The sequence below is a fragment of the Anguilla anguilla genome, chromosome 2 (genome assembly GCF_013347855.1).
Source record: "Anguilla anguilla isolate fAngAng1 chromosome 2, fAngAng1.pri, whole genome shotgun sequence".
Lineage (NCBI taxonomy): Eukaryota > Metazoa > Chordata > Actinopteri > Anguilliformes > Anguillidae > Anguilla > Anguilla anguilla.
In genome coordinates this window covers 11,240,983-11,362,028 of record NC_049202.1, presented here as the reverse complement: position 1 = coordinate 11,362,028, position 121,046 = coordinate 11,240,983, and the positions used below count along the sequence as shown (strand labels likewise).

Genomic DNA, 121,046 nt, shown 5'->3' with positions numbered 1-121,046 from the left:
ATTTCTTCTCCTCCTTCCCCCGCCCCCACTGCTGGAAGCCCACTGTACAGTGCGGTCCAGCGTGCCCCTGCGAGGTGTGGACCCAACACTGCGCGTTTTGTTCTGCATCGCGTTCGCACTGTGGGCCACGGCAAGGGACACATGGAAGCCATTACTGGGAATCTATCGCCGTTGACCTCCTCGGCTGGGAGGATGCGCTGAGCGCAGTGTGTGTGTGCGTGTGTGTGTGTGTGTGAGTGTGTGCACGAGTGTGTGTACATATGTGCTCGTGTCTGTGATTGTGTGTGTGTGTTTCTGTATGTGATTGTGTGTGTGTTTGTGTATATGAGCGTGTGTGTTTGTGTCTATGAGTGTGTGTGTTTGTGTCTATGAGTGTGTATACGTCTGTGTGTGTACGTATGTGTGTGTCAGCGCGTTGCGTCCCGCGGAACATAATCAAAAGCATGCACATCCAATCGCAGCGGTCCTCCACAGACAGGAACTTGCATTGTTTTGCTTGGCTCTTCCAGATAGGACTGAGGCCATAATAGCCACCCGCTGTTTCATAGTCCTGGAAGATTGCTGCCTTTCAAAGGACCCAGCTGTGCATCCTTTGAAAGCCTTTATTTACTGGTAATACATTTACCTTAATTTGAATCTTACACGAGCCTTCTATTCTTTATTGAAAGGTTACAGTGAAATTAGGTGTAATTCTCTAATACAGTTAACTTTTTATGTATTTGTTTTTTTACTAAGTTCAGATGTAGGACCACAAACAACTGCCCCTTCTCTCTCATCACTAGCAAAGGTAGGACTATGGGCCATGACTGCAGTTATATATAACTCAATAACTCAGTTTGTTATATGATAAAGTTCAACAACAAGATTAGTGGCTAAATGTATAATTCAGCCTCTCTGAGAGGTTCTGTACCATGATTTACACGGTTCTTGAATTTAAGATTTCAGTTCGCAGAGAGAGATGCTGAGAGTGCAGCCTGCTATAAAAACAGCCATTCGTTCCTGCGCAGACTGTTGTAAACCGATGTTCCGTTGCCGGGGATCGTGGGTAAACAAACGAGGAAGTAACGTGTCATCAGAAACGTTAGCGCCCGATTCTTCCTTTCCCTCCATTCTACGCTAATCTGAGAGTGTCTTGGAGTGGGGGGGGGGGATCTCAGGCCTCTGGTTACGCTTGGGGACAGCGCAGGGGGAGTCTCCGCGGCCGAAGGCTGGGACGTGATCGGCGGCGTAATCTGTGCTTGCTCAGGTGTCTGGTCGGGGGGGGGGGGGTTTGGGGGTTGCGGGGGGTGTGTGCGCCGGGTTGATAAGGCCCAGGATGGGCCGGCCGCGGGACTAATGGGATTTCACTCAGCCACTCGGGCCCCGCGGACACCGAGGCGAGGTGCCCTCTGAGCCGGGCCAAACCGAGTGAACCCCCCGCTCTCCGCTGGGAACACCAGCCGCTTCCCTCTGCCAGATGTGGAGCTCAGAGTTCAGCACGAGTGCAGGGAGGGAAAGGGAGAGAGAGAGAGAATGAGAGAGAGAGAGGGAAGGGAGAGAAAGAAAGTGAGAGAGAGAGAGAGAGAGAGAGAGGGGGTAGCAACGTAGCAGCCTAAGAACTAGCAATCCTCCATTTTAATTCCTTTTATGACAAACAGAGCATGTTAAGATACAGTATCTGCCCAGAGTTACTTTTTTGTCCAATAAAACATTGCAAAATAATTTTTGTTCAATATATTTTTTTAAATTGCACAATGGGGAAGGGTTATTCTATCACTTTGGATCATATACCACCATGACTATTTCTGAAGGGATTTTCCCACTGGTTCTCAGACACGTCAGTGTACGTGTCAATCGCCACAATCTGCGAAACGAGACAAACTGGATGTGCTGAGAGTGACTGCAAAGGAGGAAGTGTCGTCCTCACCCTTTAAAGTGGACAGAATGCTGGCGATATGAAAAGACTGTAAGTCTTGTCAAGTTCACTGAGATGACCAGCGGAGTCACTTTCTCCCACAGTTTTTAAACCAGCCCCCCCCCCCATTCTTTTTCCCCAATTCACCACAGCTTCCCCTGTCAGTTCAGGGGGGCTGGCAAAACGTGTGATTGGTCACGAGCCCTGGCTTCTATTCGCTCCACGGTCCACCAGCTAAGCTGCTCAGCCATGGCATTTCAGGACAGCGCTCAGGGCTGTGGGCAAGATGACACATCTTCAGGGTCTGAACGGCCTGCTGTGGCCATCAACCGTGCTTATGTTCTTAAGGTCTTAAATTGCGCCGGTATGTTTCATGCTCTTTTCGGCTCAAATCAGCTTCGCCCTGGCAGTGTGCATCAGGATCATCTCTGCGCTTTATAAACAATGTGAAATGACCGATAAAAGCTCCTACCCTGCAAGCGTGCCTCCACACGTTGTGGAAAAGAAATCGACACGTGGCCTTGAAATGTCGAGCATCTCAAAAGAAGTAAAGGAAGTGAAATTGTCACACTCTCAGAGAATACCACTGATCACAACAAAAGGGCCATATCACACCAGAAGCTTAACTGCAGGTGCAATGATTGAGATATGCAGGTGTGAAAAATGATCATTTCTTTTACTTTTTGTTTAACCATTGACCCGTGTGACAGCATTAGCCCCCTGCACACGGTGGGCAACGAATCATCAGTAACTATGAGCTGTTGAAGTTCCACTTTCAGCGCTGAGTCGCGACGGCCTTCAAGATAATGGAAAATGGCGACAGATATGTCTTTCTGACAGTGGACCTGTTAACATGGCAATGTCAGGAGGACAGAGAAACGGCCGTCGTGTATCGGAGATGAAAAGGCTGTCTTTGACGTAGAAGTGAGTGTGGCGCAGATCCCCCTCTGATTGCATTGTGATGAGGCATATTCTTCTTGGAATTGACTTTTAAAGAAAACGAGCCCTTTAAAAGCCTCATAATGCACTTTATTGATCCCAGAAGAGGCCTCTCTCTCTCTCCGCTCCTCGCTGCAAGCCTAGATCACTCAGCGCACGCCAATAAGGGGTCCACATTAGGTTGCGCGCCGGTGCGATCCAACCGGAGACAACGCAGAGGGGGAACCAGCCACCGAATCCCGGCCTTTTCATGTAGCTCAGTATTTTTACCTGGAGATAGTTGACCTGCAAAACCCCCTTTTCTCAGGAGCACGCATCAGCTGTGGGAAACTACCTCTAAGGACAGTTTTGTGTCCACAGCTTTCCCCAGGCCTGCGTTGGGCGCGTGTGCGGACTACGTTCCGTTCTCAAGCTATCCCTGGGTTCCGAGCGGAATGAGGAATTCAAACTCCGCCCTCAGAGATTTAAATTTACATTCGAGCATTTTTTTTTTTCACATGTTGAATTTATGCATCGCGCTGGAGGTCTGGAATATTTGGTCCTGAAGACGGAGACCCTCTCGCTCCACACCCGGGTTCAGCTTGCGCCCAGGCCGGGACCGCAAGGTCGACAGGGACTGTGACAACGGGCCTGTGTGCGGCTCGGAACAGAACCGGGCCCAGTGTGTGTGTGTGTGTGTGTGTATGTGTGTGTGTGTGCATGTGTGTGTGAGTATGTGTGTGTGTGTGTGTGTGTGTGTGCATGTGCGTGTGCGTGTGCGTGTGTGTGTGTGTGTGTGTGCGTGTGTGTGTGTATGTGTGTGTGTGTGTGTGCGTGTGTGTGTGTGTGTGTGTATGCGTGTGTGTGTGTATGTGTGTGTGTGTGCGTGTGTGTGCATGTATGCGTGTGTGTGTGTGTGTGTGTGTGTGTGCGTGCGTGCGTGTGTGCGTGCGTGCGTGCGTGCGTGCGTGTGTGTGTGTGTGTGTGTGTGCGGGTCAGTGTCGACCGTCCCACGGTCCCCACAGACGGGCCATTCTAACCGAGTCCTTGCCTGACTGACCGCTCATAGCTCGGGTGTCATTGACCAGCCGCAAGGTCACGGCCGCGACACAATGTGCCTTTTACATCACCCCCGTTCGGGGCAACAGACCCATTTTTGTTGTGGCAGAAACCGCTCTTTTCTTGGGCCCGATTCACTTTTCTGTCCTCCCACAAAGGAACATGTACACATTCCTATAATCATACTGAAATCCTGTGCCTTTGTACTGGCTAGCCATACGAAGCCTTTTATTTTAGAAAGTGCTGAACACTCCTTGCTTTACCCCGCCTTTACCACCCCCATAAAATCCAACCTTATTCGCTACCCGCTCCTCCCCCTCGAACAAATGTCTACTGGTAAAAAAAAAAAAAAAACACACAATCATTAGAATTCTACTCTTGCTCCATTGCCTGTATTGTCCTTGGCTCATACTAGACATTAGTGAGGGTCAACTGTAAGTTTAAATGCATAATTTATATAATCCTATAATCTAAAACAGCAAAGATAAATACCTGTCTTTCATACCTCTATTCCAGCAAATATTATTCGTTGACTAAAATGAATAAGATATGTTGACAATAGAAATAAAACCAGGAATTGTTTTTTCTTTTTTTTTCAAATTGTACTTAAACGTGTTTTCTAACACAGATGAAATACAGGTCAAGAGTGAAGTGCTTTTCCTGAATCCGTCGTGAAAATGCAGCCTTGGCCATTAATCGCATTGGACAGAACGAAAGATCAAAAAAAAAAAAAACTGTAGGTTAATGAGGGTGACAGAGAAGAGCTTTGGGCACTGTGGTCGCGTGAAAGGGTTAAAAGGTTTTAATGGGGAAAGCTATACCCGGATTAAACCGCCTTTAGCACAATAAACCCCACGGAGTTTAGATAACCCACATTAACACCCCGCGAAATGGAGCATTTTAACCCAACAACAAAGTAACGAGTCTCCTTACCCCGAAGCCTATTAAAAGCCATCTGCTTCGGGCTGGACCAGGCACTCAGGATGTAGGTAAAAATCTCAGTCACACATCGAGTGGGCTGGGGGATGGGGGGGTGGGGGTCAAACTGCAGTGCATTCTGGACAATAACGAAAGAAAAACAACAGCGTGCTCGTGCGGCGGGCGTGGGCGTGCTCCCTAGGCGTCCGTTTCTGCAGCTATTCCCCCTGTCTCTTAAAATGAAACGGGCCACATATAGCCAAGCCGCTCTTGGGAGGTCTATATACAGTTACAAGCTGAAGCGTCCGGGCAGAGTGACTCCAGTCTATTATGCGGGAGAGCGAACAAGGGGCTCCCTCTGTCCAAGGGAACGCCTGCGTTTGGCTCTGTGCCCCCCCACCGCCCCCCCCCCCCCCCCCCCGCACCCACAGCCCCCCCCCTCCCCCCCCCCCCCCCTCTCCGGCGGCTTTGTTCTCGCCGTTTTTAGCCGGCCGCGATGGCCACGTCCTGGGAAAGCAGCGCTGGACCCCCTGCAGAGACCGACCCTGGAGGGACACCCTAACAAAAAGCACCCCCCCCCCTCCCCACCCACTCCCTCCCCCCCCTTCTGCAGCTTATCCACAACACATACAGTACTTCATGTTTGATGTAATTCTAGATGAATGCTGGTCCACCGCTAACCCTCTCCACAATCGTTGTTAGCGACCAGAGCAAATTGCAGTTAGGAGCGAGCTCATTAAGGGCGCACGCCATCATCTCCACTGTTCTGTGATTCTGTTATTTTCTTACAGCTTGCTGCTCTCCCCAAAACAGAGCGGTGGATAGAATGGCGGGATCGATACACGTTCGCAGCTTTCCCTCGTACCCCGATCATAAAAATTGAGTTGCTGTCATCCCGAGAGAGGTCGATACCGCCAACGTCATCCCCCTAATTCAGTCGGTTTTCAATAATGCGCTTGCACGCACATCTCCAGGTGGAGGTCCCTGAACGCGCGGCTTTCACCCCGCACTCACCACGGCGCGTGAAGGACAGTAGAAAAATGCGTGTGCTCATGCACGTGAGTGGCTCTGACCAGCGCGTACAGGGGAGGGAGGGAGGGGGGGGGGAGGCAGGGTTACAAACGTTGTATGTTTTGTGTGTGAAAATATTTCTGCCGAAGGAGGAAGGAAAAGGAGGGACATCTGCGGTACTTAGCAGATGTAATGACTGTAGTGACGCTCCATTTGGAGTGGGGCCCACTGAGACTGTCTCCCCTCTGGCCCACCAGACCCCCCCCCCCCCGGCCCCCACGGCCCCCCCATGCCCACCCTCAACCTCGCAGCCCAGCTCCTCTTATCCAGAGGAGCATCGCTCCCAAAGCAGCCGCCCCTTTTCCTGTCCTTCCTTCAAACACGCCATCGGCCCCCATCCACAGTAAAGCCCAAGCAGAGCAAGAAGAGAAACTTACCCCCCCACCCAAATCACAGCTGAGGTGCTTCAGCACGTCGGGACATGGCGGAAGGTCCGATAAACGCATGGGGAGGCCGATGAGGAGGCCTCTCGGGGTTCAGAGGTGGGGAGGACATCTGCTGGAGAGATAAAGGAGGACGCTGCGCCTCCTTTTCCCGGCGAGCGCTCGGCGGAGCAGGGGGGCCTGAGCGCGGTTCACCTCGCGCCTCCGCCCGTGGCCCGCTGTTTGCCTAAGGGCTCGGGGGGGTGCCTGCCGCAGCGAAACGGGGCCGGGCTACACCGGCGGTCCGTCCGCCAAATCGGCTTACGCTTCCATCTCCGAGCACCGCGTTCAGAAATCGGCACTCTCGTTTTCGCTAAATCCCCCCCCCCCCTTTTTTTGGAGAAAGAAGGATGACCATGTCCTCACAAAGGACAAGCCTTTTTTTCTCCCCACTGTCACCTCCCTGTTTCTAGTTCCTTGCACATTTCACCTCCTTCCATGGCAGAGGAGAAGCCTGAGCTTAGTAATAGTTTCTTGCAAGGATAATTACTTACTCTGCATTCGAGCTGTATTAACGGGAGGCATTGCTATAGATCTAACACCTCAAGGGGCATTAAATCAAAACTAGAATACTACATGAGGACTAGAAAGTAAACCATATGGAGTGGGGTGCGGGGGGGGGGGGGGGGGGGGGGTGGGGCAGTGCTCTGATTCTCTCTGTTTTTACAGTCAAACCACCACATTGTTATTCCTGAGTTTTCGTTGTTAATGAGATTTCCAGTTGAGTAGAAGTTGTGTTTTTCTTGTCCTGTCTCATGAAACCTAACACTTCTTCCCTCTTCCTGAAGAAAGCAGTGCGTTGCTGTGGTCATGTGTACCTCTACCCTATCATTACTGCACCCACACCAGCTACAAGGCAGTCTGCTACAGGCCACTGTGACACCAACAAATGGTAATAATCCCCTGTTAGAAATATTGAGCCAGAACAGTATCGGTTATAGTACAGTTAGGCATGGCGGTTGAACAGACTGTGTCCGGGTATGATTACATTATGATGCTGTTTTTGGAGATTAAAAGATTGGAAGGATTTCTGAGCAGGAGAGAGATCACAGACGGTATTCTCTTTAAATGCTGTTATCAGAGGCACAGCGGGGGAGAGGATAGCTTGCACAAATAACAGTAAACAGACCCGATGGGGGGAAAAAATAGAAGCGGTTTCTGAAATTCATTTGGAAAAAAAAAGCGTATGACGAAATTTGGATGACCTACTGGCCTTTCCCACAGCCGTGCAGCCCCTGGAGTTTGAGGTGCACGATGTCAGTGTGGTGGGCAGCGCAGGGAATGCGCGTCTCCACAGGAAATACCCAGCAACTGCAACCAACCGCCACTCAGCCGGCTGGAAGACGCTCTCACACAGACACACATGCACATGCACGCTCACAGACACGGTTTCACATATGCTCAACGCGAACACGGCACACCAGCAACCATATTATCCGCCTCCTGCAAAAGCACAAAGCAGTTTTAAAAAAAAAAAAATCTGCAAGGCTACAGCGTCTGGTTTGAACACAGCTTTAGCGCTTCGAGTCGGGCTACGAGTGAGCATGTACGAATTTAGATCAGCTTTTCGTCTTTTTTTGCGGGGGGAGGGGGGAGAATCCGGCCAGCAACTTTCCTTTACGTCCCGTGATGCAGAAGGGAGTTTGTGCGCTTCTGCCGGCTTTTCAGCGTCCTCGGTTAGCAGCGCATTACATGCAAGGGAACGCACGACACCCCCGCTGCTCTGAACCGCTGCCTTTAGGAGAAGTAAACTGTGAAAGCCCAGATCGTGCTCAGCTGCGGTTTACCACAAAACACTCGTGATCTGCAAAGGATAAGTCAGATGTTACAGGTCACTTAAAAAAAGAACCTCTTGTTCTCTCAGTCATAAAAGAAAAAAAAAGATGAGCGAGAGAGAGAGAGAGAGAGAGAGAGAGAGAGAGAGCGAGATAGAGAGAGACCTGTTTGAGTTTCAGATGTTTAAATAATGGTTTCATCAGCACTTCTTTTTTTTCTACTTTTTTTTTTCTTTTTCCCTTTTTGTTAAACTTTGTAGATCACTTGCTCGGTAATTACAGCTTAAAAAACAAAATGGGAAATGTAATGATTCATATTTTCAAAAATGTACTTCCTTCACAATGATCTCCAAAACTCTGAATCTATTGCATATCACACAAGACTGAGATTCAGTATCAAAATCATTTGCATTTCCTGGTTAAATAAATAAATAAATAAATAAATAAATTCTGAATATATATACTGCAGCTGCAGTTTAACCAAACAGCTTTTCATGTGCATTTACAGAAAGTCATGCCTGTGACTAGCTGATGCCTGGGACTGTGCAGTGATTAGGCTTATTTCGCCGTTGCTGTTAGTAATTTTGGCCTGCGGTGTGCATGTTCTGCAGTCACTGGGCGCGATCAAACACCCGAAACCAAAGCGTTTCACAATCCGCCAAGTAAAAATCTCTCAGGTGTCACGGCGGAAGAAGGTCCTCCCATCACCACACCTCAGCGCAGCGATGGCGGTTAGAGAAGGGCCTGCCGGGGGTATGATGTTTCCTGTCGCTGTGTGCAGCCTGACGTGCGACTGTGTTTCGGCTGTGTGTCTGTGTGTGTGCGTGAACACGAGTGTGTCCCTTCCCTTTCCAGAGAGAGTTAGCGTGACCTCAGCTTACTCTCTGAGAACCTTCACATGGCCCTGCGCCTCGCGTGTACAGCCTCCTGACTCGACGGGTAGGGAGGAAAGGCCGCCTGATGCTGACACCACACACACACACACACACACACACACACAATGCCACACTCTTCACACACTCGTGTGAAAGCGCGGCTTTGAAAAGGCGCTCTCTGCACTGTGTCCAGGCAACAAGACAAGCAGTCGGGTCAAAGCTGCGAAAAAGTGGAGCTTGTTGGGCGACAGTCAGCCCAGCCCGGGTGCAGTGACATGCCCCTGTGATCTCAAATCAAACCCTGATGGTGTCAGTGCTGCTGCGGCAGGAAGCTCTGCAGGGCAGTAAATAACCTGCCACAGCCTCACCCTGGGATGGGGAGAGTCCCTTTGTCCTACATTTTCACATCACTCACTCACTTTACACTTTACAGCATGAAAGGAGAAATGTAATGATTCAGATAAACATTCTCCACATTTGTATTTCAGAACTGAATTTATATCACACTAGAATGAGAATCTAACAGAAAAATATCTTTGCATTTCCCCGGAGGGAGGGGTTTTGATCAGCGGGACAACGCTGGCTCGTTGCACAATTGCGTCCCCTCTGGTCAGTCGGGTGCGTGCAGTCTGCGCCGGCTGCGCATGATTGGTGCGTGCTAAATGCATGCGCTTCAATGCATATGCTAATCTGCACTGTACCGAGTTCACAATGAGTACAAGCTTCCAATCGCAAATGAGAATTCCAAAATGAGCAGAATACAATAATTGGGGCATTCAAAGATGTTCAAATAGGATTAATCAATTTTTTTTTTTAAATGTCCTGTCTCAATACTTCCTTTGGTGACTAACTGTGATTTAGCATTAAATTGGTATTAAGCTGAAGAACTGGCAGATGTATTTTCATCCTAAATTACCATTAGAAAAGTAGACAATCCTTGAGGGCAGACTATCCAATTTGGCATTGCCACATGAGACTCTGGTCAGTCCTGGTACAGTTGGGATTCTCTCCAGAAAATTGGGTGCATTCCTGCACTAAGCACAATGACCTCAGCTGTAACAAGGAACTAAATAATTGAAATGTTGTTAAATGAAGTTCTTTGTTCAAGATTTCTCACAGGAGCATGACTGAGACACTGATCAAAGATAAACATGAAACGCCTGGATAAAGGTCAAGTTCACAGACTGCGGGGGTGATTCTTTACCTCGTCATTTATTTTCTTTCACTTGGTGATTCTAGCTGTAGTTTCGTTTAAAAAAAAAAAAAAACTACACAGAACAGAAATGGCAATTGGACAGCGAAAGCAGCGCTTCTGATTGGAAGGTCACCCTGCTTCTCAGGCTACCCCGCGTGCGTGGCCCCGCCCACCAAATGTCAGTGCGAGTGGCTCTCACCGGCAGATTTTGTCCTCTTTTCTGAAAGTCTAAAGTGCAAAGCGGTTATAGATTTACTGCTGGTGGATGGGGGGGGGGGGGGGCACGGCGAGTGAATTATGCAGTACGCAAGTTTAATCTGCGCTGAAAGCTTAGAGGCACTGACGGGCCTGCAAACTGGGGCCACGCTCCCCGCTAAGGCCGTATGTTCCCCACAATCAGCCCCGGCCTCCATCAGCCATCCGATCAATTATCCACAGTGCTTTATCGCCACTGCTGGAGAGACCCAATAACACCGCGGGGTGTCCCAGGAACTCGCTCAACTTTCAGAATATGGCCATCGGTAAAGGAGCACAGCGTTAATCTCAGAGAGAGAGGCAGTTGCACAGTGCTGATAATGCTAATATCCCCCCCCCCCCCCCCCCACCCACACCCTCCCCCCCTCCCTCCCTCTCCCAAATTATCAGGTCCGGAGTCTAAATGCGTAACACAGCAGCAATGGAAACTGCACTGCAAAAAAATGTTTACATAATTGCTCACACTGGGGAGTTTTAATCGCCGTTTCCCTCGTTCTGTCACTTCACAAAACATAACAGCATCTTTCCGTCAGGAGTATTCTGTGGGGGAGAGGGGAGGGGGGAGGGGGGGAGGGGGGAGGGGGGAGGGGTTCCTATCTTGCCTAAATTAAATCTGTTTGTTTGCCAGTGTACATTTTATCAACTTTTCTAGGGTTGGAGCTGTAAAATAAAAAGAAAGAACTCAATAAACCTACATGGTGTAAATTCAAGGGGGACATTTTTGGGATTGTGTCTTAAAAGAACGACATCAGTCCATAAAGAACTAAATTAAATTAGAATTAAATCAAATTTGTCAAATGAAAAAAAAAGACTTGCAGCCTTTTCAGTAATGAAAAAAAGTTTAATCACTGTTACCTAACCAAATGGCCCAGTCTCTCAGTTATTGGCTATATTTTTGTCATTGCTTCTATAATATACATCAAGTCGTGACCCTTGCACTATATGTGTCTGTGGATTTGAAACAGAGATAGGGAAATACTGTGCCCCTCTATATTCGTATAGTCTCTCTCTCTCTGTATGTGTGTGTGTGTGTAATGTCGGTTCCTTTCCCTCGGGAGGTCAGTTCAGCTCACTTCCTCTACCACCCAACAAAGAGGGTGTGGTGCTGCACGGTCAAAAGCCGACTCGCGGCTTAATTCGATAACAGAAACCTTGTGTCTCGACACCTCTGAAAATACCTCAACGCTCCTCCACCATGTTTGGCGACTTATTCAAAAATAAAGAAAAGAAAAAAAAGGTTGAGTGGGCTGCTCCTCCGCGTGTTTATTTTGGGAAGTAAAAGAGCTATTCTACAGGGGTAGCATACTTTGAAAAACTGGGGAGTTTGCATTCCTTCAAAAATACGGATTCAGAATGTGAACTGCCTGTTTACGGCTGCATCTCAACTGTGAGAAACAAGTCACTGCCACTCACCTCCTCACCTCAGTTCTTCAGTTAGCTATACATTCCGCAACAAAATCCTGAAAACCGACTCCTTCAAAGCTATGCGTTATCACTTCATGAGTGCCTCCGAGGCTCTAGGCATCATCTTTCTTGTGGAGTTAGCAGCCGCGTGGAGTGACGCGCTTGTGTTCTTTCCATTCCGAATCTCACTCGTTTCAGTTCATAACACGTGCACAAAGCGCAGCTGTAGACCGCGCTGTACTGTGACAAGTCTATGGACAGAGGCCTTTGCCGTATTTAAAATGCAGCTTTCGTTTTCGTTTTACTATCATCGTCTTTAGCGGTTGCAAAGGGGAGAGAAATAAAATAAAGCAGTCTGGCATGGTGCCAGGGTAAAGTAGAAACACAACAAGGTTCACTTTGCGGTGTGGCAGCATTTTGCCGGCTTGGAGCTGCATGCATGTTTTTAGTGTCATGGAAAGCGGAGAACAGTTTGTCTCTCGATGTTTTAACCACTCACAAAACAGTTCCTCGGTACTGAGTCTCTGGGGTTGGCACGCATTTTGCCGGCTTGGAGCTGCATGCATGTTTTTAGTGTTATGGAACGCGGAGAACAGTTTGTCTCTCGATGTTTTAACCGCTCACAAAACAGTTGCTCGGGACTGAGTCTATGGGGTTGGCACGCATTTGGCGAGCTGCTGGTGTGTCACTATTAAGTCTACACGGATGCAGGCTATTCTGGCCTGCGCGATCTGAGATGGAAAAAGTAAGTTATGTTTAGTAATACAGTTGACAAAAGAACAAAAAACAATGGATGGTTAATTGCTCATCTAATGAGGCAAATTGTGGTCGCAGTCAAACCATTGTGAAAAATGTCAGTAGGTGATCTAGCACTCTGTCAGAGAGACAAGGAGACAATAGAGTGATTTAGCCCCACCTTACTCTTGCAGGGTTTCCCAATATCAACGCAGAAATGCGCTCTTTAGCAGAGAGCAAACCATTGCTATTGTGTGGGTCTGATTTCCACTCCCAGATCAATACTAGCTGTGGATATTGACTCCTCTGAGAGGGTTATACTGTTCTGCAGGAGACAGCTGCTGGTGACATCAGATCCCAGCAGCCATTGCGGTCTCACCTTCTCAAGGGATCAGGAGAGGAGTCTAAACATCAGTTTTCTCTTTAGCTCTTTAAACACAATAAAAAGGCCATTGCATTGCAAAAGGCCATTTTAATGTCTTCATCCTCAAGTATTAAGTTCCTCACCCACTAAAAGATTCTCCCCCCCGCCCTCCAAAAAAAGAAAATGCACAAGTAATCTTACTATTAGAAAAGCTCATGAATCTGACTGCATGTAAATGCAGTGATTAATCCCTGTCCCTCCCCACCCCCAGCCAGCACTGTTGTGGATGAGTATGGTCACGCAGTTGGACGGCGCACTCTCCGTCCCACGCTGAGGGGGGTCCACCTTTTTTTTTGCGAGGAGTCACATGACATGTGTGACCTGAATCCCTTCCCTGGGGAAGCCTACTATCTCCTCAACCTCTGGTGCCATCTGCCAGTGACTTTGCAAAAATGCAAATCAGTTACCCACAGTGCACAGCAGCCAGCACGTACCATCGGAATAGCCTACAAAAATAGGTCAGACGCACGATGAGCCTTGTGTCTCCCGCACGCAGTGTGTAGCTTTGTGTGTGTGTGTGTGTGTGGGGAGGGGAGGGGGGGTAAGAGGCAGAAATCCACTGGGATTCTCGTGTGCATGTGAAGAAGTAGGAGAACAGGGGGCTGGGGAGGGGGGGGTGTGGAGAGAAGAGAGAGAGAAATGACTGGGGAAACATTTTAAATGAGTACTCGTAAGCCAGACAAAGGGACCATCACTAACTCGTCATTTTCAGACCCTCTGTCAGTCGGATGGAAGTGGTACAGCGAGTTCCCTCTCCTCGTTTTGTGTGAAACATCTTCTTTTTTTTCTGTCAAGTAATTCCCATACACAAGGCAACTGGGTAACAAACGCGACAGAAACAACCATTTTTATTTTCCACCGGGCAAATTGTTCATCCGCATCCAATTCTTTCTTATCGGTTACTAAAAAAAGATGAAAGACCCCCAGCTGGTAATGAGCGTATTAGTGAAAGCCAGTCGGCTGATGCAACATCGAAGCAAGGCTACTGCAATCCAGGCAGCTGAGATCTATTTCTCGCAGGGTGACTCGTATGAATTATGCAGCTCTTAACGCCCAGCTCTTTCTCCCACTGCAAGTTCCACCCATATTCTCGGCGCCAAACGAGTCTGGACCTTTCACTGAGTTCCATCTTTTTTCCCCCTTCCACTGCGGTCTACCTGCGCCCCACGTGACAGGAAGGCATTATATCAGTCAGCATCATATGACTATATGATTTTTATTTTGGGTGTGAAAGACTCAAGTTGGGGATAATGTACCCACGCCCTTTCTACAAGCTTGGTCAATCGCGTTTTTGTGTTGCGGTCATACTGATGAGTGTGAACAGCATTGGCTTCCACTGCTGCAACACTCATGGCCATGAACCTTCTGGCTGAAGTCATTTCGACCATAGTTATGGTGAGGTATGGTCATCAAAACCATGTACTTTAATAGGGCGCTCATCAACATAAACATGACCGCAGTCATAGTCAAGTCAAGTCAAGTCAACGCTTTTACCTCATAAGACGGCAGTGTTAACAGGAAAGGGAGGTTTAAAGAAATTCTGTATCAGGAGTTACATTCTGCACCCACAGATTGAAAGAACAGGCTACATGTTGTTTTATGCTTATTTTGATTTCCCTAGTCTGAAAATGTTTCTATGATACTGACATACCCATGGTCCTCTAGAGCACATTTTCAGTCAAAAGATAATTCCCTGGGTTGTTAAACGCTTATGGAAAATTTCATTTAAAAAAATGTAATGCATTAGAAGTCTGACTTAATCAGTATTCATTGGCCTCTCTCATTGTCACACTGACCACAGCTATTAACAAAGGACAAATTACACGATACTGATGAGAATTCCATTTCCCATTATTCATTGTGAATACTTGATAGCGATTTCATATTAACTCCTGGAAAAAGAGGTGAGCTCAGCTTCTAACCACATTGAAAGTGATCATTAATGCCCTGTCTTACTGAAGGAAATAAATACACAGAGCACCATCTCAGATACTTCAGCAATTACCTTCCCTGTTACTATGACAATATTTGGGCATTGATTTGGAATCTACAGACAGCTTAATAATATTAAAAAAACTGCTGAGTACATACAAATCGAGCCATTCTGGCCAAAAATTAAATTAAAACCCTGTTACCACAACACCGTTTACTCCAGGCAGACTCTAAAACGGGTTGTTACAACTGACAACCCATTTAAGAGTCCACTTTGTGCTTCATTCAAATGTATGAAAGTGGTTATTTCTGACTATTGGTAAAACATGGCTCAGAAAGCCAAAAAAATAAAAATAAAAATCATAGCTGGGGATTTTTGTATCATTTTGGAAAACCAGAAATCATGGAGCTATCTTAGCCAGCAAGACAGGTGTTTAAGGGGAATATGGAGAAGGGTGGTAGCAGGAGGGTTACAGTGTGGAAAATATGATTCTCTACAAACTAATCCAACCTTTTATGTTTTTTTAAAAATTTAATACCCAGCAAAAACATCCATTGGTTTAGAAGCCCATGATGCAAAAAAGGACAAACATTGAAAATGGCAAATAAAAAAATTTAAAAAGATGATGCAATAGAATGCGATCCTTTTGAAAACGCTTCTGCTCATTTTTGAATGCAGATTCGACCGTTTTTCATGGTGTGCGCCGAAAATCTGTTTGCCATTTAATAAGCCGGTTTTCATAAATCATCATTCTGGAGGCTTAGTGGCACAGAACGCGGATAATGCCAGCACACGAGAGGGCATACCTAATCACAAACAGACCTTCCCTACCGAGGGCGACAGAGCGTGGCGCAGCAACACACGCCTTCTCGGGGCGCAACGGGCATAAATAATGCACGCACGGCGCGCGCGTGTGTGCTAGCCGGCGAACCTCCGCGATCGCGCTCCGCTGCCGTGTCCAGCTGCCCGTAAATCTGCGAGCCGGCCCCGAGCCCGCACCGCTGTAATTACGGCCGGATTAGCGGGGCTCTCTCAAGACCAGTGGCCAAACATTTTGTCCCAGATTAGAGTCCAGATGCACTGGCGCTAAGCCGCAGAAATCGGTCATCCTGCTCTATAGAATTACGCCACTATAGAATCTGCTGAGGGGGGGTCTGAGAATTGAGTCAGTGCGGGTGGATGGGTAGTGGGGGGAATGGGGGGGGGGGGGGGGGGGGGGGTGATACCCATGTGTTCATGGCAGATCGGTGCCCGGTGTACCCTGTGCCAGGGGCGGAGACATATTCCAGCACTGCATGGGGGACACTTTCCCTTATAGAAAATCTAATTTAATTCTTGGCACATAACGTTTCACCATGTCCATTGGACAAAGACAGGCTTACTGTACATGTTCTGATGTTATACCGAGACAAGGACACCAGCGAGGCCCCGTAAAAAATAAATAAAATAAAAATAAATAAATGTAATGTGTTCAATTGAAAAAATGCCATATATGGAAATAATTGTGCATACTTCAATGTACTTTCATGTACTAAAGTTAGGGTGAATATTTTGAATATGTGAAAATGTTTGTTTTACATTTTGTTCCATTAGAGAAAAAGACTCCGTTAACTCACATGACTGATGCCAAATCTGATACTGCAATTCATGCTTTTAAAGGGAGATGTATGGGACCATTTATAAAGACAAGGCATATGCAGTAATGGGCCTCTCATTTCATTGGTGTGAGTATGTGCACATCTTAGCTCTCAAAAGGACAATAACACACAATTCACAATAACATCATTTTTTTTAAATAGCAATCTTTTATATGAACAGAAACATGTTATATAATACATCCTATATACATGCATATGTGAATGCAAACCATGACCATAGCAGAGGCCCCAGGAAGACAGGAACAGGCTTGTGCTGGGATTTGTAGTTTTTTATTGTCCTTCTATAGCAGCTCTGCTGTGCTACTCCCGTGGCTTCTGTGTTGACTGGCAGGAAGCTGCAGCTAACTGTGGCTGAACGGAGCGTAACAGAGTAGTGGGCAGCTTCCTCTGCAGAAGGCACTGCAGGGCGGCTCAACCACAGCCCAGTCTCTGCTCCCTCCCACCCCACAGAGCAGGGCGGCTCAATCACAGCCCAGTCTCTGCTCCCTCCCACCCCACAGAGCAGGGCGGCTCAATCACAGCCCAGTCTCTGCTCCCTCCCACCCCACAGAGCAGGGCGGCTCAATCACAGCCCAGTCTCTGCTCCCTCCCACCCCACAGAGCAGGGCAGCTCAATCACAGCCCAGTCTCTGCTCCCTCCCACCCCACAGAGCAGGGCGGCTCAAGCATTGCAGCCATTTAGCAGACGCTCTTATACAGAGCGACTTACACAACTAGGCACAGCCCAACTAGACACAGCCCAGTCCCTGCTCCCTCCAACCCCACGGAGCAGGGCGGCTCAATCACAGCCCAGTCTCTGCTCCCTCCCACCCCACAGAGCAGGGCGGCTCAAGCATTACAGCCATTTAGCAGACGCTCTTATACAGAGCGACTTACACAACTAGGCACAGCCCAACTAGACACAGCCCAGTCCCTGCTCCCTCCAACCCCACGGAGCAGGGCGGCTCAATCACAGCCCAGGCTCTGCTCCCTCCCACCCCACAGAGCAGGGCGGCTCAATCACAGCCCAGTCTCTGCTCCCTCCCACCCCACAGAGCAGGGCGGCTCAAGCATTAAAGCCATTTAGCAGACGCTCTTATACAGAGCGACTTACACAACTAGGCACAGCCCAACTAGACACAGCCCAGTCTCTGCTCCCTCCAACCCCACAGAGCAGGGCGGCTCAATCACAGCCCAGTCTCTGCTCCCTCCCACCCCACAGAGCAGGGCAGCTCAAGCATTACAGCCATTTAGCAGACGCTCTTATACAGAGCGACTTACACAACTAGGCACAGCCCAACTAGACACAGCCCAGTCCCTGCTCCCTCCAACCCCACAGAGCAGGGCGGCTCAATCACAACCCAGTCCCTACTCCCTCCAACCCCACAGAGCAGGGCGGCTCAAACAGTCTCTGCTCCCTCCCACCGCACAGAGCAGGGCGGCTCAACCACAGCCCAGTCTCTGCTCCCTCCCACCCCACAGAGCAGGGCGCCCCCCCCCCCCCCCCCCCCTTTTTCTCAAAGGGATGACTTCAGGACCTCTGTGACCTTCAGGGCGGACTCCACGCAGCCGTCGAAGTTGGAGTGCATGAACCCGTCGCCCCCGCAGACCAGCAGTGGACTGGAGCACAGGGTCATCTGCCCGGGGCAGTCAGGCACAGCGGCTGTCACCTAACCAGGGAAAAGCAGAAGAAGAAAAACAGAAGACGAATGAAGAGCTCGAGTGCAGTAATGATCAGCGGTCTAGTGGCAGAGGTCCACATCATCCTCCATATCGCTCAGCTCGCAGCCCCAGTCTAATCAATGAACTATCCATGCAAACAGTTTCTGTGCCATAATCAGATTCAATACACCAAGTTCAATTTTGAAACTTTAAATTTACCGATACACTGCAAAAAGCAAAAAAATAAATCAATCTTAAGTATTTTCTTATACTTAAGCCTAATTTTTTTTGCTATATAAATGCCAATGAGGCAAGAGCGTTTTACTCGATTCACGATTTGTCAATGGGGTAAGACAATTTCGCCTGCCAAGCAAGAAGTAATTGAAAACAAGCCAATATTTTCCACCTGAGAGAAGAAAAAAAAAGTTTTTAAGTCTCACTACAGGACCGAAACACTTAAGACGGACATTTTTTGCAGCGTACACATACATGTCCGGCAGTAGTTCTCAGTGCAGCAAATGCTGCGTGTGTACATGTGCAGGCATGGTAAGCTGGGTAGCCAATGAGATCCAGAGTCCCAAAGAAGGGAAATTTCCAGTGGCACGGAAATCCCTGGACGCACGATAGCGGCTTTCGATAGCATGCTATCGGCACGAGCGGGGTCCCTGGCCGGCGGCTACCTGCTTTCGCATCCAAACGCAGAGCCATCCTGAGAGATACGTAATCGCGCAGGCCGAGGGGACTGGGAATAAAGATACGGGGGAAAAAAGCGCCTTTGCTGAAGCATAAATGTGACTCATTTTTCGACGAGACTTCCTCGGGTTGGTACTGGTTCAGAAATAGCTAAATATCCCCTACAAGAAAGCTTTCAGTCTGGACCTACTGCGAAGCTGCTATGAGAGAGTTCATACTAAATCTGTTCTGTCGTTCCTCTTGTTTTGAGAACTAATCCTAGCACAAAAAGTAATATGGAAATCCAAATAAACTGCACCGTTATACTGGGAGGCAACATAATGCAAATATGCCAGCTTGGTTTTCAAATGCATCCTGCTCATCTGCATATTCATCAATTAGCCCTGCTATTGGTTATCTCACGCATCCCCCTGATTTGGATCCACTGGTGTGCTATCATTTTGCAATCCATGTAAAACATATCCAAGTTATCCATACTTAAACAAATGCGAATGTTCTGAAGGATCACTTCAATGAGCTGTTTGTGGTACCAATCAGACAATGGGGAGGAACGGTCTCCACCGCTTCATCAAGCGCTCCACTGACAGCACACGCAGGGGTGCTGCCGTCAAACCGCTCGGACGCGACAGGAAGCAAAAAAAAACTCCACTGCACCTCCCCTGCGATATCCCCCTGTCACGACAACCCCCTGCCGCGATAACCTACTGCCGGGGTTCCTGAGTGGTGAGACCGGTAAGGTCACGAGTCCTCAACGCAGCCACACAGGTGCTCTGCGGTCCAGCCCTGAGCATGCACAGTGCTAACAGCAACTGTGGCCTGCAGCCCTGTATCGGGTGGGGGTGGAGCTTAATGGCCGTAGTGTCACTCAGGGAGGGGTGTTTAAAATCACTAGGACTTTACCCGCCTGAACAATCAACAGCACCCCCTCAGGTCATTTGGTGTACTGCAGGATCCCTGCTGCAGCTCTGCAACCGTCCGCAGCGATAACTCCGCAGAACCACTCATTTTGGGGCACACGCGTGCTTGGGTGTTCCCTCCCAGTCGGACAGAGGGTGCTTCGTGAATGGGACAGGAACATACGATTGGGAATTCCAAATTACGGAGAAGAAACATCGGGGACCGATATATGCCCCTGAGTCATAGGGCAGATCTCTGATGCAATGCATTAACAGCAGCTGTAAATCCTGAATGAGAAGGAGAATTTAGTCACATTGATTTTGCGCATTGATTTCTGCACATTTCTGTGAGGATACGCATTGAAGAATGAGATATTTATGGATAAGACGGCAAAGGCAAAGTTTATTTCAGCCGCTGATGATTGACTACATTCTTAAAAAGCTTTTATAACTCAGACATTTTACGTAGCTGACGCGGTTCAGTCAGGTAATGGAGGAGGAGCCGGATGAATCATCTGGATCGAGGGGAGCCATTTTGGCTCTGTTTCCTGAGGCCTGTAGCTGGAGGCCAGGTGTGAGCTGTGTGCTGGTCTGTCCAGCTCGGGCCCGGCCCGGCCTGGCCTGCACTCTGCCGCTCAGTCATCTGGCCTCCCACACAGATGTTCGGCGCCCTTTGACCCCACGCAGCGGCTCAGCGCTGCATTTCGCCCGGGAGTGCGCGCGCGCGTGTGTGTGTTAAAGAGACAGAGCGCAAGTCATTGTCCGTGTGTGTGCGAGTGCATCGGCTGTAATGCGTGCCTGTGCGTGGCAGCTGGCGAGTATGAGTGGACAATGTGTGTGTGTGTGAGAGGGTGAGAGAAATATTGAGTGTGTCTCTTCATGACAGTGTGTATATGTATCTGTATGTATCTGTATGTACACATGGATGCGTGTGCACGTGTGTGTATGTATGTACTGTATATGTGCATATGTGCGTGTGTATGTGTGTGCGCATCTCACAGCTGCCTGTCACGAAGGACAGTAAAACACACTTTGGAAGAGTGCTCCCTCCAGTTGCTACAACGTAGTCGTGGAGCAGAGACACAGGCATCAAGCTCGCGAACCACAGGATACCCCTCAGTGTGTGAAGGCAGGAGGCAGACACCGGCGCACAGGGAAAAGAAAGTTTGATGTAAAAAGGTTCTCCTGTCATAACCTTTCATCGGGTAATCCCATCAACGGCGCGCGCATCCTACAAATGAAATCTTTCCACACCGTCCGGATCTGTCCTGCGCCTTGTTCCTCTTTTAGAAATGCATTTGTTCTGCAGCGCACCAGGAAAGCGTCTCATTAACTGCACTTAAGCTCTCCTCGCTTCATTATTAAAGCAACGCAGGCGATTGGGCAACGTCCGCAGCGCGAGCGAAAGGCGGCACGAGTCTGTCCTCCTTCCGAGCGTCGGGCAATGTTTAACAAAGCTCTGCAAAGGCAATCCCGTCTGTTTCGAGGTGCGGTCGAAACAAGCGAAAGAACATCGTCTCGACAAACGCGAGACACTGGAGCATCATCAAACAGAGTCTAGAACACTCATATTCTCTGCACATGCGCTCTGCAGGAGGAATGTCGAGCACATTTGTCCCAGCTTACCAAACTAAACCTCTGTGATGGATCTGAACCAAAAGCACACTTTAAATAAGATCAAATGCAATTAGTTCTACAGCTCTTTTTGTTATTAGGAAGCATCTGAGGAAGTGCATATAGAGTTGGAGAGAGGCCCACACAGTCTTGGCGCCTGCGTTTGATCTGCTCCAGCAGTGATTGGATCATTCCTCACCTGTGAGTACCTCCACTTTTGGAACTTGATGCTGATTGGCTGGGGAAGCCCGGGCAGGACCTTCTGAAGTTCTCCCAGGATCAGAGGCTCCACCTCCTCCCTGGTCCCCTCCAGGTGCCGGACCCCGAACGGCACGCCGGTGTGGACCACCACGGACGGGCCGCAGTCCGGAGAATCTGCGGAACCGGAACCGCGGTCAGGAAACGGCGAATCGACTACGGACCAAGGCCTGGGCGGCTACGGCCGCGCTTCCAGGATACCGTTTCACAACACGGCGCACCAAAACGGTGAATGAAACCGTTTGATACGGGAAAAGGGGCAGGGGGGGGAGGAAACACTTTGGGAAGTGCGTGTTAAAACTCCGGCGATGTCGAAAATCACAGAGACGCCACTGAGAATTGGACGCGCTCCACGGGCGTCTAAATGCGACTATTCCCTCGCCCTGGCTGCGAGAGCCCTGAAAGGATTCTGACTGGAAGAGAGAGAGGGGAAAAGTTTCTATCTAGGTCCTGATGTTTTATTAAAGATCGCGCATCAATATTAAATGGCGTGTAAGGAGCTTGTGAGACTTCCTACAAGGCCGATCGTGAGCCACTAATAGCCTGAGAGGGCCCATCGAGGGCCCTTTACACATAAATGTAACATGACCAGCTTTATTTGTTAGGCAAATATTTGAGTCTGCACGCAGGTCGGTTTCCGTTTGTTTAATAACAGAGTGCAAACCGTCTGGCCATGTCGGCTGTGCATCACATGTGCCGGTGTCGTCATACGCAGCCGCTTACCTTTGATGCTAAGAGGTCATGTGATTTCAGACAATCCACCTCCTCATGCCCCCCCCCCCCACCGCTCCCCCCACAACCCCGACGGTCTGCGTTTTGACCCGCGGCTAACGTCTGAGCTAATTTATTAGCCTTGTGCGTTATGAAGTCAGCGCGGTAATGACATTGCATTAAAATGGGTTTAGACCTGGTTTTCAGGAAATTATATTTTACTGCGTTTAATGAACACGCCTGCTGTTTTTCCCTGCCGGTTACGACCAGAGATACATGTTTTGGGTAAAGGCGTGATTTCATTCCACTTGCAGTGAGCATCCCCTTCCGAGTCCAAAGGTGATTGTTGAACCGGTGTAGAGGAGCAGGTGATGGGTGACGAGGGACGGGGACGGGGATGAGGAATGGTAGCACAGGCCGTCCCGTCCCGGTGGAGATGGGGGGGGGGTGGGGGGGGGGAGGCCGGGGGGAGGGGGGGTTTCTGAGCATTGGCGGTGATGTGAGACCGCTAATCAATGCTCTCGGTTTGGCCAGTTCATGAATAAAAGACGCACGGCTGCTCCCTTTGCAGATCAGTGTCAGGCTTCAGTCCTGCTGGCAAGGAGGAAGCGGGAGAAGGAGGAGAAAGAGAGGGATTAAAAAGGGAAGAGGAGAGCGAGAAGGAAAAGGAGAAAGAGGGAAAGGAAGAAGTGGACAGGGAGAGGGAAAAGGAGAGGGAGAAGGAAAAGGATAAAGAGAAAGAAGGAGAGGACAAGAAAAACAGAGTGAGAAGGAGGAGGAGAAAGCGGGTGGGAAAAGGAGAAGAAAGAGGGTGATGGAGAAGGAGCAGGAGAATGGGAGCGGGATAAGGAGGAGGACAAAGAGAGGGAGGGGGAGAGGAAGGAGAAGGAGAGAGAGAGAGAGAGGGAGAGAGGGCAGGGTGTGTGGGCAAGGCGTTGGCACTGTGCCGCTCTCTGACTCTCTCCCGTGGCACAGAGAGATGAGCGGGTCACACAGTTCACCGGGAGGCTGAGGTAAGCCTGGCCGTCCAGACCCACGGCCTCCACACCACACCTTATTTAAACTCAATCCCACCATGCTTTGAGCTATCGAGCATTAAGACCTCTTTGATGCACGCACGGGCTCAGCCGAACCCAATCGCACGTAGTCCGCAGCGCCCTCCTCCTGTCCGGCGCGGTCCGCGCGTTGACGAGCGCGGCCTGTGTGTGTGTGCGATTCCGCGCCCTCGGTCACGGTCGCCCTAAGTGTACGCCGACGCCGAGCGGAAAAAATCCGCGGCTATTCTTAACTCCCGATTCGAAAAAAGGCGAAGTCAAAAATCCACCAGGGGGGATAACGCCCCCACCTCCCTCGGCTACAAGTAAAACACATTACGCCAAGCGAAAAGCAGAAAGCGCGTAACGACTCGGGATGTTCCGCCCTGAAAGGGGAACGCGGAACGCGGAATGCAAAATTCGACGGCCCTGCTAATTGCGCCGTTGCCGTCACGACGCTGCGGGTTCACGCAAGGTGAGGCGCGGAGGGGTTTTTCGGAGACCACCTTCTTCCCACTCGCTGCACGTTCCTCACTCGCGAGGGCCACGTGCCTCCAAGTTGACAGAGAGATAAAAATGGTTTGAATGCTTTTCATCAGACAGCAGCAGGAGAAAGGGATTCTCCAGGGCTGCTTGTGAAGACCTGCTTGTGTTCTGGGGCCGGATTTCAAGGGTGGTTGGCCTGAATGTCTGAATGAACCTTTGGTGCGACACACAAGTCGCTGGCCCGGACCAATCGAATGTTGAGGCTTGCCGAAACCACACCCCCTCTGAGAATTTCAGTTAAAAAAAGAAAGTGAAGGCCAAAAATGTAGCCTGACAGAGAAGGAGGGGACAGACCAGAGTTTTAATGAAAACTGAACCTCTTGCTATTTATTACGCTCCACAGTCTTCACGTTCAGAGACGGCTCCCACGCGGCCGAGAGCCTGACGGCTCGCTGCGCGTCCGGGGGCGACGCCCAATTAGACGGCGCTTTACGCGACGCTCGCCCCGCCACTGTCGGCCCGTTTCGGGAGAAAGAACGGGAGCACTGACCCAAACTGCGCTTCTTGTCGTCGATGGAGATGAAGCGGATGCAGGGATTGCCGGCGATGTACTTCGCCGCCCACGGCACGTCGATCCGCGCGCCGGCTTCGTAGAACAGCCCCAGCGCGTAGCGGGAGGAGTAGCTCACCGCTTCCAGCTTCCGCCGCTGACTCTCGTCGATCACTGCGGAGAAAGGAGGAGAGCACAATTAACCCTTCAGGTGTGAAATCGCAAATGTGCAATTAGAACGCTCTTAACATAACATTCTATTGCTGATGTAACAATCACTCCTGGTAACCGACGGCAATGGAGTTCTAGAACACTGACTCAGAATTCTGAAGAAACATTCCAAATAGAAAAACATACTCTTCAAAGGGTTAAAGGATCAGCGTCTCCCTGGCCAGGCCCAGTCCAACCCAGCACTCCCATTTCAGCTGGCCCAACACAACCAGAAACGCAATGTCGCTAAACCATGGTTTTTTCGTCGTCAAACACTCTCCATAATCAAGCTTCCGTATGATCTTTAGGCATTTTTGCAAAACATTTTCTTTTTTTTTTGTACTTTATACAGTATGACTAGCATTTGATTAAAAATACAAAATCTGCAGTGTACTTGAAACAGGATGTGCCATGTGGACATACACAATTACGATGGCAAAAGAAAAAGGACATGGTAAACTGTGGCCCTGACTCGAATGTAAAATATTTAAAAAACATGAACACAGCTTGACCCACACAGAATAATTGATAGGGCATCTTCACAGTCTAATCAGTTTGAAAGTGTCAAGTCTTCAGATAAGATAACCGGCAACAAGCAACTTTGGTGCAACTGAAATTCCTTCTTGCACATTGCAACCGTGAGGGGAAGGATGTCCTCACTTATTTTATTTATTAAGGTTCTGGAGTTTTTTTTAAGTTTTTTTTTTTTTAAGCAAAGCTGCCCTTGTTTCCTGTCTGGAACATCTGTTGTTTATTGGCCTCTGCTGCTCCTCGTTGGCTGGGCTTTAGTTATTTAAGGACCCTGAGTATCGAGTATACAGAGGTTGAAGTTCATCTCTGTGGATTCAAATACATATTTCTGCGAAGAGACAAAAGTTCCTGTCTCACATGAAGCCGATCGGATGTTTACACAAACCAGCAAGCAAAAAAAAAAAAGTAAATCTTTAAACTCGGCTTGAAATATACAGAAACATTCAGGTTTCTCAGAGCACCCTGCTCCTGAGACAAGAGAGGAAATTTCCAATTATGTAGAACTACATTTCTGCCAGTTCATCTTTTCCTTCAGAAAAGTGAGTTCATATGAAGCTTAAAAACCTGCTAATGTGGTCTCAAAAAACTACAAGACAAAATGTCTCCCTTTAAATACACTCTACAAGGGCTCTGTTAGTGCAGTTAAGAGGGATGTACCGGAGAAAGAGAAAAAAGAAAAAAAGACAAGCTGAACCAAACCCACACAAAGATGATGCTTATGAAACTGAATGTCACAATGTGGGTTGTTACATCTCTGGTTCAATCATCATCTGTGCCTTGAAATGACTGTCACATGTCAAATGGTGTTAGAAATTAGCATTCAAGCCAACGCATAACAATGTGGATTAGCAAGTTTTTTTTCTTTTTCTAGGACACCCAAAGCCCAGTGAGTACCAGAAACAGATATTAAGTATTTCTGAATTGATATAAGAGGCTGAAAATACCCCAACTGAAAACTGTCTTGTTTTTACTCCGTGGTTGGTGTAGCTGGGGAAAAAGATGAGGTCACCCAGAAGAGTGCTCCTGCGCCGTGGGGGATAGATGCTAAAGGGTATCGCAGCGGCCTGGGTCCCTGCGGACGCCGCTGCTATTCAGATGATACAGTGAACGCTTTGCCAAATGTTCACTGAAACGGGGCACAGCTGACAATGAGGGATACAGCTAAAGAGTTTGGGGGGGGGGGGAGGAAGGGGGTCACATGACTTTCCCATGATACCCCTTTTATCATTTCTCTGTCATGCAACAACATCTGGGTAACATTAAGAACATCTAAATGTGCCCCTTGGTATAGGCAATTAGATGCTGTATCTGAGAGAGGACTGTGGAGGGACGAAATAAATGCTAGCTGATGAATCCTTAAAGGGGCTTTCTTTCTTGCATGAAAATGTACAGTGCACTGGCGGACTGACATGCTGTTGCTACGTTCCATTAAATACACGCCTCTTCAAATAAATACGACAGAAATGAGTCCATACATGTGTGCAACTGAAATTGTACAGACACCTTCAAGTTCAACACTGAGACGGTGAGGATTCCGGTAATCTTTCACCAGAGCTGTGTAAAGCTCACCTGCAGAACCTAGACACCCACACACACGCACACACACATCCACACAGAGAGACACACACCCAGATACCCACCCACACAGAGACACAGACACACACACACACACACACACACACACAGACACCAGACACACACACATACACAGACACACAAACACACACGCACGCACATGCGTACACACGCACATACACACACACCCACGCACATGCATTCACATGCATACACAGGCATACAAACACACACACACACACACACACACACACCCACCCCTGTGCACTGTGCTTCACTGCCTCCATCAGTAGCCTCCTGCCAGTGGGAAATGGGTTCAGCTCACTTCCTGTTTTCTGGGCTCTGCGTCCCTAATCCCGCAGCACAAATGTTTACACAGAGAACCGTGAGCTCCACGCCGTCACCAAGCCGACCTGACAGGAGTCCCCAGGGCTCCGAAGGCTCCTCCCCAAACCGCAGGCTCCAGTAAGCCCACGGGACGGGCCTCTCCGGGGCCCACACCCCGCCCCGGGGGCCGACCTGGAGCCCCAGCTCTGGAACCACGGCTTAGCAGCAGCCAGTAAAAACCCGCCACTGACTGCATCCAAAAACTGCAGGATCTACAGAAGAACAATAACCACACAAACAAATAACCAAAAAGCTAAAACGAGAAGAAAAATGACGCTTTTCCTCTTTGTGAAAGTCACGGCCGGACGAAAAAAGAACGTGCCCCCCGCCCACTCCCCCCCCCCCCCCCCCCCCCCCCAGACCGCTCCTCCTTTCCGCCCTGGTCACTACGGCGGGCCCTGGAGAGAGGTCGTCTGCTCCCTGTCTGTCCGTGCCTTATGACTCTCAACAAAACACATTTTCAACGTACCAAAACCCCAAGTCACTCAAGCCTACAATGCACGGTCTAGAAGTCATTCAGTAACACTAGCAAAATCTAGGCCTGCTAAAAAGTGTCGATATCAAAATGAGGCAAAGTTACCAGAAACAATATTGGCTATCTTAGCTCACAGAAATGAAACGAGCTGTATTCAAAAGCAGCGCAACTCAGTGTTTCCTAAATTATATCATGTAAACTGGCCACCATCTGAAGAGAACGCACTGTACGGCTTCCCGACCAGGCCCTGGCTGTCTCGCACGATCTGCGTTATCGCATCGATCTCGTCGGGGAGAGGCCGGCGAGCAAATCAGATTCTTAATCTAGCGGCGCCGGAGCCCACGTGTGAAACGACGGCGAGGACGGCGGCGAAGGGGAAGGAGACGGTCGCCGGGCGGCCCACCGTTCAGCAGAAAAGGTCTCGCACCTACGTGCCAGACCGGACGGTGTGTGAGCGCGAGCGTGCGAGAGCGAGGGCGTGAGCGCGAGGGTGTGCGCGTGAGCGTGTGAGAGCAACTCGGCTGCCATGAGAAGGTTAACATTTTCCACTTGGGTGCGCGTGCCTGCACGCGCGCGTGTACACGTATGTGTGTGCGCGTGTGCGTGCGCGTGCGTGTGTGCGTATGTGTGTGCGCGTGTGCGTGCATGTGCGCTGGCAGCCTCTCTTTGATGTGGCACTCGACGCACTTTACTCTGGGAGCCTGCGAGCACTGACGGCGTTTTCCGTAGTCGTCACGGCGTCGTCACGGACCGCAGACCGCGTTCTCATGCTCGGCCGGCGGGGGGGGAGGGGGCCGGGGGGGTTAGGGGGGAGGGGGGGCAGCTTGCCCCACCTCAGGCGACCCCGCGGCAGGACAGTGCCCAGCCCCCTCAGCCCTTCAACAGGCTCTTACTGCTGAAAAAGGGGACTTTCTTCAGGAACTGTCAAAGGTACAGCTCTAAAGAGAGCTCGGGTAGCGCAGGTCTAATGTAACAACAGGGCATCACCGGTAAAAAGCTGTTCATGTGGAGGGGTGTTTCCCTTCTGCCACAGCCTACCCCTGCTTTTATAATGAGGCAGCACTGTATTATTCAGACTAACCCACTTTATTATACCTGATGCCAGTCTGGCTGTACCACTCAATGTGTATATTAAACAGGACTTCCAAAGAATATTATAAAAATGAGTCTTCATTTATAAAATTTCCAAGATATTTTAAAGTTAAGGAGGTGAGGACATCATGATTCAAGGAAATCTTAAACATAACTATCTAAAAAAATATGATGAATCAAATTAATTCTCAATTACATATTAATATCATAAATTACTAATGGATTTTTGGCGAATAACAATCTTTCTAAGTCCAATATGACTTTGATGGCATCAACACAAATTGAACTGAACATTGTGCATACACTCGCACTCCAAACAGAAAAACTATTCTAGGAAATCTTTGAGGAAGACACTTCTGCACAAATTCCAAGAGAAACATTATTTGTCCTGCCAAAAACTTTGGATTACACCATTATAAGCAGGTGCAGATTTAGCAATAATGAAATTATACACAGAGAGCAATTTTCAAGTCACATATGACTCTAAAAACAGCTTTGCACAAAATGAATACTCCATTCTGATTGCCTTTCATCTTTTGGGAATAGGTGGGGTCCATTGGATAATAACGCTTTAAATGTGATAATTCACACTGTCTTCACGGCAAACTTTTCAACGGTAAGTGGCCATGCTTCAAGAAAGCAACCACATTAGGTCTATGTGGACAAAAATGAAGGTATCACTGAATATGCAAAACTGGACCCCATTCATTTAAATCCACTTGAGAGAAACATTCTTCCACACTGTTTGGGTACCAACTTTGTGTACTGTTTTAGAGAGTGGTGGGGCAATGGGGGGGGGGGGGGGGGGGTTAAAGGGGGGTTACGTGCTCAAACATGTGAAAAAATTAAATAAATACAAATGTCTTCCGCTCCAAATTCTGCCTGTCTGCAGTCCTCAATGCTGAGGTCACTTCCTGTGGCAAATGAATAGCTCCCAGGACTTCCCGTTCTCAAAAGCAGTGTGAGAGCAGCTTCAGGGTATTGCAACTGTTCCATACTGCCTCCTTTCGCCCACTGCTTCCAGGAATCAGGCAAAAGGGAGGTGTGTGTGTGTGTGGAAGGGGGGGGGCTATGAGTGCGAGAGGGAACTGGCAAAAGTGCGCCTGGCTCCAGCCCAGCTATCTCTGGGTTCACATCTGTATTGAATCTGCAGGCGAAGAGAGGGTCCTATTCTGAGGCATTAGGTCACATTTCGCAGCACTCACACAAGCGCAAAGAGTATGGCCTTCTGCTTAATTCCTGCTCTCTCATAGGCCACAAGCAGGAGCCATTATGATAACACAAAAGGTGCTGTGAGAGGGCTGGTGCTTAAACAAAAACACAAAAACACACATGAAACCTTTTAAAATATTATTAAGTTTTCTTTCATATTATGAGAATTCCCCGTTTGCGTAAAATGTAGATGCTGTGCTTTGATATGTGCTTTGATATATATGTTGGCTCAGTTTGTGGCATCTCCCGGGAAATACAGAAGTTTCCGGAAACCAAAAAAATTTGGCCACATATCTGATACACTGCAAGACTAAATGTCTTAATTACCAAGTCCTGACATATTGAAACGGCTAAAAGGAAGGTTCCCATAGCTAGAAGCCGGCAACACGTTGCCAATGTCCAACTACCCAGCAAATGGGTTTTGAATTTAGTGTGGTGCCCTTGGCCTAGGCCTGGCAGCCATTGTTTTAAAACAATTCACCATGCTGTTGGGTTAAGGAGAAAAAATCCACCCTTTTCTTGAGAGGCAATCCAGTCAGGAAAACACTTCACAATTGATCCAATTATAAGGATCTTCATTTCTGCAGAAAGAGTACGTTTGCCAACCAAGTCAGCACCACACTAAAAATTATTCTGAGTGATCCTTTATGCCTTCCCAGAGAGGTTGTTCAACCGTGTGTGTGTCAGTACCAAGGACAACCACCTCATTAGGTAGAAAAGTAAAATTTAGCATCCCACTGTCCAGCTGCATATTCCCATAGTGCTTTTCGCTCACGGCCTGCAGGAGTTGAGAATAGGCTCTGGCCTGTGATATACTGGCACCTCACTCACACAGCTACTCAGCTATCCTTTACTGGATGGAAAATAACAAGCAACGTTGAAAAGGACAGAATAAAATATTTTATATACCCTATAAAATAAAATGTATAATAGTGTGGATGAAGCCACGTTAACCCTCGAACCCGACTCGCGCCAGTGGCGGCTATGGCCGGCAGCGCCACACGGTGGCACAAAATTGGAGTTGTGTGTCCCGGGGATATGGGAGGAATACAGGCTGTGGGGATAGCAGCGTTCGTTGTCCGAGCGACTCCTGCTGGCCGTTTGGGGCGCCTGTAGCTTGCTCTCTGTACACACGTATGATTGGGTCTCCTCCACCTCCGCTCTATACGTTTGCGGCTAGTGGCTGTGATGTGAAAATAAGCGGCAACAAGTGCTTTGGAGGAGAAGTATAAGTTGTCTTCACTCTCCCAAGCTGGCATCATGGACCATATATAGGCATGTTTGCACATAGTTCGCGATTTGGAGATGCCAAATTTTAAAAAAATCATGCATGTTAACCCTTCAGTACGCAGTGATACAAACATTGCCTGAACCCTAAAAGATGGGCAAAAAAATATGAAATGCTCTGGTGTCTCAAAATGTAATAAAATCAAAGCCTTGTCAGGGCAACAACACAAGCGACAGAGACACCTCTCACCATCTGCTAGGGGCCATCGGTAAATGAACGGTATTCTGGAGCACGCTTCACGGCTTGGGGGCCCATTAGCCAAGTGGAAAAGTGAGGTCGATATACCACAAGGGCACATCGACAAAATTTCAGGGTTTGGGTACCGGTTCCAGTTCTCTTCCCACTTCTAGGTGAAACGCCATGAAAACGCACCAATATTGCCTTGCCATAAAATGCTTGGTTAGACCAAGCTGAGTACTGATGCTGTTTTATTGGGCTTGCAAGGGTCAGTAAACAGTCAAGCGTTTACATCACCCACAGAAACACTTCTTCTTTTTCTTCTTCTTCTTCTTCAAAAAAAGATGATCTTTAAAAAAGATGATAGTTATAACTCTGTGAACGTTTGTTTGACACCTGTTGGAGGTGCCCTTTAAAGCAGACAGTGTGAGAGGTCACACAACCTGCTCTGCGGAGGAGAACGGTGGGGCTAGGGGAAATCCCGCGGACGGTGTGACAATGGTCTAGACCTCGCCGGAACCTGATTTTCTATGCCCCTTAACCGAAGGTCTTCCTTCAAATGTCAGCAGAGTGCATGCGCTGCCGGGAGCAGAACAGATCTCCTCCTCGGTGCGGGGTGAAAAAAGCGGCTTGTCCCCTGCGTTTCGGGTTGTCAGCGACGCAATGCGAAGCTCGTAGGCGAGCAGATTTATAGGCCCCGCCGCCATGCTGGGTCTCCCGCCGCGCTGCAGTCTGCCGCTTTGGATACGCCGCAAAAAAAAAAAAAAAAGTCTTAAGTGTTTTAGTCTTGTAATGAGACTTAAAACCTTTTTTCTCTCACTCAAGTATAAAATATTAGCTTGTTTTAATGTACCTTTTGCTTGGCAAGTGAAATTGCCTTACCCCGTTGGCAAATCTTGAAATCTCTCACATCATTGGCTTTTAGTCTTTTTCTAAAAAAAAGTAATAGAAATAAAATGTTAAGTCTAAATATAAGACTAAAATACTTGTTAAGACTGACTTATTTAGGTTTTTACAGTCTAAGAAAATGGAGCTGGTGTGTGTGCTACAAAGATTAATCACTGCTTCTGTTTTGTTTTAGGGGCAAGGCAAATGGCAAATCCCCCAATCTGGATGGCGTTGTATCTACTTTACAGTGCCGGGGGGGGGGGGGGCGGCGGCTGACAGGACCTAAAATAACCGCTCTGGCAACCCCTGCCTGTGTCAGTTTTACTGGCAGGGACAGGCGCCTGACCGCTTGGTCAGATGGAGGCATTGCGTGGCGGCGACCTGCTGGTTTGTAATGGGCCCGCATGACGCACGCTCCGGCTCTGACCGTGCGGGCTTGCGTGTGGCGCGGCCGGCGCGGCCGAAGCTGCCCGTCGTGAGGGCCCCGGCGTGTCTTCCACCGGCACCGAGCTGAGGTCCACTTAAAAGAGTCGAAGGACTGCACTCAAGGCAACCAACACCGCGCTCTAACAGGGTCTCGGGTAAGACAATACGGCCGAGGGGCTTCGGCGAGAGCTCAGAACGTCGCGTGCTGCGTTTCCTTGCCCTTCACAATCAGATTAAACAACATCGAGAGCGCCGCTGCACTTTGCGCGAGCTGGCTCAAAGCCAGCGGGGACATGGGCTCGCCGGGCAGTCCGAGCATTAAAGTGTTATATCGTAGCCCGTCGCTCTCAGACAACAGAATCGAAGGCGCTTCCCACGCGGGTTGGGCGTTCGTGGCGGAACACTGCGCCGATGTGAGAGAGGAGCCTGTGGAAGACTGATTCAGAGCCTGACGACTGCGCACTTCCTACCGGCTCAACAGGGAGGAATTTCACCTTTCGAGAAAAAAGGATGTATAAAACAGTGGGGTAAACCTAGGGTCGTAGCATACAGCAACTGAATGCGGAACCTCTTTGGACCGTACCGTCTACTATGGTACGCAATGTGTGGTCTGGACCCAGGAGCCGGCAGGCAGTTTGAGATTGGCTCTCGCGTCCCGGCTGCTGGATTCAGCGGTACGTATGTTAGGTCTCGGCCCGCTGTAACGGTGCTGGTCTCGGCATAAATCATTGAAGAGCACAGACCGGGTCGCGTCTCTCAAAAGCGGATCGAAATGAAAGGGAGGGGGCTGAAATTCACCGGCCCCCGCTTTCGAGCGTCTCCAAACGGGGCTCGGTGCGCCGGGCCCGACGACGCCCTCCGGCCGGCGTTCGAAGCGTGCGATTCAAAAACGAAATGTCACAAGAAACTAATTCTCAACCCCCCCCCCACCCCCACGCCACCTCTCTCCCTCCAGCCCCAAGAGGACTGCAAAAAACAAAAAAAAAACGGAAAAATCAGGGAGTGAAATAATGTTTATTTTTAAATGGGGGGCTGATTTATTTCATGTTAGTATTGTTTAAAGCCACATTGTTAAGAATGAACACAAAGGTCTGAATGGCAGTGACTCCGCCCACGTTCTGCATTGTTCCCGGTCAGGAGTTGGCCTTTGCCGGCTCTCCCCGGGGAGAAGGTCCGGGCGCTAGCACGGTGGCGGCTCGCTGGAAAGTTTTTCGGAGAGCGGGAGGCTCACCGCCGTTTCCCCAATTTATGATCTCCGGGCCCGTTAAAGGTTGATTTAATATTTGCCTGAGAACTTTCTGGAACGGCTCCCGAAATCGCTGTTGTTTTGCTAACCTTTAATGCACTTGTACGCGAACTGTGTCCAACAATAAGTAAAATATTTATAGGCCACGGTGATGCATTGCAGCGCTTTAGGAGGGAGGCCGGCCTGGCGAGGCACATTTTTCAAAGGGGGGGGCGGGGGGGCGCTGGCATGCCGGATCGCGGCCCTCATTAGCCGAGCTTCCTAATGCGTCCCTCTCACTGCTAATTTGCAGGAATGACCGACGATGTGGGTCTTCTGAGAGCGGTCCAAGATCCGAGCAGACTACGGTTCCACCTCCGCGTCCGGCGCGGGCTGCACTACGAGCACCAGAGGACCCGGGGGACGGGAGGGGAACGTGCCCAGAATGTGGCTGCTTTTGGGGGGGGGGGACCAGCACAGAGGGGGTCAGAAAGATGGTTTGCAAATATATAACTTACTATAACTATAACAGCCATGCATTATTTCTCTTTGAGATTCTAGTGTGCCTCTATTTATGTGTCTTGTCTATTATTAGGTGTCCAATCTATTATGTCCCTAAAATGGAAAGAAGCAACAGGAAACACATTCGGCATAGCGCCACATATGAGCGCTTCATCTTTGGCTAAGTGAACCACAATATAAGCACTGGGGTTGGACCTACCTCCAGCAGAAAAACGTACGACCACATAACGCTATGGCTGCAGCATGCATTAAAGTGCACATTTCCAGGGATGTATATAAATGCATTGGCCACAGAGATTTATGTATGCCAGTGATCATCTTTTTGGGTTAAACTGACATCGTCGCAGATACTTTTGGTTTAAATCAATCCCAAACAGAAAGATTTAATGCGCGCTTTCAGTACTGACATCATGTCTGCAGATATTTTTATGGGAAGGTCAACCGTAGACTGTTACACTGCGCATAGAGGGGCAGCGTGATTAAGCACCGCAGATGCCATACACACAAAGCAACACCAAAAACGGATTAGTTACTGTTGATTTATGTTCAAAACTTCAAAAGTCAAACATATGATATTTCAGTACTTTGCAATAAGTATGTAACAATGTCCATTCTGAAGAAGCTATCGATTTTGCAGTTAAAAGGAATGAAAAATAGCTTTGATGATGTTTGACACTCTGGTGATGTCACACAGAATTCTCTCGAAAGAACACTTTGGAGCAGCTGGAAGAACCCACTGTTTTCTCGAAGGTGTTCTCTAATTGATCCAATTCTGTTCAGAGACCAGTGAGCTGGTGCTCCAGTCTTTACCTGAATCCCACGCACGCAGGCAGAGGAGGTGTACACTCGCTGCAGTCACGGCTTGAGTCCCGCAGACTGGAATGAACACCCGCTGGATTCCAAGCGTTCACCACGACACAGAGTATTTGTTACGTCGCCGCACGGATTCCCCCTTTCCTCCGTTTCAGGCCCCTAAATCACGTGGGTCTATTTTTAAAATGGGATGTTTTTACCGCGGTGACATTTCTCACGGCGTTTGAACTTTAATATTTTCGTAATTTGAAATGCGGGGGCGGGGGGGGGGGCGGCGGCGTGGCAGAAGGGAGAGCAGACTGGCGGAAACGAGGCGGAAACGAGCCGAAATCGCGGCGCGCTGCGAGTGGGCGGAGGACGACCAGCCGCATCTGGCGCGCGGGACGCCAGCTTCCATTTTGACGCCGCCTTCGTGAAACTCTCCGGCACACCTCCGAGACTCACCCACTCCGAACTTTCTGCGACTCGCGGAGGGACAGAATGAACTTACTGTGCGCTCGCTGTGTAAGGAGGCGCTTAATGCGTATGACAATTGGTGCGATGACGGGTGCCTGGGAACAGTTTTGGAAACGAGTGCCGAGGCTTTTAGAGGGGCGCTCGTCCCGACGCTCCCGTGCCCCGCTAGAGCGGCTGAGCGGCAGCAGCATAGCTCAGCTGGCGACGCAGGCCACGTTTGAAGTTTGACGCCTCTGCCTGCGTGGAATCCGGTCGAACGAGGGGCCTCGGATCGACCGACGGCACGTTCAGAGAGTCCGGGAGCTCGGGCGCGCGGGACGGTGGCACGCGGCTCCAGGGACGAAGCGGGCGCGGCCTCCGAGCGCGGCGGGCAGGCGTCCCGCGTCTGAGAGACGCTCCTGAGCGAAGCTCGCTGTGCGCTTACAGCTCCTGAGTCCTGGTGCCCCAGCACACAGCCGAGGAAAGGGGGGAGGGGGGGTGGAGGAGGGGGGCAGGAAGCTCTGAGGACATACTGGAACAAGGTGTCAAAATGTGTTTCCTAAAACATACGACACCGCAGGGTCAGGCCTAACTGGGTTCATTGGGACATAAAGCCTGCGTCAGAGGAAGCATATTTTTGCATGCTAAAAAGGCTATTTTAAGTGTGCCACTTCAGTGCCATTTTTTTTTTTACAGTTAAAGAATGGAACACAAGACAAAGCCATGTACAACTCAGGGACCGGATTGGCACAGAAATTCACATTCAAAGCCGTCGGCCATCTCTGGGCTATTTCGGTTCCAGGGCGAAATCGCCGGAACCCACATCTATACGGCACGAAGCTGCTTTTCTTCACAGATCTGCCTTTAGTAAGGTCCCTTTTTATAGGGAGAAAGGAACTTTTATTGTGAAATGCCTTTCTGATCAGGAGCAATTTATTGCTCTGAAAGACTGAAATCACTTCCATTCAGTTCAACACTAAATCCAACCGCAGATCGTGCCATTTTTCCAAAGACGTTAGATGCGAGTCTTCCTCTGCACTCTGGGAAGGGAGATTACGTGGATTCAGTCTCCTTTCACTAAACCTTCCAGAATTAAACTGTAAAAAAAAAAAAAAAAAAAAAAAAAGGATTGGGGTCAAAGTTCACAAGTCCTCATACTTTTTTTGACAGAATATGCAATTCCAACTTTACCTTGACTATAAGCAGTCCTGAGAAACACTTGCCAAACCTCCAACATCCCTCAACAGGACAGTAAAAATATCCAGTCTGCAGAGTGCAACAGGTTGATGTGTACAGAAAAATGTGTCAGCCCTCACATTCAAAGGCTGATGGATTTAAATGAAAAAAATTTTTTCCAAAGAAAACGTGCAGCTGCAGGAAAACTATGAAAGCACAATTGAAGCAGACAATTTTGGTTCCATTTTATTCATGGCCCTTCATACGGATAGCAAATATGTGTTCTGGTCAACTTGGCATACGAGATTGGATGCCACACTGAGTCAGAGACAGAAGTTTATGAACAGATGTGCCTGAGGCACCCTGCAGCATGGGTGCAGGCATCAGTGTGTATTCAGAATTCATAAGAATGACAGGATATTCAGTGCATGACCTTCGCTGCCAGACTGTCGGGGGTACCTGCTAAATGCACAAACTACAGAGGGAATATGGAGAAGGATGGAGTGTTAAAGGAGGGGACGCTCCTGCATAATCCAGAGGGAGGCACAGTAGAGGGGTCCATAAATGCAAAATGTCTACGTCTTCTGAAAGCAGGCAGTGTCAGGTAGAGAAAACCTTAAGGCAACAAGCATTCAAAGTGCTTTGGGTGAAAAAGTAATGCTCTGTGCTGCACACACCATATGTGCTATCAAACTGTCAAATACTTTTTATCTGAGAAATTCCCGTCAACGTTAAGGAGAATTAGAGACATGCAGTCTTATGACCCCCCAAAAGTGTGCCAGCATGTCATGCTACAATGACCACAATGGATGGATGCTTAAATCCATTATGAAGGATCTTAATTGAGAACTACATACGCACTACACAAGCATTCATAATGCAATATAGAATGTCATAAAGTGTGCAGTATCACCATCCATAAGTGACATTCTTATTTGGTATGCCATGAAGTCACATTCGGTTCATTATTTCAACATTTATATATAGATGTATTTGCCTATGTGGTACTAATGATAACTAAGTGTTAATATTAAATGCTTTTTAAATGTGTTTCCTAGTTCTTCTATATGGCACTTCATACAAATGCTTACCCTGTCCACTCTTACACAGCTGCCATTATTCCTTCTGGGGAAATAAGCAACACAAGAAATGAATGCGCCCTTGTGAAAATGAGCCAAAATGGCCGTCCTGGAGATACGGCGAGATTGCAGTAACGCAACACCGACAAACCTCTCTCTCCTTTCAGACCGGGCCTTCCCCGGTGATCGGCGGCAGAGTCGCGCGGACGGCAGCGGCTTGCCGCTCGGCGCCTCGGCGCTCCCGGGGCGCGCGCCCGTACGAAGCGCGGCGGCGCCCACAGGCACCTCCGATAGGCTGCAGCGAGCCGCGCGCCGCGCGCCGCCAGCCCCAGCCAGACGGGCCGAAGCCCAATTAGAGATGACATCATCCCAGTTTCCTCAGACTTGAAAGCGCTCGCCCAGACGGTGACTCGGAGAGCGAATCTGGTTGCAATTTTTTTTTTCCGGGGAAGAGAGACGGGCCGGACGGAACAGGGGAAAAAAAAAAAAAAAAAGGATCGACTGCATATCGGACGGGAACCGCGGGCCGAGTCTGACGTTTGCCGTTTTGTTAAAAACGCCTCTGAATGAAAAGGCGGTCTTGTTGTCTTATGATTTTAAAACCAGGCAGGCTGCAGTATGATATCACACTGCTACAACATAGGCCTGATGCTGGATACTGTTTGAAACGTACTCTAAAACGCAATTCCGAAACATTGAGCTCTTTATTACATATCCAGCCTCAATCAAGATTATTGCCAAAGGGTAAATACAAGGCACCGTTCCCGCCAAGAATGAGTTTGTAATTCCATGAAAAATGAGGGATTAGGCTACCCAATATCAGCGTGGTTTCCCAAACTTGCCAAAAAACAGAAAAGCATGTGGCTCACATGATGGGATAGAAAAAACCGCCTGCAGAATTTGGGTCGAACATGTTCAGGGAGGTGTAGTGGTGTTGGAACATCGGCACTTCCACGCCCTTTGTTATTAGAGAGGAGCGAGGGGAGCAGGGGACAGCCGGAGTATACGCGAGCAAGGCGTTCTCTCTGCTCAACAAAAAAAAACACAGCGGCCATTCTGCACAATAACAGCGATCGCACAGATGATGTCAGCAGAATGGAGGGGACAAGGGGGGGGGGGCAACGGCAAGTAAGCGTTTTGGGTGGGGGGGTGGCAGTTCTCCACGCAGCCATGCTCATGCACTCTAAGGGTGGACGCGATTGATGCGAAGGTGTAAACCGGCCAGGGCCACACCACCCTCTCTAAAATAGAGGCGGTTCTTCTTTTTACCAGAGGACCGGAAAGGTGCTTCCAGGGGCTCATAATCGGCCGAATCGCCCCAATTCTCTGACTGACAGCTCATGGAGCTTATAATGTCTCCACTGAAACAGTAGGACTTCGTTATCTGGACGAGGAATAAGCATTCTTTGATCTCAAGGATCTGTGGCTAATTTGTTTGACAGATTATAAAGCTGGTGAAGAAGGGAGTGACTGCAAAGTAGCAACCTTTCAAAGACCAGTTCCGATATTTTCACTTTCCCTTTTTAATAAAGTTAATATGTAAAATTATAAAGTATGCCGCACTAAAAATAACATCTAGGCCTCATTATGCCGATGAATTCACCCTCGATCCGAAAGCTAATGATCGGCTTGATGGTGGTCATGATATGTTTAGTTGACATGAGGCAACTGCTCTCCATACCTAAAGGGAGGACTGCAAAGTCACCTTCAGCAAGCTAATTCTCAAAAACCACAAAAGACATGAGATTACTGCAGCTGATTGCGTTTCCGGAACCTCAGGTACTACATGCGAGTGAACACGTTCGTTAAAACCACCATGGTGCAACGGCAGAGCAGAACAGTGCCCCTAAATGACTGGACAAAAGCCCTTTTTTTCTCTTGTAGGAACAAGCTTCGATAATATTCTCAATGCGGAAGGTCAGCTTCCTCTTTTGATCTCTTCTTTCTTTCTCTGCAAAAGCAGAAACGGTCCCCTGCATGCATGTGCCGTGCCCTGCCAAACTGGAAGTGAATTTGTATCAGATTCTAATTTTAAAATGCACATATTCAGCTCTTCTGCATTGTTCGAAGACCAGGTTGGCCACCTGTTTGCAATTACGTCCTCTGATGTCGGAACACAGATAGCACTGCGCTCCTGGCAGCTTTCTGTGTACTCGACAAAGTATAGCTGAGTCCTAGCAAACTTGGCAAGCAGAGCCTTATGTAATTTATTTTTTCCAATTCAGGGGTTAAAATTTAACACGGACACTTCCCAATGAATTGATACAAAAGAGGTGAAGGAGAGGGGAAAGCGGACTGTGATTTGAAACAATGGCCACCCCCAACCAGCAGATGTCACTGTGAGGAGAGAGGCACACAAAGTGTTGACCACAGCAGACCCACTGAACCCTGAATACCCTCTGCCTCCACTGGCGTTTCATAGATGGGGTTTGCGAGGTTTTGCCAGTTCTTGCAAAACCGAACATTCTTGATTCTCTTGTTAATTTTGGAGGCTAGCTGCGCTTGTCAATGAAAGACATTTGGCCAGAGTTTCAGTAAAAAAAATAAATTAAAAAAAAGAAGCAAATTTTGCAATATGATGAAAAACATCCAAGCTCCAAATATTCAGCTGGCTATTTCATTCCAAGAACTAAAAAATAATCTGTCAGGCAACTGGCTACAAAGCCTGTCTTAAGGTTATGGCACTGCCACCAGCTGTACTGCTGTACAAATCTTTTAAAACTTTTTTTAATTTAAAAAAGACACCTCGCCCTCAAACACCAACTCCAAGAGCCCAGTCAAACTACCGGCCCAAGCTGTTCAGCAACATATAACAGGGGAAAAATCCGCCCGAGGACGAGGCTAATTTACAGCAGGAATGTCACAGCCTCGCAGCTCCTACTGAGCTCATTCATCTTTTGCAAACGATACAAACCCCCTTATTTCCTTCTAATTTCCCCATCGCGGAGCGATGCCTTTGAGGGGCTTTATTCTGATTTCCACAATCATTTTCTCAGCCCACGCCAATCTCGGCACTCCGCTTCTTCAAATCCCATTTGCATGAATGGCAGATGAAATGTGTTTGCAGAATTGCGACTTTAAATAGAAGTGTTGGCAATCCCAGTAGAAACAGAAGTGTCGAAATGAGTCCTGAAGACACGGGCCTTCAGATGGTCAGTTTGAAGCGAAGACGGACTATTGCGTCCTGTGGCATCTGCCTCTTTTTACTGTCTTGTCAGTTCTCAAGTCTAGAAATATCATCTTACTCTCTTTCATCATGTGTTGGATCTTTGGTGAAATTGAAAGGGTTCTCAGCAGCAAATGACCCCCAACCACTGTCCTATAACCACCACCATATGCAAGGACATATTGCAGATATAAGACCAGAGGTGAAAATGGCACCAGGAAGTTCACCAAAACTAAAAACAAAATACAGCTACTTACCCAGAGTGCTATCTATCCATTAAGATAGTACTGGTGAGATCAGTGCGTATTAGTTGACAAGTTTTCTAGATACAGTATCTGCTGCAACTCACCCTGATACAATGATCTCAGTAATGCCAACATTTGTGCTGCTCAAAGCACCAGAAATTTACATCGAAAAAACTCAAGAACAGTGTCTCTTTCCAAACATAATGACATGGTTACTCACAAGCATCCACAGACCTTGTTGCGCATGGTTTCATTGAAAACAACTTTCTATCGAAGTACACCAACTGCATATTTTCCATGCAAAGTCTCAACCAAACCACCCCAGTATTCAGGGCTACAGTGTCAACATTGTTAAAACAATGTTGTTATTGACAAATGCCAATTTTTGGCACTTAGAGTGCCACAAACGTTGGCACCAGTGAGGGCCATTGTATCGAGGATATCAGAGGATATCTAGAAAACACGTCAAATCTCAGCAAAAATATCTGGATGGATAGATAGGGTAAGTGGAAATATAGCTTTATATTATTTTAGTGTGAACTGCCCTTTAAATAAAGCAAAAATAGTGATGGACCAATATGGCATTTTCTACACTTTATTCAACACAAAATGTTTTCATAGAAATTCAAGAAGCTTTATATTCTCCGTCTGTTGATTTTGGCAACATCAAACTTACATTTAACTAATGAAATATCACAATCACCGATTTGCTTTCAAGTCTAATTTTATTATTTACTGGGATAAACACTAACTGATGGAAACAGAACATGGCTCAAGCTTTTTCAGAACAATGGAACGAAGCCTAAAGTCCTCCAAAGAGACAGGAAGTTCTAGAAAGAGACCCTAGCATTGATAAACACCAATCACAATGTTCTACATTGTTAAGACGAGGCTTGTGAATTTTGGTGAATGACTCAGCTGTTCTGTAAAGCCTTTAAAATTCATACAACTGATGCACATTAGAACAATACAGTTGTCGTAGAATGAAATTATACTAAATAATGCACTGAACCCAAGCCCCTGAATACATCTGAATCCAGGTGTTTGGGTCCAAGCTTGACACAATGCTGGACACTCTCTTGTCTGCAGCTAAATGATGAGCTTAGATGGACTGAATGGCCTACTATCATCACTAGGTATTCTTATGTTCTTATCAGAATATATTTTCATAGATAACGTTATGCATTTAGGCTATTTTAAGCCAAATTAATATGTTTCTCTGCAAATTGTCCAAAAATAAGGTACAAAACAAGCAATATGATCACTTGAATCATGAAGTCATACAGACAGAGACCTTGTGTCAATGGAGTCATGCTAAGATCCAGTTTGGGTTTAGTCTTTCGTGAATGATTATGACCTGGTTTCAGTTTGGCCTTGGTGAATGAGTAAAACCCAGTTTGGGTTTAGTCTTTGTGAATGAGTAAGACCCAGTATGGGTTTAGTCTTTGTGAATAAGTAAGACCCAGTTTGGTTTTAGCCTTTGTGAACGAGTAAGAGGCGGTTTCAGTTTGGCCTTGGTGAATGAGTAAGGATACATGCTTAGCAGCCACAATCCCATATCAGATGCTGCAGGTTTGCACAGAGCAGCACGAGTCTCCTGTCTCTCTGTAATGCCTAATGCACCTCCAGTATCCCACAAAGTAAATTAAAAAAATAAATAAATATCTGTCTGGAGGGGGGAGGGATGTGCGCAGATAATAATGTCATTAACGGTCTGTACAGTCTGGGTTTGTTCTGCAGTTATAATGGCCTTATCGTCTTTTTTTCCCCACAGCAAACAGCCATCGTCAGCGCAGTCAATTATCTATCTAGTTATGCCTGCTGTGCAGGATATTAATGTTAGAGTGAAATCCTAGCAGTCTGACGGCACTGCAGCAGCGGCATGATCATGTGACGGGGGAAGGCGTGGCCAACAGGAGCCCTGCTCGTAATCTCTGGAACAATGTTGACCGTTTTTACTGCGTTTTTTCCGTTTCGTCTGTTGCCCAATTTGGAACGGCCGGATTTTGGTCGGCACCACATCCTGCACCCCCCCCCACACCCTGCCCCCCAGTTGCTCGAGAGCGCCCCCTCTGGTTTACAGGGCACCTGCAATCTGCAGACGCCGATTTCATACTGCAGTCCCCGGCTGCAAGAATTGCACAGGAATAACTGCAGGCGGCTGGCTGCATGTCTCTCTGCAGTTTCCCGAATTAAAAGAAGCTACAGCGTGCATGGGCCCAGCTCACTTAGCATAATTAGGTATTCTGACTCTGAAGGAAAGGAAGAAAAACAAGGATGTAAAAAATGATCATGCTTAATAGTTCATCAAAATCATTACTGTGTGCAGGTCTACAAGATGTCCTTTCTTAATAAAACAAAACAAAGTTGATTCTTGTAAGAGTTATGCCATACTACAAAGAGCTGGACATTTACAGTGCTTGGAAAAACAGCCAGTTCCCAACGGAGGCCCTTTCAAGTGAGTTCTGAAGACTTGGCCAGAATTATATTTCTTTTTAAAAAAAATGCTCTTCAGAGAAATGAGACATCCACACTGACTCCATTTGGCAAGCTCTCACAAATGGACAAAAATAATTTGCTAGGATTTGGGAAAAAGTATGATGAAGTAATAAAATGGCCAAGCTTTACTGGGCAAATTGAAGGTTATATGAAGGCACTATATTCTTGATGTACACGGTCAACACAATAAATGTTTTACACGGATCCCTGGGACTAATGGCCATGGTTTTGACACAGCTATTGTGCTCTTGAGTAAGCCACTTTGTATGATTTGCTACAAAGGACATATTTGTATAAACTGGCAATAGACTCAGTATGGAATAATAAGAAAAAGAATTTAGTTAAGAATTTAAAAAAATGAATGAACTAGCAAATAAATGATAACTGCAATGAATCAGGCTGATTCAGACCCATTTAGGGCTTGACCAACATAGTATTGTCCCTATATAATAAAAATATACAGAATATATGTTTTAACTTACTCGTGGAGGTCACATCCAATCTATGAAAATCTGATGACTACATTTAGAGCAGTTCCTCTCCTTCAGATAAAATTCATCCTGGTCACAAGTGGGGGTATAAGGCACTGGTTCCCAAAATGTGGGTCCTGAGACGGACTGGGGTAGGGCACAAGATATCAAATGAAAGCAATAACTTGGCATATATAAGCTAATGTCCATCAGCCTTCATATCAGTGAAACTGCACACCATACTCTGTACTGTATTAGATACAGTGTACATGCAGTTGCTTTGCTTTGTTTGCTATTTTTGCTCTGTTTCTTGCCTAGTTACTCTGGAAATTGTCTTTGTGACAGTTCTCTGTACAAAGCGCTATAAAAATACAATTGAATTGATTTTGAAATATGCCATTAACTTACTTCAATATTTGAATGTAAACCAAAATATGTTATATGTCATAAGAAACAGATCACATAAACCTTACTTGCTCATTAAGTGGGTACAGGGCTAAGAAAGCTTGATTCAGGGCACTTCTGGGGTACGGACCAGACACTTTAGCATTGTCATGTGAGTGCAGCAACTCCTATTTGGAAAGTGCACACCCAAATAAAGCTGTACCACAGGTGCATTTATAGAGGGAATGGTTCCAGCACAGGACCTCATTACAGACTACCAATTCAGAATTGTACAGAGCATGCACATCTGCACAGTATAGTAACTTTAAATAGTAAGATATTTGTAATGACTTTACACTGGACAAGGTAACCAATGTAATTGTTCCCATTTAAACACACACAACAATTCCACCCATTACAATCTAAGCTAGGCAACCACATTGCATAACCTTTAGTGCGTCGAGATTGATGCAACGACCTTTCATACTCAACTTTCATCAGAATATTGGGTATTCCAGGAAGTGTGACATATCGTGAAGCAATGCTGTTTTTTTGAATACAGAAGGGCTAAATCTTTTCAAGTAAGAAGCGTTAATACAAAAAATTCTGATTTAGCACTGGACGTCACTACAAATGAGTTATTGCCGGACAGGACCTTGTGTGACTGCACATGTTCATATAATAACCAATTTCTTCATTTGTGATTCATTTGGCTTCAAAAAAATAATAAGTAAAATCGAAGTGGTGAAAAAAGAACGGAGGGGGCTTGTTGTGTTTGTTCCTGAATTTTGAAGAACTGAGATAAAAGAGGAAGTGTGAAGCATGCTGTTCTTTTTTTTTTTTGCAGCTTTATTCTGTTCAAATTATTTCCAGATTGCATCCTCTTGCATGTGCAGCCGGTCATGGCTAACACCTGGCTGCTGCCACCCACTGTCCAATCCCTGCCACTGCAGTCCTCTTTCATCACTTCCTCTTTGACTCCATTTGGTGTTGGACACTTCCAGGGTCAAATGCTATTTATCCCTATGGTTACCATATTAATAATACCAACGATTTTCATCCTGCTCCTACTGTTCAGTTTACACTTGCATTTACCAATATGTATTTACCTTATTCATCTGTGTAACCAAAACCTGAAAAAGCCATCAAAATATTAAAATAGGACATGTGTATCTGGAAATAAAATATCTGGTTAAACATACCCAGGAAAAGGGACTATAACCTGCATGTGCTACCAAATCACTATTCATTGAATATCCTTCAGGGTAGTGCTTTCAATGAAATAAAATGAAGTATACTACAATGAGAAATTAATCTCAGTAGTATTCAGTGGCAGTCAGAATTACACAGTTACCTACACTCATGCAAAAAGAAAATGAATTCTGCTGACAGCTCTAATTAATCAGAACTACACCCTACAGTGGAAAAGACAGCACTGCTGGGCTTCTTTTGCCATTATAGCAGAAGTGTTTACATTGGGAGTGCATATATTAAATATACCGGACAATAAAGTAATATGAATTTTATAGAAATGTCAATGCCAATGGTGAGGCATATCCTCAGGCACTGCCATACAATGTACTGTCAGCAGGTAATGCAACAAGCGACTGTACAGGTGTTATGGAATCACGCATGCTCACACACGTACTCCCCCAGGACGTTAACACGGGCAATGATCCACCGATACCAAAACAAATCACAAAAACAAAATCTCCCAAAAAACGAATAAAGCTTTGTATCCAAATGTAACGAATATGAATGCTAATGGCTGCATTAGGCGTTGTAGTATGTATGCATCATGTCTTTTTCTAAAAACATTTTGTACATTTTGTGATTATTCCTGGGCCCGTCTCGATGCTGCAATGTCCTGTGTCAGGTCATGAGAATGCAAACAAGCAGGCGCCCTCCTCCAAAGCACATGCCGTCCGATGCTGCTTGTTTACACTGCGCAGAGGAACAGGCGGACCGCGCAGTCAATTCTGCTGCCGGAGCCCGCTTTCTGCGCAGCTGACACAAGTAGGCTGCGAACGGCCGACCAAAACAGTTCAGCTGGTGCACGGAGGGTCAGAGGTCCCGCCGACTGAAACCCCTCCTCCCCAGGACTGCAGGAGCCAATCACGCGCTGCGCTGTGTTTCGGGGCAGCTGGCCGCAATCAGCACGGTTCCTGCCCGGATTCCGGCGTTTCGCCACGATCGTGCGCAGGGGCCGACTGTCTTTCTTCAGGTTCCTAAACGTATCTCGCCAGGAATCTCCTGGGGCAACCAATTGGCTCCCTCGCAGCGCAGAAGGTGAGTTTGGACTGCGCAGAGGATAACAAGGCCTCATCCGAGGTCAAAAATGAAGACGAATTCCCCGCCGCCTAAGTGCTGGGACGGAAGCTTTGCCAACAGGTTGATAAATTTAATTGCAGTGTCTGTGCCGATATGCCCCACAGTAATACATCCTCCGCATAAAAGCCTCTGTGACCAGTACCAGCACCGCTGGTAGAAAAACACCCACAGCAACCACCTCCTCACGGGGTTAAACAGAACACGCGAAAGCTGATGTTTGTTGGAGAAACTAAATGGGGCGGTACAGCAAGAGTGTTGCTCACGCTGTAACCGAAAGGACTTCAGTGAAACTGCGCACAATTATAAACACCAAAAGGAATGGGGAAAGCGAAAGAAATGCACACAAATCTACATAATTACTACAGCCTGTCTTGGCGGAACAAATCATTGATATGGATAGAGTTTCGTACAGTGAGACAATGCCAAAGCAGAACTGGTTCCAAGTCTCGTAAGGCGCCACAAACACACGACTAAGTTCGGGTCCAGCTTTGGACGATACCGCACATCCGTGGCATCGGGCTAAACCATCGAAATGTTCCTCGCATTTCTTCATGAACAGCCACCCAAAACCCCGTCGTCTTTCGTTACGTACCAATTGTGATGAACCGTCTCGAGCCAAAGCTGACATTTCCACCAATCAAGATCTTGATTGTTTTGGATTCGTTCCCGTCAGCCCTGGACCGCACATAAGCAGGCTTCCCCGTGCGCCAGAGATTCAGTATCTCTCACACACTGTCCTGAATCCAGCATCTCTGCATACACAATGGGGGGTTTCTATGCTCTCTCTCCAGTTTGATCAGACTCCTGGCGTCCTTCACCGTCCTGTATGGGGGTGAAGGACGCCTTTTTAGACCGGACCAGGCCCGTGTCAGCAGGCCTGCCTGCACAGTGCGATGTTGTTGCTGCATTTATCAAAGCGGGACGTCCCGATGCCAGGAGCAATAGCGAATGAGGTCCCCCCACCACCACCCCCTCACGCCGTTCTCAGCCGCCTCGCTCCGTTTTCGACTCCTCACCCCGTTTCGGACGTGCCGTTTCTGCACCGACCGGCTCCCGCTCTGCATTAATCAAGGTTTTCCCAGAAACCCCACACATCCCAGGGGCCCCAGGGCCCGCACTCCAATTTCCACACTTGTCTTTTAGGACTGACGTTTTGCCATTTCCAAGAGTCTTTTTTTTTTTACCTTTACATTCAGAACTGTTCAGAGAACGCCGACATGGACCTCGATGCGAGACGTCCATGGTAACTAGACAGCTGGAGACCAAAACAGGCCATGTAGAAAACTCCGGAATGAGGCGGCCCAGAACACGCTAGCTGTCCCCCTCATCACCTGACTAATGAACACAGATGCTTCTCCCACCATGTTTTTTCCACAAAGGGAAGATGTCAGAAAGAAAACGTCTAAGAGAGCTGCTTGTTATGCTCAAACACACGAGGGAAGGACTGAAAGGTCTTACTGGCACACTAACGTCGGCTGGCCGTGTTTTTCGTCTCCTGTGGATGTTTTGTTGGGCAGGAAGAGGCTGCCTATGAGCAGGACTGCAGCCACAGCTCGTAATGCACGGCTTCCTCCCAGCGTGGCAAGCTCTTATCAGATCGAATGAAAGTTTCCATTTTGAAAACACGGGGAAACAAACTTTTGCAGCAATCAGAATGGTCATGGTCATCCACATTGAAAAGGCACCTATGGCTAACCCCTGTAAAGTCAGAAGTTGTTTACAATACAATTACAATCAAAACCCATCATGGGTAACTTTAGCTTGAAGTTAATGATGTGAATAAGTATTTGAAAACAAACCTCAAGAAAGTGATTACTTTACTGGAAGATTCAAGAAAAAAAAAAAAACACCAAAAATCAGGTTTGTGAACTCATGTCTAACCAAGTGCTTCCACTGGGTATTATCATGTCAAGCTGCTTTATGAAAATCACTGTGCACCAGACGCAGTGCACAGGAATAGGGCCTGGGACAACAGTGGGCGGGGTCACAGGCAGAGAGGGCTCCTGGGACGGCGTTTTTGGACAGGCGCGGCGGGGGTACTCACAGGAGCGCATGTCTCCCTGTAGCTGCAAGATCTGGGGGACGGGCATGGTGAGGACCACGGCGTCGAAAGTCTCCGCCTCCCCGCCCTGCCGATGCACCTCCCAGCCCGCCCCCTTCTGGCAGACGCGGGTGACGTGGTGCTCAAACAGCACCTCGGCTCCTGCTTGGATACGAGGGGGGGGGCGGCGGGAGAGAGAGAGGAGGGAAAAGAGATGCAGACAGAAAGGTCACGCAAAGCGGAGACAGAACTCGGGACACAGAAGAAGGCCCTGACAGCGTATCACTGGGCAGGGTGTCAAAACCGGGCGTAATGATACGTATAGCCGGGGCGTGCTGTGTCCACTTCCTAAATAAAAATGTGAGAGAGGTGTAGGTTTTTCCTTTTACACGCTTCTTCACGCCATTCCACTTCCTGAGCTATACACAGTTATGACAAAGGGAATGTTTGAGCATTTAGTCTAAACTGGAAGTTTGAGCTAAGATAGCATGCCTCACTTCCACTGTTTAACATTATGCCACGATGGTGATGGAGATATGTGGTCTCTGCAACAAAGCAGGACATAATAATAATCCTGGCTAAATAACTTATTCCCATCTGTTTTTAGTCATAGATTCATAGATTCAATGTCCAACCTGGGTGTGTTCAAAACTTCTTTTCTGCAAAGTCTTAACTAGTACAATATAAATTATGTGACAATTCTTTCTTGGAAATAAGAATACAAAAGAATGATCTGCGGATTTAATGTCAGAACAAGCTTTTCAAGACATATTTATACGATTATTCAGAAACAAAACCTTCCTGTTTTATCTATACAATCAGCAAAACATATAACATTATGTGTCAAGAAATCTTTGATATTAAGCAGACACAAAAAACAATTGCCACAGCATCATGCCATCTTGGGTGAATTATGTAAAGAAAGCGAATGGTGTTTGGTTCAGACATCAAAGGTTTGCGGTACTACCTGACTCTCTCAAGTAATGTTTGACGATGGACGAGACACCCTTCGGAGTCACAAAGTCACGTAGGTCCTCTTTCATAATCATTCCTTCCACAGGGGCCACCAACGGCTTTAAAATGCTGTGTGCGAGCAATTCTTCATAGAAGCTGCAAATCAAAGACAATGCTGATTTAAAAAAGCATGGTAATCCCCATCACTTTGAAAAGCCTCAGTTCTCCTGAATGAAGGATGAGAGAGATACAGATTCTGGTGTTTCACACAAAAGAGCTGGCTAAAGCAACAGAAAAGTCCCATTTAACATATTACTTGCATAACCGATGAAAAGATGTAAAAGCTGCATGGTGTGATCTGTCATCCCTAACTTGTGCTTTGGTGAAATAAGAGAGCTCCTTCGAGACTGAAATCATGAGAGTAAAATATACTCATTAGAACTTTTATTAAATTCACTTGTATAACAGACACTTTCATCAGATGCTACTTATACACACCATTTTCTGGTATTGATGGAAGGATGCATTTTCATGACTAAAATGGGGCATGATGTACCAATTTTAGCACCACCTGCAGGCTTCACAGAAGCATTACCATTTTTGGCTGGACCGCAACAGCAGGGCCAGCTCTACAAACGTGAATGTCTGTGAGTGACTGACTGACTGACTGATGAAGTTACACCATTGGTCGGGCGAGTTATGAAGTTACACCATTTGTCGGCTGGGCACATATGTTAGGTCCAGCCATATGCTAGGTTTTAACCTGGTCTTGTTAAGGTGGTAACTGAAAACCTACAGGAAACATGTAAACTTAGGAGTGCAAAATTACCACTTCCAGGCAAAATGAGAACATATTTCAGTGATTAAAAACTTAGGCCGGATAAATGTCTTGCGTAAGCAGGAGTTTCCTTTACAAAGGTTGCATGGTGCAGGAGTTTAAAAATATTTATCATTTTATACTTTAAAGAGTGAGAGAGTTCAAAATGGTCATTCCAGCAACAACCTGCCTATAATGTTCTGTAATGAAGTCTAAAAATAAAGATAAAGATTACAGACAAGTACATTAAGGACATGTCTGTGGTCTGTGGGGTGGACACTTCAACATTCAGCCACCTGGGTCAACTTTTGACCTTTTGAGACACAGGAAGGATAATAATGAATGGGAGGGTGTATATTTCCTACATTATAAATACAATAGAAAGACAGTTCCCAAATGCATGCCTTCATGATTTGTTAAATCTTAAACCAACTTAAACCTAGCACATAAAATCCTGATGTTTTTTTCTGTTTTGAGCAGGCAACATTGTTTAGATAAGACCACAAACTTCCTTGTTCTCAGATGCAAATATCAGTTTGAAAAACTTTTATGGACAACCAATGGTATCACCACAACATCAAAAGATCATAGTAAATTATACATTTTGACACAGAAATGGACAGCACAAAGCTTTACAAAGATTAACAGTTTGCATTGAAGGTACTGACTGAGCAGTGGTAATACGTATTCTTCATTCTTATAGACCTACTTCAGATTTCTATAACATAGTGATTGATTCAATTACACAAAATAGTGACTCTGTGATGTTTTGCGCAGTTTCAAGATTTCATCAAGAAAATAATGAGTATGGCACATCGCCAATCAATGTAGTGATCTAATATCTGGATATATTGGATTAATGGAATGAGCAGCCTATTTAAATAACCATTCAATTATGGCTGTGACCTTAAGTACGTAGACCTTGTCAATTGAATGGCAAGTGTACTATCCATAATACTTCAAGAATTTTCTATACACAGTGACGGAGTACCTTTGATGTATTTGGGCGTAGAACGGCGTAGCACTTATGTACTGTGCACCAAGATCTGCTGTGCACGCAGCGTTGCTGGGGCTCCTGCTCGTGGACATTCTTCCCCCTGCAGCACAGAGTGGCTATTTCACACTCAAGCAAAGCAGGCAATCTCCCAGTTTGTTTGTTTGTTTTTCCTTTCACGGAACATATCTGATTGTCTTTTGCAACTCATGTCATATGTGCATCTCACTTACCTACATATCTGTGCGTGTTTATTTTATTGTTAAAATTAAAACTCAGAAGTTAATCTGTTTTCTGTGAAATATATTTTCCCTTGGGAAGGGTTGTTTAAATTCCAGGCATACATAAAATTCTCCTGTATATTTTGCCGTTGCCTTTCAGTTTTTAAGCCAGCGAACTACTTATCTAGTATTATGTCGGACCAACTTCTGTCCTCGAGGGACACTCTCCGTAAGAAATTATTGTTCTTAAAATAAATATATTTTAAATAATGCTTTGTGATGACATTTAGGTTATTTAAATAACCATTTGAAATAACCAAAACGCAACACAACAGAACTTAGCTGTATTTCCAAGCATATATATCGATAGAAGTTCACAGACTGTTGTGCAATGTCAATGTCAAACGTAGTGTCATTAACTTGACAAAGATATAATTTTAATTCCTGTCACATTAATTATGCTAGGTAAATACGATTCGAGTCAGATAGCTACACTGATTGAATCATGAGACTTTTCAAACAGTAAGTAAGTCAGATAGCTAACATTATCTTTATTTGTAAAAAGATAGCCCACTGTATGTATAGCCTGTGTAATTCCGCCGGGCAGCTAGCGCAAGCTAAATTTGCTAGCAAGCAAAGAATACTAACCTGCTCCCCGCGATTTATCCCACACAACAATTTTTACTTTATTTGCCATTTCTCTTCGCAGAAGACAAGCGCATAAACTGCCCGTAAGACCCGCACCGACTATAAGCACTCGTGACATTGTCAAAAATACAAATAAATAGCATATGCAATACAACTAGCTACGCTGGTTAACTGCAACTTGTTATGCTCTAGCGATTTGACACCACCACCGGTTTTGAATCTAGATGAACTTCGACCCTTGGATGTTGGCCGACCAAAACAATCCCTAATTTAAAATATTATGATCAGAAAATTGCAAAGGCCAATCTGACTGCATACGATCTGAAACACAAAAATGCTGTGAAATGAGGTAAAAAGAAATTGTTTGGAAATGTTCATGTTAACAAATTTTGGTGTGCGTTTGGCCGTGTCAAATCGTTGCAAACTAATTGGCTACGTTTTAAAGTGAGTTCTGAAATTTTTAAAAAGGTACTTGAAAGCACTTTTCATCATGAGGAAAAATGAATCGCCCATTGACATTGTCAACAGTGGTGTTCTTTGTGGCTGTGTTACTTTGCGAAAACATCCTGACAATGGCTGTAAAGTTGAGTGAGTTACAATGTAATGTTATCTAACTTAATTTTCTAGCTAATGTTGGTTACGTGGAAACATTAGACACATCCTTAATACTGTGGATCACACCATATGTCAGACGTTCGTTTTGATGTATGTTTTTCATAAACTAGTTAATCATTAACATTTATATCCTCTTCACATTTCACGTAGGTCAATCGAACGCCGCAATAACCAATGAACAGTCCATGGGTAGCAGTGGGTGGGGCTAGTTACTCCTTATTTTGCTGCCTTGTTTAGTAGTGATCTCGCTTGATTCTCAGAGGAAGGCAAGCAAACACACTGAGGGTGAGTAGAATTTTGCGTCTTTCGATTTAATTAATGTGACAGTTTCATTTACTAATTTTAAGTGTGCAATAACAGACATAGGCTTGTTAAAGTTAGACGAATTATAACGAACCAAGTTCAGATGACGTTATACCAAAAGTCTGTTTTTTCCGTTCTTGCACGTGATCCAATGTTATCGAAGTTTACATTTCTGATCATTCGAACGTCAGTAATTTTCTGAATAACAATAATCAGAGAAATTAAATGAGATCAGAGCTTTGTTTGTGTGCTGTCAGTATTCGAACCTGTCAATGGTTCATTGAAACGAATAAGATAAAATAGCTAGCTATATTGCTGGCAGACGTTACAATTTTTGACTGATTTGGCTGCACAATTCGGTCACAATTTGGTCGTTACTCTTTGACTGTAAGTGTCATTCAGACCTGTTATTCAATATAAATCAATTGTAGATAAAAATATTTGAAATGGATTCCTGCGTTTACTGTAATTTAACTGTAGGTCAAGTCGTCACTAGTTCCTTTGTTGCAGTAGGCTATGCTTCATCAGTGTCATTCCTGCTAGCTGCTAGTCGACCCTGTGAAATTGGCCTTGGACTCCCAATGGTTAATTTGATCACCTAGCTAAAATAACATGCACCGACTTTTAACTGATGTTAAAATTCAGTCAACTTTGACTATTGCTTGAAGCACACATGTCTATTTTATTTTAATACAGTGACACAGGCACATCATTAGTTTGATTGGTGGTCAGTTTGATAAAGCCAAAAATGACTAAATGCATCTGTACATTAGGCAGTTCAATCTCTTTATTGTAAGTACGGTGAGTTATTTGCTTGATTTTAATACAATAGCTAATGATAGTCCATACCCTGGAATTATAAAGGGGACCTTTTTCATCTTCCAGCACAGTTTGAGTGAGCAAATTTGACTTCACATCATCTTAATTATCAATCAATTAGTGTTCCATCTTGTATTTCTTAATGGGGATAGCTGCTGTAACTAAACAGTCTTTATTTTGACCACAGATGTTGTGTAATACAAACATTTAACTTGTAGGAAGAAATCATAGCAAATAAAAAAAATTAAAAAAAAAAGAAACAGAATAAATAAGTTGCAGTAAGAGCCTTTTTTCCAAGAATAATCGGAACCTTTAATGATATGAAAACAGTCTGGCAATTACATTGATGGCATTCATCTTTCTTAGCTGATTTGTTCTTTGCACTTGATGTTCCAGAATTACTCCATGTGAGATATTTCCAAAGCAAATATCAGTTTAACTGTGGAATTATGTTTAGGCCTGGCAAATCAAATGCGAATATGGTACGATGCTGCTATTCTGATATCTCAGATCTCCGCTGACCCATAGGTGATGATCTGGTTGACTGTTATTTCTGTTAATTAGGCCCAATTCTTTGATCATTTACATAATGCTTACATAACCTTAGTCGAATTAATATTTTTGTTTGAAAAATGACACACAAAGGTATTAAGTATTGTTCCACTGAAGAAGGTTTTGTGTTGTGCTGTTGGATAGAGCTTTATTACACTGAGTGAGCTCACGTTTTTAATGATGCTTGTACTGTATTCAGAATGCTTTAGATGCTTTCTGCTGTAAAGCGACCACATTTGAAACTGATCGTGGTGAAGGTAGCAAAGCACCTGGACGTCTGTGTGGATTAGAAATGTGATAGGAAGCAGTGGCCGGTGAAAGTCTCATTTGAATTCTTAATTGCCAGTTGAGAGGTGAAAGGCTTAAGGACTGTAATGGAATTGGATGGATTTTGATTGACTTTCAGAGTGAAGATGGTGTGGTTACTTCTTTGTGCGGCCTTCCTTGTCCAAGGAGCAGTGGAGTGTAAGGCTGCTGTGAGGAGGGGCGGTAAGCTGGATCCTGAAGTCAACATGAACATCGTAAGTCGAGCGTCAACATGCACAAACCATAATCACAGAGGTCTGTTGAAAAAGCAGTCCTTCTGAAATGCTGACTGTTATGCTTTGTACAGCAGCACTTGTTCTCAGGAAGTTGAGCTGATCGTCCCAATGACCGCTGTTGTGGTGAATAAGCAACCCAGTCATATGGCTGGGACAGAACTCCTGTCTCTCTTTTAAATTGTGATGTCATACAGTTACTAGTGATGTCATAGCTGGGTCTTGGAAGACATGCCACTGGGATAATTGGCAGTTTGTAAACCACTTTTGCAGTACATAACATTTGTTTCAGGAAGTTAGTTGACAGTTTTGTGCAGAGCAGCTCACATTGCTTAGCTTTTTTGTGGCAGTCCCCACCTGGGAATTGAACAACCAGAGTTACACCCTGAAACCACCGACTTACAAATCTAGTTCCCTAAATATTTTATACTACAGTACAATGCAACCCCAAAGATAATTTAACCCGGGTCAACTGCTTGAAAGGCAGTTATTCTAGCCATTTTATCACTGTTTTTTAGTTGTGGAACAGAACACGAACAGAAGAGTTTTGCTCAACGCAGGAAAATTCTTATCACTGAACTATTAAATAGTTAATAAAGGAGAAACACTGGGTATTTTTATTTGGTCTAAGTAAATAGAATCTATGAAGCTTCTGTGAACCAGGTAACTACCCTATTATTCATGTAACTTTTGCATTGAGTAAAAAAAATTGTTTAAATATAAATTGCGTAGTCCAGAATACACATATATTAGTGCTCAGCCTTGTACAGAATGTCGCCAAAACTATTATTTTCAATGCTCAGAAAGGTCCTCATCAACAATATTGGTATCAGTTATGTAACTACATAATGTAGCCCACTTCCTGCCTCCGAATGCACAAATAGCAGTGTTTCAGGGAGAAATGTGTTCTGCTTTTGTGGCCCACTTTTCGACCTTTGCCCTTTCCTTTCCCATGACAACTTGCAATATCCAGTGGGGAAGCACATGACTGGGGAGGGGTCCACAAGGAAGTGATTCTGACACAGACACATGTGGTCGATGTGTAGGCGTGACAGACTCAACACGCTTCTGGAAACATAGTTCCTGGTTTCAGCAAAACATACCATAAGAAATGAAAAACAATGTTTGTTTCTTTCAAACATTCACTTATCTCAGTGAAAGACAGTCAGTCTTTCTTTTGAGTTTGCATTTTATGTTAAGTGCTGTTTTTACTATTGAACTTAAACCCAGGTAGCATTTACAATGTATATAAATGGTGTGGACTCGTTCAGGCGTGTGCCTAATGTTATCATTGTATGCCTTCCATTTTCGGTTTATGGTGAACCACATTCATGATACTAACTGATAATGTGTTGGGCAGGTTTGAAGTGATAAGCTCATGAAAGCCTTCCTATCAAAAATAAGCATTTCGATGATGAAAGACAAATAAAGGTTCTGATTCCAAACTCCTGTAAGTAAGCAGTTCCAGTCATTGGTTAGATTAGTACAATTTACAGGAATATGTTTAGCTTTTTTGGTCATGCATTGAAATTACAGCCCGTTGCAGTGCAGTACCTTTATCAAAATATCTTTGTATGTTCCTGCTGTTTTCTTCAAGGTTTTAAAAAACTGTACTACAACTCTGATTGTAAATTACTGATAATAATGAATAATTACTATATAGAATTTATTGTAAAACAAATATGCAGTATTTTTGTAATATAATAATTTTTGAAGGACCCACTGGTTTTGGGTATTTCTAAATGATTATATTGCTTCAGTTTGCCCCTAGTACACTTTCTCCTTCATATTACTGGTGTATGCAAATGTAATATTTTCAGTTCCTTACTCAGGTGGTTTCATTCTTTTCATAAAAGTCCACAGGAAATCACAAAAAGGAGGGAACTTAGTTGCTGAAAGTTTACATGTTGAGGTTAGATTGAAAAGGGGCCCTGCTCACTCACCGTAGTACCACAGCCATTCTCCTGCAGTCCAGTCATCAGAGTGAGAATTAGCAGACACCCCCCCTCCACCCCCTTCTTCGGCCCTGTCCATGTTTGTTGAAGCAGAGTCGGTCTTATCCTTAAGTGGCCCAGAGTAGAATGTGCGGACTGCGAGCCCAGGGGTGGGTGGTAAATTGCAGCTCCTTTTAATTATGCATGGATAGATTGCACAGCGTGGCTGGGACCGACAAGCTCACACATTTCCTTTGAAGTTCCTGATTAGAATTTAATCCATATCTAGGAAGGGGGAAAAGTGTGATTCTGCACTGGGGGAAGAAACGGATTCCCGAAATGACAAGCGGCTAATTATTTCTGCGGAAGCGAGCTTCTTAACGAATGGGTTTTCTGTTCAAAGTTAATTTGCCGTCGAGCCAGAGCCCGCACGAGAACTGGGACAATTTCAGGATTTTAAATTTCTGTGCGCAGCTGATCTATGAGTCCCTTTTTGGGAAAAGAGAAAGTGAAATCATTAAGAATGAAAGGGGATACAAGAGCAGCCTAGCCTCACTGTGTTTGCTGTGTGCTTGTGCTTTGTGTTTATGTATTCCTAGCTTTTGCGGCACTTTGCCCTTTGAGAGAATTCTATGCGGTCACCTGGGTGCATGTTTAGATTTGTCGGGGAAGTTAGGATTGACTAAAATATGTTTATCTTTCTGAACCCAGCAGATCAATATCCTCGTTTAATGTTCAGCACTCTGAATGCTGAACGCAAGTGTTGTTGTGTACCAAAACCCTTCGCTTAACTTACAGATTGGATGGACGTACGGGGGCGTCTGTAGTCTGGATTCTCCGCCCCCGCTCACCTTTGACCCCGTGCAGGTGGCTTATCTGCTTGCCGTCTGTGTTTCTGCAGAGCGAGATTGTCTCATTCTGGGGCTACCCGTCCGAGGAGCACGAGGTGGTGACGGAGGACGGCTACATCCTGAGCGTCAACAGGATCCCCCGCGGCGTCAAGAGCAAGCCGTCTGACGGTGCGTGCGACTGGACGGCTGAGGGTCTCGTCTGGGAGCGCTAATCCCAAATTCAGCCGTCTGTGTGTCTACCTCGTTTACATCGCTACATCATTTACTTCTCCTGTTTAGAGTAATCGGATAGCATTCCTGTTATGTTTTCAAGGTAGTGTCATTCCTTTTAAAATAGTCGGGATAAAAACAAGTCCCAAAAAGGAAATGAAACATCGGCCCCCGGAATTGCAGAAAGGTATTTGTTTATGTTGAGTGTACATAGTCTGCATTTACAGTATGTTACGTATCATTTAGGCCCACACTGTAGTCTCACATTGAAGCCTGTCTGTTTCCTGCTTGCTTATATTCTATAAGGTTTTTATTTTTTTTAGAACTACCTTAGTTAAGATGATGTATATGCTAGGGAGAAAAACCAAATGGTTTTTAAAGTTGACTCAATGTTGCAGTGTCAAAAACAGCTATCCAGACAGAGAGGAGAGTGATCGACGTTGAAACAGATAACATCCCAGCATGCTTTGGGTTGTGTACAGAAATTCTCGGCAGGCCCGGTTACCTGTAATTATGGATATCATGGCAAGAATACAAGACCTCAGTGACTTTGAAAGAGATGTGATTGTTGGGGCAGGTTTGACGTGAGTTTCTGTGATGAAAGCAGATCAGGTTGCTGATGTTTCACGCTGAACAGTGTCTGAGGTGATGTCCAGATGGAACTCTGAGGGAGAGACACCACCAACAAAGGGCAGCTGTGGTCAGAAGTGCGTACTTGAACATTCCTTTAATCAAGAATGGTCCACTGAGAACACTACAGAGCAGGATACCATAGTCAGGTTGCAGTGTACAAACAACCCATTAGACTTGGTGCTAATAGCACAGGGAACGAACTACCGAGATGTGGAGGAATGTGATTTTAGCAGATGAATCATCTCGACCAAAGGACGTCTGCTCATATGACACACATGTTAAAGAGCCTACAAGCCTGATCACTTTGTTCCAGTAGTGGAGGGTACTGGCAGCACTGTAAGGTTGTGGGCAGCAACTTCCTGGCTTGGTTTGGGCACACTTATCCCCTTAGAAGGCAAGGGCAATGCTAATCACTACTGAATGACTATGAGTGATCACATTTGCTGCTGATGCATTCTGTGAGACTTGGTTTTTCTCCCTCACACTTTTCTCTCCTCAATGTGGAATGACAAATTTTGTGTCTTTAAACCACTGATGTGTCACTCATTCCACAAAGAGAGATGCAGAAGTCTTCCCTCAGCACTCCCCTGCAAGCCAGTTACTATCATCTGCATGCTACTGGGCTCATAGTACTACACGAGAGCTTGCACCAGCAGAGGGCTGTTTCTCTCACTAATGATGATGGGTGGCCTGTGAACGCCTGGAGCATTATTGGAGAAAGCTAACTTGTTCGCTAAGAACATGCTACAGCTGAATACATACACATGGCTTGAACCTGTAACAATAGGGTCTATCCTGTACTAATCCAGAGCACTGAATAATGAAATTACATGGAAAAAACCCCAGAATTTATACAAAACTGTTTCCATATGTTTATAATTCCATTATAATTTAGGTTTTAAATCTAAATATCTGTGTATGTAAGCCTGCGATAACATCATACTTATACATACAGGCATACGAGTATATATGTACGTATGTGTGCGTGTGTAATGCATATTTTGTATTATATAATTTACTCTTGATGAAAGAGTAGAAGCAAAGAGCATTTCAGTCAGTGGCCTTCAGTAGCGTGACTCATTGTTATGCGTGTGAGGGTTTGGCAATAATGTGCTCACCGTACAATACAAAAGGGAAACAGATCTCCCCCTCACAAAAAAGCTTTGCTAAGCCCCGTGCCTCCTGTGGGCACTAGAGGAAAGGGCAAGATGCTGAGCGAGCCCTGAAGTGTTGACCCGGCACAGTTCCCCAGGGAGACCACAAAAGCAAACACTCGCATTATATACCAGCGAGGGAGGGGAAACCGAGTCTGTGGATTAGCGACCCTGAATAGCTAAACGGAGCCCCGTCTGGTTTCGGATTTTCGCAGACAGGAGGCACAGCCTGCCCCCTGACCTTTTGTCGTCAATAGATGGATTTAATTCAGTATTGATGAGCTTCACGGTCACATGCTTCAGTTATGAGAAGATGGCTCTCGGTCATCCGGTAGTTTGTTCTTCCACAGCCACTCGACGTACATTTTGATAGTATTTTGTGAAATGTAAGGAAATAGTTACTGCGGCAAATCAAAACGACGGATGTATTTTGTTCCCTTAGTGTTGTATGAAAGTAGTATTTGATGGTTGGGTTTAATATTATACACACTTCTCAGTCTGGTGCTGTGGCATTCTCTTACAGAGATCTTGGTATTGATCAGATCTGTTAAATATGTATTTGAAAACCACATTTTAAGTCCTGAATGAATGATGAATGGACCGTGGCTAAACACGACCTTGCACAGAACCGTCAATTATTTACAAAGTCATTACAATACAAGTCGCTAGCTTGTCTAACCATGGCTTTTAGATATTAAAATTTTACCTGGTGCGAGAGCACAGACAAGCAGATGTAATATTCATACATGGCTGTCACCTGGGGCTTTAACTTTGCTAAACAGATGTTCAGCTTTTTTGACGGGAGTAACTCGAGACAGAGGACATCACCGGCCCGGTGTTTGATTTGAATAATCTGGCCGACGGTAAAGCTGAATGTGATGTGTAAGTCTGAAGGTCCTTCAAGGGCCGTTTCTTCGTTGAGCGGAGCAGATGTAATATCAGGGCCGATGTGGTGGAGCAGAGCATTGCCCAGCGTGCCTGCAGTGTGGTGTAATGGGTAAGGAACTGGTCTTGTAATCGAAAGGTCAGAGGTTCAAGTCCCGGGTAGGACACTTCCATTGTGCCTTTGATCAAGGCACTTAGCCCGCACTGCTTCAGTATGTATCCAGCTGTATAAATGGATGCTATGTAAATGCAGTGTAAAAGTTGTGTAAGTCGCTCTGGTTAAAAGCGTCTGCTAAAATGCCTGCAGTGTAATGGTGTGTGCCTCCTCTGCTCGGCGGTTGTTTTGTGGCTTTGATAAGGGAGGTCTGGCGGAAGGGGGGAGGGCAGGGTGCCACAGGGGAAAAGTTCAGCCTGTGTCATGTGTGAGGTCAACAGAGAACCAGTTCTCCTCTTATGAGTAACAGCCATGTACCGCACTAACCAAAGGCCCCTTGCAGCATTTTCGTAGTCGCTAAATAAAATGCGCTTCGATGGCCATCGGTTGCTCCTAGCTCTGGGTGGGAGACATGAGAGAGAACCTCTTCACATCTAATGAGCTGGAGGTTTTCACTGCAACCCTAACAAAGCACACCTCATTCAACGGCTAGAGCAGGGGTGTCCAATCTTATCCAAAAAGGGCTGGCGTGGGTGCTGCTTTTTCTTTTAGCCCAGCTCTAAGACACCTGATTCTATTTGTCAAGGTCTTGATTGAAGACCATGATTAGTTAAATAGCTAAATCAGATGTTGGGGGCTAATACGAAAACCTGCACCCACACTGGCCCTTTTCGAATCAGATCAGACTCCCCCTGAGCTAGAGATCTTGTTGAGCTGCTAATTAGAAGAATCATGTGTGGTCAGAGTTGAAATGAAAACCTACAGGATAGCAGATCTCCTGGAACAGGGTTGGGCAGCCCTGGAATATAGTTTGACATTATTGGAAAATCACCTCTTTTTTTTTTTTCCTAATGCGCTGGTGTGGTTAAAATGTTACTGCACGCAAGGCCGGGGGCTGTGATTACCGGCGGTGGTGTTCGTTACCGGGGTCCGCGGCGGCCTCCGCTGGACACAGATCCTCCCCAGCTCGAGTCCCCGAAATGGGGGTTCAGTTTCCTCCCTTTTGTGGTCCTTATGTTTCATTTATGAGCAGAGTGATTTCTACACCGTGGCCTACTGTGGTCTGCAAAACCAGCCCAGCACCCCCCCAGTTCCCCCCCCCCCCCCCCCCCCCCCCCCTCTGCAGCTCAGCTCCTTGAGTATTTATGCATGTGAACACATTCCTCTGACACAAATCCCCCTGTAAGCGCACTCTTGTGCTTTCACCGTATTTTTTTGTTCTTTTTTTAATACACAGTTCTTTTATTATGCTCATAAAGATCTCAGACTGCTCAGTAGTTCACCAGGACCCCTGAGTTAAAAAAAAAAACGTGTCTAATTTAAAATGTAAATTATGCGTAGTGTATAGAGTAATGAAATTAGTTGTCATTAGAAGTGCTTCATCGAGCAGGCAAGGGTTTGCGATTTAAATGCTTTTTAAGAATACATTTATTGTTTAATCCCCACAAAGCCACCTTTCTGTCATTCCTGAGTAGACTTGAAGACTCGGTAGTGAGTCTCTATAATATATTCCGATATACAATTAATAAGTAAACACCCGTCAAGCTGGTTGTTTTCGCCAAATGATTTGGGCTCACTAGAGCATTCTGAGCAGTGTGTCTGAATCAGTGATGGAAACGCTGCTCGTTTCTCCGTGTCCCAGTTCTGCAGCTCACGGGGGACACCGTCTGTACCACTCTCTGTCACCTCCTGCATTATTGCATTGTTTTATCTCAAAAGCATTTTTATAAAAGGTCCTGTACGTTAATAACGTGCCCTTAAAGAGGAAAAGGTCTTTCACTTTCTGTGTCCCTAACAAGCTTTGACCTTAAAGGAAACCCCAAAATGGATTTGATGGTGTGTTTCATGTCTAAGTGCGGAAAACCGCCTTATCTACGCGCTCTGTCTTGAAACAGCTCAGTTGTTTCATCGTATGGTTATGATTTATCTTGAATGCCTGATAAGATCTAAAGGTTGAGGTTATTTTTTCTGGAGAATGGCGGCAAGCATTAGGAAATAAACCCCAGGAAAAGTGTTTCATTTGACGAAGCGAAAACGCAGGCCAATAAAAGCTTGCTTTATACATGCATGGTTTATTTAACTGATCAAATTTCCACATTTTTATTTTATCATAGAACAATGATAGACACTTTTTAAATGGAATAAAAGTAATCTCATGTATGCGTCAGTCAGGGCAGGGTTACTTTCATTGCATTTGAGACACCCCCCACCCCCCCAGTCACACATACACTCACACACGCGCACACACACACCACACACACACACACACACACACACACACACAAGTAACATGTCAGATAGACAGTGGTTCCTTTGCAGAAGAAAGACATTTGTTGTACTAGAACAAACCACTGTAAAGAGGAAATTTAGAGGAAAACCTTAAACTTCAGACACCATTTCCCAGCAAGACTGTTGTGAGTAATAGTGCGATCTGTCTGGCCGCTGAACTCGACCTCCGGTTATATGCAGGTCCTACGGTCTCACCAGCATTCTCTCGGTTCTGCAGGACCACGTCAAGGGAGAGGGGGATGGGCAGGAGAGCTGGTATGAGGTGAAACAATCCAGTCGCTCACAGGACTGTTTGTTTTACTGGAAAGACGCAGCGCACATCCTGTCTCTGACGGATTGGAGCGATAAAGTTCCAAAAAAAAAAGGAAAAGAAAAGGAGAGAGAGAGCAGCTTCTCTGCAGCTGGGCAGGCCACGCGCCTGACATCACACAGTTGTTTTGCGCCATCTGGTGGTTAAATTCATATCGTCTCCGACACTGAAGTGCTTGAAGGAGGTTTAACACTCTCTGCCAAGGCCTTGACCCAAATGGTTGTGCTTTTCCTTTTTTGTGCCCTTTTTGAATCGTGAAAAGTAGGTCATAAATAGATGCAGCAGGTCCATGGCAGATATTTCTGCATTGTTTCAGTATAGGAAGAGCAGACCTTGCTTGAGGCTGTACAGATGTGTCAAGTAAAGGATTAGCTTACCCGCCTATGCCTGGAGGATCTGTGCCTGTGTCAGGGTGCTCGGCCGCGAGGTGTGAAGCCTGTATCGTTTCCCACGATGCTTTGCAGACCCCAAGCCCGTGGTCTTCCTCCAGCATGGCCTGCTGGCCGCCGGGAGCAACTGGGTGACCAACCTGCCCAACGGCAGCCTGGGCTTCATCCTGGCCGACTCGGGCTTCGACGTGTGGATCGGGAACAGCCGCGGGAACACCTGGTCCCGGAAGCACGTCAAACTGGACCCACGCCAAGACGCCTACTGGGAGTTCAGGTACCCAGCCCACAGGGGCATTTAGCGTGTTGTTCAGTCTGTTTTCCATCATAGCATCCCTCCACCATTGTCATTCAGGGTGAATGGGATCTATGGTACATGACCTGCAAAGGGTTTGTTTCCAGTAGGTTTCTTTGCAACACAACAGTGGTGTTATCAGCATATTGAATGTGCACATTTTAATGGAAAAAAGTGTCAGACAGGTGTAAACTGAATGTTGCTGAATGAGGTCTGCATTGCTCTCTCCGCCATAGCTATGATGAGATGGCGAAGAAGGACCTTCCAGCTGTGATAAACTATATCACAAAGATCACAGCCCAGGAACAGATCTACTATGTTGGCCATTCCCAGGGCACTACCATTGGTAAGACTTTTGTGAGGCCTGAAAAGCTTAAGTAGTTAAACTGCGCTAGTTACACTGTCAGACCTGCAGTTTCCTGGATCAGTACAGTCCCCTTTCAGATGTGTTGGTATTACACTACCTTGCTTTCAGCCTTGTGATATTTCTCCAGTATGTATATCAGTATGTGTATGCAGACACTGACATCTTAGCATCTCATGGCTATTTTGTGTTAAACATAGTAGCACTTTTTCAGGCATAATTATGGTGTGTTCACTTGCCTTCTTTTACTAAATTGAGAAATACCATTCTGAGAAATTCTGAAGTGAAAAATAATTTGTTGCTTTTTAAATGCATTTCACTGACTTGGTATGTGTAGTGTAGCATCCAGTACTTATTAAGCTATTTTAAGCCACTCCCACAGCATCCTAAGGCTTATGCTTACCAGTGTTCGTTGGCGAGACAAGCCTCCTTGACTTTGACCTATTCGTTTTCTTCAAGTGTTGCCTAGCAACAGGAAGGCACAGCACCAAATCACGATGTCAGAAGTCCACCCACAGTATCAGGACACCCACCAGAGTTTAATCGTGGGTCATGTCTCAAGTCACTCCCTGATTTTTCTTTTCTTTTTCTTTTTCTTTTTTAGCTTTCATAGCCTTTTCCACCATGCCTGAACTGGCCAGCAAAATCAAGATGTTCTTCGGCCTGGCCCCGGTCGCCACGGTGGCCTTTACCAAGAGCCCCATGACCAAACTCTCCATCTTCCCGGAGTTCGTCATTTGGGTGAGATGGGCAAAATGTCCTCCTCCTGTCTGAAAAGTAGCACAGGTGTCTACCTGGCATATAACCGGTCGGAAATTTACATATGTATTTATTGTAAATAATCAAGTGGTTTTTAAAAGGAATAACAATTAAAATGGCACCGTGACGATCCTCCTTAGGTATCTGTTGATTTAACCTTTTGTTTTTTGTTTTTTTAAACACCGACCAATGGCAGGGATGGAACTACGACTGTACACGGAAGATGTCGATTTGTTCCATCGCTGGCTAACGTCGTCCCTCTCTTTCTGTTGACAGGACCTTTTTGGAAGGAAAGACTTTTTCCCGCAGAGCCCTCTAATCAAATGGTTCGCCACCAAGTTCTGCAGCCATGCCCCGATCAGTGAGCTGTGCGGGAACATCTTCTTCGTCCTTTGCGGTTTCGATGAGAAGAACCTCAATATGGTACGTCAGATACGGCCTCCACCGTCTCCCCGCAGTCCTCACCTTTCTGCATTTTTTTTCAATCTGGAAAGAGCAGAGAAGCAAGCATCGATACAGGATTTTATTAGACATGCAATTATAGTTATGCAACTATAATGTTTTGAAATCAGTGCTGTATTGTGACTCATATTTTCAGGCATTTTGAACCCGTTACCATAATATCCTCTTCATCGACTGGAAAAAAAATCACAGATGATAAATGCTATATTCCAGTGAAGTTTCTTAACCTGCTGAACTTACCTCCTTGTCTTGGCATGTGTTTGATGTGTGGATTTGGCATGTTCCTGTCTTCCAGTCCCGAACCCCCGTGTACACCACCCACTGCCCAGCTGGGACGTCCGTCCAGAACATGATTCACTGGTCTCAGGTACCTGGAGACAAACTCGGTCTCTCTGGAGTCCTGCTTCCTCCTCTCTTTCTGTGTGTGCATTCTATTCACAGTCTCCCCGGTTAGCGCGCGCAGTCTGTAGCTGCAAGCTTTCATTTCATTTGCTAGAAGAGCGAGGGGAGAAGAGGGAGGGCAGGAGCGACTGATCGTTCCGAAAACCCGCTGGCATAAACGACGTCAAGGAATTTAATTTTTTAAGTCAGACGAAGAGTAAGACATAGCCCCTGATCACACAAGTCTACAGCTTCGAAATCCACCCCCCACCCCCCAAAAAAACAGCACCCCGTTTGCATCCTGTGGAATTAAGCCCAGAGCCGCTATCGCGCTTGTGGGGCGTCACACGAGTCTGCTGGCATCCCTGTGCTGGAGTCAGCCCTTTGATATTCTTCCTCCCTCGTCTTCCTCCTAGCCTCAGCCTTTGCTCTATGGAAGTCTGTGTTTGTGTCCTGTCAACTTTCATAGCACCGAATTGCCTAAATGATCATTTGGCTTCATGAAAAGGTGGGGGAGGGGGGGTCCCACATATTGCATAATTAACACCAATCATCTGTAATGTCACTGAACTTTCCGCAGTGAATTTTTTAATTGTTATTAAATGTAATTCCATTTGTGCTGAGGGGGTTCCTGTTTGCGATTTTTGTCAGGAGAAAGCTAGGGACATGTTTTCCATGTATTGGTTGACACTCTTATTGGCAGAGAAAACTTGAGCCAGCGAGGGGGGAGGCACGCAAATTTGCAAGTTAGTCTGTGAGTCGGTGTACAGGCCACCTTAAAAAATTCCTTCCACTATTACCCCCCTGCCGTTAAAACAACACACCCAGCACTTCACCTTCAGCATTCCATTGTGAAGGTAGGTGTGTCCCTGCAGATCTTACTGTACGTACTGTGCCATCGAAACGCTCCCTTCACTGGAAAAAGAGCTTACTCCAGGAGCATGACTCGTCTCTGATCACACATCAAAGCCAATTAAATCGTTCCGTTCAACGGCAGCCTCGATGACTTTAGACTGCGTAATCGCACCTGTTCCACAAGGCAGACGTGATGACCTAATCTGACTCATATACATGGGTTTCCTGCCTTATCTGTCAGCAGGATGTAATCATGCCATCTATAGGTGAATGTGATGCGCGATCTCTATCTGCGTGAAAGCCAAGTGACCTGACATGACAAGTGCTCATAAGGTATTCGCATGTACTTCCTGTTACAGGCTGTGCATCGTGGGAAGCTAATGGCATACGACTATGGGAAAGCTGGGAACATGGCACATTACAACCAGGTAGGACTGGAACGCGCTAATCAAATCTTGTGTGTCTGTTACGAGCAGTATGCGGAAGCAATTGGCGTCACCCCAACACACAATCTCAAAAAAAAGGCTTGGGATGAAGTTGTGGCTGTTGGAGCAGTTATTGCACCATGTAGCCTATTTGATTAATTTGGGTATCAGGGCACTTCCTCAGGGAAAGCTAAGCTAAAACAAAAGATGTTAGATGTTATATTTGCCAATATACACACTGCTGTTTATGTATGTTCTTACCCATTATCGCCAAGTGTACAGAGGTCGATAGATGTAAATAGCACCATTTCCAGAAGCCAGTGGACAAAAATAGTCTTTGCTTATGCACTACAATGTGTCAATAGTGGGCCTATTGAACTTAGAAGAAAGTTATTTCACAAAGAACAAGATATTCCACTTGAAAGTACAGCAAATGAGCTACCCTTGAGAGAAATAGCTTTGTTCATTGAAAATACTTGCAAAAGGTACTTTAAACGGTTGCAGAAATTCTAGAAACAAATGCAATGTTAACCATACAATACAAAATAAAATGACATGAAATCTGACTAATTATGATGTTAACAAAAAATTCTGTTTCATTACCAGTACAAGGACCGTTAACCATGTTTTGAAAGGTAGTTTCTGAGCAGCCCTCAAGAATCCACTGATGGACCGTGTGTAGAAGAACGCTTTTGTCATTAAAAAAAATGCTGTGATTGGCACGTTCAAGTTCCGCTACTTGTCCCCTCCTCTCCAGGTGTAAACCCAGCCTTAGTCATGCATATACCTGGTTTCAATTTAAGGTGATGCACAGTATCTGAGAGCGATTGTACAGTCCTCTTGCTTGGTCTCCAATCCGGTCTGTCCCTCTCCCGCCAGTCAACCCCGCCGATGTACCACGTGGAGGACATGAAGGTGCCCACCGCCCTGTGGTCGGGGGGCCACGACACGCTGGCGGACCCCAAGGACGTGGACCTGCTCCTCAAGCAGGTGCCCAACCTGGTCTACCACAAGCACATCCCGCACTGGGAGCACCTGGACTTCATCTGGGGCCTGGACGCCCCGGAGGAGATGTACGGCCAGATGGTGCGGATGATGAGGCAGCGCCTCTAACGCCTCCGCCCCCCGACCGCTCCACCTCAGCTCTCCGTGCGGCGGCGGAGTGAGCGGTCTCGTATCAGGGGAGATGATTTTCGTTTCTGTGTGCGTTTGCTTGTGTCTGAACTGACCTCCTGTCTGCGCCACAATAACCACTGGCCTCACATTCCTGTCAGTACCAGATTAGACACTGGTCACTATTAAGTACCAGCTAGTGGTGACAATGGCGAATGGCTCTTTTACTTGGGCTGTACTACCAGACGGTACCACTAGAGGCATGAAGCCACTGTGAAAAATATGGGAAACTTGAATATTGGTTCAACGCAAGTTGATTTAGAGGAACAGCAGTGCATCTTGGCTGCATTTTAGGATATTGTACTTAAGAATCGACCAGTTTTGTGTTTTTATGGAATTCCACTAATGCATTTTTTTGATTTAGGTTTTAGTTTTTTTGCTGTATTGTCCAATAGCCTGTATTAATTTGTGGAGTTCTTAAATTGTAAACCACTGTGATTTCAATTATATACCCTGCTATGCTGTTATATTGCTAATATCTTTGACATTATGAATGCCTTACAGTGTCTTTGTCAGAGATGTGCAGTATTGTAAATGCCATTATCAAAGAATGCTGTTTTAAAAGTGACAATTCTGCTTTCACTAGAAATTCAGGACTCAATTTTGTAATTCAGTCTGTCATTTCAAAAAAAAAAAAATCAACTGATGAAAACATCAAAAAATATTATTTCTGAAAAATAACAACAAAAAAAAACTATTGTATCCCTGTGTTTCTTGTTTTCACCCAAGATGGAACACCATTATATTCTGTGCAGTTTAGCCTTCGCATCACTGTAACATCTGCTGTAAATCCAGGAGAGCACACATCAGCTTCCACTTTTCCTCTCGTCTACCTTCCGAGTTGCTGGAGGTCTGCACTACTTACACAGCGGTGCAGGCATCTGTTCACCCACAGGTGGCGCTCTACTGCACTGAAGCAGGTGAAACCGTGCTGAATAAAACCTTGGATGACACCGTGGCCAATCACATTACGCCCTGCACTGCTGTCAGCAAGTCTACACTGGCGGGGTCATGGACAAGGTCAGCCCGTGGTACACCTCACTACACTAAAGGCCTAATTTACTGAAGACATTTAGCACATGCAAAACCAATAACACGACCAATGATTGGCGCAAAACAAAAACCGTGACCGATCATTGCACATGTTATTGGTTTTGCGTGAATGACTGCTGTGGCTGCCGAAGGTATACTTTTCAGGCCAGTCATAGATGACCCTATCAGATGAGTAACAGAAAAAATCTATATACTTGTTCCTGTTCTCATTTGCCAAAGTGCAGGACAACACAAAAAAAACCTGACCCCAGATCAGAGCTTTCTTTTTATATTTGCTGGCAGTACACCAGTGTAATCACTGGTATGTCAATATTATTTATTTAAAGTTGTACATTCACTACTATATAAAAATAAAATGTGATATAAGCACAAAATATAAAACCACATGACATAAATTCATGGTTGAATATAGCTTCACAAGTCACTTCTGTAGCTACAATGAAGTTGTAAAAATGTGAAGATTTGCAACTCAAAAACTGTCTTGTATAGTGTCTTAAGTGATTTCATTGAAAAACAAACCTGTAATAATAGTGCTTAATGTGGGAGAGAGCCCTTGCTAGAACAATGTAACAGTCAAAGGAAGAATGACATCGAAGTTAAAAATTATTTGGTGCAAATTCCAACTTAACTGTTTCACCAATGGTTTTCCCCAGATGTACACTAGGGGAACCAGAATTAAATACAATAACAACTACTGGTAAGAGCAGGGAACCCAAAGGCTTGGTTTTCTAGCAAGGCACTTTCTGTGACCCATATTCATACAGTCAATCTGCAGTTCAACGGCGTCCTGATGGCGTGGTGTTGCCATGGCGAAAACATTCCTACTCATCTCCGTTCCCATTCCTCCTCTCAGTCCGCTTTCCTCAGCATGGCCACAATCTTGTTGAATTTTAACCTTCGTGCCATATCCAGGGGCGTCTCGCCATCCTAAATGGAATAACACAGAATGGGAAAAATAAATCAACAAATCTCGCGAATCATTACCACTGAACAACATAACGGGGGGAAAAGACAGTTGTAAACTGCAAAAGCGGCAGAGTAATGTGAGAGAATAATTAAAAACCTACCTTGTTTTTTATGGAAATATCTGCATTTTTCTCCAGCAACAAAGCCATGAGCCGGTGACTCCTCCTCTGGCAGGCGTAATGAATTGCAGTGTTCCCTTTCTGTAAAGCATAAACCCACACAAATCAAGTCAATGGAGGAACAATACTCAATACAATACAATGGAGGAAGCATCAGCACTCCTGCATGGAGTCCCACCTTGAGGGCTAGAGACTAGCCTAACCTCTCAATTTGCTTGTCTATTTTTTTGTTCCCCATATGATAATCTACATGGACAGGGCATCAATTGACCAGGGATGAGGAGAGAATACGATTTCTCCTATATAACTCAAAACAACCCTCCCCCTTGTTACCTCAGGCGTTAAGCCACACGCCTAGCTTTTACACCTGTTCGTTTATTTTTACCAACAGAAAATATCCCATAAATAGCTAGGAATCTGTTACATTTGCGAATCACCGTCCACTACACCACCCCCCCCTTATAATGAAAAAAAAAGAAGAAATATGTGTATAATTGACTTTGCGTTGAGGACTTACGTTGTCTACAGCATCAATATCCACTTTACTGCTCAAAATCGTCTTCATTAAATTAGTGGTCTTTCTTTGCTTTTCCTCCTGTTGGAACAGCAGAAATGTATATTCAACTGTACAAATTTCAAACTGCTGAACGGACATTTTCTTCAACTGCTTAATGTTGAGGCAAAGGCTTGTATGAGCAATGGCTTGCTGCAAAGCTAGAAAGCTACATTTTTTAACACAGGGTGTAAGTCTCGGGTGCGTAAATAAAATCTGTCACGTCAATAGAACGTCTGGAGGCTGCAGCCTATGCATCTTTGCTCAAGTGTGCTCACAGGAGTAAGCAGAATCCCCTCAGCATTTCCTTGGAAACACCTGAGGCAAAAACCTTTTAAAATTCTGACACTAGCATCACCAATCAAAAGAAAGCCTACCATTATCAAGTAGCCAATTAGTAGAATTGGCATAAGAATAGCAATCATCAGGTAGTCCAGGAAAGAGAACGTTCTCCGTGCGACGTAGTGCAAGCATGTCCTCTGTTTCTGTGAAAGAAAAAACACGCCAAATTTAGGATCACACGCTTCATGGGTGAATCATCTTGATTCAGCCCTGCAGCTCTCTCATTAGCATGTGCTAAGACGTCCTGGGCTTCTGAGCTCATCTGTGTTGGGGAGAAAACATGTCCAATGTCAACCGACATTTTGGTATCATAAATAACGCCAGTGCACTTGCTTTAAAATAAGGGGAAAAACTAAAATCAGTAGTCATTTAAAGATATTTGATATTTAAAGAGCCACGGACAGCACAAGAACCACAAAAGGCCATGTCAGTTTTAGTGAACGGTCCGCCAGTTAATTTTATACTGCAGACTAAGATCCATCTACATTCAAATGCTGTAAAACTCATATACAGACAATGAGTTTGTCTTTGGTCTTGTTCAGGTATGGTTTTTAAATGTGTCGTTGCCTATGAAACAACCATGAGTTTTATCCCCTACAGAGAGGCCTGAAAGTGCTCATTAGCGTAACTGCTCCTATCCTCCATGTAACTGAATAAATTGGTTTAAATGTATAGAACCGCCAAACACTCAAGCTGACGATTTACTGCTAACTGATTTCACAAGACGACTGAGGGCATGGCATCGCTCGAGCACCTTGTTTCGAATCGTCACGTCTGCATTCTGGTCCAGAAGATACTTGGCTAGCCTTTCGCTCCCCCTCCTGCAGGCAGCGATGAGTGGAGTGTCTCCAGTACTTTCATCTTGAGCGTCGATTTTCCTGGCGTCCGAGACCAGGAGGCGATACACCTGGTGGATGTCGTCTTCGTAAGCGGCCTGGCAAATGGGCTAGGGATAAGAAGAGCGCCGTGGAATGCCGTTACCTTAAAGGAATGCTAAGGCTGCACTTCATATGCTGTTGGATCCTGAGATGACCCACATAGGAGTCAAGATATGCAGCAACCCTATATAGAAACCTTTATTTAGGAATGCATGTGTTCCATGGGAAATTCATGCGCAATACCAAGGGTTATACAGAAAGTATTTTTTGTCCATTGTCTTCTGCAACTAAGCAGTGCCTCTACTACCTTCAAATTGTCCTGGATTAAACAAGTTTCCTTTCAGAACCTATAGTAAAACAAAGCTCTCACTGAATGAATGTCCTTGAATACATCAATCTGTAAGGCCACAGTTACTGTACTCTTCCGCTTAAAGCATCCACACAGTTTCAAGGATTAAAAGTAATAGACCTTTCTTGTAAGTTATTATATTTACATGTATGTGTAGCCTACATCTATATGCATAATGTACATACCAAGTAATTCATTCAAAATAAGTATAAAAATTTTGAGATAAGCAATTCTGTAAAAGGTTCAGTAAAAACCCTGGCTTGTGACCATACTGAGTGTGGTAGACACGCTTGAGGACTAACAGACAGGCAAATTACATACATAAACAGTCCAGTCTGACTGGAAATTGAAACATTATTGAAAACATTTTTGATTTGTGAAAAACATGTCTGTAAGCCACATGAGGGCTTCGGGCAATGCAATTTCTGCACACCTTAACAGATTATGAGCAGTAACTGTCCCGTCTGAGTGAAACCAGGTTATACATAATTTAAAAAGGGTAGACAGATGAAAAATACTGGACAATAGAGAGACGCAGGGACAAAATTAAAGTTTTACAGAGTTCTAGCTTTATCAGCCTAAACAAGTAATGTCCACACCTTAAGGGGGGAAATGCATGTGAGAGATACTTTTCTCTTTCTGAAAATGTAGCTTAAAAGTGAGCTTTAAAATATTCAAGATAAGACACGCAGAGTAACCGGTTCTGTTATCAGTATTTCAGAGCCAGGCTGCTTAATTGGCCAGGGTGCAGGGCTGCAGGCCCATCTTTCAAGAATTACACCTGACACCTGGTGTCTGGCACACAGTACAGAACCATCTATCTATTTTGGTCCAACAAGTTTCCACATGTGAATTCTTCACTGGCTTATGCAAGAAACGTTGTGTGAAATAGGACAGCAAGCTCCAATTTACGAAAGTGCAACTGTCAAAGACCAAACAAAATAAGTGCTGGTGAATTTAAATAAAAAGACATGTCCACGTTTGTTTCTAATTGCAGAATCTGAGAACGGTAATGGGGCAAATATTGAACCAACAAGGGAATTGTAGCATTCAAGGGAAATCGGTATTGGTAACCATGTTTACCAATTGACCGTGTTTATTTTCCTGTTAAAATTTGGCTAACAGAAACATGAAACCAAAACCATGAATAGATACTGTCAGTGTTGTTAACAAACAAGGATGGCCATGTAAAAGTAGTTCAACAAATACATTTCTTAATATAAAAGCATTCAATTAAACACGTTAATCACAGAGAAGTCATGACCACGTCTAGTATATTCTATTAAATAACGGCACCAAGCTTAGCATGCCCTTAACCTGATTACACCTAACATCTTACCCATCATAATTCACGAATGTCATAACGTGACAGTCCTGTTAACTCTCGCTTCAACTGCCTAACCTGTACACCTTTACTATCGATATATAATACAAATACACAAAATTGTTTTTCTATCTTACAATAAATCATTCAAATTTTCCATTGTAGTTCAACTTCTCTTTCCACCTAGCTCGTTCTGTCCCTGGAATCTCGTTATACCGGTGCGTCGAGTCAGTAGCCTAGCCTGCACAACGTAGTTAGAAATTAACTGCTTTAATATGTAGCCATTAGAAGGCTCTAGATGTCTTACTAAAATAAAACAAGTATTCACACGACATCTACAAATTCGTTCATTCAGAGGTAGTACACTTTCCCTCATAAAAAAGTTTGTTAACTTTGTCACCAACTGTAGGCTATATATTTACTATTCATCATGTACAAGAAAACACAATTATATCGTGTACCAGTGGTATTTTTCAAATGACTTTTAAAACCAATTTCAGGATAAATGCAAAACCATAAATACAATACCTCCGAATATAATATCCCCATGTCTTGTTTAGGGCTCTTCTGTAAACCTCGACTTCACAAGCGAGGGATCCGTCCAGTTTTTTTATTTTTCGTGAACTTTGAGAACTCAGATAGGCAAAATCCCAACTTTCCCACACCGGAGATGTTTCGGAGACTCACCTTCAGTATTTGATATAACAGTTGGGGTATATTTACCGACCAGCCCTGTGAGGGTGTGGCTTTCGTTGGGTTTAATTCTGAGTCACTGGAGTGAAATCGTTCATTTTCAGGTACATTCTGTTCGGAGGACTGCTTCTACTGAACAACTGAATCGCACCTGAGTTTTCGATTATGCAGCCCTATTCGAGCATGTTACGACTAGCAAGAAACAGCATGAAGTGTTCGGTGAGGTAAAACAGGATGTGGCGCAACGCACCTATGCACTGGGGAGGAGTTTTTCCCAGTTGTAGCGTGCCACGTTTGTAGTAGGCCTACCTAAAATAACACTGTTGTATATTTTAATGCAACAACAGATAAATATGGCATGAAATGATAGCCTATTATGTTGCTACTGCATTGCAAACCCCGATTTCAACCACAACAAAAAGTTAGGGGTAGGCTAAAGATTCAGGGGCTGAGTCCGAATCAGCGCACTTGCCTAACTGTTGAGTACAACTTCTGTAGGCCAGTACAACTTGTAGGTTATAGCCTATTCAGTCATTGCTGTCAATTTGATTTGAATGATTGTTACATCAGCCGTACAATGTTCAGTTCAGGACATTCAAATCACATAGGCTATTTGTGATCTTAGGCTACATCCTAAAGGGTACGTAGGCTATAGGCTATATCGGCTTACGCTTAGGCCGACATCTGCACAAACTGCACCTGTATGTCTTGTATGTATGCCAATGATCTCCTATTCTGACCACCTATGTTTTTTTCACAAATCTTCTCGGCCAGGATGATGCCAAGACAGACCACGCATCGTCTTGGTCAAGAACGAAATAAACCTAAATCGAATATCTGGGGTCTTTCTTGCCTAGGCTACTTCTCAAATAGGCTAAGGTTATCGATTATTTGTTTTCGTTTAGTAACATTTTAAGCTCATCTTGGTATAGGCCTACTTCAATTCAGGAATAGGCTTCATTTATAATTAAAACTAGGCACAGTCTACGCCTGTGCTGGTGAGTTCAAATATAGCCGACCAAAGACTGGAGAAAAATTTCCAGTTTACGTTTCCCGTGGTCTTAATACCAGTGATCCATGCTCGGGTTTTCCAAAGGACCATATGAAAAACAGCCACAAGGTGTCAATAATAGCCTTCTGCGTACCGCGGGCTGCTCTGGAATTTGACCGAGACACGAAACCCTTCCATTTCATTTATGAAAGGGCAGACCGCGGAACCGTTATCACACGACACATGCACAACAACCGATACAGGAATGCCTAATGGTCATCCCATTTTGCGGTCATTTCGTTTACTTTTTCACTACAATTGTTGACACTAACGGGTTTGTGCACCTAGCAAATGAAACTGTGCCCATTTGCGCTGAATGACATTGTGCGCCCTCTAGTGAAAGCATTACACAGTGACAGATCTGTATTATATAGGCTAATATCTTGGTTGTATTTAAAAATACAAAACCAGGATAATTTTGGAAGCGTCGGGAAAATCACATGAAGCAGCGCAGTCACTTACCTTAGGGTATATTTTGCAGTAGGCTCTGTGCTTCAAATGTACACCACAATTATCAACTACATATCATGCGTTTCCATAACAATGGTAGGCTCATAATAAAAAGACGCTGGTTTGTAGTCCTATGCTAAATCGGCTACACGGACTGTCGATCTGAAGATCTGCGATATAGACCTCAATTTTGTTCGGTCTTGATAAACGCTCTTCTATTTTATTTTATTTATTTATTGTTTTTACATTTGTGGCATAATTGAATGGGTGTTCATTCTAGTCCTGTCTGTGGTAGCCTATCTGTATTGTTGCATTAGGTTGTGGTGTTCATCATGGCTCGGTGGTTTACAGCAGTGAGTCGAGCGCTTATGCTGTCACAGCAGTATGAATTTTAGGGGATTAAAAAAACGTTGCCACAGCTGTACTGTGCATGCTGTTGTCGATTAGTACAGTGGATTTACAACCCCTCCCCCCTAATCTGGCACATCCCTATATTGATAGCACTGTTGCTGTTGCGCTGATTTCATTGGGAGGTTTGGTAATGTCTACCTCCTTATAGGATATTCGGCTTGAAAGGCAGCTTTCAGCCATTTTATCACTAGTAAAGTTTCGCTCTCCGATTCCCTTTTCATTTCGAACAATGGTTTTATGAAGCACAAAAGCAAAAAACGCGAGGTTTGGATGTAAGAGAACAGTGCCTATTATTGACACGAGTTTCCTTTTTTGCATTGTATTCTAGCATGTGCTACATGTGACGGTACGGATGCTAGGCATGGGACAAGCAGCAGATTCGGGTGAATAACCGGTAAGCATTTTCATTTATTTTAATCACAATTAGAAGGATAAACAAACTGGACGTTTGGTCTTTACAGCATTTGTGTCAACATGCGAAGCAGCGCGTAGTTTGCTTTTATATTGTCAGATCGTTGGTTGATATTGTTAAAAACGCCTTCTGGAAGGAATGTATTTTTGTCAATTAGAATTATTATAATCGGACTACAATCACAGACTGGAGTCACCGATTCGAGAATGTACACTATACATTCCAGGTGAGCACTAATTGCGGGAATATGTATAATTATCTGAAGACAACATTTAAGTCCTATATAGGCTATTTAGCATCTCTGTTTGAGCTGTCTTCCATAACGTAGCCTACTGGGGAATGTTGCACAATGATGTCCATTTTCCACACATTTAAGTCATGCATGGGCTGCATTAATTTATTTCATTAGCTATTGTTTTACTTAATTTCCCGTTGTGAAACGAGGGTTATTTTGAATTGAAACCAAGGCACAGAGGAAGCATGCTTTTTAAAAATAGCCTGTAAGTAAGAAGTGAAAGTCACCTCGATAAGTTTTGCCATTTTATTTGAATAAAATGAAGAGAGTGTTGAATGTTACTGTAACTGGACATAGGCTATGTCACCCGCCATGAGGAAAACACGCATAACAGTTTATGTAATCTAAAACGATGATAATGTTAACATTAGTACATTGTAGTATGCATTGAAAAATAAAAACAGTTAAGATAGTTTTGGCTATTTCTGTGTTGAAAGACTTGGAAAATCCCACGCCCATTTATTGTACAGTGCTGGCTCAACATTGCAGAGTAGTTGCTTTGTGCTTGGGCTATTTGATATAGCACATTAATGAGTTATACATTAATGATAAAATGAACCTTTGAAATCACAGGTGATATTGTTTATGGCGAATCTTTGAATGGCGCCAGGGCAATACTGATATCTGGGCTCCTTCAAGCAGTTACGTCTTATCTGAGAACCGTATGATATCAGTATTGTAAAGATGTGCCTTGAAATGCCTAGTGGACTTATATGTGGACACGTCTACAACTGCTACAAAATTGTATTCATTTTAGAGACTAAAAGCAAGACTCCTGTTTTTTCTTTTCAAAGTTTGTCTTTTAACACTGGTTAATGACTTGAAGGTACATCAGGAGGAAACATGTGATTGCAGCCGTTAAAGTTTTAGATTGGTTCCTTACTAGCTTTGGCATACAGAGGTAAAGAGAAGAGACTGCATGCTACTTTTAAAAGCCTGCTTTTTAAAAGCCATGGGTGGAGTGCTGTAAGGTTCTGACATGATACTTGAGGTATGTCGCCAAACTGCTCTCCCTAAAACTTGTGACAGGAAGGATATGTGTACTTCAGCAAGTAGGCAATGTTCCCCTCCATCAAACATAAAAAATGTCATTGAATGGTTTCACATTACACGTTACAGTAGTTCTCCCACATCCTGTGTTTTTTTTGCCCTTGATTGATTGGATGTATGGTGTCAAAAACAAAATATTATAATATTAGTAAGGTAGGGGTAGTTTTTGATTAGGCAATTTCAGAATCTTCATATGTCAACAGACATACATTAAGTTGGCTTGTTGTCATACATTTGTTTGGGATGTGATCCTTTATTTGCCAGCTTGTACTTTTGAACTGGAAAGGCATGTTGTGTAGTTAGGAATTCAGCACTGGCACTGGTTATGTGCTTGGAGGTGGCCATGGGTGGAAATGTGATAAACCTGTTGTCCTTTATTCTCGCAGTACTTGTTTTCCTTCACTGCAGCTATGTAATTACCTTGCAGCGCTAATGACCTTGTTTGAGAGATGAGATTGGTTTTCGGGCTGGCCAGCTGCTACTGTATCATGGCCTAAAATCAGGGAATATGATTTCATAATAGAGTATTGGTGAAATAATGTAGCAGTAGTCTAATGCAATATTACTTCAGAAAACAATGTGGTGTGTAAGTAAACAGTTTAGTCAGAACACTTTGGAAGCACATAGCACAGCTCGTGACAAGAGTTAGGCTACTGTTAGCTTATTCTGAGAATGAATCAAGTCCCCTACTGGGAAAGATTGAGTTTTAATCTTGAATACAGGAATCAACATCCACTGTAAAGGTGCCAATACAATGAGCCCAGCTGAATATACAGGCACCTTTTCTTTTGCATTACTCTGCTTTTCTATCTTTTGAATAAATGTTGGGTAAATGTATGTTTGAAGGAGGTGGCTCTTCCGCAATTAAGTTTAGAGGACTGCAGTGCCTGTTCAACATTTTATAACTCTAGATTATCTGGGCATAGATTAAGTGTTTTTTTTAGATTAACCTTCCAAAATAGATAGTTTACATGAATATGTAAAATGACTCCATGCATACAAGTCAACATGCAAGCCAAAACAGCTTGATTACATAGAGAGTCATTATACTCTAGCATTAGGCTATGTGTCACTTGTTTTATTTTTGCATGAAAACCTTGAGATAATACATTCATAATACCCACATGACCACAAGTACACTAAACACCAATTGTTTGAAAATATCAGGAATTTTTGAACTACAGGATAAAAATACTCAAATACTCTTTTTTTTAAATACCAAAATGTTGTATTTGCATGGGTATAATGCTCTCATTGTTTGTTCTTCCATTCACGAATCTATGCATATAACAACCCATTCATAGTGACATTCTGGCAAGTAATTCTGTTTGAGCAGTGTGGGGCTACTCAAAATGTTATCTCAGAGGGTTAGATGGCAGTAGAGGGAGGAGCTATATATTTTGTATGTACTAAATCAGTTATACATGTTAACCATGTTGGTCTATGCAAACTGCGTATGCAATCTTGCTGCATGTCTGCATGCTTTACGGCACAATTACAGTTTCTCAAGCTCTGAATTGCGCCTTCTCTGTGCATTATCCTTACACGCTTTCCTTACAGTGTAATCCTGCCTCATTTGATTCGAGCTGCTACTGTAACACCTACCAGAATATATGCCTAGCTGTCCACCATGAAAACAAAAGAGAAATCTTTTTTTCTTTCTGTGTGGTTAAAGAAATGTTCAAGCAGGGACTGGATACATCATTGTAAAAAAAGCAGCAAATTACTGAGGAATAGACTGTGTGATCTAGCTCAGCCCCCTTCTACAGTAATAGTCAAGGCTTCCATCGCCTTTTCATCCAGACAAAAAGATACTCATGAGTCATCATATTTCACTCCCTGGATACAAGCTGTCATAGCAACTGTAGCACGTTTTTTTAATGCAACCTGTGACATCACTTTCGTCATATTCTAGCCTACTACATTCTTGGGTTGCTTGTATTTAGCAATCACATTTAAGGTTAATGTGTGTATTATACTGCCTTGAAAACAACGTTGCTGTTGATAAGAGAATCAGGTTAACAGGTAGCATGTGTGTAGCAAGTTCATGTTTGTGGTGTTCCACCAATTCGAGCTCCCCGATCATCTCTTGCCCCGATCCGGGAAGCTCTCAGTAGGTACATTGTGGTAGTGATGAGCCTTTTGTTTTAGGATGGGCAGGGGGGGCGGGGGGGTCTATTGATCTCATTGTGTGCTCACGTGATCGTGCATTTCCACTAGCATTGGACCGCTGTGGGAGATGACAGATGGACGCTTGGGGAAGATCGGATCCCCCCGGCCTGCAGTCCAGGGTCAACATGGAGCAGGGCCTCAGCTTCAGCGCACTGGTGAGGAGCCCTGCTGTGCCCGAGGGCACTGGGGAGTAGGGGGAAGAGGGGCGAGGGGGAGGGGGGATGTGGGTGGGTATGTTGGTGGTGGTGTGTGTGTGGGGGGGGGTGGTGTTCTCTGAGTCACTCCTATTAGTATTCCCAGTACAGCTGGGCACTCACTCACACTTCTCAGTGGTGGCGTAGGAAAGAGCGGTCTGGTTGTGAAGGCCTCCGGACTCCATTACCCTCTTTTGATGAATAGATTATAAAGAGAGTACTCATCTCCGCCTCAGTGAAAGCCCATCGTTTTGCATGTCGATGACTGCTCCCCCATGTCTCAGTGTTGCAAATCCCTGCTGTCTTTTTTGTATTTTTTTGGCGTTTGAATTGTACTCTGGTTATGACCGCCTACCACGAGGGCCAATGCCTCAGCAAGTCCCCTTCCTGTTCCTCCAGTGCTGTAGAATGATAATGAGGCTCCCGCGTTCCTTAGTAACCTGACACAGGGGCACTGTTTGTTCATTAGTATGTGTCGAACGAGGGCTGGAGCTGACTCGAAGTGTGGGATGTTTTTTTTTTTTTTTTTTCTTTTTCCGAACCGGCCCTATTTGCCTCAGAGGCCCGGGGGGGACATGAACAGAGCTCTTGAGGTGCAGCCGTCGTATGACATCCGGGGGGGCTGGGTTGGGGGACAGGAAGAGGGCAAGAGAGTGCATGCAACGGTTGTGATGAGTTCCGCCCCCCTCCCCCTTTCCCTCTCTCTGTTCCTCCCTCTCTTACTCTCTCTCTCTTACCCTCTCCTCTCTCTCTCTCTCTCTCTTCCCCTTTCTGCCTCCCTCTTCCCCTCTCTTCTTTCCCCCCGTCCGCTCTCTCCTCCCTCCCTGCAGAAGAAGTTGGCGGCAGAGCCGGACCACACTGATGTCAGCCTCTCGGCGGTGGAGCGCATCCGCGCCTTGAGCAAGATGGGCTGCAGCATCGAGATCAACGAGGACATCACGCCCCGCCGGTACTTCCGCTCGGGCGTGGAGATGGAGCGCATGGCCTCCATCTACCTGGAGGAGGGCAGCCTGGAGAACGCCTACGTCCTCTATAACAAGTTCATCACGTAAGGCCCATGGCTGGGGGAGTCCAGCTATTGTTACTCAGTGATATCAAATAATGGTTCCCATTTTTATCTAATACAGACCTAGCTGCATTTGTAAACTATTGACATTTTCATGAAAATTAGGACCACAGTTAGGACCAGGACTACCTATGATTTACCTGTAATTGGCCACAATAAAATTTTCTTCTGCTTAGTAGTTTGCCTCGGCGTTTAATGTGGTGAAATGAAACAAGTTACAATACTTCTTGTATTTTTTATCTAGTGAGACTCAAATTCATTACTCATGTAGTCCTAGAGTTGTACCTCACTGGAAAAACATGACTTAGTTGGAAACCATGATCACTTGAATTGGGAGTTGAAAGGGGGCAGTCCATATTAAAATCTGAATACAGGATGCTATTCTTTTTCCAGGCTATTTGTGGAGAAACTCCCTACCCACAGGGACTACCAGCACTGCAGTGTTCCTGAGAAGCAGGTTATAATGAAGGTAAGCCACTGCTCTTCAGTATGACGGGAATCTTATTAGCATTTTGCTAAATCAGGCCATCCAGCGACAGGTGGTTAGGGGGCGTGGGTACTGCACTGAAAGTATTGATTTTCTGCTGCACCTTCTTCTTGTTTAGTCTGATGTTGCCTGTGCACTTGTGCCAAATTAAGTGTGTCACCATTTACGCCAAAGATTACACATGGATTAGTGTGAGAGAAAGCCTGTGTTCTGGCTGGCTGGTCACGACAGGTCATGACAGGACAGTACAGCTAAGAGATCGTGATTAAAATTCTGTTCTAAACTTAGTGGAAACACAGCATCAAATTAAACTTCCTCACACCAAATTGCATTCGCAGCTTTAATGCCTGAATGTCACCGTTTTTTTATTTTATTACATATGTCGTGCTTGAAAAGGTTGAACTTATACATGAATTTGCATTGTGTATCCAAAAATAATACCTGCTGTTATTACTAATTTGACCATCTGAGCCACTGTGAGCTTGCTGAGAAAAAATAATGAAACTCTGTTGCTGAGAAGTCTCACCTATTTCTTCTCATATGTTTGTCTCTGGTTTTCTTAGAAATTACAAGATGTCGCTTTTCCATGCAAAGATCATTTGAAGAAGCTTCTTCAGGAGAAATACAACAAAGAACACACAGAGTATCTGAAGAATCAGGTGCGTACTCTTGAATTTCCATCATGTCCAAATTGAATTACCTGCAGGGCTTGCAGCTAAAATGGGTGTTAGTGCTGCACCTGCTCAATATTAGGTGATTGCAAATTAATGAAAGACTTCTTTAGGTCTAACTAAGGCCTGTGTTGGAATATTTTTCCATTTAAGTTTGATGAAGTTTTCATAAGTGTTTACAAAAATGTGTTCAGTTGCAATGTGCTGTATTAGCTGTTGAGCAAAAGATAATGGTGTGTGATCGAATTCTGATCGAAGGCAGAGGAAATCTGCCTTCGATCAAAACAGCAGATTAACAGTGTTGGTTTGAATGAAGCAGAGTGAGTCTGAAGCTCTGGACCAGCAGATTAACAGTGTTGGTTTGAATGAAGCAGAGTGAGTCTGAAGCTCTGGACCAGCAGATTAACAGTGTTAGTTTGAATGATTGAATGAAGCAGAGTGAGTCCGAAGCTCTGGACCAGCAGATTAACAGTGTTAGTTTGAATGAAGCAGAGTGAGTCTGAAGCTCTGGACCAGCAGATTGATAGTGTTAGTTTGAATGAAGCAGAGTGAGTCTGAAGCTCTGGGCCAGCAGATTAACAGTGTTAGTTTGAATGAAGCAGAGTGAGTCTGAAGCTCTGGGCCAGCAGATTGATAGTGTTAGTTTGAATGAAGCAGAGTGATTCTGAAGCTCTGGGCCAGCAGATTGACAGTGTTAGTTTGAATGAAGCAGAGTGAGTCTGAAGCTCTGGGCCAGCAGATTAACAGTGTTAGTTTGAATGATTGAATGAAGCAGAGTGATTCTGAAGCTCTGGGCCAGCAGATTGACAGTGTTAGTTTGAATGAAGCAGAGTGAGTCTGAAGCTCTGGACCAGCAGATTAACAGTGTTAGTTTGAATGATTGAATGAAGCAGAGTGATTCTGAAGCTCTGGGCCATCAGATTGACAGTGTTAGTTTGAATGAAGCAGAGTGAGTCTGAAGCTCTGGACCAGCAGATTAACAGTGTTAGTTTGAATGATTGAATGAAGCAGAGTGATTCTGAAGCTCTGGGCCATCAGATTGACAGTGTTGGTTTGAATGAAGCAGAGTGATTCTGAAGCTCTGGGCCAGCAGATTGACAGTGTCGGTTTGAATGAAGCAGAGTGAGCCTGAAGCTCTGGGCCAGCAGATTAACAGTGTTAGTTTGAATGATTGAATGAAGCAGAGTGATTCTGAAGCTCTGGGCCAGCAGATTGACAGTGTTAGTTTGAATGAAGCAGAGTGAGTCTGAAGCTCTGGACCAGCAGATTAACAGTGTTAGTTTGAATGATTGAATGAAGCAGAGTGATTCTGAAGCTCTGGGCCATCAGATTGACAGTGTTAGTTTGAATGAAGCAGAGTGAGTCTGAAGCTCTGGACCAGCAGATTAACAGTGTTAGTTTGAATGATTGAATGAAGCAGAGTGATTCTGAAGCTCTGGGCCATCAGATTGACAGTGTTGGTTTGAATGAAGCAGAGTGATTCTGAAGCTCTGGGCCAGCAGATTGACAGTGTTGGTTTGAATGAAGCAGAGTGAGCCTGAAGCTCTGGGCCAGCAGATTGACAGTGTTAGTTTGAATGAAGCAGAGTGAGTCTGAAGCTCTGGACCAGCAGATTGATAGTGTTAGTTTGAATGAAGCAGAGTGAGTCTGAAGCTCTGGGCCAGCAGATTAACAGTGTTAGTTTGAATGATTGAATGAAGCAGAGTGATTCTGAAGCTCTGGGCCAGCAGATTGACAGTGTTAGTTTGAATGAAGCAGAGTGAGTCTGAAGCTCTGGGCCAGCAGATTAACAGTGTTAGTTTGAATGATTGAATGAAGCAGAGTGATTCTGAAGCTCTGGGCCAGCAGATTGACAGTGTTAGTTTGAATGAAGCAGAGTGAGTCTGAAGCTCTGGACCAGCAGATTAACAGTGTTAGTTTGAATGATTGAATGAAGCAGAGTGATTCTGAAGCTCTGGGCCATCAGATTGACAGTGTTAGTTTGAATGAAGCAGAGTGAGTCTGAAGCTCTGGACCAGCAGATTAACAGTGTTAGTTTGAATGATTGAATGAAGCAGAGTGATTCTGAAGCTCTGGGCCATCAGATTGACAGTGTTGGTTTGAATGAAGCAGAGTGATTCTGAAGCTCTGGGCCAGCAGATTGACAGTGTTGGTTTGAATGAAGCAGAGTGAGCCTGAAGCTCTGGGCCAGCAGATTGACAGTGTTGGTTTGAATGAAGCAGAGTGAGCCTGAAGCTCTGGGCCAGCAGATTGACAGCAGTATGTCTGTGTGCAGAGCCAGGCCGCAGAGGGCTGTGGCCAGCAGCTGCAGAGGCTGTCCCTGCTGGAGGAGGAGCGGCAGCGCGTGGCGCAGCTGCGCAGGATGCAGATCGAGTCCGAGCAGTTCCGCTACTTCGAGGACCAGCTGCGCAGACAGGAGCTGGCCAACCGGAAGGAGGAGGCCATCCCGAAAGTGCCCGAACAAACCGATGGGTCCTGCTTGACTCAGCCTCCCAAAAACCACGTTTGCCTCAATCCCAGCCGCAACAATCGATCTCAGTCTGTCCCTGTCAACAAGCCGCCCGCTACACTGGGCGCTATACAGAGTGAGTGCTGGTCTGGCAAGCAGGCTACCTGCAGGGACACTTTTTACCCTTCATTTTGTGTTTTCCAAACAAATTTTAAACATTAACCTTAGTGTTTATCAGTAATGTACATATACAACTTGTATGTTTAACGGTCTCTGGCTGTCTGCACTGTTTAACCAATCAGTACGCTCCCTGGGGATTTTCTGATTTTCTAAAATTCTCTCGAGTTGTTTCTTAGATGTAAAAGTTGTGACAAGTGGCCACGACACATTGCTTGGAACTTTCAAGAGAAAGGCTCCAGAAGCCCTTGTGGACAGTCTGTATTTATAACCAAGCCTGTATTTTAAAGACACAACATGGTTTTGTGTGTCTCCATAGGTCAGCCTGTGGACGGACTCAGGCGTGTAGTTATTCCCAGGGACCTCACCTACAAGTTTCTACTACTGGCAGACACTAATACAGCCAGAGGGATTGAGACCTGTGGCGTTCTCTGTGGAAAACTGGTAAAAAATTAAAAAAAAAACAGAAAAAACTTATCTTTGAGGAATATTCCAGAAGCTTCATTCCTCTTTATGCTCCTCTTGTGTGATTTTAGAATATGTGATATCATGTAATTTCCGAACAGTCATTGCTTAGTTCTGTGGGGGTAGGAGGTAGACAGCCTGCGCGTGTCTGTTATTTATAGAACGTTAGGTCAGAGCAGAGAGGGTGGTTTTTGTTTTGGATTGATTTGCATTTCTTAGACCACTATGACGACTGCTGCCTCTGCTCATAATAAAGGTAATAAAATAGCATGTGTTCGGGGGAGGGTCGTGCACTATGTGAGTGTATCGTGTGTCCTCGGATGGCTGGGGCTAGGAAACTTTCTCTCTATGCTGTGTAATACACACTGCAGAATGGCATACAGATCCACAGGGTAAGGTGGAGTAAGGGGGGGGGGGTGTTCAAACGGAAAACCAAAACTCTGCCGCTGTTGTTTCCTTTGTTGTTGTTTCGTAGACCCATAACGAGTTTGTGCTGACCCACGTTATCGTGCCCAAACAATCGGCCGGCCCCGACTACTGCGACATGGAAAACGTGGAGGAGCTGTTTGGGTTCCAGGACCAACACGACCTCTTGACCCTGGGCTGGATTCATGTTAGTCCCGCCTCCTCTAGCTCTAGGCTCTTAATATCTCTTTCTGAGACTTAGCATCTGGATTCAAGGCTCCTTGGCCAAGATCCACCTTGGGCAGGCAGCAGGCTCCTCCCCCTGACCAAACTTACAGTCACTCTAACCTCTTTCGCATTGATGTGTGAGGGAGGTGATTAGCTAAACCTTGTCGGCTAATCCGAGTGGCCTTCAGTTGAGTGAGAATGCTATCACCTTCAACAATTCACTGCCATTATTAAGTAACCTTTGTTATTACATTGGAGATAGATGAATGATCAGCACCTCTGATCTGGCCTTTGTGTTGTGTAAATGTGACGTAGCGACTCAACGTTGTTTGCATAACAGGATCACAATGCATCCCAAAACACCAGTTTGTTTAGCAAAACGCAGAGCTCAAAGTAGCTTACTTGATTTCGTAGCAGCAAGTACTTGTTGTTATACTTTGACCATGGAGATTTGAACACCGCAGATGTAGCTTTTTCATTGTTGCTAAAAGCTACTTCATACATTCTCTTAATTCTCCATAATGATAATTATAATCTGGTAGTAGTGTACTCTACTCACTTCATTGCATTAACATTAATATCATAAAAGGTTAGCTATCTGTTTATCTCGATATCTCCTTTTTAATCTCTTCTGGGTCAAATGTTGCTAACTGTCTTTGACAGATTTGTTTCAACAAAGCTATAACTTCAATGTGCCTCATTTCATTATGTGATCTTTCCTATATGAAAGATTCATGTTAGACTGTCTACACTATCTGCAGCAACTGCAAGATAGCGAAGGCTAATATTGCAAAAGTCTCTGTTTTACCACGGATTTGCAGAAGTCACTGTTTTACCACGGATTTGCAGTGAGTCATTGACAAGTGGTTAGAATAGCTCTGACCTGAAACCCTGTCTGTCTACCACTGACAGTGTGTCATCACTATCATCAAAGTTTTTAGGACTTTCCTTTCTGTGAATCATGCTTGAAAGTACATGGTTTTAGGCTGCCCAGGCCGGAAAAAGGAGACTGTTTTGTCTGTAGAATGTAGCGTAGGTCTTGTGGCCTTCTATTACGGTTTTTTCCTGTGTTTGCATAGTCAAATCTTTTCAGGAGCTGTGCTGTTATTTGTTAAACATTCACTGCGGCAGCCGTCTTTAGCGGATACAGCATTTAGGTTATTACCGTCCTCTGGTACCCCGATGAACACTCGATTATTGAGAGGCGCCGCTGGTGAGGCGTAGTTTGGATGTATGCCGCTGCCGGTGTACTTTCTGCTGAAATCTGACCCCCTCCCCACCCCTCCCCCCTGTGGTTTGCAGACACATCCCACGCAGACGGCCTTCCTCTCCAGTGTGGATCTCCACACTCACTGCTCGTACCAGCTGATGCTGCCTGAGGCCTTAGCCATTGTGTGCTCTCCGAAGCACAACGAGTGAGTCTGACCTGCGTCGCCCGCCGTCCCTGAACAGACCGGCTCTGCAGAGCCCAGAGCAGTTCCTGATGGACTGCTCAAACAACGCAGACCTTTAGCACCGCGCGGTGCACCTCAGGTTCAGATTACTGACAACTGCCGTGCGTTGTGGTTTCAGGAAGAGTCCAAAAGTCAAATTCAGAGAAATAAATCTGTCAAGACAGGGAATACTTGGGAATCACTCTGAAAGAAAAATAGCTCGTGCTCCTATTTCCTATTTGCAGGTCATTCAAGTAATGCAGATCTTAGAACAAATCTAAAGGACAACAGATGGCAATTTTCTATAATGAACAGCTCTTCATACGAGATATGAAATTTATTTTGCCCCCCCCCCCCCCCCCACTTGTTACTACTGCTTCTTTATTATACGGTGTATTGTGTGTTTCTTTCAGCACCGGGGTCTTCAGATTGACTAGCTCAGGCATGGGAGAGGTGGCTGGCTGTCGAATGAAGGGCTTTCACCCACACTCCAAGGACCCCCCATTGTTCAGTGTAAGCGCTCGACGACGTGAACTGTAACAGGAGCCGAGGCCCCGTCAACGCTTGTTTTGTGGAGAGGAAACAAAAAACAAAAAACGGGCGCTTTTATTCACGAGTCAAAGTTTAGATAGAATTCACGAGTCAAAGTCAAATATTGATTGAGTCCTGGCCAAGAGCGCTGCCCCGCGTGGCACTGGGCGGCTGGGTGTGGCTCGGCTGTGTGCGTGTGAGGGTCGACGGTCACAGTGTGTGTGTGATAGACCGTGTTCCCTGTGTTTGCAGGTCTGCCGGCACGTCGTGGTGAAGGACATGAAAACAGTGGTGCTGGACCTCAGGTGACAGTTTCGGGAGGAAGCGCCCGTCCGCTGACACGCCCACCCTCACAGACCAGAGTTTTTTTATTTATATCCTCGTTCACTTGAAGGCTTTTTTTTGTATTTATTTATTTTTTAAAGAAAAGGTACTGTGAATCGATGTCGCTTTCCTGCGCCGGATGATGTGAACGTTCGTTGTGAAGCTGCTGTATGGAGTTGCTAAAAATGGTGGTGTTCCCTTGCTTTCCTTTCCCTACCCTCTATATTGTCATTGGCTTTGGTTTTAGTGGCTTGTTCTCTCTATCATGGCAGAGGGGAGTTTGAAGTTACTCTTTCCCAAGGTCATCTTTGGGGACCTGCACATTAGATTTGATAGGGGATGCAAAAAATAAAAGATTTAGCACGAATAGCTATATCAGGGATTTAAAGGAAGACAAAAATGGCTTGCCTTACATAAATGAAGAGATCTTTTAATTTTTTTTTAAAGATACTAATTTTAAATGTGAAATAAACCAATGCTACTATATCAGGATTTTGGTAATTCTTATCATTGCCTAATGCAGGGCTGCCCAGGCCTGTTCCTGAAGTTTTAACGTCCTGTATGGTTTCACTCCAACCCTAACAAAGCACACCTCATTCAATAGCAAGAGAGCTCATTGAGCTACTAATTAGTAGAATCAGGTGTGTCAAATGAGCGTTTGAGTGAAAACCTGCAGGACTGTAGATCTCCAGTAACAGGGTTGGGCAGCCCTGGCCTAATGCATAAATGATCAGAGTATAGTGTCGGCACATGGGCTGTGTCCCCGGGAATGAGGAGAAGCAGAATGGTTATTGTTTCACGTAACCGGGAAGCAGAATGGCACCGTAGCACTACTGTTCTTGCTCACTTTTCCCATTTTTATGCTAACTATCCTACAAAAATATCTTTCCGTATTGTCCAACTGTTGTGTAATGCCACAATCCCGTTCTGAACTGATGGTAACTGAAATATTATAAGAAGTAGTAAAACATCCCAGAATGCCAGAAAAAAAATCCGCCAACAGCAAGGGCGACCTGGGTACCATGATTGAAATGGCTTTGAAGGAGCGGTGTGTATTCATTGAGTCACAGTTTTACATCCGCTTGGGCATCATTCAAGCTGAAGGTTGTGCTAAAGCAAAGGACTTATAAAACAGATCTGACGCAAAGGATGAACATCCTGTTAATCAATCCACCCAGCGGTGATGCAAGAGGATCGATCTTGCAGAGGTAGCTTCCGTATTGTCAACCTACCTGAAGCTGCTGAAGGAAACAACCTTGTGGCATTCACCATAACCTCATTCCAAAATGGCTCCCTACCCTGTCCGTGTAGAAGTTAGAGGTGAAGAGAGCTCACCGTATAGACCCCAAATTCAAGATACTTCACTACACAGATTGAGACCAAATCCTCAAAGAATCCAGAGGATTTTCTCTTCTGCTTTCCTGCGGGTACAGCCCATGTCATATGTGTAAGAAGCAAGACTAACTAGAATTTCATTATAATACTAATACTCAGTTTCCATGCAGAGGTTTGAAGGATTTTGTCAATGGGTGTGTGTCCTATTGAGAAAAAAACAACAAAAAAGCAAAATGAAGTTGATCTAGCTAACATTATACAAAAATGTACAAACTAAATCATTTTATAACTTTATATTTTTTGGTTTTGGATGTTTTTATATTGTCGTTCGTTGTCTCTGATAAGATGCTTTTGGGCAGCTGTATGTTGTACATTATGAATTTGAATGCGCTATTTTGTGTGATTCACTTGATGCTCGACGCGGAGATGTTGACCTTCTCATGATATGAGTAGGAGGCGAAAAAACGGAAACAAAAATAGCCTGGAGAGTGGCTTGTTTAGGATGTGGAGACTAAACCAAAGTGCTTAGAATGTCACAAGCAAAGAACCCGAATACGCCTTACAGTGGAGGAGTTTTTTGCCGTTGGCACAAGGCCCTCAGCACACACGCAGCTCAGGTATGAAACCTACCTTTTTAACGTCCTGATAGCACTGAATCGCGTCTCCGCCCTCGCTGAAAAGAGGCGGCCATTTTCACCGTTAGAGCTGGTTAGAGATCCTGAGAGCAGTGCCAGGCCTACCCAGTGCTCACAGCCCCCTGCCCAGCGCTCCAGAATGTGACCTCTTGCCCGTGTTTGTTTTTTTCTTCCCCTGGTCGTGTGGTGTGCCATTTTACTGCTGCCGTAGTCAGCTCGGTGGTGCAGCCGAAACACGCACTCCACTATTGACGTTGCATCACGTGAAAGAGAAAACTGAACGAGAGTCAAGATTGAAGTGGATTCACGGCCATGATTCACTTGTTTCCCCTGCTGTTTTAATAATAAAGGATAACTTAAACTTTGCCTCCTTGCCTTGTCATTTTAAAGCGTGCTTGAAAGTGTGTCAGGGACCCTGATCTTTGTTGCCTGGCAACTTCCTGCATACGCGGTGATTATTAGTTGTAAGGCGATATCTGAAGTTTCTCTGCCTCTTTTGTGCGTGGCATACTTAGCACAGAGTTGTAATAGGAGTTTGATAACGGCCTATGGTAATTCTGCCTGCTGTCAGCTGACAATGTGCTGGTAGGTAGGCACAGCACATATTCAAAATGGATGACAATTGTAGAGCTAGTCAGTCTGGAATCTGGGACAGGGCACTTCACTTCATTCACAGTGACATTTCCTTCACTTGCGTGTAGGCATGAATGCAGTGTAATTACAGTGGGGAAAGAGTGAAATTTCAGTGTGCCCGAGTGCCTTGAATTCTGCCACTCAAACGGGAATAATACTAACAGCCTGTGAAGAGGCAGGCGGTAATGCTGGAAAAAGGGAGAAGAGCAGCTTGCTAATTAAATGATTGGCCTTGTAATGGCATAGAGGGGTTTGTGTTTTCAAATGTGTCATCGCTTATGTTGCTGTTAGTGGTGGGAACAGCGAGATGGACTGTGTGTGTTCAGTACTGTGGCTACTCCATAATACATTTTAAAAAAGCAGACTAGCACAATGGCTTCCCTGACAGGAATGCTTTGCCTTTACTTTGTCAAGAACACGTTTAAAAACAAGGATTTCAGCAAACGCGTTTCAGCATTATTTAATGTTGTGGCTGTAGTGTGCTGAAAGCTATTTAAATGGAAGACATATGAAATATGTTAGACAAAAGCGAAGGTTTTTTTGAAGAGCTTTATTCCTTCCTGGAGTGTTCACAATGTAACCATCTTTAAAATCTGTAACTGAAAGCATACAGCGGTGATTGAACACATGCGAGACTTGCAAAGTCCAGGGGCGTCTTACTGTATCCGAACACAAGAGGGAGACTGTGAGCAATGCTCTTGCAACAGGTGAAGACAAAGTACAAGTTTGGGAGCATGATGAAACCCTTAAACGTTCAGTACAGAACTTCCTCAGCTGTTAGCAACAGCATAACATTCAAGCCTTATTCGTTCTGAAAAAGAAAAAACAAAACAAAAACAAACCATTCGCTCAGTAGTTGGCAGTGCAAAGAAGGAACGAAAGAAGGAAAAAAGATACATTCACAGTTTACAGGCAAAAGAGCGACACAGTGGGGTTTTGGGGGGGGCTTTAGAAACATTTGCGATGAACAATGGAAGGGCCAGCTTCATCGTACTCCTGCTTGCTGATCCACATCTGCTGGAAGGTGGAGAGGGAGGCCAGGATGGAGCCTCCTATCCAGACAGAGTACTTGCGCTCGGGGGGTGCGATGATCTAGGAATGCACAGGAGGTCATAGATAGTCAGGTGAAAGGTAAACTACTATGGAAAACAGCTGTTTTTTTCTTTACAAATACAAGCACTATGTGAGAAACATCTTCAGGACTGCCTCTTCCTGATACATTAGAAAGAGTTATTTTTGACTAACACCTGAGTAGACTTCTAAAGAGCATTGGAAAATATCAAAAATTTCCACAAAACCCTTTGAATGTTTTCTGACACATGCCCTATCCAGGTTTACAGATGGTCTTCCTTTAAGAGGCTTTAAGACGTACCTTGATCTTCATGGTGCTGGGGGCCAAAGCAGTGATCTCCTTCTGCATTCTGTCAGCAATCCCAGGATACATGGTGGTGCCTCCAGACAGGACATTGTTTGCGTAGAGGTCCTTGCGGATGTCAATGTCGCACTTCATGATGCTGTTGTAGGTGGTTTCATGAATGCCAGCTGATTCCATACCTGGGGGTCACAAGAGTTGGTTACAACATTCTGAAGAAATGAACATGAACGGAGAAGAAAATGTGACAAGTTTATGTTGATCTGTTTGTCAAAGAATCAGGAGTAGCCCAGGAAAAAATGCATGTCTTGCATATAATCACAATGGCCAATGATAAAATTCCATTCGACGGGTTATTACTGCTGTATGAATGTGTATAAAGGCACACAGACAGTGGGGGGGGGGGGGGGGGGGTAAGGTACCGATGAAGGATGGCTGGAAGAGGGTCTCGGGGCAGCGGAACCTCTCATTGCCAATGGTGATGACCTGCCCATCGGGAAGCTCGTAGCTCTTCTCCAGAGAGGAGGAGGAGGCAGCGGTGGCCATCTCATTCTCAAAATCCAGGGCGACGTAGCACAGCTTCTCCTTGATGTCACGGACGATTTCTCTTTCAGCTGCAGATGGCAGAATTGAGCAGTGAGGTAAACACAGAACATGACTGCATATGGAGGAGTGCCTGAGATGGAACGATCTACTGGAAAGTCCCTAGCATACTTGTACTATACAAACAGGACACAAGGGAAAGCAGAGGAATTCCAGCGGTGGAAATCGGCAGGAGCATAATTATCATTTTAAACTGTCCAGAGTTAGAAACCTATGATGTCACAACTAGCGGAGAATCTACAGCCCTAAGCCGCTGCCGGTCCCTGGCTCCGCAGTGCTCCGCCCACTCAGGTCTCGGCTCCACCCACCAGTTGTGACGAAGGAGTAGCCCCGTTCGGTCAGGATCTTCATGAGGTAGTCTGTGAGATCGCGGCCAGCCAGATCCAAGCGCATGATGGCGTGGGGCAGGGCGTAGCCCTCGTAAATGGGCACGTTGTGGGTAACACCATCACCGGAGTCCAGGACAATGCCTGCCAAAGAAGAGAAAGCAGTGGATTTTATGCGCCCCTCCGAACATCCGGTGTGACGTGAGGGCACTACTGTAGAGGTGTAGGGGAACTCACCTGTGGTGCGGCCAGAAGCGTAGAGGGACAGCACTGCCTGGATAGCCACATACATGGCTGGCACGTTGAAGGTCTCAAACATGATCTAAAGCAGGGAAAACATCTTGTCTCAATCAATGTGTAGAAATGGGTAGATGGTACATACAGCCCCACCATTTCATTATAGCTGAGAATGTAACTTTGTGAATGGTTCATCCAGCCATACATGATGCTTTACTCATTAATAATGTTTTAAACGTATTATATCTCTCAAAACCCTAATTCTGTTCATTATGAAATTTCAATACTTTTGATTCAGGGTATCAGGTGACAATTCAGTTCACAGAATCACTGTGCTTTGACTGAATTCCCAGAATTCTTTGCTGAGGACCTGTGTGTTCACATCACCTGTGTCATCTTCTCCCTGTTGGCTTTGGGATTTAAGGGGGCTTCAGTCAGCAGAGTGGGGTGCTCTTCGGGGGCCACACGAAGCTCATTGTAGAAGGAGTGATGCCAGATCTAAAGAGCAGCCCGAACAAGCAAACCCATCAATCACACAGCTACAACAACCTATCGTGTTAGGCATTTGACACAACCGAATTTACACTATTACTGCCATTCCACAATAGAATAGTAGCAGAGGGCTTTGCAGAACTCAACATCAAAATATTGTGTAATACTGGCATAAATATTAAAGAGGTAAAAAGATAACTAGGTTGTACCATCTGTAAGGCCATCTGCTGAGGCATGACTATCTGTTCTTGGAAGCGGTTATGCTGTGTGTTCACTCTTAGTCACCAGAGCTCTTAATCACATGGTGCTCGTTCCGGAGTAAGCTGGTTCATGACACAACAGCTCATGGCCTTTGCTGAAGTTAAATGAGGGCAATGGTGCGTCATAATCCCTTGGCACAAATATCTATGTTAACTGTACATTTAACTCATGCATTTACTCATTTATTTCCTATCGTGCTGTTCTGCCTAACTTCCCCACTGATTTCTTTTGAGAAAATTCCTATGCCCCCCCCCCCCCCCCCCCCCCCGCCTCTCTCTCTCTCTCTCTCTCTCTCTCTCTCTCTCTCTTTCAATTTCAATTTCGGTTTCCTTTATTGGCAGGGCAACTACAGCCATAGTGCCAAAGCAACACATACAATACACAGAGGAATGGAAACCACATATACAACATGCGACAAGTATGGCCCACAACACTATAAAGATAACAATAACAATAACCTCAATAATAATAATAATAATGATATTCACATAGTGTAAAAAGGTGTGAAGAACATAACAAAAATATAACATTTATCTTTCTCTCTCTCTCTCCCTCTCTCTCTCTCTACCCCCCCTCTCCCCTCGTCTCTCTCTCTCTCTCTCTCTCTCTACGCCCCTACCCTAGTCTCCCTCTCTCTCTCTCTACCCCCCCTCTCCCCTCGTCTCTCTCTCTCTCTCTCTCTCTACGGCCCTACCCTAGTCTCTCTCTCTCTCTCTCTACCCCCCCACCCTCGTCTCTCTCTCTCTCTCTCTCTCTCTCTCTCTCTCTCTCTCTCTCTCTCTCTCTCTCTCTCTCTCTCTCTCTCTCTCTCTCTCTCACTGTGCTTTGGTGTGAGGACTCTGCTTCTTAAACTCAAACTGAAAGTGTGCAGAGCAGTGACCCGGCCATCCCGACTCCTCACCTTTTCCATGTCGTCCCAGTTGGTAATGATGCCGTGCTCAATGGGGTACTTCAGAGTCAGGATACCTCTCTTACTCTGTGCCTCGTCTCCAACGTAACTGTCCTTCTGGCCCATTCCCACCATCACGCCCTTTTAGGAGATAAATATGGGATGAGGGTTAGTCCATCTGACGCCAACTGCAGTGTGTGGTGAATGTTACTACAGCCCAACACAAATGCAGTGGCATATATATATATATATATATATATATATTTTTTTTTTTTGAATGATTGTAAGGGCTGACTATAAAACCTCAATGTGATTAATGCTAGTTCGGTTAAAGATATATCCCTTTAAAATGCTGAAGTGAGAAATAAGGTGACTGCAAACTGTAGATGATCAAAAATATTTTAGAATTATATGATCGAAGGATGTTTCTGTTGTTGAAAAAGTAAAATGTTTTTTTCTTTGTTGCATTGAAATGTACAAAGGTCAAAAGTTAACCCACACCATGCCATGATTACCCGGCTCTAGGCTTCCTCACCTGGTGCCTGGGACGACCCACGATGGAGGGGAACACTGCCCTGGGGGCGTCATCCCCGGCGAAGCCTGCCTTACACAGACCGGAGCCGTTGTCACACACGAGGGCGGTGCTCTCTTCATCGTCACACATTGCTGCTTCTCTTTGCCTTCCTCACTCAGACGGGAAACAATCACTGTGAGCAGAGCGCTGGGTGTTAGCCATCGTAGTCCCAGACTGGCATAGTGCATGAACCTCTGTGTGTGTGTGTGTGTGTGTGTGTGTGTATGTGTTATGTGAGTGGATGTGTGTGTGTGTGTGTGTGTGTGCGTGTGTGTCTACATGTATTGCTTCTTGTGCAGGGACCACACCCATCTTTCCTTGAATGCAGAAATCAGCAGTGAGTGAAAAAGAAAAACATATTCCTTGTAGGCATTATACCTACAAGGCAATTTATTCCTAAAATTATTAAGAAAATACATAATAGCCTTCCATTATATCAATTTATGTGGAGTATTTCATTAAAAAACAATGTATTTATATTCCTAATTTAGATTTTTATTTTTAGTTATGCTCAAATCATATTGAATACTCTCTTATTCAGATACTGACCAAAAGCATTTAAATGTGGGTATAGTAAAGCATATCCATTTGAGGTGAAACAATAAAAAACACAGTGTTAAAAAAAAACTGTTTCTGTAAGCTGCTGCCATCAAGTGGATCGTACTACGCTCCCTGGTGAATGAATGTTGTATCCTGGGAAAACTTCCTAATTAGGAAATGATGTGGAATGATGTCTGTCTATGGTTGCACGGCACTCTTTCCCTGGCCCTGCCTGCCTTCAGCAGCCAAAAAGGAAAAAAAAAAAAAAAAAAAAAGGAGGATGGATGTGAGAGGGGAGAGGGCAGTCGCTGCGTAGCCACAGCAGGAATCCTAGAGAACCATATTTAGTAATAAACGTTAAAACTCCGAGGAATCGCGCTGCTCGAGCCAGAGCTCCAGCCTGACCAAGCATCCCAGAAGCGGCCGCTCTCTGCCTCTCACTGCCAGTACTGGACTGGCCCTGACACCTACAGCTCTCTCTCGCCCTCCGCCACGGATCACCCCAGCTAAACAGCCAGCATCACCAACATAAAATAACCCAGCGGCTGTCAATCACTTGGGCCAATGCAAAGCGCAAATCTCAGTTTCTTGCACGGGGAAAATAGTACACGATAGGTAGAGGATTTACTCGTAGTTTTCACATAATGAAGCTTGCAGCTTGCATCTTGTAGCCAAACAGATCATAAAATGATCACGGAATTGCAATAAAATAACAACAACAACAATCTCAGCACCAGCTATATGGTCACGCATCATGAGACAGAAGCAGTGCACATCAACACAAGCATCTGCATCAATGACACCTCAAAGGATTCACCTCAGAAATTTCCAACGAATCTCGTGGCAAACAAGCAACTCAGATGTGCAGTAGATTCACAGATTTACATACAGACTTACAGCATGACAAAAAACTCAAGCTACATCACCATTACCTCAACAAACTTGTCTTGCATTTTGCATGCACATTCCAGATCACTTAAGCACAAACAATGAGAGAATATTTGGCAGTCTGGTTAAAAATTCACACAGTAATTGCGGTATAATGACCTTAATCTGGCCCACATGGGGGTGTGTCAGATTAGCAGTGGCAGCGAGGCGAGCGGAGTGTCTGAAGAGCATCCCACTTACCCTGACAGTGCCTGGCCGGGGGGGTTTTGCCGCTCGGGGATGGTGTACTACACATCTTCCAGGGGAGCGCTTATGTAGCTTCCTGCCCCCCTCCTCCCCCTCCCACATCCCAAACAAGGAGCTGGGGCCTCGGGCAGCCCGCAGCCTCACCACAGCACTGCCTTATAGGGCCGGTCGCAGAAAAAAGCCCAATCCTGGTGGCCCGTTGAGGCCCCCTGTCTGATGTGCGCGGGGGCATTCCAGGGGCCTTCCGCTACCGGCGATCTCAGAACCCCCTCCCACCCCCCACCCCCCGCCCCTTCAGGAACATAAACAAAATGCAGAGCCATTCGCAGCGCATGCTCAAACTCACTGACACCCCTTGCCCGCCCAGAAGGAGAAAAACGAGGTAAAAGGTGTGGCACCTGTGCGTGAGGGCGTGTTATAGGACATCTGGTGCCAAGGAGCTGACCCTGAAATGCAAGGGTTGCGGGTTCAATTCCCAGGTGAGACATTGCCTGGTACCCCTCAGCTGGGTAGTTAAGCAGCTCTATTAATGGAAAGTGCGCTGCTCTGGATAGCAATGTTTGATATGCAAATAAATACAGTTTTATTTGACAGATATTGGATGTTTCGGGGGCTCTACTATTTACAATGTAAAGAGATGTGTAGCCTACATTAAGGAAAATAACACAAGGCTTCAAATGTGAGCAAAATGTTTATTGTACTGACAACAGTAGCATTAAACATCTGATAATATCCATGCCCACCATCAAACGTCACATTTATGAATGAAATTCTGTTATTTATCTTGGGCCTTGATATGCATGAAATTGGCTTTGATTTGAAACTCTCATTTCCCCCTATGCAGACACAACTTTTTGGTTTTTGGTTTTTGGTTTATGGTCTCCAGAATTTCACTTTCAACATAACTATGAAAGGTCATTGTCTTTTTATTGTATGAGTATACATAGACTAAGACACTTCTGCTTTATGGAAATCTATATGCCCGGTTTCAGTGAGGGCATATAGAGGGAGTGGTTTAATAATGGACATATGATAACTCTTCATACAATGAAGAGCTGCGGTGTTTAAAAAATAAATAAATAAATAACTTTTACTGTTATTCTTTGAATGCTTTTTTAAGCTTTCAGCCTTTGTAAGAAGGGGACCACTTGGAAAGAATGCACCAACCACAATACAGCAAATCCAATAGCAAATGCAGGCAATGCAAGAAAATAAGACATTCTGCTTTTCAGAGAACTTTTAAAATCAAAATGTAATCAACAGACATTGCAGTCTGACCATTCGTGTACTGTATACTACAGCAAGCCTAGAAGCATTGGAAAATACTACAGCCTAATTTAGACAGGGTGCTGCTGGCTGGGTGCATAGATGTCATCAGCGACTGCAAATGACGTTATGACCTGTTCAGCGCCAGAAAGGTGAAACCCGATGCTCGACATATCCTTTTTTATCCCTTTTAAATCAATATCCTATTCATAGGGATATTTTGGCAGAGCAGAAAATTGATTGGCTGAGAAGCCCCGAGATGACACTGGACCTTCATTTGTCATTTTAACAATTGTTTAGATGCGTGTGATGCTCTGTGTTCATACTTCTCGCTTGTTTGAGTGAGTTCACCATTGGAGGGATTTTTATTCCATTGACTTTGAATGTGGACTGGTGTGGAGCAGGCTCTCGGTTTGTTCTTTATATTGCGTATTTTTAAAGAAAGCTGAGCATGTGTCGGCATTGGGGTCTTTTCCAAGTGTATGCACTACTGGAAAATTTCAGCCAGAAAAAAAAATGATTGGAATGTTGGTTGTTTACTGCGATGCAAGATTGGGTTGTGGCCAGGGCCTCACTGATTTTGAAGAGGCTAATATCCCGGTATCAAAGGGAGAGTGTGCCAGTGTAACACAATGGTGAGGCAGCTGGGCTTGTAAATAAAACATTCTGCGTTTAATTCCCAGTGGAATCACTGTACCCTTCTGCAAGGTACTTATGAATTCCTTCACTAAAATATCCGGCAGCATGAATGGAATGTATGCAAAAATGTAACCTTTGTAAGTCACTCGGGTTAAGAGTATCAGGGAAATGTTGTAATGTAACTAAACTGGACACTTCTAGAATTCAAAATTGGGGCTTCCAAAACAATTGTCTCAACAAATGCAGTAAAACTTCAGAGTTTTTGAAGAACAGGACTACTTTATAACCTGTGACTCTGAATAACAAACAGGCTTCTTACTCCCCTGAAGACTAGTACAGATTTCCTTTGCATTGCTGCTGATCCCTGGTTTGTCTGTCTGCTATGTCAGGCAAGGACACTAATCCTTGGTGTTTGCCTTGCACTGGGTGTGGGAATATAATGTATGATCTAATTAGACCCTAAAACAGTTACATGACAGTTTTTAGCTAACCTTTTTTCATTACAATACTGACAATATTGGTTGACAATACAAACTTGATAATAGTGATTTTTTCTTAAAGAATATCTTCTGTTCAAGGACATTTTCCATTAAAATAAAATAAAGGGGTGCAAGATCAGTAACACAACAATACTCACATGGTTAAACAAAAAATAAAAAAGGAGAGAATATCCTCACATTTATTCATAAATGTTTAATTTTTAGCAGTTTAGAGAAAACTACGTAGAAGTTCAGTTTAGCACATTCACGGAAGCTGAAAGCTTTTTTTCCACCCATCGTACATCGTGTGCGCAGACTTTAATGTAGCACCAAAAAAGGAACTGTTCAGTAAATAAGGGAAGACTTGGCAGACTACTTTTCTTCACGGCATGTAAGGGAGGAGAGAGCCCCCCCTGAGGTGTGGTCTGGGAAAACAGCCGGCGATTCGTGCGCCGCGTGCCTGTTCGTCTGCGATCCCTTCCCTCCGCAGATTTACGCGACATCCACAATGCTTGGTCTAGGAAATTATTCTGCAGAATATGTCGCTGTGTACTTTTTGACCATGTTTAGTTGAACTCCAATGCTGCGATTCTCCCCCGTATCTGAACGTTTTTTCTTCATAGTTTTGTCTCGGGGAACCTATGAGTCCCGTGTTTCTATAATGCAGTGGATTCGGTAGTATTTTGTACTTTCCTTAAAATCCTTTTATCAATTCAGGAAAAGTTATTTCTTCAATGAACTCCTCTTAATTTTAGTGAACAGACCTACTGCTACACACACATCTAAACCAATAATAATGGGCATAGTTTTATTTTATTATAAAATTAATAAAATAAAATATACATTTTAAAAAATGGTTAATGGAAATGCAGTTATGGGGTGCATACCTTTTTAGACTTTAAAACGTGAACCTCTAAATTATATAGTTTATTATTAACATAGCTCAATATTCCAAAGTGAACAAACATACGCCAGATAATAGGCTACACCTGAATAACTGCTACTAATATATATATATATATATTATTTATATATATATTTTATACCTGAATTCTTATAAACTCACGAGAACGGATGGGTATGTCCAGATTAAAACAAATGGTTTGTGTCATTTCTAAAATAAGCTCTAAAACAACATCCTTAATGTGCTTACAGCATCTCCAGAAATCTGTAAAATAGTTTATCTCAAAAACAGCATTAAACCTGCAAATATACCTTTAATCAGAGACATAAGGAAGGAATCAGGGAGGTTACACGGTCTGTGGAAACGACTCCCTGACATACCCCTGCTCGATTGGCATGTGCTTTGACCGAAAATGGCAAAGCAGCTGAGCAGTAGTAGGACTCCACCAGCCTCTGTCTCATTGGCCATCTAGCATCAACAGTCATCGGCAGGAAAAAAAAGAAAGAAAAAAAAAAAAAGACACAACTCTGGAATGTTTTGCCGACTCCTGGCTTCGAAGCGTATGCCTGGCTGTTGTCAGTTCCTACTTTCTGTGTGGGAATGAACGTACCTCGTGCTGCATCTCGCTGTTGGGGAGAGCCTGTTAAAGAAGGGAATCCCTTTTCAGCTAAATGGCTCCCTGACTCAGAAGCTTCATTTCATTTGACCATCACGGGCTTCTGAAATGTAGCCTCTTTGCAGCTGTTTGCTGACCTTCAGGAGTTTCAGGATGCAGAATACTGTTAGCACAGAGACCTACTCTTATTGTTGTCTTTAGTTCATTTAGATTTTCATTACAGGCATTTTTTTTACATTTAGCAGACACTCTTATCCAGAGCGACTTACACAACTTTCATAGTGTTTTTGACTATGCTATACAGCCTATAAACTTTAGGATCACACATTCATCTGTTGTTTAACTTCGACTGAAAACCTGCACACATAGAGAGCATGGAACTACTCAAATGAGTCATCTCGGTTACCAGGGAGATTGAGACTGGGAGGAGAGCTCTATTCAGGAAGTGAGGTAATTCAAAACAGGAAATTTTGCATCAGAGAACAGTCGACAGCTGCAGCAGAAGCTAGGTTTCTTGGAAGTTCTATTTGAGCTAACTGCAACAAAATGAAATTCTCTCATTTCCTACTACTTATATTGATTGTGGTAAGTAAATAAGTACCGTTATGATACTGCGTTTACCGTACATTATGCTTTGTAAATGGCGTGTCAGAGGCACTTTATGCTAGTTTATTAAGTCTATTCGGTGGAAGAAATCAATGTTATACTGTAAACACTTGATCTGGTCTCTCTTGGACCAGGTTGTCTGGTTTGCTAACATTTTTCATTTAAAAAAAAACCTACTTTATGAATTAAATATTACGAGAAATGAAGTACAAACATATCTAAACAACTTGTCCTTAGATACTTTACTGTGAGTTTCTTTCACTTTGAACAGTACTTTTAGTTTCATTTCTTTTCATGCGATTTGTCATAACATGACATGGCATGTTAATGCATTACATTACATTACATTACATAATGCTAACAATAAGGTAACGCATAACCTTTTTTTCCACAGTTACTTGAAAATTTGCACGCTCAGTGCACAACAATAAGAAAAATCGGTCGTGGTAGTAGCCGCATGAAAAGAGAGCAGTGCCAAGATGGATATGGGGAGTATGAAGGGCGGAAATGCTGCCAATGTCCACCTGGTATGAATCCTCTTTCTTATTCTGTTTTTACTAGAATTACATTATCAATTCAGTTTCAGCCAAACTTCATTCTGCATTGTGCCATTTACGATTGACAGCTTTTACTTTCCCATATGTTTTGTATGATTGAGGGAAGAGGGAACAGTTGCAGCACTTAGGCTACTGTATGTTCAGGTTATTTAGTTTATGTAAATAAGTAGCAGCCTCCATTTTAAAGAAGAACCACATGGTATCTCAGTATATGCTGCCTAACAAGCAGAAGGCTAATCAGTGGCATGATTGACACATGTTTCCAAAGCATTTAACAATAAAAATGTACAAAAAAACACAACGCTTAAAAAACGCCTTGACAGGGCTTCTCTCATACAGTCATGGCACTTGCCACAAATGCAGGCCGTGTCTCGGCTATGGCCAATTACAGTTACTGCGTTTCCATAGTGGTGAGACATCCTGTAGTAGACCTTCTTCTACCAGGGAGAGAGTATGACTCGAAACCCTGTAGTGTGAAGGGAACAGTGATGGAATTTTGAACAGAAACACGCAATAGCCAATGAGTGCTTAGCTGACTGGGAAGAGGAATATTTGTTTTGCTCTAAATCACGCGAGTTTATGAGAGATGTCAGGTTCTGAGAATAATTAATAATTATTAATAATTATTGTGAGCATAAACGTTAAGTGTGTGATGCTCCTTCTTGGCCAAATGTCTGCTGTGTGCATTCTGATTGCAGTCTGCTGAGGGTTGATGCGATGCGCCTGAGCGGCTGCACGCTCCTCCCAGTGTCTGTGCTGCGACACTTCCCCTCCCCGACACCCTACCCCCTACCACATGTGCAAGTCTTCGAGTTTTGTTGTAATGCTTGTAATGTTTGTAATGTTTTTATGTTGTTGCTATGTGCTGAGGTTTTTCTTCGTTTCAATGAAATGAGTGCCCTCTCGTTTCATTGAAAGGACTGTTTTTTTCCTCCTCCTTCCTCCTGTTCTCTCATTTCTCATCTAATAAGATGGCGCCGCAGATGGCTGCCTCGGTGTGTTGACCAAAACAAATTCCTCGTATGTGTACGTACTTGGCAATAAAATACGATTCTGATTCTGATTCTGATTAGGCCTACTAAAAGACAAAACAAAATTGTGAAATCTGTTGTTGTGTTGGGTCTGCCACATTTTCAATCTTGTAGTGTGCACCAGATGTAAAATATTTTTACACCTGGAGGACCAAACAGTCCCAATATTTGACAAAATTTCACTCATTTCCAAAATGATTTTAATTTTGAAATTTAGGTGAATGGTAGATTTGAGCTTCAGAAATGAAATTCTGGTATAACTACATTTTGACCGGATAGTTATTTTGCAACATTTCTCATCTCTCCTATGAAATGGTAGTGTGTGTATAGCATTGATCAGGTTTGACCAGAAACACAACAGATGTCATTATGTAGTGCCACTACAAATTTGAAACTGTTTCAAAACGAGTATCCTGAGTAAACTTTGACACACAGGGGAGATGGGGGACAACTCGGACACTTTGTCTTAGGCCCGAATCTGAGGGGGGCCTAGAATGTGGAGTGTAGCTATTTTTAATTTGTCACAAAATATATTGCATTGTATAATTTTAGGTAAATGAGTTCTATGGACCAGAAACTCAAAAAAGAAGTGTAAACCTTGTGATAATGATTGGCAATGAAATTAATTGAAAGACGTAACACAGCATTGGGTGATAATTTATGCTTGATGAGTTCTTTTTAAAAAGTTAAAATGGACCATTCAATTTAGGACGGGAACATAAAATATAGAAACATGACACAAACACAACCCAAAGGTTAGGGCAGATTCCACTCTGCGATTTTGAGAATAGCACAAAAATCTTTTGAAAAACCTTTGAAAAAGTTTAATTTGGAAATGATTTTAACATAAGGCCCGGATGTTTCTTAGGGAAAAAATGGTCACATATAGACTTGTCTTTAAGTTTTTAAATGTGACAACCGGTTCCCATTTTTTTGTTACTGTTGTTTTACTATGCACCGCCCATGGCACCGCCACCTACCGCCATTTTGCTCATGGTGAATTTTACCAGAGAAGTAATTTCAATGTTCATGTCTTAAATGTACAATGTTTGACGGGGGCCACCTAGTGGTAGTTTACTCACATTGCACAGTGAAAGGACTTGTTAACATTTGAGGAAATATTAACAATTATTACCATAAAAAACACAGAATTCATACGTGTGCCAACTTATTTCTTTGCAAAGCAATTGAACTTCAAGGTGTTTCTGCCTCCATCTAGAGATCCAAGTAGAGTACCATCTAATTTGTGCATCGTGGATTTCTGGAAAAGTTCACAATGCCTTTTAAGACAGCATTGATGCTACAAGGATTACTGACACCACTAATAATGTTGACCTGTGTTTCTGCAAGGTTATCATGTGGACAAGTGCAGTCAAAACAATGGAACAGAATGTCTGCCCTGTGAAGGGGAATCATATCGTGACCATGCCAATTTATTGGATTCCTGTGAGCCATGCACGTCCTGTAACCCTACAGGTATGCATCTCTGAACCAATACAGAATAAAACATGTTATTTTGCTCTTTGAAACTTTGTCTAACTTTAAAATGGCCTGAAGAATCTATATTTAATTGATTCTAAAACGGAGTTTACATCTATGGATTAGTGCTCTCCCTTTGATGTCCAAGTGGAAACCACATCCTAGTTTTAGGATGTTTTAATCTACGTACATGATTTATGCATCTAACTAATGAATCATCAAATATCTACTAAAGTTCACCATAAAGGCTTCTGTGTCCAATTTTATTGAACATTTTTTGATATCTTAATCCTAGGAGATGTTGGCCTGAACTCAGTCAATGTCTGTCCTTGATTTTGAATTAAATTATGTATGTGCAATAATTTGCCTACTAATTCTTAAACACAGTTTGATGAGTTAAACAAACTGTCTTGCCTTACTGTGTTTCTGAATAAAGAAATAGCCCTCTGATTTAATCAGGAGTTTTGGACTTTGATATCAGTTGTCACTGTAACTGATTAAGTGTTTTTTGAACTCAGTCACATTTTCCTTATCACCTGATATGATGTCACAGAAGCATCATTGTATTGACTAAGCAATTGTGTGGGATAATCATATGCAATATTAATTTCTTTAGCAAATCTGGAAACAGAAGAAAAATGCACTGTGATGCGGAACACAGTCTGCACATGCAAGAAGGGATACTACTGTGAGGAAGCAGTCAGAGAGGAATGCAAAGCATGCCATTCCTGCAAAAAGTATGTGCATTCATATGGTTTTATGCATTGATTTATAATAATGGGCAGAATCATTAAAATAATATTTGTGCCATCAAAAGGCCTTTATTACACAAAAGGGAATTTTTAAATTCTATTTTTAAGCTATGTCTTCATGGAACATCGTACTGAATTTAGAAATAAGAACAACTACAAAACACAGGGGAAATCAGACCTGGGTCAAATACATACATTTGTTTTGAATTCAACTACTTTTCTATGCTTTACTGATCTTGTCTGGTGTATTGGAACCAATTAAATACTCTCAAAAAGTGCAGACCCCACCTTCTGGTCATATTGGCAGGCTCGATTACACCAGACAAGATCAATAGAGCGCAGAAAAGTATTTGAATCCAAGACAAATAAGTATTTGACCCAGGTCTGGGTGAAATATAAAGATTTTATGCTGTATTCCTCTCAGTATCTGTTTATTACAGGTATAATTGGTACTGTAGCAACTTAATGAATGCAGGGTGTGAAGGTGTATATGTTTGTCACAGCTTCACCACAATGTAAAGAAGCCTAGCAAATTCATAGCTAGCACAACTATATGAATATATACAAATACAGCTTGAGCCAGATGTATTTATAGTTTCAGACATAAATTCTGTTTCTATGATTTTTTTGACGTAAGATTGATTTATTATTTTGTTTTTGTGTAAGATGTGAAGACGGCTTTGCTATTGAAGAAGAGTGCAAGCCCACCAGCGATACTGTCTGCAAGAAAGTAGGAGGTAAAAATAAATAAATGTGTAAATAGGTACAAATTTCAAATGCACAGATAGCAACAGAGAGTGTAATCTATTGTAATCTATCTCCCCACAGGTTTCTAACCACCTTGAAATTGTTTAGTCAGTTTTCTCTGAATAATGGAGTTTGTTTTAACTGCCATTACATCTAGTGGCCACTGTAGGAACTGCATGTAACACAGATGTACAGTATGCATTCAGAATGGTGGAGATCCAAAAGTAATGCAGTTCTCTTCATTTGATGTATAAAGTTAATTGTTTGTATGATGTTAAAAGGAATGTTTTCTTATTTAATTAATTCATTTCTTTGCTTATGCAGGTGGTGCATTGTGGGCACTCATTGTTCTACCAATTATTTTTGCGATTGCGATTGTGTATTTTTTTAAAAAAAGAAAGCTTTTTTGTTTTGGTAAGTACTTACTTTTTAGTCGTCGTTATTGTTTCATACTTGCTGTCTGGTTTTAATAGTTTAACATCTTTTACATTCTTTAACTTTTTTTAGCAGATAAACCGAAAGACAACTGTGTCGAGGACCCAGACCCAGACAAGGTATGTCTGTTCTTTTGCTGAAAAGGTAAATGACTGTAGCTACAAACATTTTTTAAATGAATCAGTAGTTTACTTATACCAGCTTTTGTACTGGCATGCTTGCAAAGCTGACTTAAAGGCAAGGTATAGCTTGGCACTCTCCCTTTCATTAGCTTGAGTGTTCCATATATACAGCAGGCATGAATTTTTATCAGTGTTCTTTGAAGAGGCTGGATCCTGATATATGTCACACCATTTACCCCTCTCCAGATACTGCTACATGCATAGATGATAGTTGGTGAAATACAAAAAAACAAAATTCGGCATTTTTTTTTCGATAGAATTTTCCATTTTTTACACATGTGGTGACAGACTCAGACTGTACTCATGTACAGACAGCTTAATCGGAAAGAAGACCCTTCCTCACTGCACTTTTGTCCTCACCCTATGGTTTGATCGCCCTCTAGTGGTATAATAATCTTACTGTCCACATTGGAAATGGCTGACTGAAACATGGTAAATGTTACAGCACTTGTGTTTATGAAGTTTAAATAATCTAGGACTGTGGCTAAAAACAATGGTATGAAATAATTCTGTAAGTCAGTCAATTTGGAAACAGAGACAAAATGGATTCAGCACAGATAATACAATCAATATGTGTTATTTATATATGAAAACATAATATTGAACATGTATAACAAATCAACACAATTACTTTTTTTTCCTACTCTAGGACAACGATATAAATGAACGCATTCCACTTAAACGTATGTATATTTTCATTCCCTGAGTATTACAAATATTTGATTTTAACATACACAAATGTAAACCCTTGCATTAAAAATTATCGCATTAAAATATTTTCCATGAAAAAAAATGGCAAATTTCAAAAGCACATAATCACTATGATTACTCACATTGCTTTGAATACAACACGGGGGATATTAACCCGTTCATTGCTCTTATTTATGAAAATGGAATATGTATTTGAAAATGTATTGAACTATTTGACTTGCAGTGCTCTAAAATTTAAGACCTTTGTTCTCCCTTATTCACAGACATAGACCTCACTCCCCACCTGAATGACATAGTGAAGGAATTAGGGCCAAGAAGTACAACAGAGCTGGTCAGAGGCGACTTAAAAGATACTGTTATACAATTTCACAAAGAGGATACTCAAAATGACTCTCAGGAAAGATACTACAGAATACTGAAGGATTGGTGTGAACAGCAAGGTCTCGAAAATGCTGCTCCAAATTTAATTCAGAAATTGAATGACAAGGGCATGAATACAACTGCTGATAAAATAAAGAAGATAATTCTGACTGGGAAGAAGAAGTAATAGGGCTGCCGGATGGCTCATCTGGTAGTGCACTGGGTTTCAGTGTGTGATGTGGCTCTTGATTTGCAATGGAAACCAGACTGTGCACCATTTTGTGCCCTGTCCCCGGTGGATCATGTTACTGCCCTGGTATGGGAAAACAAGTGCCTGGTCAATGTTGTTTTCAAAGAAAATTGGTTGGGGGGTGATCTGGGTAAGGGACTGTGCTGTGGTGCATGGATGAGCCCCACGGTCTCTGATTGAATCCAGACCATGCAGAATTGATGATTGTCGCCTAGGGTACCAGTGGGCTTGGTTGGTTAGGGGCCCGCCCCTTTTCGATTGGGTGTCTGCATGCCAAAGTCGCATGTGAGAGGCTTTCATCTGATCAAATTCTATGCAAGCTTGGCTGTGGACTGTGTTGTGAAAAAAACTCATTATTAGACATAGTTTCAGCTCAATATTAGATGTACTTTCGGATGATTCTACTTGGTTTAATGGAGAAAAGTCCAACAGTTGACATACCCAGGGATTATTGTTTTTGTATTCTGTAATTCCTCAAAAGTGTACTATTCCCCAGTATCTCTGGTGGTTTTAAGACTCAGGTAAGACATCCATATTTGTGTAACTTTATGGAATTTTGTAAGTAAGAAAATGAAAATTTTATGATGGGTGTTCAGAGACTGCTGGCCAGTTCAATTAATAAATGAATAATAAAAAAAACAGTCTAAACAGAATGTGATTTGTTTATTTGAGTGGTTGAGGAATATTTGTTAGCAAATTGAAGGCAGTTTGTGAGACTAAATGGCTTAAGTCCCCCAAAAATATTATTCATGATAGAGTAACCCAAAATGTATATATTTTATATGTATCCTGGTAGCTGATTAAATTAAATGGTGTGGATTATTCATCCAAATGCTCATGCTGAAGTAGTAAAATATTTGTTTATAGTATGTTGCATCATGCTGTCTTGCGTAAGATTGGCGAGCTAGCAAGTGGGACTTTTACTGAGCTCAGGGACTTTCCTGTCTTCAAAAACCCCCACGTGTTTATGATTAACTTCCTTGCTGGGCTTGGGCGGTTGCCTTAATTATGTGGGTGATGTCATGTTTTCCGAGCCTTTTTGTAAGCTCAGCAAACAACATTAGGATCAATAAGCAGGTACTGAGCTGAATGGATCCTTGTGAACGACTTCTTTCACAAACGGCTAACACTTCCTGGTGACCCTGCCTTCTTCTATAAATGCAGGGTTGGGAAACTGAAAGTAAAGTAGCTGTCTAGTGGAGCCATGTGGTGGCGTTTATCTTTAAGTTTCCTGTTTATCCACCGGCTGAACGCACACTTTGCTGCCGACAGATAAAGGTTTTGGACTTTCCGAGGTTTGCCTTTTATGGCAGTTATTGTAGCTGCATGTGAAATCAAAGCAATGCCATAAATTGTTTCATAAAATGCCCACAAATAATTTAGGCTATTTTTCAATACAGTTGCCATGTAGATTTATCTCCTCAAAGTTTGAACTTGTCAAAGAAAAGTAGTGTGTCCTCTGACATCATTTCACTGCACATGCTGTGTATATGATACCATTTCTGTCCAAGTAAAATTCACTAATTTTTCATACTTTCTCCTCTTGAGTCATCTGTTCAAGATGGGTAAGGACATTATGTCTGGACAGAAATCACATTGTCTGTAACAACATTTTTTCATTCCATGATTGTGGAAAGAGATGTGATGCCAAGAGCAGGTAAAACTGATGACTCAAACATCGGAAAGCTACATCCCTTATAACCAACACACTAATGACTGAACTTGGTGCCAATAATTTTAAATCTGCTTTTGGCATGCATCCGTTTGTGTCAGACTTTCCCCAGAATTAAACACAATGATTGACGTATTGGCTAATACCTTTTTTCTTTTTCCATACTGCAATAAAACAAACAGTTATTGAGCCTATTAGGTTTGAACCAGAATCCAGAGAAATGCATACTGCTATGCAGAAGTGCTGAAGCGAAGGCGAGTCTAGACTAGCATACTCCTATGAAGTGCCTGTTTAGAAAGAAACATCTTGCCTTACCCGCATGCACTATTTATTATTACCATCACTGCTAATCAGCCGGCTTTAGTTAAACATATATAAATATGCATTCTTTATGCTGAGGCAAAGTTGTACCTTTGCCGTTGTGCCCCAAAATAGGAACTTGTGAACAATCCATTTACACAGCAAGGTATTCACACCAGCACGCAGATCAGCCCTCCAGGACCGGAGTTGTGCACCCCTGGGTTAGGTTTAGGATTAGGGTTATAGTCATTGTGTGTGACGTTATGGCTCCTGATTTGTTCTGGCTGTAGTTAAACGCAACAGCGTGACTCAGGTAGGGTATTATTGTCATTACTAGGGTGGTGAAGATATAGTTGTTGAATTCTCCCGATAAAAGATCGCTTTCATACAGATTCATCTTAGAATGCATTTTTCCTTTTAAATAGTCTGTTAATTTAAACACTATTTCAAACACATTTCTGCAAATAGATAGATGTCATTAAAAAAATGGTTATAAGACTCAGATCTGAATATTATTATTTTGGCATTAGTAAGTGATTTGGCTGAGTTCCATTTGCAGGGGTGAAAGTCCTTCAGCAACATAAAAAAGCCAGAGGTCTTCTAATATATGTCACCAAAAAAGGCCGCCTAATTTGTGTACCTTTTCTGCTAAATTGTTGCACTTCTTTGATTTGGCGTCCCTAGTGTCTGAGTACCATGCATGAACAACCCCCTGGCCTTAACAATCTTGTTCTTGCCAAATGTAAAAATTTCATCATACACAACAGGAAATACATTATTTGTTCTGTGAGTGAAAAATGTAATTTGCCTCCAAGGTCTGTAGGGCAATTTGTTTTATTGTTCACAGGTAGTCTATTCTCATTAAAATAACTTGAAGAATTGGCAAATGTTCTTCATCAAAGATTTCAGACCACTGACAAAGTACTGACAAAAACTCTGAAATGAAAATGCAATGCTATGTGGTCCGCAGCACATTTTGCAGACACACATTATCTAACTCTGTTGATATAGAGAATATCTGGACCCCAGATGTGGACAGCTGAAGACGCTACAGTGTGGGTATGAGAGTCTGAGCAAGGGACATATCCTCGAGCAAGGGGCGTAAGTGCACGTGTAAAGATCTGTAAAGATCTTGCTGAATAAATGAATATGACAAAAGCAGAAATTTGATCACACACACACATATTATACGGTATGTCAATCATTATTTAAAACAGGCCTATATAAATATAACCAGTATAAGTCGCATTCTGGATTACTCCTTATGTAATGGTGCCTGCTAAGCACATAAGCTATATCATTTAACCCTCCTATTATGTTTTAATTAACTAACAACTTTTATGTTTGGGGTCAATTTGACCCCAGCAATATAAAACTGCCGAAAATAATTGTAACTGAAAGTGTTACCCAAGTTTCTCTCTCAGCTACTATAGGCCTTTCTACTGACCATCTTAATAGCCCAGTAAATAAAACATGACTCCCCCCATCCTCCCCTTATACATCAAGTATTGATTTTATATGACTATACAATCTCATTCATTGACCTAAAATGGAAAACAAAGTATGTTTTGGTGTTTGCAGGGCTTTATGTTGGTATGGTAAGTGCTTATTAAAAAAGATCAGAGATCTCGTGGGAACTATGTTTTCTCCACACACACACACACACACACACACACACACGCTCTCTTTCTCTCTCTCTCTCTCTCTCTCTCTCTCTCACACACACACGCACACACACACACACACACAAATTAATGTGAAAGTGCCCTCAGCCAACACAACAAAAACAAGATCAAAATTATGATTTTATATAACATTAGAGCTTGGGGTCAAAATAACCCAACAACACTGATGCGTACAACGTGTACAGGACATCGAAAATAATTTTTTCAGTTCATTTCATGTTTGCCACGTTTTCCCCATAAAGTTAGGAAAAGTCATGAAATATCTAGCTGAAAAAGGTATGGTAACCATATTTTTAGAGACAGTAAACGTTGAATGGAATCAAATTGACCCCAAACATAATAGGAGGGTTAATAAAAAACAATGGAACAGTAAAACAATGCGTTTCCAGGATCTCACTCTCTCCTTAACGGGAATTCAAAATCCCCCGGCCCCCGCGTTATTAACAGCAGTTTCGTTTGGCTTCAAAAGACCGGACATGCGGACTCAGCAGGGAGTCTGAATCACAGAGATCTTCCTGTTATGCTTAAATTTAACAACGGTCTGACTTCATCCCTTGTCTCTTTCCACTTCTGTGTCTGTCTGGTAATTTGGTGCTTGTTGCAGCAGTTGTGTGATGTTGCTATTCTTATGCCACTAGCAAAACTGATTATTCTTACTGCTAATTGTCTTGAAATATACTGTATGTGTCAAGGGTCTGGCTGGTCTGACTGGTGATATGATTATCCTTTGTTTACAGGGGTATAGTATTTTTATATAATTCACTTTTATATAATTAAACTTTATATAATTATATAATTTCAGGTAGTATTGTAATGAAGTAAACCTAGTTATTAATGGGCCAGTTTCGCAGACACAGATTAAGCCTAGTCCTCGACTAAATTCAAATTTATGTGAAGACTCTCCATACAAAGCTCACTTTAGTCCAGGACTAACCTTACTGTGTGTCCATGAAACTGGCCCAAGGAAACTGGCCCAGTTTAGGAAGCCAAAACTGTGAACCACAAATTTTACAGAATTTTGAAGCTGAGGGCTGGAGCTCCAAAGTTTGGAGAGTATCCTCAGAACCTCGTACAAGCTATGCCCTGACTGAAAATCACTAGCCTGAGGTGAAAGATGTTACGACAGGGACACCGCACAGTTTACTGAGTTAGAGCTGACGCACGAAAGGATGTTATTCTTTACCTCTGTAAGGGACTTGCCAGTCATCCACACTCAAGCTGAAGCATGAACACTCAAAGCACAAGAACCTGGCACCTATACAAAAGTGTATTTCACAACAAGAAATTCTGAAAGGCACAAATTAATTTAGCTCAGCTCACCTTGTGGGCGTGGAAGCTTTTTTCCACTGCCCTGTGCTCTGAAATGGCCTTTGTTTACACAGGACATAATGGAATAAGATGAGAAAAATCAGGGTCTTTACACATCAGATTTAAAAAAAAAAGTGACTAAATGATCACCAATGATAAATAAATTATATTGATAATGCTTTGTGATATTAAGAAATTGAAGTTTTTGGTTTTTTTAAATGTTACTTCCTCACTAATTCCTCACCTTATTTTCATGGCCACTTCAATCCCTTTTGTGTTGTGTCCAGAACAGGGATTTGAATGGTCACACAGTTTACAGAGAATATCAGTTTTTTTGTGGTATGTTTTGTTGTCAGAAAGGATTTTGCTGTTCGGGCTATTTAATTACATTTGATATGCAGTTGATAGTCCCTCAGTGCTATTGAAACCCAAAAGTGGTAAATTTTAGGGACAAATTTGAAAATGGTTAAAAGTTTGAGGCAGTTAATGTAAGATTTTTCTTTCTCTTTGGACTTTGCACACAACAAGATTTAAAGCTTTAGACAGAGCCATGATTTCAGTCTACACATGGTCGATTTGAAGTATTTCATCTGAAACTCATTGGAAACGCAAATGTAAAAAACTGAAGAGCTACATTCAGTTTTGTAAGTTGTGTACTCAGCACAGGGGTGTAGACACTGCATGGTGATGAGAAGGGGTGGGGGGTGGTCAAGACAACTCCAAGGGACCTGACTGAAAGGGGCTCTCAAAAATATTAGGACATTGGATTTTCTGGGGTGGTGGAGCCCAATGTGAGATCTTTCCTTGGGGCCCAAAATCCCTGATGACACCCCTGGTCACGGGTGCTGGCTTTATTGTAAGGCTTTTTCTGGTGCTGGCTTTTTCTCCTTTTATTCTCCTGTTATTTTGGGTACGTCCTTTACCGTGCACTGCATTCTGAGAAGTATGCATATTGGGATTATAATTTATATATTGCCTCCTTACCCTGCCCCATACTTTTACCCAATGATATGACTGAGTATGTGTTAGAATTAAAGATGTGGGCTTTCTTTGTGAAATGACTCTCAGACATTAAAAAGAGGATTGATTTGTCAAAAATGTGAGCTCTTTTACTGATAATCTGCTTCATTGTAAATGTGTCCTGTTTCTAGTTTGACTACTAGGCATTAAAATATGTAATGGAAATATAAAGTGGAAAACAAACACTGCCCACTCAAATTCTTCACTGAGCATGCTTCAACAGGCCTCTACCTGTTTTTTTTCCATTGACTGCAACAGAGTAAATTCCACACAACCTGCAGTTGGCACAAAACTTCCATACATACAAAATATGTTTTAATGAACTATTCACAGGCTTTTGTTTGATGCAGAATGTATTGTTCTTTTTATGATCGAGCACATAATTGCTCAGCCTTGCAAAACACACCAGAAATCAGAACTGTGATGATGACTAGATTTAAATGCATTTCTGCTGTAACCTTTATGGTCTGGTTTCGGTTTCTCCACTCCTAGATGCTTTGCATGATATATCACTATATATTTATCCCATGATGATTTAGGCTATCTTGAATTGATTGTACTGTACTTTCCCAAAAGAGTAAAAATATCGTTATATCTCATAGTTTTAAAAAAACGTTTGTACGCGTTGTCAAGCCTCAAGAGTCTTATTGCAGAGCACCTCATACTTAAATCGGAGAAATTAATGCAAAAAAAAGATTTTTATCAGTTTTTATATGTACCTCTCATTTTTTAAAACTCATTTCCCTGTATGCTCATAATGTTGTCTCATAAATTAATAAATAACTACAATATCAATGTATACATGTATTAGTGACACACAGTCACTCCTGTATAGCAGCACACACACAATATTGTTATTGTGAAGTGTAAGAGGACCCGTCAGGCACTATATGGCATGCTGCAGCACCTGAATAGAAAGTCCCAGCAGACCACACAGGTTTAAATGAAACCACCGTACATTATTTTATCCTTTCGGGGCTCTTATACACACACACTGTACTGTGTAATCCGCAATCCTCTGCTCCTACCCTGTAAGGTTACAAACCCGCTTCACAAAACTCCAGGGATCGCAAGCCATTTCCATCCACTTATTTATTTCCACTTATTGTGTTCTCTTGTTTTTCAGTGGTATTAGTGTACAGGTAGACTAATGAGCACATTTCCGTCCTTATCTTATGCTTTCCTTCGGGCTTGGTAAATGCAAAAACAATTAGCGAACACAGAAATAGATTGATCAAGTGAAAATGAAAGCTGTTTTAAGGATTTGAGAGTCTAATCATAAGGCAGAAACAATGGACAATAAGTTATTCAGTTCCTCACTTAATGTACAACCACGCAGTGTGGCATTTAGCTCAGACCAACTGAAAACTAAGTACTTACCAATGATTCATTTTGTGGAATATTTGAACGTTTAATAAAAAATAAGTCATTAACTTTTCAGCAAGTGAGGGTTTAGCTCAGTGGTTCTCAGCCTCGGTCCTGGGGGCCCACTGTGTATGCTGGTTTTTGTTCCAACCACAATTGCAATCCCGGAATAGTAACAAGCTATTCTTTTTCCTTAATTAGGTGCTTCTCATGTCAGAGGGATTATTTGCCCACTGAAGCCACCTTGTGTCAGAAATAGCTATGCATGCCATAAAGAATAAAAGTCCCATATTCACATTGTGCTATATTGTAGACGATTACACCAGACAACTCTGCCACTCCTGCTGCCCTCTCATCCTCCTACTCCTTCTCCCACACCCCCCGGCGATCTGGCCGTGGTGGTGGTACTGGTCTACTGATCTCCCCCACCTGGAAATTCTCTGTTCTCCCCCTCCCTGATCTGACTATATCCACTTTTGAATTCCATCCTGTCTCTATCACCTACCCTGCTAACCTTTATATTATTGTTATTTATCGTCCCCCGGGGCCCCTGGGAAGCTTCCTGGATGAGCTAGACACCCTGCTCAGCTCCTTCCCTGAGGACGGCACCCCGCTGATCCTCCTTGGAGATTTTAACATCCACCTAGAAGCCTCCCAGTCTGCTGCCTTCCTACCCCTACTCCACTCCTTTGACCTCTCCCTACAACACTCTCCTCCAACCCACAAGGCAGGCAACCTCCTAGACCTGATCTTCCTGAGGACCTGCTCCAGCTCCAATCTTACGGTTACCCCCCTACATACGTCTGACCATCATTTCATCTCCTTCTCCCTCCCCCTCTCTCCACATCCTCCCTCTCCTCCTCCCACCCCCACTGTCACTGTCCGCCGTAACCTCCGCTCCCTATCACCCTCTTCTCTTGCTCCCAGAGTGACTGCTTCCCTCCCCCCTCTTCAATCATTTTCCAAGCTCCCCACTAACTCTGCATCCTCCACCCTAACTTCATCTCTCTCCTCAGCACTCGACTCCCTATGCCCCTTCGTCCCTAGGCCAGCACGTTCATCCCCTCCCAGTCCATGGATGTCTGACATCCTACGCACCTCCAGGGCCACCCTCCGCGCTGCTGAGAGGAAGTGGGCCAAATCCAGGGACCCATCTGACCTCTCAGCCTATCAGTCTCTCCTGACAGAGTTCTCTTCTGCTGTCACTGCCGCTAAGGCAAAATTCTACCAAACCAAAATTCATAACTCCATTTCCAACCCTCGTCAACTTTTCTCTATTTTCTCTTCTCTCCTCAGCGTGCCACCTCCTCCACCCCAGTCTTCCTTCACTGCAGATGACTTTGCAGCATTCTTTGACGAAAAGATTGCAGACATCCGCAGCTCCTTTGCCCCCTCCACCCCCTCTGCGTCCTTCGCCCCCTCTGCGTCCTCCGCCCCCTCTGCGCCCTCCGCCCCCTGTTTCTCCACATTTTCTCTCCTCTCAGACACTGAAGTCTCCCAGCTTCTGCTCACTCACCGCCCTACCACCTGCGCCCTCGACCCTATCCCCTCATCTCTCCTCCAGGCAATCACACCAGACATCCTCCCTTTTGTCACCTCCCTCGTGAACTCCTCCCTATCTTCTGGATGTTTCCCCTCATCCTTCAAGAGGGCCCACATCACCCCGCTCCTGAAGAAACCCACACTAGATCCTTCAGTCATTCAGAACTACCGCCCGGTATCTCTCCTCCCTTTCCTATCCAAAACACTTGAACGTGCTGCATCTAACCAGCTCTCTGCTTTCTTCTCTGAGAACAACCTGCTTGATCCCCACCAGTCTGGCTTCAGGCCTGGCCACTCGACCGAGACTGCACTCCTCTCGGTCAGTGAGTCACTCCATGCCGCACGAGCAGCCTCCCTCTCCTCTGTCCTGATTCTTCTAGACCTCTCCGCTGCATTTGACACTGTGGACCACTCTATCCTCCTGTCCTCCCTGGCAGCAACAGGGATCCGCGGCACAGTCCTTGACTGGATTGAGTCTTACCTCTCTGACCGTTCCTTCCAGGTTGCCTAGGCGGGTAAGGTATCACCACCCCGTCCCCTCACCACCGGAGTTCCCCAGTCCTCGGTCCCCTTCTCTTCTCCTTGTACACCAGATCCCTTGGCCCTGTAATATCTGCCCATGGCTTGTCCTATCACTCCTATGCCGACGACACGCAACTCTTTCTCTCCTTCTCCCCATCGGACACACAGGTCCCTGCCCGCATCTCCGCTTGCCTGAGGGACATTCAGAGCTGGATGGACAATCACCACCTGAAGCTCAACCCGGGAAAGACGGAGCTAATCTTTATTCCTGCTCTATCCTCTCCCCTCCTCGACTTTTCCATTTCACCTACTCAACCCAGCTCCTGGTCCAAGCAATGGTTCTATCCCGCCTGGACTACTGCAACTCTCTTCTGGCTGGACTACCGGCATCTGCCACCAGACCCCTGCAACTCATTCAGAATGCTGCGGCTCGTCTGGTCTTCAACCTCCCCAGACACTCCCACGTAACTCCCCTGCTCACTACCCTCCACTGGCTGCCTGTTATAGCTCGCATCAAATTTAAAACATTGGTCCTAGCATACCAGGCAGTCAAGGGATCAGCCCCAGCATACCTCCACAAGATATTCAAATCCTACATGCCAGCCAGATCCCTCCGTTCTGCTACCTCAGGACGCCTAGCACCTCCCCCTCTTCGCACCTGCACTTCCAGAACACGTCTCCTGTCTGTTCTGGCCCCATGATGGTGGAATGACCTCCCTGTGGAGGTCAGAACAGCTGAGACACTGACCCATTTCAAACGACGACTGAAGACTCACCTCTTCAGGTTGCACCTCTCCCCCTCCCTCCCTTCCCCCCTGTAAATGACTAAACTTAGGGTTGTAACTAGGCAGCTGTTTCGTAGGTGACTAGGTGCATTAACTGTCTTAACGACTACTTGTATTTTTTCCATAGATTGCGTTGTTGCCGTTCTCGTTGTTAGTGTTAATCAGTTTAACCATCAGGGTCCAAGTTGAACTATGCGGTTGTTCCCTGCACTTGGACCGGTACTTCTCTCTAGGGGTTTCGTCATACTTGTTCCTGGTTATGGTTATACACTTTGTTGTACGTCGCTCTGGATAAGAGCGTCTGCCAAATGCCTGTAATGTAATGTAATGTAATGATTACGTAAAGAGGTAAAAAAAAAAAAAAACTTTTTAAGTAACCAAAATAAAGACTGAGGCAAATCAACAGGTTCCTAATTGGGGAAAGTGTGGACACCTGGCCACTAAATAAAATCATTTGATAGATAACGAAGAATTCAAAAACAAAGAAAATGATAACGAATCAAACCTGTATTGTGCTAATTAGTTTAAGGGAAATATTATGCACTTAAAGCACCTAAACACATGTGTTCAGCAACCTAATTAGGAGCCTATTAATTCCCCTTGTCAATTTGATCTGTTAAAAAATGTTACCTCTTTTTAAGTGATTTGCAATCACTTAAAAAGCAATACAATAACACAATGGGATTTTATTCTTCATGCCATGCATAGCAACTTCTGACATAATGTGGCTTAAGGCGGTAAATAATTCCTCTTAACATGACAAACACCTAATTAAGAAAAATGAACAGCTTGTTAAAATTCTGAGACTGCAACTGTGGTTGGAACGAAAACCAGCATACACAGTGGGCCCCCAGGACCGAGGTTGAGAACCACTGGTTTAAGTGCATAAAAATTTGTTCAAGGGTGAGAGCACTGTATGGCTTAGCAGTAGAGCATTGTCTATTGTTTCATTCTTCATCCATTCTTCCCTCATTGCTGGTGATCTAGGACAGATAAACATTTTTTTTGTATGTACAGTCCCTCATTGCTAGTGAGATTGCACACACTCAGGCAGGGAATTTTGAAAATTTCCAGCTATTGTTGCCAGCAGGAGATTATACTGTACACTAGCAGACTTTATCTCAAAACATTGTTTTCAAAGCTGAGATAAAATGATGGAAAAAGATTTCCAAAATCATAATGTGAACACTTATGCATATAGGATTC

The 121,046-nt window shown here is 44.4% G+C and overlaps 6 protein-coding genes across 9 annotated transcripts; 3 read left to right on the top strand and 3 right to left on the bottom strand.

Annotated features, from left to right (window-relative positions):
* Nucleotides 1-18,023: 18,023 nt before the first annotated feature.
* rnls (renalase, FAD-dependent amine oxidase) lies at nucleotides 18,024-52,926 on the bottom strand. Of its 2 annotated transcripts, none has more exons than XM_035401422.1 (7): nucleotides 52,701-52,926; nucleotides 51,829-51,934; nucleotides 50,034-50,176; nucleotides 49,070-49,231; nucleotides 24,420-24,593; nucleotides 21,580-21,755; nucleotides 18,024-18,185 (listed from the first exon to the last, which is right to left on the bottom strand). In XM_035401422.1, exons 1-7 carry the CDS (start codon nucleotides 52,816-52,818, stop codon nucleotides 18,033-18,035), a joined length of 1,032 nt encoding a protein of 343 aa, XP_035257313.1. In that variant the 5' UTR covers nucleotides 52,819-52,926; the 3' UTR covers nucleotides 18,024-18,032. The 2 variants fall into 2 exon arrangements, with proteins under 2 accessions (XP_035257313.1, XP_035257322.1); XM_035401431.1 differs by having other exon boundaries at nucleotides 49,070-49,228.
* Nucleotides 52,927-53,465: 539 nt separating this feature from the next.
* On the top strand, nucleotides 53,466-69,750 carry lipf (lipase, gastric). The gene is made up of 10 exons (XM_035401411.1): nucleotides 53,466-53,600; nucleotides 55,396-55,510; nucleotides 58,364-58,481; nucleotides 64,413-64,611; nucleotides 64,866-64,975; nucleotides 65,598-65,734; nucleotides 66,029-66,175; nucleotides 66,510-66,581; nucleotides 67,810-67,878; nucleotides 68,755-69,750. Exons 2-10 carry the CDS (start codon nucleotides 55,403-55,405, stop codon nucleotides 68,986-68,988), a joined length of 1,194 nt encoding a protein of 397 aa, XP_035257302.1. The 5' UTR covers nucleotides 53,466-53,600; nucleotides 55,396-55,402; the 3' UTR covers nucleotides 68,989-69,750.
* Nucleotides 69,751-70,353: 603 nt separating this feature from the next.
* ankrd22 (ankyrin repeat domain 22) lies at nucleotides 70,354-75,544 on the bottom strand. Its single transcript, XM_035401445.1, has 6 exons — nucleotides 75,161-75,544; nucleotides 72,836-73,027; nucleotides 72,117-72,224; nucleotides 71,704-71,781; nucleotides 71,169-71,267; nucleotides 70,354-71,028 (listed from the first exon to the last, which is right to left on the bottom strand). The coding sequence occupies exons 1-6, from the start codon at nucleotides 75,179-75,181 to the stop codon at nucleotides 70,951-70,953; spliced, it is 576 nt and encodes a 191-aa protein (XP_035257336.1). The 5' UTR covers nucleotides 75,182-75,544; the 3' UTR covers nucleotides 70,354-70,950.
* A 1,379-nt stretch (nucleotides 75,545-76,923) lies between these two features.
* Nucleotides 76,924-91,932, top strand: stambpl1 (STAM binding protein-like 1). 2 transcript variants are annotated; one of them, XM_035401402.1, is made up of 12 exons: nucleotides 76,924-77,179; nucleotides 77,566-77,631; nucleotides 81,215-81,321; nucleotides 82,191-82,408; nucleotides 82,820-82,895; nucleotides 83,477-83,572; nucleotides 85,860-86,169; nucleotides 86,530-86,654; nucleotides 87,151-87,288; nucleotides 88,611-88,723; nucleotides 89,155-89,254; nucleotides 89,525-91,932. In XM_035401402.1, the coding sequence occupies exons 3-12, from the start codon at nucleotides 81,241-81,243 to the stop codon at nucleotides 89,579-89,581; spliced, it is 1,314 nt and encodes a 437-aa protein (XP_035257293.1). In that variant the 5' UTR covers nucleotides 76,924-77,179; nucleotides 77,566-77,631; nucleotides 81,215-81,240; the 3' UTR covers nucleotides 89,582-91,932. The 2 variants fall into 2 exon arrangements, with proteins under 2 accessions (XP_035257293.1, XP_035257284.1); XM_035401393.1 differs by lacking the exon at nucleotides 76,924-77,179 and having other exon boundaries at nucleotides 77,207-77,631.
* Nucleotides 91,933-92,730: 798 nt separating this feature from the next.
* acta2 (actin alpha 2, smooth muscle) lies at nucleotides 92,731-98,734 on the bottom strand. The gene is made up of 9 exons (XM_035405641.1): nucleotides 98,622-98,734; nucleotides 96,915-97,086; nucleotides 96,392-96,520; nucleotides 95,125-95,235; nucleotides 94,738-94,822; nucleotides 94,483-94,644; nucleotides 93,994-94,185; nucleotides 93,572-93,753; nucleotides 92,731-93,291 (listed from the first exon to the last, which is right to left on the bottom strand). Exons 2-9 carry the CDS (start codon nucleotides 97,041-97,043, stop codon nucleotides 93,148-93,150), a joined length of 1,134 nt encoding a protein of 377 aa, XP_035261532.1. The 5' UTR covers nucleotides 97,044-97,086; nucleotides 98,622-98,734; the 3' UTR covers nucleotides 92,731-93,147.
* A 4,235-nt stretch (nucleotides 98,735-102,969) lies between these two features.
* Nucleotides 102,970-110,294, top strand: fas (Fas cell surface death receptor). 2 transcript variants are annotated; one of them, XM_035405779.1, is made up of 9 exons: nucleotides 102,970-103,116; nucleotides 103,532-103,664; nucleotides 106,076-106,201; nucleotides 106,821-106,941; nucleotides 107,623-107,693; nucleotides 108,028-108,117; nucleotides 108,214-108,257; nucleotides 108,970-109,003; nucleotides 109,295-110,294. In XM_035405779.1, the coding sequence occupies exons 1-9, from the start codon at nucleotides 103,078-103,080 to the stop codon at nucleotides 109,576-109,578; spliced, it is 942 nt and encodes a 313-aa protein (XP_035261670.1). In that variant the 5' UTR covers nucleotides 102,970-103,077; the 3' UTR covers nucleotides 109,579-110,294. The 2 variants fall into 2 exon arrangements, with proteins under 2 accessions (XP_035261670.1, XP_035261669.1); XM_035405778.1 differs by having other exon boundaries at nucleotides 108,211-108,257.
* Nucleotides 110,295-121,046: the final 10,752 nt, after the last annotated feature.

Coding starts and splice junctions, on each gene's coding strand:
- rnls (XM_035401422.1), bottom strand. CDS start 52,818: ATGTCACGAGTGCTTATAGTCGGTGCGGGTCTTACGGGCAGTTTATGC. Junction 24,594..49,069: donor ACAGGGAGACATGCGCTCCT/GTGAGTACCCCC, acceptor CTTTCTCCGCAG/TGATCGACGAGAGTCAGCGG. Junction 18,186..21,579: donor AAAAGTGGAGGTACTCACAG/GTGAGGAATGAT, acceptor TTCCCTGGTTAG/GTGACAGCCGCTGTGCCTGA.
- lipf (XM_035401411.1), top strand. CDS start 55,403: ATGGTGTGGTTACTTCTTTGTGCGGCCTTCCTTGTCCAAGGAGCAGTG. Junction 66,176..66,509: donor ATGAGAAGAACCTCAATATG/GTACGTCAGATA, acceptor CCTGTCTTCCAG/TCCCGAACCCCCGTGTACAC. Junction 67,879..68,754: donor ACATGGCACATTACAACCAG/GTAGGACTGGAA, acceptor CTCTCCCGCCAG/TCAACCCCGCCGATGTACCA.
- ankrd22 (XM_035401445.1), bottom strand. CDS start 75,181: ATGGGGATATTATATTCGGAG. Junction 72,225..72,835: donor ACGTGACGATTCGAAACAAG/GTGCTCGAGCGA, acceptor TTTCTTTCACAG/AAACAGAGGACATGCTTGCA. Junction 71,782..72,116: donor TAATTGGCTACTTGATAATG/GTAGGCTTTCTT, acceptor CTGTTCCAACAG/GAGGAAAAGCAAAGAAAGAC.
- stambpl1 (XM_035401402.1), top strand. CDS start 81,241: ATGGACGCTTGGGGAAGATCGGATCCCCCCGGCCTGCAGTCCAGGGTC. Junction 82,896..83,476: donor AGAAGCAGGTTATAATGAAG/GTAAGCCACTGC, acceptor TGGTTTTCTTAG/AAATTACAAGATGTCGCTTT. Junction 86,170..86,529: donor TACACTGGGCGCTATACAGA/GTGAGTGCTGGT, acceptor GTGTCTCCATAG/GTCAGCCTGTGGACGGACTC.
- acta2 (XM_035405641.1), bottom strand. CDS start 97,043: ATGTGTGACGATGAAGAGAGCACCGCCCTCGTGTGTGACAACGGCTCC. Junction 94,645..94,737: donor CGCTTCTGGCCGCACCACAG/GTGAGTTCCCCT, acceptor CTTCTTTGGCAG/GCATTGTCCTGGACTCCGGT. Junction 93,292..93,571: donor CCAGCACCATGAAGATCAAG/GTACGTCTTAAA, acceptor GTGCATTCCTAG/ATCATCGCACCCCCCGAGCG.
- fas (XM_035405778.1), top strand. CDS start 103,078: ATGAAATTCTCTCATTTCCTACTACTTATATTGATTGTG. Junction 103,665..106,075: donor ATGCTGCCAATGTCCACCTG/GTATGAATCCTC, acceptor TGTTTCTGCAAG/GTTATCATGTGGACAAGTGC. Junction 109,004..109,294: donor TGAACGCATTCCACTTAAAC/GTATGTATATTT, acceptor CCTTATTCACAG/ACATAGACCTCACTCCCCAC.